This window comes from Vipera ursinii (genome assembly GCF_947247035.1).
Source record: "Vipera ursinii genome assembly, chromosome: 1".
In the NCBI taxonomy this organism is placed as follows: Eukaryota; Metazoa; Chordata; class Lepidosauria; order Squamata; family Viperidae; genus Vipera; species Vipera ursinii.
The window spans coordinates 333,289,032-333,424,247 of NC_139512.1; the positions used below are offsets into that span (position 1 = coordinate 333,289,032).

The 135,216-nt window shown below is 40.0% G+C and overlaps 1 protein-coding gene across 1 annotated transcript; it reads left to right on the plus strand.

The window, feature by feature from the left end:
* Positions 1-16,094: 16,094 nt before the first annotated feature.
* On the plus strand, positions 16,095-114,041 carry KCNK3 (potassium two pore domain channel subfamily K member 3; the record flags this gene model as incomplete). The annotated part of the gene is made up of 2 exons (XM_083353872.1): positions 16,095-16,377; positions 113,134-114,041. The coding sequence occupies 2 exons, from the start codon at positions 16,095-16,097 to the stop codon at positions 114,039-114,041; spliced, it is 1,191 nt and encodes a 396-aa protein (XP_083209998.1).
* Between the last annotated feature and the right edge of the window lie 21,175 nt (positions 114,042-135,216).

Genomic DNA, 135,216 nt, shown 5'->3' on the forward strand with positions numbered 1-135,216 from the left:
TGAGGAAAGGAGGGAAGCGAAAGGCAAGGGAGAAAAGCATAGATATGCCCAATTGAATGCAGAATTCCAGAGAATAGCTAGAAGAGATAAGAATGCCTTCTTAAATGAACAGTGCAAAGAAATAGAAGAAAATAATAGAACAGGGAGGACCAGAGATCTTTTCAAGAAAACTGGAGAGATGAAGGGAACGTTTAATGCAAAAATGGGCATGATAAAGGACCAAAATTGCAGGGACCTAACAGAGGCAGAAGAGATTAAGAAGAGGTGGCAAAATTACACAGAAGAACTATACAAGAATGAGCTTAACATCCCAGATAATCACAATGAGGTGGTCACTGACCTCGAGCCAGACATCCTAGAATGTGAAGTGAAGTGGGCCTTAGAAAAGCTGAGCAACAACAAAGCTAGTGGAGGTGACAGTATACCAGCTGAGCTATTCAAAATCTTAAAAGACAGTGCAATAAAAGTGCTACACTCAATTTGCCAGCAAATTTGGAAAACTCAACAGTGGCCACAGGATTGGAAAAGATCAGTTTACATCCCAATTCCAAAGAAAGGCAGTGCCAAAGAATGTTCAAACTATCGCACCATTGCACTCATTTCTCATGCTAGTAAAGTCATGCTTAAAATCCTACAAGCTAGACTTCAGCAGTATGTGGATCGAGAACTACCAGAAGTACAGGCAGGATTTCGAAGAGGCAGAGGAACTAGAGATCAAATTGCCAACATGCGCTGGATCATGGAGAAAGCTAGGGAGTTCCAGAAAAACATCTACTTCTGCTTCATTGACTATGCTAAAGCCTTTGATTGTGTGGATCATAACAAACTCTGGCAAGTTCTTAAAGAGATGGGAGTACCAGACCATCTTATTTGTCTCTTGAGAAACCTATATGCGGGTCAAGAAGCAACAGTGAGAACTGGACATGGAACCACTGATTGGTTCAAAATTGGGAAAGGAGTCCGGCAAGGCTGTATACTGTCACCCTGCCTATTTAACCTATATGCAGAGCACATCATGAGAAAGGCAGGGCTAGATGAATCAAAAGTTGGAATTAAGATTGCCGGAAGAAATATCAACAACCTAAGATACGCAGATGATACCACTCTAATGGCAGAAAGTGAAGAAGAACTAAAGAGCCTCTTGTTGCGGGTGAAGAAGGAGAGTGCAAAACTTGGGTTGAAACTCAACATTAAGAAAACCAAGATCATGGCATCTGGCCTTCTCAATTCCTGGCAAATAGATGGGGAAGAAATGGAGGTAGTGACAGATTTTATTTTCCTGGGCTCCAAGATCACTGCAGATGGGGACTGTAGCCAAGAAATTAAAAGACGCTTGCTCCTCGGAAGGAAAGCCATGGCAAATCTAGACAGCACACTAAAAAGCAGAGACATCACCCTGTCAACAAAAGTGCGTATAGTCAAGGCTATGGTCTTCCCAGTTGCAATGTATGGCAGTGAAAGTTGGACCATAAGAAAGGCTGAGCACCAAAGAATTGAGGCCTTTGAACTATGGTGCTGGAGAAGACTCCTGCGAGTCCCTTGGACTGCAAGGCGATCAAACCGGTCAGTCCTAGAGGAGATCAATCCTGACTGCTCTTTAGAAGGCCAGATCCTGAAGCTAAAACTCAAATACTTTGGCCACCTAATGAGAAGGAAGGACTCACTGGAGAAGAGCCTAATGATGGGAAAGATCGAGGGCAATAGAATAAGGGGACGACAGAGAATGAGGTGGCTGGATGGAGTCACTGAAGCAGTAGGCGTGAGCTTAAATGGACTCCAGAAGATGGTAGAGGACAGGAAGGCCTGGAGGAACGTTGTCCATAGGGTCGCGATGGGTCGGACACGACTTCGCAGCTAACAACAACAACAACAGTATTACTGAGTTAAAATACATCCATTTGTTTCTCCTCCATTGATTTCCAATCCCATTTGAGCCTCATTTTCTCTATTTAGTATGAAAAGCACTAAGTTAGATTTCAATTTATCCCAAATCTGCAGCATGTAAAGGGCATAAACAAAACTTGGCTTCAGGACATGTATTTCTACTGCTACTCTTAACTGATGGCACCTTCAGGAATATAAACCAACCTACTTTGACACCCTCCATATGTCCAGATGAATCTCAACCTCCTGAATGGTAATAATAACCATTGCTTATCTGGAGATAGAAGTTCACATGTCTGGAAAATATCCAACTTGATGATGGTTTGCCTCTCCTTTCCAAGTTCTTCATTGAATTATCTAGGTTTTGTGAAGCCATCCAGTGAGTATTTTCTTGTTTTCTCTTTTAGGATGAATAAAGCGTAACAAGCAGCCTTATTCAAGATCAGATCATGGTTCCATCTGGTCCAATATTATTTACATCCAATATTATTGACTTTCTTCTAGTATGGCAGCATTGGTTTAGCTCATTTGCAATCCAACCCATTTTGTTAATGTATGGTGCAAGGTATTGTAAAATTAGGCTTGCCTAATAAATGAGTTGTATGAACACACCCAAAGATGGTTCTGAAGATTTCAAACAAGGTTGTGTTGCCCATCCCCACCCAACTACATCTGGGTTCTATAGATCCCAAATATGTAGGGTTTTTTTAAAAAATGGAGGTCAGGTGCTTTCTTTTAGATAAGAAAACAAAAGGTAAAATATTAACTCTGTCCACTTGAACTTCACCACCCACTTCTCTTGTTAAAAGATTGATGGATTGGACTTGGTGAGTCAGGATTATTATTATTATTATTATTATTATTATTATTATTATTATTATTATTATTATTATTATCATCATCATCATCATCATCATCATCATCATCATCATCATCTCTTTTTTCCTTGTTCTGATTTTATTATTTTTTGTGAGCTGCCCAGAAGTATGTTTTACAAAGTGGGTGCCCATATATATTCAATTAATCAATCATAGAAATAGGATTGTGGCTATCTAATCCACTAATGTTGGGGGACCCAGATTGTTGGGGGCAATTAAGCTGACTTTGTAATAATGCCGCTTGGGGTGTGTGTGAAAGCTCTAATAAGCAGGCATATACATAGAATGAAGGCTACTGCTAAGCTTGTAAGCCGCCCTGAGTCTTCGGAGAAGGGCGGGATATAAATGGAATTAAAAAATAAATAACTAAATAAAATAATGTAGTTGACACTTCTCACCAATGCTACAATAAGCAGGTATTGACACAATGTCACAATAATGACATCACAATCCTGATGACAGCTATTGATGTTTTTGGAAATGGAAACAAGTCCAATATTAAATACTGCTTTTGTGGCCATTTTCAGATATTGTGTTGAAGTAAAAGTCAATGCTTAAATAGATAGAAACTGTTATTCATGATCACTGACCAACACGAAGCTAACCTATTCTGGAGCTCACCCCTTTTGTTTGAACTATCCTGGGTCCTGAACTATTACTGTATCTTCTGCCTGATCCTTCTAATTAGGAAAGAAGTGCTATCACCCTGTTTTATTCATCTGACTGATGGCAACTTTTGTTATCTGGACAATATACTACATGACAGCAGCCTATCTTAAACAAACAAACAAACAAAAATTCAGACATCAGATTTCATTTTATGCAAAATTTAAGGTAATCAAGGTGACTTGCAGTGATATAGCACTCAAATGACATTAGACAAGAAGACAGTATAAATAAGTAGCATTCCTCAAGTGGAATTGTTGATTAGATTGTTCTAATTCTTCAAAGAAACATATCCCATAGAAATCAACCCTACTAACTTATTAGAGATACACTGATCTTCTATTGCTCTGAAGCAGGCATGTCAAACTCGCGACATCATGTGATGTTGCACGACATATCACAACTTTTTCCCCATTGCCAGCAATGGGGAGGGCGCAGTTTTGTTGTGATGCGTCCAGCCCGCAAGCTGGCAGTCTGACATGCCTGCAGGCTCTTGCAGAATAGTGGGTCATTATTGCTTGTAACAACTGTCATCTTTGTTTTTGTTCCTACATTGTGAAAATTGGAGAGAGTTCTTGGCGGCATCATATATTTCTGTTTTCACTGTTGATGAGCCTGGGTTGCTGACAGTAGGCCTTGAGATCCTGATCAGAAAAGAAGCATTGCCCCATTGCAAGGAGGTAACACTTCCTGCATGGAATGTTTTTATAGATTCAAGCAAAATACTCTACCTTGGGGAATGTTCTACCTTTTTTCATTTATTTATTAAATCAGAATAAAATTAAAACCCTGTAAAAGAAGTGTGAAACTCAGAGAAGGAACAGAGGCTTGAAAAGTTGTGTTCTAATTATCTGTTGCAACTAGATTAATAATAAATAAAATAATGTACTGACATCACAGTCTTCTCTTATATTTTCTTCCTGTTAACCCTGTTGTGTAGTGGGCTACAATATAAGAATTCAGGTGAATTTCGATGACAGCAAAAAGACAAATGAAAATCTAACTTTAAAATCCTCTAGTGGTCATCTGGATTTTTACAGACCAGATATAGAGTTGTCTTACAACTTACAAAAGTACCAATTTGGTCTAATTTGTATACAAAAAGGAAGGTAAAATCAGCTCAGGATATTTTTATGCAGATCACAGATGTCTGCAATAACTTTTCTTAATCTAGTATCCACCAGGAATGGTAAACAGCAATTCCCATAATTCCCAAGACTACAGGAATTGTAAATTTTAATTATTGTTGCCAAAAACAAAAGGTTGAAGATCTATAACATGGCTTTTTGACCTTTTCACGGATTGTACCACTTTTAGGACATGACAATATTTGAGTACCACCAGTGCTTAGCAAGGTGTCAAAAACTTGATGACTAAAAAAAAAGGGGGGGAATTTTGGGTTTTACTGATTAGATTCATTTGTTGTTATAGAAATGGCTAGTTTATAATATGATGGAAAAGTAAAAAGTTGAGGTTCATTGTTAATGCTTCCTTCTACTGCAACAGAGGAAGTCTGTTCTTTTTCTCTTTTCCCCCTCACTTTCCCCCCCTTTATCCTCCTCCCTGGGTCCTACTATTTGCTTTTGTATTTTTGTATTTTATTCTATAATCTAATAAAATATTACAAAAAAGTAAAAAAAGTACCAGTTTTAATTTTTTTGGTGGCTGTTCCTTTGCTGAATTACTTTCCCTTTGCACTGACAAATCTATGATGAATTTATCCTTGTTTATTAATTTGCACCACTACCAGCTTGTTCAGGAGTCTTCAAACTTGGCACTTTTAAGACTTGTGGACTTCAACTTCCAGAATTCCTCAGCCCTCGTGACTGGTTGAAGAATTCTGGGAGTTGAAGTCTAGAGGTCTTAAAGTTGCTAGGTTTGTAGACTCCTGAGCTAGCTGGTTGGCCCTTCTGCGCTCTTCCAGCATTTGCTGTTTTCAGATATGGAAGATCCCTTAGGCCACAGGTCTGCAACCCGTGGCTCTGGAGCCGCATGCGGCTCTTTCAGCCATCTCCTGCGGCTCCCAGTCCTCTGCCACGTGCAGTCCCCCCCAAAAAAAAGTGGGACTAAAAAAGTTCAACCAATCAATTCAAGTATGCAGGGTAGGTGCATATCTCGCCTTGGCTCCACTCTTCAGTCAAACCCTGTTCTGCGCATGCACGCGTCTACACACATGCACATACATTTTTTGCGGCTCCCAGTTTTTCCTTTTGTGAGGGAACCGGTTCCGAGGGGCTCTTTCACTGTTTCAGGTTGCTGACCCCTGCCTTAGGCGCTACAGTAAAATTCTGGAAAAATCAATAAGCAGGTTTGATTTATGTGTATTTAGACATGTATATATCTCTGTGTGTGTTTTTATATGTATGCTACATCACCTCAAATATAGGCATGGATCTCAATAGCTATATCTAGATATTATTTTAAGTAAGGGAGAATAATTTTGGCTGCTTTCTCTCTTTCTTGGGTGGTATTTTCTCCCTCTGGTTGACTGAATATGATCTCTTCCCTCTGGCTTATTCAGCTTTCTTGGCATTTCATCTGCAGCATGTGGAATAATCCTTAGCTGCACGTATTCCTCCTTTACTGAAGTCTTTACCAGAGTGCCCGCTCACCTCCACTTCAAGAGCCTTCCTCCAGGCTGTCCTGTAACCAGCAATAATTCTTCAGCAGCCATTGTTTCTAGAATGCATTCTGCTTTACCAGCTAATACTCCTCCTCTTTCTTCCCCAAAGTCTTCCCTTTCAATTCCCATCTTCCTCCTTTCAAACACAACAGCACTCCCCTATTTTTTATTGAAATATGCTATCTCTTCTACTCCCAGGGTCTGCTATAAGCTTTTAAAAAAAACCCACGTCCATCTAGGTATATTTGTCACAGGATTGCAGAGAATCATGTGTGACTGGTGCTATGACACACTCCCTTTATTAAGATTTGAGCTGGTTTTCCACAAGTCTTCTGCTGGTCATACTGGTATCTGCACAGCAGTTTGAGATACCTGAAATATTTCTTCAGCTAGATAGGAAAATCTGCAGTCTAGTGCTAATAATTTGGTACCATACACTGAACTATAAAAAAGCAATCAAGACTAAAGTTAATCAAGTTGAATTATGCAAATTCAATGATTAGCTCTTTCAGGGACCTGGTTAGGCACTAACTATGTGACCCTAGCTTCTGTGATTTGGTGCGAGGGGAATATTGAGATATTTACAATCTCAGTTCCACAAAGACCCAAAGCATCTTTAGCACTTTAAAACCTAACCTATTTATTATGGCGTGAGTTTTAAAAAGTGTATTAAGCTTTAAAAATAGATTACAGTTAACATTAAAAAACATTATACGTAATGTGATAAACTAAATAGCAAAAACTATGATCTAAAAGATAAAATACTTTATTATAGGGGGAAAAGGAGAAAGAAAATAACCCCTCTTCTAAGCTATGGACAGGTGGGAGCAGGGTAAAGAGAGGAAAAATACACAAAACGTCTAGAATGTAAATTATCACATATTTTAACCAAGGACGAAAACTGTTAAATGGAATCATATTGTCAAAGACTAGAATTCTGGAATTCCACATACGAAGAAAGAAAGATGGGGATGAAATGAGAGGAAGTAGTCCCATCTGGGAAGCTTTGGATCAGTCGCCCTCTCTCAATCTAACACCTCACAGGATTGGTGTTATGGGGCAAATAGAAGAAGAAATGGATAATAGGTGTGTTTGCTGCCTTCAACTATCTATCAAAATAATAAAGGTACAAATAGTGCTCACTTAATGACCATGCACTTAGCGACAGGTTGAAATTACCATAGACACTCCAAAAAGTACTTATGACCTGGTTCCGGAGTTCTAATGGTGTCACCTGCCCCACCCACCCCAGTCACATGACTAGCATTTTGAGTGCTTGGCAACCAGCTCACCCTTATAGGCCAGTTGCAGCAAAAGATGGTGACAAAGCTTCTAACCTGGAATGTTAATGGCTTAAATTCACCACATAAAAGAAAGAAAGTATTTCAATATTTAAAGCAATTTAAAAATGATGTTATTTGCTTACAGGAAACACATATTTGAGCAGCTGATCAAAAGTACCTGACAAACTTTAGGTTGGGCACACAGTTTATTACCTCTGCTCCTGACAAGAAAAACGGAGTTGTTATTTATGTTAAGAATACTTTAACAGCTACTTTACTTGAAGCAGATAAACAAGGAAGATATGTTATAATTGAACTATTAACAGAAGGCAAGAAAATACTCCTAACCAACAGCAAGGAGATTTTTACAAATTATTACACAGTAAGATTATCCAGTGGGATTACAAATCTTGTATTTTTATGGGAGATTGGAATGGCATTTTGGATGTACAAATGGACAAAAGAGGCCTTTTTAGAAGTACGCCAAGTCATGCTAGACTGCCTAAATCATTTTTTGAGATGAAGGATGACTTGGAATTGAGAGATGTGTGGAGAGAAAGGAACTTGCAAGAAAAAGACTTTACTTATTTCTCTGATAGGCATCAATCTTTTTCAAGGATTGACTTTGTATTAATTACTAATGATTTTTTTCTAGGATTAAGAAGATCAAGATTTGTCCAAGAACTATATCTGATCATAGTCCAGTATGGTTGGAGATAGAAAAAGATAATGGAGACAGACAGTCTTGGCGATTAAATGAAAACTTGTTTAGATATCAGGAAAATGTGGAAGAGTGTAAAAAACAGATGAAAGAATTTTTTAAAATTAATATGCATAAAGGTACTCCTATGGAGATGGTTTGGGATGCAAGTAAAGCTTATATGAGAGGAGTGTTAATATATTTGAACAATAAACATAGATGTAAATTGGAATTTAGGAGGAAAGAATTAGAGGGGGAAATTAAGAAAAAAGAAAAGGCTTTAATTCTGAATCCATCTGATGGGAAGACTAAAGAGGCAATTAATTTACTAAGAGGTCAGTTTGATATGTTGATGGCAGATCAAGTGGTAACTAATTTACGGTATGCTAGACATAATACTTTTTGTAATGCTAATAAACCAGGTAGGTGGTTAGCTTATTTGTTAAGGAAGAAACAGAGAGCATGCAATATAGATAGAATAGAATACAAGGGTAAAGTAGTGTACCAGCAGAATCTTATTAAAAAGGCTTTTGTTGATTTTTATTCTAAGTTGTATGTTAGAGATAAGATTCGAGATGCAGACATAGATGGATATTTGCAGGAAGCTAATATCCCTGTTCTTACACAAGAACAAAAGGAAGGGTTGAATCAATTGATAAGTGATGAAGAAATTTTTTTAGCAATTAAGCAATTAAAGGTGGGTAAGGCACCGGGAACTGATGGTTTGACTGCCGTATATTATAAAAACTTACAGTCAGAAATGGTGGAACCTTTAAGAGAATTGTTTAGGACAATTCAGTTGGGAGGAGAAGTGTCTCCATCGTGGAAAACAGCTTTTATTTCATTGATTCCGAAGGAAGATCAAGATGTTACCCAAGCCAAAAACTATAGACCAATATCACTTTTAAATACTGATTATAAGAAATTTGCAAAAATTTTAGCTAATAGATTAATGAACGTAATGCAGCAAGTGATTCATAGTGATCAAACTGGATTTATAAGCGGTAGACAAATGAAGAATAATGTGAGACATATTGTAGATTTACTGGAATTCTTGGAAAGGAATAATCAGGTCTCTGCAGCGCTGATTTTTTTGGATGCTGAAAAAGCCTTTGATCAATTGGACTGGAAATTTTTGGTGAAAGTATTGGAGAAAATGGAGTTTGGGGAAAAATTCTTACAACCTATTAGGGCAATATATCAGAAGCAAACAGCTCGTATAATAGTTAATAGTAGTTTGACAGAAACATGTAATATTGAAAAGGGTACAAGACAGGGGTGTCCGTTATCACCCTTACTGTTTGTGTTAACATTGGAAATATTATTGAGTAAAATACGAGATTCAAATAAAATTAAGGGAATTAAAATAAGAGATCAGGATTATAGATTGAGAGCGTTTGCGGACGACCTGGTTATTACAGTAAGTCAACCGACCTACTCAGTTGTAGAGTTGATGGAGATAATAATGTTATATGGGAAAGTTTCTGGATTTAAGCTAAATACACAAAAAACTAAAATACTGTCTAAGAACATGACTATAGAACAAAAGGTTGTTCTAGAAGAGTTAACGGGATTTGAAATAGTTAAAAAGACTAAATATTTGGGGGTTTATTTGTCAGCTTCAAATGTGAAGTTATATAAGAATAATTATGAACTGTTATGGGCAAAAACACAAAAAGAATTAGATAATTGGAAAAAATTACAATTATCTTTACTGGGAAGAATCGCAGCAGTGAAAATGAATGTTTTGCCAAAGTTTTTATTCTTGTTTCAAATGATACCTATACTTAAAAAGGATTTAAATTTGGAGGAATGGTAAAAAGGCATTAATAAATTTGTTTGGGCAGGGAAAAAGCCACGAGTTAAATTTAAGATAATGCAAGACACGCGCGAAAGAGGTGGTCTTAAAATGCCTAATTTTAAATTATATTATGAGGCTGCTGCTTTATCATCGATAAGTGATTGGTTTAATTTAACACAAGGGAGATTATTAAATCTTGAGGGTTATGACTTGTTATTTGGCTGGCATGCATATCTGTTGTATGACAAGAAGGTAGATAATGTGTTTAAGATACATATATTAAGGTATGCTCTGTTGCGAGTTTGGAAAAAATATAGACATAATTTAAATTATAAGATACCAATTTGGACATTACCTAAACATGCAATAGAAAATATAAACATTGGATTTAAACATGATGAGACTACGTATAAGGAAATTTTAAGGTTAGAAAGGAATGTGTGGCAATTAAAGCCATATAATATTTTAAAAGAAGAAAAGATTGTACAAACTTGGTTCCAGTATGGGCAGTTACAGGCAAGATGGGAAGAGGATCAGAAAGTTGGTTTCTCGATAACTGATGAAAATTTGGTAAAACAAATTCGAGATCAAGGTCACGCACATATAAGAAGGATATATAACGCATTGATAGAAATTGACTCAGAAACGGAACTTGTTAAAGATTGTATGATAAAGTGGGCCCAGAATTTTCAGGAGGTTATAACAATGGATACTTGGGAAAAGATTTGGGTTAGAAATGTAAAATTTACACAGGCCCAAAATTTAAGAGAGAATTTTTATAAAATGCTTTATAGGTGGCATTTAGATCCTAAAAAACTAGCAAGTATGTACCCGAATTGTCAGCCCAAATGCTGGAGGTGTGGTTGTGAGGACGCAACGTATTTTCATATATGGTGGACTTGTAAAAAAGTCAAAGCTTTTTGGATTAAAATTTGGTGGAATATGCAAAAGATATTTAAGAAAAGGATAAAGTTTTCTCTGCAGTTGTTTTTGTTGGGCATTATTACAGATACTACTGTTATAGACTCTAAATTGATGTTGAATCTAATCACGGCAGCGAGACTTTTAGTAGCGCAATATTGGAAGAAGGAGGAACTGCCGACTATAGAAGAGTGGACTTTGAAAGTTTCTAACCTGGCGGAAATGGCAAAGATTTCAGCATATTTGAAAGAACAATCGCAACAGAGATATATTGTGGAATGGAAAAGATGGATTGAATATATTCAGAATAAATATGGGACTAAAAAGTTTCATTTAGCATTTGAATAAGTAGTGGTTTTATATGATGTATAATTAGTTATTTGTTATTTGTTAGCAATATGATGACTATGGAGAGTTAAAGTGCGACAGAATTTAATGTTTTATTTTGGGGTTGTTAGCATATTTTAGCTTATGTTTGTAATATTATACCCTGTATTCAGCTCTGGGAAGTCGGGGAGGGGGGAGGGGTGGGTAGGGGTGGGATGGGGAGAGGGGAGGGAGAGGAGGGGTTTTTTTCTTTCTTTTTTTTCTTTCTTTTTTTGTCTTAAAAATGTATTGTAAAACTTTTCAATAAAAATAATAAGATGTGAGGTAAGGGAAATAAAATGAAACACTGTTAAAATTATTTTACATTGTCAAGGGAAAAAAATACCATGCAGTTTCTTCTTGCTTCTATTTCTCTGCACGTTTAAGGGCCATACCTAGGAAGAAAAGGAGCTTTTTATAATAATTCAGTTGTTTAAAATGGGGCCATTCCTCAAGTTGGCTTGCTGGACTGGAGGAATGATGCTAGCTTTCAAAGTGTTACAAGAACAGAAGAAATCACGCTAAAGAAAAACAAAATGAGGGGAGGGAGCAAAAAGAGGAAAGATGGAGGAGTAAGACTGGAAACAAAAGAAAGAGAGATGTCCCGAAATGTTCTGGGCAAGAGGAGCCAGCAACAAGTATGTGTGTAAGGTACAAAACTGCTGAAGAATTCCTCTGAGGCAAAGGTGGGGAGGAAAGACAGGTCTTGACGGTCAGAGTGGCAATTCCAACTGTGGGAGACCCAACCAAGGTTGGAGAAGAAGAGGTGGTGGGGGATGTCAGGGTACATCCTGTGGTGGAAGTTCCCTGGAAGTCATAGGGCAACAAAAATATAGCAGTGGCGGGCTGTGGTTCTAAAGAATCCACCACCCTAGAAGAAGACAGAAGACAGAGGAAAGTGGTTAGCATACCAATAGCACTTAGACTTACAGTATATATCACTTCACAGTGCTTTACAGCAATCTCTAAGTGGTTTACAGAGTCAGCATATTGCCCCCAACAATCTGAGTCCTCATTTTACTGACCTTGGAAGAATGGAAGCTTGAGTCAACCTTAAGCCAGTCAGGATCAAACTCCTGGCAATGGGCAGAGTTAGCCTGCAATACTGCATTCTAATCACTACCCACCACAGCTCCTACATTCCCTACTCTTAGGAGTGCCAAGTAGCCAAGGGAGTAGTATTTGGTGGTGTGTAGGACTGGGGCATCATGAAAGAGCTGAATCTAGCATGGAGAATAAAAGTCAGGCTAGGAAGAATAGTAAAGCAGAAGACAGAATAAGGTTAAAGAAAATAAACCAGAGTTTATAAGATTAAAATAAACTTTAGAAATATTAGAATTAGGATAAAATGGAAATTGGAAGATGACAAGTGGTCTTTTTTTGCAACAAAAAGCATTTTTACTAGTAAAACATTTTCTAAATTCATTCATTCATTCATTCATTCATTCATTCAATGAAAAACAAATGGAATTGATGTATAGGCATCCTTCTTGAGATCTTATCGTCTTGATCCCACACATACATTATCTCTATCTATACTTTTCTGTCTTTGCATATATCCTATCATTGCTTTACACTCTTTTGTTTTCTAAATCTATCTTGAACAATTGATCAAACATGAGCCTTTAAGTCATTGCTAGCTCTTAGTAACCACATAGATTTTCCCCATGACCATCTGCCCCTAATCTGGTGTCCAGGTCTTCCAATAGTGTATACACCTCCACTATAAAAATCTATTTTTAATTATCTCATTAACTGTATCCAATATTTTTTATTTTCCCTTTCCTTTCAGTCCATCCATCCATCCATCCTTTATTTGTTCTGCAATTCAGTTTTCATCCATTCAGCCCATATGTCCAAACCATCTCAATATAATTTTAGTTTAGTTTAATAAAATGTATCAAATAGAATAAAAGATAAGTAAATAAACATACAGTACTTCTTTTATACTGGTTGATTAGTGTTTAATTCAGTTCATATTCATCACATATTCAGTCTCTCAGACACATTTTAAGCACGCACACCTTCTGTAAGCAAATCACTTTGTTATTTTAATATTTCTCTGGTTATACCATTTACAGAGGGAACCTTATAATACTTCCATATTTTCACAGCATGCATTATTTCCTTTTCATCAATTTTCTTGGACAGTAACATTTACAGTGTTCATTTCAGTTCCATTCATCAACATATAACTGTATTCCTCATATAAATGTCTAAAATACTCCTTCCATAATTTCCTTGCTTCAGTTTCTTCCCAAATAATTTAATCACTTTTATTTTTAATTCAATTTGCTTTGCTGAAAGCTTTTTGTTTTGCCCTCTTCCGAATAAATGTTTCTTTTCATCGAAATCACTATGCATTTTCTTGGTCTTTTTTTAATCTTAACCATTTCTTGTAATTTCTTTTTGTAAATAGATTTTCCCCTCTCTAGACATTAAACAATACCTTTCTCTCACCTCCATGTTTTTACTGCAATCATCCTGTTATATGTATTTTTTTTTCCTTCAGCCACTGCCCCTCTGACTTTATTATTCCACAACATATTCTTTTTCATATTTCTCATACTTCATCTACTCCTGTAGCATTCTGTAAAAAAAATTCTTTTCATTCAGTTCCAGGTAGTTTCCACCTATTTTCTCTATGTCTACTTTTCATTGATTCTGTTGGGAGATTAACTTATCATCTAATACTTTTTCATATGTGACTCATACTTTCTCTCTTTTGCTGGCATGTTACTTTCATTCTAATTTTGTCCCCCCTCCTTTTTCTTATGTCCCCTCTTGACACTACCAAAATATGATCTTTGCCATATTCAAAATCTCTTATTTCTCTCAACTTTTTCTCATGAATATCATGTTTTTAGATTTATACTTGTTCCTTTGCCATAGGTACATATTAGATTTAAGTCTGACTTATGTATTTAATTTGTACACTCATCAGTCACGATTCTCATCCATTTTGTTTTTTTTCTTTGAATCACCCATTTTTTTGTATATTTTCTTGTGCTGTTTCCACTCATCCATTCATGTTACCTAGCTGACCAGCCCTGATTGTGTTCATTCAGAATGTTGCAGTTTTCCTCCTAATTCATCTCTGCTTTTTCCAGTGTCACCATTCACTGAAGTCTAATGTGTAATTGTAACCAGGCTATGGATTCTTACTTTTATACACACCCTGAACAACCTAGATGACAGCAATTTATATTTTCTTACATATGGTTTAATTCTTTATTCATAATTAAAGTCAACTCTTCATTTTCCTGCACGTATTATTTCACACAGACTATCTTCATTTAGAACTACTTTTCTCTTTTTCTTAGATTCACAGACATAGAACATATATATTTTTTTCTTTCATTCATTAATAAATTCTATTTGGTTTTTCATTTCATTTCATTTATTTATTGGATTTTGTGGACACTTATTCCAAAATAACTTTGGGTGGTTAGAATCTTCGTATCTTTCAAGTTGCACTCTTCCTTATAATATAGATGTTACCATATGGGCCTGCAGCAATTGGAGTTGATCAACCAAGATCAATTTTATAATTTTTAGTAAGGCAGAGATGTAGGGCAGGTTAGAAATTTCAGTCATACCTATGCCATATGCAGTACTGCCAATAATTTGACATTATTGCCCATATGCCATAACTTCATCCAAAATCTAATTTTAGTTGAAGCACACTCATGCTGTTTTAGGCAGGCTAAGATCTCTAGTTTAGGGCCAACACATTGCCCCTTACTAGGAGGTATATGCAATATACTCATGTAAACTCAAGATACTTTCACAGTCCAGAGAGAAACAAGGAAAGTGATCATCTGCAGGGTTTTTGGAACCCAGTTTCAACCATAGGGTAATAAGTGAGAATAAGAATATTTTGTGGAAGCAGGAATTAGAGGTTGATTAGGGAGGGCAATCACACTACAGGCACTGGAGTACAAGACAAGTGAGGTGGGGTGAGTTGCAGTAGCAGCAGCCTTGGGCAGATGGTAGCAGCAAGGAAGAAAAAAAAAAGGCAACGGTGCTAGAATAGGAGACAGAGTAACCGGATAAAGGGACTTAGATGGTGTTGTTGTTAGCTGCGAAGTCGTGTCTGACCCATCGCGACCCTATGGACAATGTTCCTCCAGGCCTTCCTGTCTTCTATCATCTTCTGGAGTCCATTTAAGCTCACGCCTACTGCTTCAGTGATTCCATCCAGCCACCTAATTCTCTGTCGTCCCCTTCTTCTCTTGCCCTCAATCTTTCCCAGCATTAGGCTCTTCTCCAGTGAGTCCTTCCTTCTCATTAGGTGGCCAAAGTATTTGAGTTTTAGCTTCAGGATCTGGCCTTCTAAAGAGCAGTCAGGGTTGATCTCCTCTAGGACTGACCGGTTTGATCGCCTTGCAGTCCAAGGAACTCGCAGGAGTCTTCTCCAGCACCATAGTTCAAAGGCCTCAATTCTTTGGTGTTCGGCCTTTCTTATGGTCCAACTTTTCACTTAGATGGTACCAGTGGTATATCCTGGGATAGCTGAGAAGGGAGAAAGAAATCTCAAACAAAGACCTTAGTGGGAATCTGGAAGTTCAAAGGCGAATCTGTAGGAGCCCGCCATCCAGCCTCCCCGGCCAGCCCAGTCCAGTAGTCCTTATAAGGGAAGGCGGCGGCGGCGGCGGCGGCGGCAGAGACGACGGAGGTGCAGGGTTGCGATGGAGGTGGTGCTGAAAGGACAGCTCCCGTACCTCCCCTTCTCCCTCCCCCTTTGGAGCTGAGCGGCGGGTGCTGCCTGCAGAACCAGCACAGCCGCCGCGGGAGCCTCAGCAGCGGCAGCAGGAGCAGGAGCAGCAGCCATGAGCCAGGCAACCGCCGCCTCTCTTTCAGCAGCAGAAGTAGCCGCCGCGTCCGCTCCCGCCTCCCGCGGGGCTCCCCAGCAGCCGTCCGCTGCCGCCGCCGCCGCCGCCACCCGCGTCTCTCCCAGCTCTGCGGGACCATGAAGCGGCAAAACGTCCGGACTCTGGCCCTGATCATCTGCACCTTCACTTACCTGCTGGTGGGCGCCGCCGTCTTCGACGCCCTGGAGTCCGAGGCGGAGACTGCCGACCGGACTAAGCTGGAGCAGAAGCAGCTGGAGCTCAAGAGCAAGTACAACCTCTCCGAGGCCAACTACTACGAGCTCGAAGGGGTGGTGCTGAAGCTGAAGCCCCACAAGGCTGGCGTCCAGTGGAAGTTCGCCGGCTCCTTTTACTTCGCCATCACCGTCATCACCACCATAGGTAAGGCGGAGGACAGCTGGGCTCCGGCAGAGCCTTTCGCTGCGGCCTCAGGGCGCTTTCCGCCCGGCCGCAATGATCCCCGGTTTAGATTCCGCCCCCTCCTCCCCAGTCCAACATGCGCCCACATCTTCCGCTTTCCCATTTGCAGTTTGTCTCCTGCTTTTTTGTGTGTCGGACCTTTTGGTTGGTTTAGGAGTCCCTTCCTTTCCTCACGACCAGGCTGGAGCGGATCGGCAACTTTATTCTGGGGAAAGAGATTTTCCAAGAATAGAGAGTGGACCCCCTTGTTCTCAGATAGGTCACTGCTTTGGGGTGCGGCAGAGGCGCTCTATCTTGCTTCCTTCTAGCTTTCCCAAAGCTGGCTTACGACTGTCCCATCAACCCAGCACAGCCGCTCTTTTACTCTCTGGGTGTGATGGGCGTTTTAGTCGTAGAGTACGCCGCCTGTGAATAGTTTTCTCTACGTAGCTCTTAAGCGCCTGACTATATTACACCTCCTTTCCCGCTCTATCCCGCACTGGTTTTCTTCCCTTGCTTTTGCGCTTTTCCCTCGGGGAGGCGCACTCGGGAAGGCATCCCGTTCCTCGGGGTGCCTGGGCACCTGAGATTCTCGCTTTCATGCTCTTTAAGTCAAGCCGTTACCCGCGAATGGCCTTGGGGCTCCCCCCCCCCACCTCTTCTCGAGGTTCCCCAGCCTGGCTGTGGAAGAGTATGCGCGTGTGTGAAGCCTGCGGTGCATGCTAAAGCAGGGGGAACAATGGAGACAAAAGATTTTCCACCGAATGCAGAGCCTTTCTCTCTTCTTTCCTCCACCCCGAATTTGTTTAGCCCGAGAGCGTGTGCGCCATATCTGAAGGCGTGTTGTGGATTTCCAGTTGCACTCTCCGTATAATCCGTTGTAGCAGCTGCCAGTTGTGGGGCGTGGGGGGGGGGAGGAGGAGGAGAGCACTTGTGGGGAAAATTATCTAAAGGGTTCCAAGTAAGGAGCAAAGCTCAGCTTCCCCCACCCCCACCCACCCCCCGGGAAAAAAACCTTCTTGGGTTGGGTAACTCTTCGGGCTAGATGAGAAGAATCACTGCATTTCAACCACATCTTCTAAACTAGGCCCAATGAAACTCTTCTGAGTAAATATGTGCACAAGTGAGCTGCTAAAATATCTATTCTGGACACGTGCTTGAGAAATTAGAACATTCTTTGCATGTTTGAATAAACAGACTTACTTGAAGTAAACTCCACTATGTTTAATAGAGTTCCTTCCTGTGTAATTCTGTCCAAGAATACAGCCCTAAAGAGTTGTAGAACAGTTTAATTCTTTCCCTGCCCAACAAGGTTTGCCTTCCCTGACTCTTGCTTACCAACCAACCCACTACCCCTGTCCCTCCCTTTCATATAGGTCCCTTAGAATTATTTAGATGTCCAGATATTCCCCCCCCCTTTTTTTAAGGGAGAAGAGATCACTTCCTGGTTCTCTGTGGTCATAAAAGCATATGGGTTGTTTCGGGAAGGAACTCATCTTGACTTTTGAACAATGTCTGAATTGTTCAAAATGAGCAATATGAATAAAGCAAGAGCATCTTCTGACTTTGCCTGCAATGTATACATTCCCAATGTTTTACATATCATCCTCATGGGAATGGAGGGGGATTCCCTTGATGAGAAGAGAATCAGGAATCATGTTTCCACTCTGCTGCATGGCAAGCTCAAAAAGTGTTAGAAGAATATCTTATATTAAGGCCAGCAATCTTCCAACCCTTTATAGGAGAGCAAGTTTCAGTGTGTGGAATGGCACTTATTGGTGAGTAAGCATACTCAGGATTTCACCCGTAGACCTCACTCACCTTATCAGGCAGGGCATTACTTTTGGTGTGATAAAGGAGCCAGTTATAGCAAGGTTGTTTCTATTTTGTAGGTGAAAATTGAGAAGGGGAAGGAGCTTGTTCAGTGCCCATTGGTGGAGAACTTAGAAAACTCAGTCACTTCAATGCAGAATTATGCCATTGTTGGATACTGGCAAAGTTTTTCTTTAGTTGCTGATAACTTATGTAAGAATCCATGCAGTCTCAGCTTGGGGGTGAGGGGTTATGAGAAAACAAACAAACAAACAAACATAAACCATTAGATTTCCCCACAGTTTGTTAGTAAAACATAGTCTTTGTGGGAGATAGATAAGGGCAGGGCTTTTTTCCTCATAGAACGCTCAGAACGGAGTTCCGGCACCTTTTTTGGATAGAACCTTGTAGTGTAGGCAAGGCGGGTTGTATGACACGTGTGAGTTCCAGCACCTTTTTCTTATACAAAAAAAGCACTGGATAAGGGGCAGTACTGATGGTAACTGGTTTTTTAAATTGCATCACAAGATTTCACTTTTCTACTCTATTCGCAAATCACTTTGATTTTGCAATAAATACTACTGTTACATCTAAACAATTGTATTCATATTTACTTTAAAGTGAGTTCTATTGAACTCAGTAGAGTTTACTATTAAGTAAACATCTTCTCATGTCATCTGTAGAGTGAACACTATGTTCTCTTTATTTTTGTTGCAACATTTCTGTTCTTAACGGGACAAAAGGCTTTTCTTTGATGCTTTTAAAAATAAATGTTATACATTTTGCAACATATTAAGCCTGCTTCAGATAGAGCATTTTTAAGGACAAACAAATGCAACTGGGTACAGTGTGACATGCAGAGCAAGAGATCAATTTAAGCTCCTAATTCTTGCTTGCAATCAGATTAATTCCTGATTTATGTTGCTGCTACATAACAGAATGGAATTCTAGCCAAAGCCTCACAGAGATCAGACAGCCTTGAAACAGCTTTCAATGAGCCCAAATTATTTTTTGAATCTCTGGCTCTTGAAGCATTTCTCTACAGCCTGTCCTTCTAAGACAGCTCTTCCTGCTCTCAATCATTGTCTCTTATTTTTAGAACATACTCTTTGCTTTGTATCATTTCTTCTAAAAGTGCAAATCTTTATAGACTATCCTTCTCTTCATGTGCACAAAACTCTTTAAGAGGGACCATCTCTTGTCCTGCCTAATATAAGTAAAGTTCACCCTTCATTCAAAAGAATGAGATAGCACTACAGAAACAGCCATAAAATAATTAAAGCCCACTAACTGATAAATGCAATTGCTATCACCAATAACCAAAAGCTGAAATACCCTTTGAGCAACCTTCTAAAAAAATATTGGTGTTTCATCTTCTCTGAAACGTAGAGCAGTTACAGGTCATACAGATGAGCATCATTCTGCCACCCTGAGGCAATCAGAAGAAAGTCCTGTGGCTTGATCCACAGACCCTTACATAGTATAGGCAGTAGCTCCCAATTTCAGGAAGGAAAACATCAATTGGATCAATGTAGGGCAAAGATATCTCTAAAGTTAGGAGATGCCAAACTAGGAAGAGTTGCAGGGTCATAACAAAGGTTCTGAAACTGCACTCTGAAATGGATTGATAGCTAGTGGAATATTCCCGTATTTAGCCTAACAAATCCCTGGAATTTGGACTTTAGCAACAGATGATCATTGTACTGCTATAACTTTCTGTGGGGCAGGGGGAGTGACACCACATGTGTCATGATATCACTGTTCCCTTGCCATCATAGGGGCTTAGATGCTTATGCCTCTGCTGAGTGAAGTGTCCAAGTCACTCTTAAGGACTATTTAGTAAAACAGTCTCTCTTCAAAGATGCAAAAGTATGGATCAGTTGATGCCTGATTGAGTTCACGTTCTCACTGCCCTTTCAGCTTATGTTCTTGGGTCTTGCTGGAATTCCACATGCTTTGAAGTTGCAAATGTACCTTCTGCTAAAAATATTCCCCTTTGGAGGCATGTGCTTGAATTTGATAAAACTAAATTTGTCAACAAACCATGGCCGGGTTCACACGTAATGCAAGAAGGGTATGCTTTACTAATTACAGTAATTAAGTTTAGTACTCTTTTTTTTTTTTTTTTTTTTTTTCCTTTAAAAAAACCCACCTTCCCCCTCCCTCCTCCCCTCCCTACCTCCCCCCTATCTCCCCCCCTCCCCCTCCCCCTCCTCCCTCCCCTACCTCCCCCCCTCCACTTCCCCTCCTCCCCCCTCCCCCCCCCCCCCCCGACTTCCCAGAGCAAAATACAAGGTATATATCTAAAAGGCAATCATAAACAATCATATACTAACAATTATAAACTCTAAAATCCATCACTCTCTAGCTTGTATATAGTAAACCAATCCTTAATAATACTAAATATATATAAAAAACTAAAATAAAAGAAAACTAGCATCATTCCCATCTATATTCTTCCACAATTCACTATTACCTTAACATATTCTCATTTGCACATTAATAAATAGTTCTTACACAAATTAACCCACATTAACCCACAAAACTTTCTTCCTCTTCCTCTGTAGTAAGTTGTCCATTAATTCCAAATTAAAAAAAAAAATCTATTACCATACATAGCATCCCAAAACTTTTTTTTTTTTAAAAAAAAAACACAACTACCACTTAACTATAAATATTTTGTGGAAGTTCCATAGATTTCTACTGATCTTATTTTTTTTCCTTTTTTGAGCGTTTTAAGGCAGCACGCGTCACCCTCTGTTCTCTAAGATCATCCAAAAGAGTTGCAGCTTGAACTCCTCCTGTACCCTTCTCGTCTATCTGTGCATCTTCATCCTCTTGATGTTCTCCTTCTCCAGATCCCTCTGCAGCTTCCAGAAGTGTTGATGGGGTTACTTTCAAGACATTATTATAAAAATCATGCGCTTGCTTCACATTACTCAAACAGTACCTTTTGCCATCATACATGAAGCTCAACCCAGCTGGGATCTCCCATCTGAACCTTATATCTCTTTGCTTGAGCTCTTGCACAAGAAATATAAAATCCTTCCTTCTCTTTAAAATCTTTGGAGGAATTTCTTTTAGAACCAAAACTTGTTGACCAGCAATCACAACTTTGGTATCGTAGGCAGCTTGTATAACTTCATCTCTAATTTCCCTTTTTACAAAATAAACCACCACATCTCTAGGCAACTTTCTCTGTTTAGCAATCCACGAATTCACACGAAACACTTTGTCCATACCTTGTTTTAATTCAGATGCTGGATGGTTCAATACTCCCTCAAAAGCCTCAGAAACCAGCTGCTTTAAATCTTCCTTAATATTCTCTTTTAGGCCTCTAATTCTCACAGCAAACTGCATCTGGTAAAATTGAGCCAAGCTCTGTTCACTGTCGATTTTGTCTTTTAAATCTTCAATTTCCAATACTTTTGCTTCTAATAAAGCATTCTTTTGAATCAAATCTTGCACTTGATCATCCAGCACCTCCACACATTTAGCAACTTTTTGCACTGAGGACAAAATGTCTACCTTCATTTCTCTAAGTTTCTGTTCCATCCTTTCTTCCATTCTCTGCTCCAATTTCTCCAATTTCTCCTCCATCTGTAGAAATTTAACACCCATTGACTCCAAAATTAACTGGGTATGTTTTTCAAGATCCTTCGATGTCAATACATCAGGAGAATGCAACGCCTGCAGCAATGATTGTTGTTGCACCGGAGAATTTCCAGCACTCCGAAAAGTTCTAGGGGGAGGTTTAGCCGCCATCTTTTACTTACAATTGTGACGCACTTTCACTTTAAGTTTTAAGCAAAGTCCATCAAGCTTGAGAGTAAAATAAAATCTTCTTCATCTCTTCATCTTTCCCTCTTGTACTGCTCTGCCTGCTCTTTCCCTTTCATAGTCTCTCCTTCAAGCAGGGATGGTCGCAGACGCCTGGCTCTGCTCCATGAAGTCCGGAGCAGAGACGCTAGCCAGCTGGGAGCAGCCCAGGCTACGGGGGAGTTCAATCCTTCAGCCGCCCAAGCTCCAAGCTCAGGCGGCCCCGGAGAACTCAACCCCCACCTGGGGGCTCACCTCCTCCTCTTCTCCCGAGGAGGGGGCTTCAGATTCGCCCGAACAGCTGATCGGCGCTGTTTCGGGCGAAAAAACACCAGCTGAGCCGCGGGCAGCCCGGGAAGGCTCCCTCCGTCGCCGCGGAGCCACCGGAAGTCCAATTAAGTTTAGTACTCTTGACCTTGAAAGAAACAAAGCAGCTTTTGGTTTAACAAGAAATGTGCATCTAGCCAAAGACTTCATGAAAGCTTCCATTTCTGGTACAAGTGACAATGATTTCACATGCATCATGACAATAACACTTATGTAAATTATGTAATTTGCATGATAATATCATGATGCACACAATACATTTGCCTTTTTCTCTCTTCCTCCATGCCCATATATATCTCCATTGCCTTGTTTTTGCTATTGCCACTTCTCATAGAAAGTAAGGAAAAATATGAGCAGGAAAGTCATAATGGTTGCATTAAACACAACATACTTCACCTGAAACCTGAGCTAACAAAAGTAAAGTATAAGATGCTATACTTTCATACATCTGCCTAACATGCAAGTGACCCAGGTTCGAATCTCAGAAGGGTATGGCTAGCTGATGTGAGCTAAATAGCTCGAAATAGTTATACTAGTCTCCCTTTAATTCTTTGTTGGTAAATTTAAATTTAACACACAAGTAGTCTGTTGTATAAACGACCTAGATTGGGACTGAGAGGTGAAAACGGAAGGAGTATGCTCTGTCCCATATTTGGGGTAGACCAGGTTGCCCTGATAGACTGGTCTCATCTGAAAACACTATAAGATGCTATGTTCAAAGAAACCATATCAGAACTTACTAAGTCATATTTTGTACCGAACCCCCCTTCCCATCTTAATTAGTTTATTGTTCTGCAAATTTCCAGGGCAGATTTCAAAGCCAATATTCGCTGAGCAGCTGTCAGTGAAAGATTATTCTTGGAACTTTTGCAAAATTAGTGAAAATACTGAGGAACACCACTGGAGTTATGTGAAATTATTTGGGGGCAGTGACAGAAATGGGGGGGGCAATCTTTATGTAAAGTAATTTTAGCCAGTTTAAAATAAATGCGGGCTATCAAGAAAGGTAGCAATTAAGCCAAAATCCACTCCATTTTTTTTAGCTTCATTAAAGATAAAGACTGATTAAAAAAAATTAAAAAGCAACCCAGCTTAGCTGGCTGGCTAAACTAACACAATTACTAGCCAAGCCAAAAATACCCTGCAATAATGGGAATCACTTGACATCTGAAAGTAGGAAGCATGCTAAAGTAATAATCTGAATCAGAGAATTTCAGGGGCTTTGCTACAAGAGGTCTATTTTTTTTTAATTTTAATTCCATTTATATCCCGCCCTTCTCCGAAAGAGGCTACAGAAGAATTGACTTTCTGCAAGTGGGTCAGTAAGAAGAGGAAGTGGGTCTTAGGTACAAAACTTATAACACATGCTGGGGTGGAGATTGAGGCATGCAGAAAAGAAGATGAAACAGCTCCGATTAGTTATTCAGTCACCACTCTATTTCTTTCCACAAGTAGGAAAACATGGTGGAGAGGCTAAGGGTAGATTGAAGTGAGATTGCTAAATGCAGGGTGGTTCAGCATTTTGTGGGAATCCAACTACACTCTTAATATATTGAATGAAGCAGGTCCTTAAACCATACCGGTATTATGGTTCCTTCAACACAGCACGTGACCCTTGCTTACTCAGATTTAAGATTTAGCACGTTATGTGAATCTAGCAGCTTCCATTTTTGCAAATCCTCTGTGCTGCCCACTTAACTCCAGTGAAGAGTGTGGCTATGTGCAGATAAATCAGGCTCTCAAACTGAGACAGAAATCAGCCTTGGTTTGACTCGGGTTACAACTACATTCATACAATCTAAAGAGAAGGGATGGTCCTGGGTCAATGGCACAGCTTCTACTACAAAGTGCCAATTTCATTCCTCTTCTAACCTGCTCTTTTGGGGATATGCTGGGATCACAGCTGTCAACTGGAGTGATAGGAATCATCCAGCACATCTAGAGGGCCCTAGACAGTGGGGGTGGGGGTGGAGGGCAAGAGGTTGTTTCTAAAGAAGTTTGTGACTCTTCAGTAAAGTTCATTAATTGTTGCTAATGGTGATGTTGATGCATTAATGATCAGGTGTATGGTGTTACCCCAATTGCTCTTAGATATTTTATAAAGAATCAAGATGGAAATCTAATGATAGCAATCACAGCAACAATATTACAGCTTCTACTGCTACTACTAACTTTCAGCACTTCCAAAGGATCTGCCTTTGATGACAGAGCTAATAATAATTCTGGAAAAATTCTCAAGTTGCTGTGACTGTATTGAGTTTGGCTCCTGATGGAATATGCTTCTGTTTAAAGCATGATTTTTATAAGAAAGTGAACTCCACCGAGAAATGATTTTTAGATAAACATGTTCAGGTTGAAGCTAGGTATACATTATGCATAAATTCACTTTTCAAAAAGAAAGGGAATGTTAAAGAATTTGAGAAGCAACGTGATGTGAGTGCAAATGGCTAAGACTGATTGATTTTCATCCTGTATAGAGAGAATTAAGGCTAATCCAAGTAGAGAGGAAGGAAGGAAGGAAGGAAGGAAGGAAGGAAGGAAGGAAGGAAGGAAGGAAGGAAGGAAGGAAGGAAGGAAGGAAGGTAGGAAGGAAGGAAGGGCTTTCCCACAGATTCTCTACTTTTTTAACTTTTTAAAAGTAATTTATGGGCATCCTTCCATGAATTTGTGCATATACATTGTTTCTTCTCTCCCACTAGTAAATTCTCAAACAGCAACTTTAAGATTTGTGGATTTCAACTTCCAGGATTCCCCAGCCAGCCATGCTAAAGTGTTAGCGCCTACAAATAGAGACCATATAGAATCTTGGCAAGATCAACATTTACTCTGGACTTCTATTCAGACCAACCAGAAAAGGATGTTATGCATGTTTCATATTTCACAAAGTCATTGTGTGTGAATTGGGTGGCCATATAAATCTATTTAATAAATAAATATCTCTGAACAATAATAAATTCTAGAGGGTACAGTTTTAACTCCCTCTATAAGAAGATCGGGGATGTGGTGGCTCAGTGGGTTAGGATGCTGAGCTTGTCAATCAGAACATCGGCAGTTTGGTGGGTCAAATCCCGAGTGCCGCGTAGCAGTGAGCGCCTGTTACTCTTCCCAGCTTCTGCCAACCTAGCAGTTCGAAAGCACATAAAAATGCAGTAGAAAAATAGGGACCACTACAGTGGGAAGGTAACAGCATTCCGTGCGCCTTTGGCATCTAGTCATGCCAGCCACATGACCACGGAGACGTCCTCGGACAAACACTGGCTCTTCGGCTTTGAAACGGAGATGAGCACTGGCCCCTAGAGTTGGAAACGACTAGCACACATGTGCAGGGGAACCTTTATAAGAAGCTCAGTGGCATTCTGTAATTTTTTTTGGCATATATGCAGATGGAGCTAAAGTAGAGACACAATTTGAACAAAAAGTCTCATTTGGGCATTTATTTATTCAACAAATTTCTATGCTGCTTCCTATGTCAAAAGACATTTCATATTTTCAGGTTATTGAGAGCTCCAGTTATTAAGAGTTATTTGCATATAATTTCCTTAATAAATTGGAGACTTGCCTGGGCCATCCAAGTATTCTGCTTATATCCTAGCTTTACAGGCATAGGAGGGTCACTAGGAAAGAGAACTGGAGTAGAAAGAACTGTAAGCTGAATGCTTAATCACTAAATCTTTTAGCAGCTGTTTTATTCCAGCAACTGGACCTCCTTTTGCAGAAACTTGTCCTTTATTTCTTTTTTACTGGGTTTCAGCTCAGCCTTCAAAACGCTTGTTGGTCATTTACCCAAATCTAAATTCTAAAAACACAGATTTCTCCCCCATTTGAAATAAAATATGAAGAAAAATAACAATAGAATATTTGTAGCCTGAGGTGGAACCATGAGTCTCTGGTGCTCTCTCTTTTCTTACAGATGTTTCATTACCCAACTTGGTAACATCAATATTATCTAGGTGGCTAATGGAACATCTGCAAAAAAAAATAATAACTCAGCTCAGAGAGCACCAAGGACCCCCTGAAGAAAGACAGAGATATGAAGATCATTAGCAAAGAGAACATGGAAGGATAGCAACCAAACAGAGAAACAGAAAACTTGCAGAGTGAATAAAAGCTTCTTTTTTCAAGAGAGAATCTGAAACTGATTTCCAACACAGTTTCACCTTTAACTTTTAAACTCAAGAATAAAAGTATGTCAACACAGTCCATTAATTTTGAGTGACATATTTATATCGGGCAGAACAGTCTTTCTCACATTAAGGGACTTTGCCTTGACCTTTGAGAGATAGACCCCCAAAGATGGGTTTTTTTAAAAAAAAAATATCGCACAGTTTAAATAAATACAGCTCATGCAGTTAGACTCCAAGCATTTAATAATTTATCCCATCAACATTAAAAATTACAATTCATCCATCCCATCAGGCAGGCTGCACTTTCATTCAACAAAACATCTACTTTGGTCACAAGGAACTTCCCCTCTGCCTGTTTTGATTTATTATTGATGTCATTTGTAGACTACATTTCCACATGAAATGGTGCTCAAGGGGGCCACTAATACATTATGATACAATAACATTTAGAAAAACATCATTTGTAATCAAGAGGAGTGCCCACCAACAGGCAAACATTCACATTTTATCAACGGAATTGCTTAAACAGACCAAGTCCGTCTAGATAAAAATGAGTTTGCCTGCTTGGGAGAGCGATAGAAATGGAAGTTAGCTTGATCTCCTTTTTCAGGGAGCTCCAGAAATATGTGCTAAGTCCAGGAACTCTTTGGACTGCTTGTGGCCCTTGACTAGTACCCCTGCCTTGCATGCATATATTGGCAGAAGGAATTCCAAATAATAAGAATGGCAGGGAGGCCACTGCATGGTGTCTGAAGAATGACATGGTGGAAGAGTCCCTGGGAGCAGGGTAGCCTGTTTAACTCTCCCTGTTTTCAACCCCATCCCGAGGACAGAATGTACACTATCTGTGGCATTTCTGCCCTGGCCTTGACTGATCAGCACCACTCTACTGCCTGTTCAAAACTGCCCTTGGCTTCACTCGTTTGGCCCTGCTTATCTCCTCATTCATTTCATGAATTGATTTTTGGATGGTCAAGGAAATCTTTAGTGGAAGGATGACTCTCTAGCTAAGTCTCTGTGGCTATTCTTTGGCCCCAAACTGTAATTCAACTTGTCAAAGACTTTGGCATCCTTAAGAGATGCTTACACGGATCCCCACTGTGCTTGCTCTGGTGAAGCTTGATTGGCTGAGAGGTAGTTGTTTTCATGTTAAGCCTGCACAGATTTTGGGAGGGGGTTTTCTCTTAAAAGCTTTCTCTGTGTTGCAAGGCATTATGTGAGCAAAAATCTACAATTTTCAGATGGGGAAAAATCTATTTTGTAGCCAGCATGACTTTCTCTCATTTGCGAACATTATTCATGTTCCAGTATCCCTAACAACCCACCACTTTTCACCTGTAGATGCTATCTCTATTCTACTGATTGCAAAACTAGACCTAAACTAAAATGTAAACAATTAAATCTGCAGCCGCATATCAGAAATCTGCAGCCGCATATCAGCAGTTGGTAATAGAAAAGTCATGTGTTTTTCTGTATAGCTGTATATCAATCAGAGAGCAAGAAAAAGTGCCACATGTCACAGAACTGTGCAGTGTTTTAGATTCGATTTCAAAAAAGTTCTTTGGAGCAAGTCATGGCACAAATGTAGCCCTTGCCTCCAACTCCTTAAGGCAACTGCCTTTTCTGGAAAGAGAACTGGGGTAAAAAATTGGAACTCTGATTTTATATATGGTGACGGCAGAAAGATTGCTCAATGCACAAAAGTGGAAGGGTGCCTCGATTCCTACCATGGACAAATGGTTACAAAAGCTGATGAAATTAGCAGAGCTGGCCAAATTGACTGTGTTGATAAAAAGAAAACAACATAAGTACTTTTGTTTCTAATTGGAAACTGCCTCTGGACTTTGTGCCTGAGGTGGAAAAAAAATGATATTATGATTTTGGGTTTGACTGATTAGACTGGTTAGTGCATACTACTATAGAAATGTAAAAAAGTTGAGATTTGATTTTAATGTCTGATTTTACTGCAACAGAGAGAGCAGGAAGTCAATGCCATTTGTTTGTTCCCCTTCCCTTCTTCACACCTTTTTTATTTTCCCTTTTTCTTTTGTTGTCCTCTACTATTTGCTTTTGTATTTTCACATTTTATGTTAAATAATAATAATAATAATAATAATAATAATAATAATAATAATAATAATGCTTAAGGCAACTGCCTTTCCCTGGAATTTCCTGGAATTACAGTCTTGGTCTCTTAAAGGACCAGAGGTCTGATTTTGTGTAGGGGTTATGAGAGATTGTGGGGAAGCTGACAAAGGATTGGAAGGGAGACTGGTCATCAACAATCAAGATCTAGAATCCATTGGCAGATTATTGTCTAAATATGTCAGCCTGGGTATTGAGAATCTTGAGGAAAAGAGTTTCAAACCACTCAAAGTGATTCTGCTTTAATCATCTTCTATAAATGAGAGTTGGAATTTTCTCTTGCCATTGCCAAGATTCTGTATTTACTTTCAGACAAGAATGAAAGATACCTTATTGGAATCTGTGCAGTTCTAGCTATCTTGATCTTGCCCAGCTGATCAGGGTTAAATTAACTCTAAGAAAGATTGAATTGATTTAGGAGTAAAGTTAACCTCCTGGCAGCTAACTGACTGAATCACTTGACTCCTTGATACTGTTCCACAACTTAAGTCCTCTTCCTCACCAAGTCAATGAAGTGGATTTTGCGATACACTTTATTGTGGAAGACATTATTTTTTTCCTGGTATTGTATCTGGATCTGGCAATGTCATACAGAGAGTTCCTCTATTCCATCTGCCAGACCATGGAGCAAACATTTATTGTCCAAGCAAGACCCTGGAATTTCTTTCACACAAATTGAGGGTTCTCTTCTTTTTGCAAAACTTTAGCTCATTTTGCCAAATGATGCTTCACCACAAAGTGATCATTATGACCACCTTGCATTTGTACATTTCCTTCCTTGTTTACCACGAAAGGCTAGGGATTTCTCTACTTTTGTCTGAGAATGAAAATATTGCTTCATCAGACAAAGCACAGATTACTGATTGCTAGATAGGGAGGAAATCCAAGGAGAAACAGTGTGAAGCAGAAATTTTATAAATTCAAATCTCAGTTCTGTGAATAATCATTATTAAAGCAGAAGCTGCCTTGAGGAAGGCCCAGATTCAGTAGCAAAATACATGCTTTACATCTATGATGTGGCAGCTTCTCCGGATTCTGAAGAAGATATACAATGGTCTTTCTTTCTTTCTTTCTTTCTTTCTTTCTTTCTTTCTTTCTTTCTTTCTTTCTTTCTTTCTTTCTTTCTTTCCTTCCTTCCTTCTTTCTTTCTTTCTTTCTTTCTTTCTTTCTTTCTTTCTTTCTTTCTTTCTTTCTTTCTTTCTTTCTTTCTTTCTTTCTTTCTTTCTTTCCCACCCATCTTGTATTCAATGACTCTGGGCAGCTTAAAACATAACATTCAGATGGATTTGACTCCACTTAAGGCAGCTCTATGTATAAGATGCTTCCCTGATATATTAAGTGTGTGTGAACTCTTAGGAAGGGACTCTCAAGCAAGGTTTTTGATTATCAAGACCAGATTTCTTTCTATTGCATTTACCACCATTAAGAAATGTCTTATCAGGCTCCATAAGGCACTCTTCTAATGTCCTGTATAAACCACTATTCTGATGTTCTACATATAGGAGCCTTGGTGGAGCAGTGGGCTAATGCCTTCTTAAGTAACACCAGCTGCCTGCAATTAGTGCAGGTTCGCATCCCACCAGGCTCAAGGTTGACTCAGCCTTCCATCCTTCCGAGGTAGGTAAAATGAGGACCCAGATTGTTGGGGGCAATTAAGCTGACTTTGTAATAATGCCGCTTGGGGGGGGGGGGGGGCGAAAGCCCTAATAAGCAGGCATATACATAGAATGAAGGCTATTGCTAAGCACATTGGTTTGTGCTTAAATTGTAAGCTACCCTGAGTCTTCGGAGAAGGGCGGGATATAAATGGGATTAAAATAAATAAATAATAAATAATCCAACACTTCTTTCATTTTGCAGCCTGAGGCAAGGCTATCATCCGATGGGGCAGTCTTGCCAGAGGTGAGAATCTTGTGCTTGGATGGAGGTGCTTCCATTCTACACAAGCCTCAGTGGAAATACTTCATTGTTTAGACAGATTAGATTGAGAGGAAGCAGACCGTTAAGTTCTTGGATTCTCAGCTACGGAGTGATTTAAAGGTCAAAACCAGTAGCTTGAGTTGGGTTTTGAAACAAAGCAGGATCGGCCTTTCTAAATTGGCAAGACATACTCTTAATAACATTTTCAAGCCTAAATCCCACCCCTCACATTTGGAACCAGTTGACTTCAAGGGTAGATTCACACATAACATAATTCAGTAGTCAGACTGAAATTTTATCAAAGCATGTGTTATATCTGCACATGAAAGATCTTGGTTGCCTTACCCACCTGGTACAAATCTGTTAAACTACAATGGCCATTTGTAGCTTATATCGCAAACCTTAGTCACATTTTCATCCTAGTCTTTCAAAGAGAATGTAGTTCAACACTAAATCTAATTCCTCTTCCCAATGCACAAACATATTGTCTCTTTTATCCGGATTTAGATTCCGTTTATTGACCTCCTCCAGTCCATAACCAAGTTCAGGTACTGATTCAGATGGCAAGGAGAAATATGGAGTGTCAACACTGTATTGATGGCATTTACCACATCATAAACATTTTTTTTAAAAAAATATCATGAAGCATCCTAACATATGACATAATTTTCAGTAGAGGTTTCAAAGCAGATGGTATAAAGAGGAGTAGAGAATTCACACCACCCTATCTTTAATTTATGTTACTGGTCCAGGAGGCTATAATGATGGTATGATTTAAGCATGTAAATAAAGCAAATGTCTACTTTGTGATCCCCAAAGCCTTTAAATTCCCAAAGTGGGGGTTCTGGATAGACTGAGAGAAGAAAAGGATCTTTAGAGGCAGGACTTTTTTTTCTTTCTCATACCGGAGGTTCAAGATTGCAAACATCCAAGCTCTGAAAACTTGAAAGCTACTGAGGAGACAGTCCAATGAGTTTTTAGCTCAGTGTTTCTCAAGCTTGGCAACTTTAAAAAGTGTGGACTTCAACTTCCATGCTGGCTGGGGAATTCTGGGAGTTGAAGTCCACACTTTTTAAAGTTGCCAAGCTTAAGAAACACTGGCTTACCCTTTTTCCCCCTTTTAAAAAGCCCTGATGCTTTTTTCTAGTCTTCCTCTAATGCTAAAGGTGAACTGGTGTCCCATGCAATGATTGTGCCCAAAGCAATAAGCTACATTAACGGTAGAACTGTATCTTGCATACTTCTCTCTGGAAGAGATATGGAAGAAATGGCTGCTGGCAAGCTGAGGAGAAGTATAATAAGTATACAGTTAGTCTCAGGTTCAAAACATGTCAGCTGAATACTGACCCACACTACACAAGTACTGGGGCTCAGGTAGGGTTTACTAACCCCTAATGCAGAAGTCTGGCATTCACATAGTTCATGCCATCCTCAGCCCCCAGCCTGTGTCCTCTGAGATCACCACAAATTAACAGCAAAATTTTGATCATGTTTTTTAAAGCTTTTTATGAAGATTTGAAGTGTTTTCTAAAAAAATATTTTGGAGAATGTGCAATTCAGCTAATTCTTGATTTATGACCACAGTTGGGACTGTGGCCTCCAATGCTAACCAATGCATTCATTAAGTGAGTTCCACTCAATTTGCCTACCGTATGTGATTCCAGGGACACTGCAATGGTTGCAAGTGCAAGGACCAGTTGTAAATCTTTTTTCCCCAGCACCATCATAACTTCAAATTATCATAGATTACCTATGCACTGTTAATTTGCAGTACCCATTCCTTACATTAATAATGTTCTAATTTCTCTATGATTCCTGGTAGATGCAGTTGCTACATCCCCTAACCTTTAGTATTCTTATAGGGATACTAAATATAAACATTGCTTCATATGACAAGATAAACCTAACTGGAACAAGAATCTTTTCCTAACAACAAACTTCAATTGTTGTCCTCTAGTTTGCTGGTCAAAAGCTGTTCCACATGACTGAGTTTCCTGGGAAGGTTACCAATACTCCAGTTCTGCCTGAATGTTCATAATTAGAAAGAAACTCACCTTCGGGTGGATATATTATCAAGATGAATTGGGCAATGACCTCTGGAGTATACATAATAAGAAACTTGGTCGGCCTCATATTGTAATGAAGTAACCTGAGTGGATGTGGTATTAACTGGCTATTATACTAATAACCTCAACAGTTCCTTTAGCAATTGCAAATTATTTATAAGAGGCTGTCACATGCTATCTATCCAGCTGATAATCAATATATGGCTTTTTTTGCTTTAGTGACACTGTTGCTCTTTGCTGATTCAGGAACTGTCCTTCCTAGGAATTTAATGTTATTAATGGTGGTTGGATTTATTGTTGTTTTAGAAGGCATTTCAGTTCTTTTGTCTCTCTGTGTGGGGCTTTTGGTAATGTTTTCTTTTCTTAAAAAAATAAGAATTGCTTGATATAAATAAACAGGAATGGGCTTGCTGTGGGCTGCCAAATCACAGAAGAAGGAGTAATGATCAAGCCAGTGATGGATGGCCACAGGAATCTGATGGGTTGCCCAAACAGTAGGAGAGTTGGCAGGTGGACAGGTCAATCAGCTTATTTTTTAGAGGCAAAGAGTAGAAGGCAAACAAGTCCTTCCCTTCCCCAGACAACAGAATTTCCTCTCCCTCTGTGGACATCTGACACCCCAATCTATTAGTAGTGAGATTGGCTGGAATATAGCTCAGTGCATTTCTGGGCCCAAAAAGGAAGAATTGGCCTTTCAAAACGTCCTATTCAAAAAGCAAGAACACTATGTTAAAAACAACAAACACCACACTATTGTTGTTTAACCAATAAAAAACCCTGCAAAAACTTTACCAGAAACAACTGCCTATCCAAGGCCTCTGTGACAAATTGGGATAATGAAAAAAAAAAAAATTGGACCTCAAAGAGGTGGCAATGACAATGGGAATTCCTTTCTCATCGTATTGCAAGGCCACATTCCAAATGTGTTTTCAACAATGGTCAGGACCAGGCAACCAGGCCTCCTAAATCACCTCTGACATGTCCCAGCAAAGGTCCAGAGGTCACAGAAGCTTGTAATGCAGTGTTGCCAAACCTTTTTATCCCCACCACTCCCCAAACATTTCTTGTTGTCTTACACAACTGTGATCAGGAACACTTGCAGAAAAGGAACACTTGTGGAAAAGGCAACTGACTTTCGCTCCTGGGATTAAGGGGCACATGTTATCTGGAATGTAAGTGCTCTCTTTCCAAAAACAGAAATTTTCTTTATTATAGGAAGCTCAAATGACCTCTTTGGTGAAAAGCACTTCTTAACAGCTTTGGCTGTTCCAATGACTACAGCTCCTTTTTGGGGCTCCCCTTGAGAACAGTTTGGGAACTAGTGCAGAAGCTGGGCTGCAAAGTCTGCCCTGGCTGATAATTGTTATGAACCAATGCCAAGTTATTGTTGGTTTATAAAGCCCCAAATTTCTCAAGATCAGATTATTTTAGGAATTGCCTATATTTTTATAATCCTATATGATCTCCATACTCTGATGTTGATATAGCAGTTTTCTAATATACTTCGGTAGTGCAGTAGTAGAGCCCTCCCCAATGTGGGAGGAACATCTAATGGAAATTGAAATAACCCCTTCTCACCCCACTTAAAAAAATTATCTACCTCCTTTTATTTTTTTTTTCATTATCTCTTATTTATTGTTATTTATTCCTTGTTGACGTATCTTCTGTTACTTTGCTGTTCTTAATGTTCCAAAGGTTCTTTTCCAAAAGACAACTGGACTTTCTTGGTTTTTTCCTTGAAAATGTTTTGCTTCTCATCCAAGAAGCTTCTTTAGTTCTGATCGTTTTCAAGGAAAAAAAAACCTAAGAAGTGTTCTTATGCTGTTCTTAATGTTTCTCCTGATGTCTCATTTCATTTGTATTGTATTTCTTATAATTCCTCACATAGGCAGATAAATAATATTGAAACACTGTAAATTCTGGAATGAAATGACAGAATGTGTGGATGGGTTTACCCAACTTAAAATGGAAATGGGTCCTTTGTTCAGTGTAAGGAACCCAGCCATCATTTTAGATCATCAAGTTAAGATACACAATAGTTTACTGTGTGGAAGTGTGTGTGTGTGTGTGTGTAGCACAACACCGTGATTTGAACACAGGTATTATGTTAAACTGTGTTTAGGATGAAACATGGTGGCATGTCACCACTTGAGGATGCTTAATGTATTTTCAGTAGCATAACCAGAGTCAGTGATTAAGGCTCTAGTGTAGAAGAGGGTTCAGCAGCAGAAATTGTTATGCTAGACCAAGGAGAACAAACAGAGGGTCTCAACATTTTTCTCTTGAGCCCATGAGTTAAATGAAAGGGACTCCATCATTCTCCAATGATCTTGGCCTGTGTTGAGTGTTTTAGGTGGTGGTTACTCATGTGCAGACTTCAGAATGCATGTTATAGAATGTATGTCCAGCCTCATCTAAAATATAACAGAATAATAGAGTTGGAAGGGACTTTGAAGGTTTTCTAGTCCAACCACCTGCTCAGGCAGGAAACCCTATACATTTTAGACAAATGGTTGACCAATCTTTTCTTTAAAACTTCCAGTAATGGTGCAGCCACAACTTCTGGAGGAAAGTCATCCCACTGATTAATTGTTCTAACTGTCAGGAAATTTCTCCTTAGTTCTAGGTTGCTTCTCTCTTTGGTTAGTTTCCATCCATTGCTTCTTGTCTTGCCTTCAAGTGCTTTGGAGAATAGCTTGATTCCCTCTTCTATGTGGCAGCCCCTGAGATATTGGAACACTGCTATCCTGTCACCCCTCGTCCTTCTCTTCATTAAACTAGACATACCCAATTCCAGAAACTGTTCCTTATATGTTTCAGCCTCCATTCCCCTAATCATGTCTTCTCTGCACTCTTTTTAGAGCAGGGGTGTCAAACTGGCAGTTTGTGAGCCGGATGTGTCGTGCACAGGCCACGGCCACCCTGGCTCTACAAAGGCCGAAAACATCACAACACGTCATGATATGTCATGTGACATGATTGAGTTTGACACCCATGTTCTAGGTTCACATCTTTTTTATATCATAGTGACCAAAACTGGATACATAGTCCAAGTATGGTCTTACCAAGGCATTATATAGTGATATTAACACTTCCATTAAATATTTTCAGTAGTGCCTTGCCTAGCCCTCTTACAAAGACCTTTGGAAAAAAATGCTGGCCTAGCATTTATGCCCTTATTGTGATCTGTTCCCAGGAACTGCAGCTTGTCTTACAACACATGAACAAATCGACACCCAATGTGTATGCATATATAGATTTGGGAAAGCCTCCATTAGTTTTGGTTTCTTTTTTTCCCTTGAGGTTGAATTGGAGCCTCTTCAATTTTTCCTTATGTGTCTGGGACCTCAGGTGGTGTTGCACAAGTTCATAGTGTTTGTACTACTAATAATAAACCACATTGTGAAAGTGCCTGAATCTGGAGTGTGCTAGCTGGGGAGCAAAAGGGAGGGATAGGGGAGACAAACAGAGGAGTTCAGGGTATTCGCAGGGAATGTGGGGACCAAACATTCAAGATATGGTGTTATCAAAGCTGCCATCTTGATTCTTAAAGTCACTTTGTGGATGCCCCTGACTGCAAGAAATCTTCCCTTCCCGAGTAGCGTTAGAAGTGAACTCTGCCCTCATAGCTACCAAGACATAGGTTTTCCCTTGTACAAATTATACAGTGTAGGAAAAGGTAGACCATTTTGCAGCTCCTTCTGAATTAAATTGCATTAGAAACACAGAAAAGGGGAGAAAATGGAAACAAAGATTACAATTACATCTGCACATTATAAAAATGAGGAATACAAACGTATTGTACTTCTGCTCTGTACAGCACAAAAAGTTGTAGAAATCTATAACAATCTCCCTAATATCTATGTGAAACCTGCAAAGAAGACTAATAGGGTCATGGCTATTTACAAATTGTTATGAGCCTAGGAGAAATCCTATTTTTGAGCTGTTCCAGTGTGGCAACTTTCTGATAATGAACCAGGAGGGATAAACTGGTTTTTGGTCACAATGTACAGAGAAAAAATTAAGCATTGTGAAGTTGGGGCTGTATAAATCACAATGCTCAGAAACAAAATTGCCTGCATACTCAAAGCAAACTTGTTAGATAGCCATAAATTAGCCCTAAGTGCAAGCAGTTGGTATCTATGGGGCAAAGATTTATCAGGCTCAAGTAATAGGATTAGGATTAGGATTTATTAAATTTATATGCCGCCCTTCTCCCTAAGGACTCAGGGCGGCTCACAACAATAAAAATTAAGAGACATAAAATACAAAAATTTAAAAAGAATTAAACAATGAATATAAGAAATATGGGACAATTTAACACAATAAAAACCAAATTAAAAACCATGGTCAGTCCAGGCCCGCTTGTTGGAACAACCATGTCTTCAGGTCACGGCGGAAGGATCGAAGGTCAGGGGCTGTCTGCAGCTTTGGAGGCAGTTCATTCCAGAGGGTTGGCGGACCCACAGAGAAGGCTCTCCCCCTGGGGGTCGCCAGCCAGCATTGCCTGGCCAACGGAACCCTGAGGAGGCCGACTCTGTGGGAGCGAACTGGGCGATGGGAAGTTGACATTGGCAGCAGGTGGTCTCGCAAGTACCCCGGGCCTAAGCCATGTAGGGCTTTAAAGGTAATTACCAGCACCTTGAATTGCACCCAGAGGGCAACCGGAAGCCAATGCAGCTCGCACAGGAGAGGTGTAACATGGGAGTATCGAGATACTCCCATAAGCACCCGCGCGGCCATATTTTGCACCAGCTGAAGCCTGCGGGCGCACTTCAAGGGCAGCCCCATGTAGAGAGCATTGCAGTAATCCAGGCGAGAAGTGACAAGGGCGTGGGTGACCGTGCATAGGGCATCTCGGTCCAAAAAGCAGTAGATGTGGAAACTAAACTTTTTGCTATTTTTCAAACATACCTAAACCCCCTTCAATAAGGGAAAAAAGATTTGAGGACAAATTTTTGGAATGTATGGTTTGGTAACTACAAACTACAACCTTTGTGGGAGATGTTTTGTGCCTACAGGCCTACACATTGCCTGCCTTTTGGTGAAATCTGCTACCTAATGTTCAGTGAGGAAGAATTTTGCTAAAATGTTTAATGCATAACTTGACCATTCTCATTTCATCACAGACATTAATGCCCTGTTTTGGGAAGTAAAGATTAGAACCATGAACAAAACATACATATTTATTGCTGTAACACAGGCATAATTAAGTCTTTGCAGCTGGCTTCCCATTTGCTTTTAAATTGAATATCAGAGCTGATGCCAACAAAGTTCCCCAGCAAATTACAAATTACCTGCAAGATGATGTGCATAAATCAAAAGTGAATTTTCCTTTGGAAGAGTAAAGGTTTTTTCCTTAGAGGAGGGCGAGGAAGAGGAGGAGATGTAGGAGTGAGAAAATTGAAGTATCCATTTGGACCATGGACTCAGGTTAAGTTAAAAAAAAAGTGTGTGTGTGTGGGGGGGAAACTACTTCCTGAAACATCTCTCAAATTCAGCTCTGATCCCTACACTGTGTCACAATTGCCAAATGAAGAAATACAAGGTTGAACAGCACAACTGAGTTGGATTACTGGGAAACAGAGACTTCTATGGAGTAAGAACCATGATGAGTACTAGCTGAGCCCACGAAATGCCAGTTACTGAAAATTTTATAAGGCTAAGGCTGTTGCTGAAGATAACATTCAGTTTAGCTCATTTGAACATTCAGAACATTTGACTATGAATAGTTTCTATGGATATTTCAACCTTCATCTGGATCACTGTTGTAGCTTGACCTATCTTGAGTCTCTTACCATATTTCTTGGATTTGGGCCTGCAGATGGGTTTGAAAAATCCTTTGGCTTTATAGCCTCAATTAAGATTGATTTACTAGCTTGTGACATCAGCTATCTAACTATTTGCTCACATGCTCCCTGTATCTTCACGGGACAGAACTAACAGTCAGAGCAAGAAATTGCTGCCATTGTAATGTGGCTTAAATGCTCTCAGTGCACACAACCTACAGTAATTTCATATGTCACAAATATTGGAGATCCTCCATTTCCTGACCAGACCATCCTGTACAGTCCTTGACTTGATCTATACATAACCCCGAACACAACTAATGAACACAATTTTTTTTCAAATGTTACCTTGATGTTATGGCTGCTTTCCAGCTGTATGTCACATTTATATGGGCCCCAAAATGCTATCAATGGTAAAAAAAAATCCATAAAGATCCTAACTGTGGTATTTGTTCTCTGAAGTCAGTTCTGAGAGAGCCTGAAGCAAAGTCACCAGTAGATTGGCTGAACTGTCATGCAGCTTTAGCACAATACAGGTAGCACCATTTCAGAAAATTGTCCTTTGACAGCCAATGAAGATTTTTGACCAAAAAAATAAAAATATCAGGAATACTTTGGTGACATTCCAAGTGCCCATGTCTTCATTTAGCCTGAGAATGACCTCCTTTGGTTTGATGCTGGGAAATTATTTCCAGTTACTATATAGGGATCAGTCTTAGATGTTAGGCAAAAGAGAGATCTCTGAGTAATAGGTTCCTAGAATTGGAATTGAATATGGTGCTGAAGCTTCTAGGAAAATAGATAAATCTCAGACTAAGGCTTCTTCAGAGAGAAACTATCCTATTATCTTACATGAATTGGGCAGTCATGAAAGGGGGAACATATTATAATTAATCAGTTCAAATACAACCCAAAGACTTATTTCAGCATTATGTTTCTCCACACTTCCCTTTATTGGCCCAATGTCTTCAAGCAACCATCAGAGAAGATGATAGGATGCAGAGAGAAGTAATAATGGCCATGCAGGGTGAGGAGCTCAAATGAATATTTTTTCATGGAGTCTGCAACATCTTAAAAAGGATTGGCACAAAGACATAATTCCAGAACCTGTTTTTTGAACATTAGATACAATTATCAGATAGTCTACTTGAGCACTTCATGCATCCTAGTTCTTTTGACCTTATTTAGGGAGTAGAGGTCCCAGGACTTGGAGAGAGGACCATTTAAAAATGTTTTTGAGCCTTGGACATCACCTTTGCTGAAAATATAAGTTCAAAGGTGAGGGTTGTGTGTCTGATGGTGGGCAGTGTTCTTTACTCCCAGCTGCAGAGCACTGTGCCAAGTGGTCTGCCCGCTGGGTTTAATTTTAGCTCTACCTTCAACTGTAGCACAGAAAGGAACATCCGGCTGGTGTCATTAGCTCAGCTGGCATGGACCAGATGACAGCTGCCACTGTCCATCAAAGGCCGGATCTTGGGGCTTTAGTGGCATTCAAATCCTATCCTCTTTGCTGAATTACACCAAATGATTCCAAGCTGTCATGATGTCCAGGACTGTTAACAAAGGCCAAGAATTAAAGCCAACAAAGGACTCCAATGGGACTATGTAGCCTGACCCTAGGCCAAAAGTTTCCAGTGATTCCCTTTTCAGTCCTAAGAGCCAATGAGGAAGCTGCCTTCTATGGAATTGGGATTTAGAAGCCCCTCAGGTTGACAGAATGGATTCCAAGTTGTATAAGATATCTGGAATGATTGAAGATTGGCTCTAGGATTTTATCTATGCAAAGTAGTTTCTTCACCACAGAGTGGGGCTCCATTGGTCTGTGTGTTCATCCTGCTGTCCTCCAGTGTCATCATGGGGCAGGAGAGGTTTGCTATGAATTTTATTTTCTCTGAGAGTATCTCATTGTTGTGTTATGAATGTTACTGATTTATATAGGAGAGCGCAACTTATCTCTGGCCTCATGCAACCCTTGGCCAATTTCATCCAGTCATTGTTTTAATTTTAAAATTTATCTATACTGCCAGAGAGATGAGGAAGTCAACCTATTCTCCAAAGCACCTGAGGCAGGGCAAGAAGTAACAGATGCAACTTATTCAAGAGAGAGCCAACCTAGAAGTATTGAGAAATTTCCTGACAGTGAGAACAATTGATCAGTGGAACAGTTTACCTCCACAAGTTGTGGGTACTCCATCACGGGAGGTTTTTAAGAAGAGATTAGACAGTCATTTTCCCAGAAAGGTCTAGGATCTCTTGCTTGAACAGGGTGTTGAACTAGAAGATCTCCAAGGTCCCTTCCAACCTCTACTAAGAGCTATATGCTCCTTCCCAGTAGCAGCTCCTTGGATGACAGAGAAGAGGATAGCAGAGGGGAAAAGGGAAGAGAGAAAGGAAGACTGGTGTTAGAAAGAACAAAAAGAAGGCCCACTACTTTGGCTTTGAATCCCATCCACTACTTGCTTTATCCTATTTACTGAGATTGTTTCTCAGAAGAGAAAAGAGTATCTTCATCTGTGGCTCTGACATTGTGAAAGGTTCAGAGAAGGACCATGAAGATGATACTGGAATTAAAACTGACCCCCAAAAGAGATTAAATTTTTAATTTAATTTTTAATTTTAATCCCATTTATATCCCGCCCTTCTCCGAAGACTCAGGGCGGCTACATATGTTCAGCCTTGCAAAAAAATAAGGTCAGGATACCATAACACTTTTCCAATCCTTGAAGGATGTCATGCAGAAGGACATTAGGGCCTGTTTTTTTTTAAATTCCACAGTGTAGCACACAGAAATACAGATATAAGCCAAGGGACGCATGTTCTGGTTGAATGTTAGAAAAACATTTAAACAGTAAGAACAGTTTGACAGTAGTACCAATTATCAGAGAAGAGGTGAGCTTTCTTTCATTGGAAGTGTTCAAGCTGAGCCCAGGTAAATCTCTGGGTGGGAAGCTTTAAATTGGATTCCAGCTTTGAGCAAAAGGCAAAAACTGATTATTTGAATGAACTCATCCAGCTTTGGGAGTTCATATGAGCTTAAACTTTGTGAGTTTGTCTGATGCGGAAGCTCATGCCTTTAAATAAAAGTTGGTAGTCTGTCAGGTGCTATCAGGCCCCTTTATATTCGCACAAGTTGCTTAACTTAGGTAAACAAAGATAGCATGTGATGCAAAGACAATGCTCATGTGAGTTAGTTTTAAGCCTGGGTTGCTCTGGATTGTCATGCTGAATGGTTAACAGAAATGAGAATCAGGAAAAGCCGTGGACCAAGGGGCTGTTCTAAGCATTCTGTGTCTCTCTTGTGTGTGTTTTTTTCAATCAGAGCATCTCTGCTCTTCACCAATTCTCTGCCTCAAGGTACGGTAGGTAAATAACAGAGATGCTTAAATTATTTATGCAGCCAAGCCAGCAGCATAATAATCTTTATGCCATGACATCTTTCACTGCACAGCTTCATTACACCTTCCTCTTTTCTGATCTCTACGCTTGCAGATTTTTCTCTTCAGAAATTCATTCAGTAATTTCCGTTAGAATTTGAAACAGCTTATTTGTTTTACTTAAACCATTTGAATACCCACCCAACTTAAAATCCAACTCTGGGCAGCTTTCACCCAAGATAAGCAGTATATGCAGGATTAGAACAAACCATACATTAAAAAAATGAATAAATTACTCTTTTTTCGGTTTTTTTGCAGTCTCTTTCTATATCTTTTCCTTTTCATTCAGCTGGATTTCTTCTAGTTCAATGTTTACCAACCTTAGCAACTTTAAGATGTGTGGACTTTAAACCCCCCCCCCCCCATGCTGGCTGGGGAATTCTGGGAGTTGAAATCCAGACAACATAAAGTTGCTAAATCTGAGAAACACTGCTGTAATTGATAAAACGTTTGATCTTCTTTTGTCTCATACCTTCTGTCCTCTCTCCTTCCTCCCTCTCCCCACCACATGCCCTCTATGTTGTCATTGTCCCTCGATAGCCTTCATCTTCTAACCGCCCTGAGTCCTTCGGGAAAAGGGCGGTATATAAATCGAAACAAACAAACAAATAAATAAAACAAATAAATTCTTCCAGTCTTTGGATAATTCTCAATAATTTCCTTCTGCCCAGTTCGAGTCAGGTTTACTGGATCACATTGAGTGGAACATTTAATTGCAAGCCATTTCCTTCTAATACCATCCTCTTCCATTCTTTCTATTTTATGTGAGAACATAATTAGCTTCTTCGTTTCCTTTCTCTTTTGACACTAATACTGTAATTTCAAATACTCTTTAGCCTGGCTTTTCTGTCTCTTCTCTGGACACTCTTTCTTTTGCTTCAAGTGTTTCCATCTATCTCATCAGTTCCACTTTCCTACTACAATCGCAAAACCTGCCTTACAATTTCTCAAAATTTTTCTTCCCTTTTTTATTCACTTGAGAATTTATTTCAAACTTTTCTCACTGTGTTTGACTTTGCTTTGTTGTAGGAGATGGTGGTTCTCTCTAAGGCTTCCTGGTTGCCCATAATTGGATTACCAGTTTCCTATACAGGAGAATCCCCTCTTTTAATGGAAATAATGAAAACTCTGGGAGAAACAGTACAGTGAAAGACAGGATGTTTACTCACAACTCTGTAAGCCAGCACATGGCTAGATCAGCACAAGAACCCTGTAGGCTATTAATGAAAATAAAAACTCTTCTCCTTTTAAAGACATTTCAGAAGCAATTGCTGTTTCATTAGCTTGAGTGAAATCCAGTTGGAAACTGAAGAATGTTGATAGCACTAGGGCTGTGCACAAAACAGAAGTGTTTCATACATGAAACAAAACAGTGTGTCTTGAAAGTTTATCCCAAATGGTCTGGCCAGGTTTTAATTCAGGCAAATCTGAAATAGGGAAATGAGGGCTAATGAAGGCTTTGATTAAGGTGCTGATTAGGGCCAGGGAAGAACAGGTTCCAGTTTGCTCTCAGCCGTGGAAATTTACTTGGTCACTCTGGGCCATTTCAGTTTGTCTCAGCCCAATCTACATCGTAGGAACTATTATGGAGAAAAACTGGAGTAGCAAGTGCTTTGTACGCCATCTTGAATTCCTGGTGTAAAGGCAGGATTTAAATCTAAAAAAAAATTGTTCATTTAATTATTTTTATTTTCTTTATTCAATTTCTATAACTGCCCATCTCAGTCAATGACTCTGGGTGGCTTTACAATTCAAAAAATGTATTACAATTATTACACTAAAACAGTGGTTCTCAACCTTTTCTTTACCACAGACTCCCTTTAAATTCCTTTTGTGGCCACAGACCATGGCCATGGACCCCCAAGACTTAAGATTTAAATGATAGTATTTCTTTAAGCCTTCACAGACCCCCTGTGATGACACTGTGGCTCCCCAGGGTCCACGAATCACAGGTTGAGAACCACTGCACTAAAACATTTTAAGCAATAGGAAAAAAAAATAAAACATCCAAAATAAATAAATATACACAGCAGTCGAGATCCTTGGTCAGTTAGCAATACAAGTTAAGGACAAATGGGGTCCTTAACACATTCAGCATCCCAGGCTCAGGAACATAGCCAAGTTTTTAGTGCCTTACAAAAGCCTAACAGGGTTGGGGGCCATTCTAATCTCCAAAGGGAGGATGTTTCAAAGAGCAGGGGCCACTGCAGAAGAAGCCTGTCTTCTAATCCCCTCCAGCCAACACTCTTTGCTGGTAATTAATAAAGACAATCACACATATTTTTAAAAAGTGCAGTGTCATCTAAATGTTGTCTAAAATCTGCCAGCTAGAGAAGGCAAGATTGTAAGATTCTCCATTGTCTTTTTAATATACTTTTGGTGCCAGATGAAAGTTACTCTCTCTCACACACACACTATTTTAGCAGTTCAAAGTATTAATTGCAGTTGTGAAAATGGGAACATTGGTGCATACCCCAGGGAATAGAATAGAATAGAATAGAATAGAATAGAATAGAATAGAATAGAATAGAATAGAATAGAATAGAATAGAATAGAATAGAATAGAATAGAATAGAATAGGTTTATTGGCCAACTGTGATAGATACACAAGGAATTTGTGTCTCAGTATACATGCAAAATAACAAAGTAATAATAATGAAATGGATTTCAATGAAGTGAAATGGTGTTATATATTAACACAGGCAAGAAAGTGGGCTCTAAAGCAGCATTTTTCAAACTTGAGACCTTAAGATGTGTGGACCTCAATTCCCAGAACATCCCAGTTAGCATACTTGCTTGGGAATTTGGAGCATTGAAGTCCATACATTTTAAAGTGGCCATGTTTGAAAAACACTGCTCTAGAGTATCCAGGCACAACTGGAAAACTATGCAGCTGTTTTAATGATCAAAACAAATCAAGCCTTTGCAGATTCTAAGGCACTTTTTGCAGAGTATTTGTACTGCCCACAATTTTTAATTGCTTCTTTTTATTGGTGCTTTTGCTTACGGTTATTGGTGTCTTACTGTACTTTCAAACTCTTATATATTTATAAATAAGTAAAATCTTTTGCTAGAAGGTGGGTAATAAATCTGACAGAAAAAGATAAATGATGAAGGAAGACAGCTTTTGCCTGCTTACATGCTAACTAATGTGGCATATTTGAGGCTGTTCTTGTTGCAAGATAGAAATAGCATTAATATTAGTCGCTTCCATGAGATGGGTAGCATAGACGGCTCATAATAAGAATTAACATTTTTGAAGCAGATAATATTATACTGCAATATTTTAAATTACATTATAGTGGGAAATGGGAGAGAATGTTCATTTCTATTCTGCTATTTTGAATTTGCACAGGAAACTAATGTCTCGTACAAATTCTCTCTCTCTCTCTCTCTCTTTCTCTCTCTCTCTCTCTCTCTCTCTCTCTCTCTCTCTGTGTGTGTGTGTGTGTAAAGGAACAACCATTATACTATAATGGAAATACCTATTTTCTTATTGTTTAAGTTTTTAACATTTATTTATCATTTACCAATGATAGGAAAGCAGTTCTTGAATAGGAAATATCTGGGGGGGATTAATGTGAATTTTCATCCCAATGATATATTACTGACCCAGCATTTTCTAGCAAGTCCTCTGCCCAGGTTTTTGCTCACATTCACTTTTCATTAGGCCTGCACTTGCGGGGAATGTTTTGTCTGTCCCTAAGCAGATTTTCTCCTTGGGTATAGCTGTTAATGCTGCTGACATCAGCAGGGATTTTGGCCTGAAGCACTTTTAAGAGAGATTGGCTACTCCAGTATTAAGCCAGATGGGTGTTAACTCTCCTCTAGCTTCATGAGTGTGCTAGGTTTTATAAGGAAGGAGATTTCACTTCCCTACCCCACTATTCAATGTGTTGATTTGCAAGTATGTTAAAGGCTGTCTATTTAAGTAGCTGTGAATTGGAGGAATACAAGGTGGGTTTTTCAAGAATGAAATGGAGTCAAAGAATCCTTATTCATGGATCTCTTTGGTTTACATACTGAAAATGAGTATTCAGATAATCAGCTTTTAAACCTAAATCTTCTAGGCAAATGCTTTCAAATTTACATCATTCTGAATTGTTCAGTTTCTTCCATCTTTAAACTATGAGTGCTACATGGAGTTATATCTGCAATAGTAATGATGACTAAAGTGAATTCTGATCTAAACCCATGTTTCTCAAACTTGGCAACTTTTAAGATATGTAGATTCAGCTCCCAGAATTCCTAGCCAGAAAGAGCAGGCTGGCTGGGGAATCCTGAACATTAAAGTCCACATATCTTAAATTTGCCAAGATTGAGAAACAATTGATCTAAACAACTACTCATGTGATGACCTTCCCTTAGTTCTTCATCCATGTAGTCCAGTAGACTTGACTAGAGTCCAGCTCAAAGTCAGACTTTTTTTCCTTCTCTGCTTCCTTTATTATCCCCAACTGGGTGCCTTCCAGATTTGTTGAGGTTATAATTCCCAGAATTCTTAGTCATATAGACATTCTGTTCCAGAGCTATTTCAGGGCACTATGTTGGAGAAAGCATGACACATGGTTCAGTACAATTAAAGAGAGTACCAAGTTTGTTCAGATCTTACTGTAACAATAAACTCAAGTAAGAATTTGTCTCCCATGAATAGGATCTTGCCAAAATATCAGCAAAAGTGCTTATCTCAGCCAGGCTGTTATGGAAAGGGAGGATTCTCACATACAGCCAAAGATGACAATTTCCCATTCTCCCCCCCCCCCCAACCCACACACCCTTTCTTCCCTCACTTTTTTTGTAAATGGAAACAGACATGGGTATATCTTTCATCAACAATAATACAGGCTACTATAATATGAGCTAGATGTTCTGCATCAGTCAGCCCAAGGGCTCATCCACACACACAGCTCACTAATCATTGGCTCAATCCTGTCCCCATAACATAGTTTCCATCTTATAACCAGCCTGCTACTGAGGCCCCCTCAAGTTGGCATGAAAATAGTGCTCTTCTGATTCTGCATCACAAGTCTTCCCTTATTCATCTGGAAGAGAAGACTCTGGAGATCACCAATTAGCTGTACTCCACTTGGATAGTGAGATGGAATAGTTAACAGACTTTGAGAACACAGGAGAGGAAAAAGGACCATTGCAAAAGAAACACCTTAGTCCAGGGGAGGAAGAAGAGTGAGAAAGAGAGCAATCCCAACTTAATTGCACTACATATAAGTTGAGCAGAACAATTGCTTTGACAGACTACATTATTCTACTAACAATAAAGATCTTCCCAGTGGTTTTTGTTTCCTGAATTTACTAACCCCACATAGTTTGCCACCTGGCACGTCTGCCTTGGGACTGTTTCTCATGTCTGGTTGTTGTGCTCTGTGATTCATTTTGGGTCTAGTTGGGAGAAAGACCAGACACCTTGCATCCATAGCTATATTCTTCTTTTCAGTGGCAATGTGTGAGATGGAAATATGAGCTTCCAGGAAGATCAAATGAAGGTTCATCAAGGTGTCAACAAGCCAAACCTTCCTGGTTTCTGTGATTGTGGGTATTAATTAAGCTGTAATGATCCCTGATACTAATACATTGTTTGCTCTACTTTGGAGGAAGAAACTCCATTGCTTTCCTTCTCCAAACAGTGCTCCTGGACTTTAAAAAGGTTATCGTGGATGGAATGAAAGGCTGGATGTTTGTCTTTTAAACTGGTGTGCTGCTGGAATGAAGGTGTAATTAATCATTCTTTGTTTAATCAGTGGAAATTGACAAGAATTCTGTCAATTTTTCTTTATAGCAACGAGAAAACTCATCCTCCCTCCCTTTCTGAAAGATTTCTGACAGTTTCTCCTTCTACTGTAGTTTGTTTAGTGAAAATTACCGTTGCTACTACTTTGTGTTGATGATGGTGCACCAGATGGGAAGTCCCAAAGGTGCTTTTTACCAAAAGGCAACTGGACGGTTTTGACTTTTTCTTTGAAAGTTTCACTTCTCCTCCAAGGAGCTTCTTCAGTTCAGTTCAGAAGTGAAGAAGGTTCTTGGGTGAGAAGCAAAAGGTTTTCAACAAACCCCCCCCCCCAAGAGTTCAGTTATCTTTTGGAAAAAGCACCTTTAGGACAACTATGATCTGGATGGTTGAGAATCTCCATAGACACCAGACAGGAAGATGTCAGATATGGAAAGAAGGGGGCTTATGTAAGTGGTCTATTGGTAGAAACCACATGCCCTCAAAGGCTCATCCATAGAGAGGAAAGGGGCTGGTGCTTGTTTTTCTAGCTTGGGGTGGGAGGGAGAGGGAGTACAGTGGTGGAAGAAGTGGCAAAACAGGGACAATGATAAGTACAGGCCAGAGTACCATAGCCATCACATGAACCAAGCAAAAGAAGATCTGTAATCTTGAAAGAGATTTCTCAAGCAGGCTTGGTGTCCAGGTAGTTTTCGCACAGCAGTTCAGCAATGTAGAAAAGCCCTTAAACAATGTTTTAAATAGCCAAGCAAAGGCTAGACTGTATTTATATATGGCTTGTATTATGAGTTGCCCAAAATCAGTTTGGAGTCATGCTGCACCTAAATTGAACAAATGAAGAAGTAAATGAAATTTCCTGTTTAGCCTTTCTTCATACAATTTAGCTTCTGGTTTCCTGATCATCTGTGTTGTTCTTTCATGAACCTGTTCTTCATCCTCTGAAATCTTCCTAAAGTGGGTTGCCCAGAAATGAATATAATATTCAAGCTGGGGTTTAGTCAGTGCAGAATAAATAGAATGATTATTTCCTGTGATTTATAAAATACAGTTCTGCTGATACAGCCTAAAACCATATTTGCCTTTCTTTGGATATCAACTGCCAACACATATTCAGTTTGTAATCAACTACCATTCTAAGATTTTTCTTTTTTAAAAAAGTACTGCTGCAAACCAGCTATGCCTTTGCATTTGATTTCTTTTTCCAAAGTCAATGACTTTGTGTATTCAATTTCATTCTGCTATTTTCAGCTCATTTTTCTAACCTCAAGATCATTCTGAACTGCATTTCTGTAAGAGTGATAAGATTAATAATGACCACACTCACTGCAACTATGTTCACACAACACTTTAAACATCTTAGTAACAATCTTAGCAAGCTCCCTTGCACAACATTATAGGTTTAGCATTTTACTTAGTTGGCAGTTGTAACTCTCCTTTGAGCATAACATTTTGGACTCCCCAATTTTTCCTTCTGGCTGTGGGCCTGGCAAATTTCATTAGTATTTCCTTTGGATGTTGGACTACATTAAGGGTGGGCAAATTGGAGGTGAGGAATAAAAGACACCGTAGAACTGATGATGCATATCATACTATTTTTTTTTTGCATGAGATCAAATTTGCTGCAGTGGTTTGAAACACAAGGCTAAGAATGGAAAATTTGTGAATTGTAGTCCTGCCTTCCCCTTCATGGATTACTGCCTTGTCGTGGCGAAGGGGCTTGCGTAATTCAATGAAGCTATGAGCTATGCCGTGCAGGGCCACCCAAGACGGACAGGTCATAGCCGAGAGTTCTGACAAAACGTGATCCACTGGAGAAGGAAATGGCAACCCACTCCAGTATCTTTGCCATGAAAACCCTATGGACAGTACCAAAAGGCAAAACGATATGACGCTGGAAGATGAGCCCCTCAGGTCGGAAGGCGTCCAATATGCTACTGGGGAAGAGCAGAGGGCTAGTACTAGTAGCGCCAGAAAGAATGAAGCGACTGGGCCAAAGCCGAAAGGACGCTCAGCTGTGGATGTGTCTGGTGGTGAAAGGAAAGTCCGATGCTGTAAAGATTTTTTCTCCATAGGAACCTGGAATGTAAGATCCATGAATCAAGGAAAGCTGGACGTGGTCAAACAAGAGATGACAAGACTGAACATCGACATCTTAGGTATCAGCGAACTAAAATGGACAGGAATGGGTGAATTTAATTCAGATGACCATCAGGTATACTACTGCGGGCAAGAATCCCTCAGAAGAAATGGAGTAGCCTTGATAGTCAATAAAAGAGTAGGAAAAGCAATACTGGGATACAATCCTCAAAATGACAGAATGATCTCAGTTCGAATCCAAGGCAAACCATTCAATATCACAGTAGTCCAAGTCTATGCCCCAACCACCAGTGCTGAAGAGGATGAAATTGACCAGTTCTATGAAGCCCTACAGCACCTTATAGAACTAACACCAAAAAATGATGTCCTTATCATCATGGGGGATTGGAATGCTAAAGTAGGAAGCCAAAAGATAACTGGAATAACAGGCAAGTTTGGCCTTGGAGTACAAAATGAAGCAGGGCACAGGCTGATAGAATTTTGTCAAGAGAATACGATGGTCATAGCAAACACTCTTTTCCAACAACCCAAGAGACGGCTCTACACATGGACATCACCAGACGGTCAACACAGAAATCAGATTGACTATATGCTCTGCAGCCAAAGATGGAGAAGCTCTATACAGTCAGTAAAAACAAGACCAGGAGCTGACTGTGGCTCAGATCATGAGCTTCTCCTTGCAAAGTTTAAGCTTAAACTGAAGAAAGTAGGGAAAAGCACTAGGCCACTCAGGTATGAATTAAATCATATCCCTGTTGAATATACAGTAGAGGTGACAAATAGATTTAAGGAATTAGATCTGATAGACAGAGTGCCTGAAGAACTATGGACAGAGGTTCGCGACATTGTACAACAGGTAGCAACCAAAACCATCCCAAAGAAAAAGAAATGCAAGAAAGCAAAATGGCTGTCTGAGGAAGCTTTGCAAATAGCTGAGGAAAGGAGGGAAGCAAAAGGCAAGGGAGAAAAACATAGATATGCCCAATTGAATGCAGAATTCCAGAGAATAGCTAGAAGAGATAAGAATGCCTTCTTAAATGAACAGTGCAAAGAAATAGAAGAAAACAATAGAATAGGGAGGACCAGAGATCTTTTCAAGAAAATTGGAGAGATGAAGGGAACGTTTAATGCAAAAATGGGCATGATAAAGGACCAAAATGGCAGGGACCTAACAGAGGCAGAAGAGATTAAGAAGAGGTGGCAAAATTACACAGAAGAACTATACAAGAATGAGCTTAATGTCCCAGATAATCACAATGAGTTGGTCACTGACCTCGAGCCAGACATCCTAGAATGTGAAGTGAAGTGGGCCTTAGAAAAGCTGAGCAACAACAAAGCTAGTGGAGGTGACAGTATTCCAGCTGAGCTATTCAAAATCTTAAAAGACAGTGCAGTAAAAGTGCTACACTCAATTTGCCAGCAAATTTGGAAAACTCAACAGTGGCCACAGGATTGGAAAAGATCAGTTTACATTCCAATTCCAAAGAAAGGCAGTGCCAAAGAATGTTCAAACTATCGCACCATTGCACTCATTTCTCATGCTAGTAAAGTCATGCTTAAAATCCTACAAGCTAGACTTCAGCAGTATGTGGATCGAGAACTACCAGAAGTACAGGCAGGATTTCGAAGAGGCAGAGGAACTAGAGATCAAATTGCCAACATACGCTGGATCATGGAGAAAGCTAGGGAGTTCCAGAAAAACATCTACTTCTGCTTCATTGACTATGCTAAAGCCTTTGATTGTGTGGATCATAACAAACTGTGGCAAGTTCTTAAAGAGATGGGAGTACCAGACCATCTTATTTGTCTCTTGAGAAACCTATATGCGGGTCAAGAAGCAACAGTGAGAACTGGACACGGAACCACTGATTGGTTCAAAATTGGGAAAGGAGTCCGGCAAGGCTGTATACTGTCACCCTGCCTATTTAACTTATATGCAGAGCACATCATGAGAAAGGCAGGGCTAGATGAATCAAAAGTTGGAATTAAGATTGCCGGAAGAAATATCAACAACCTAAGATACGCAGATGATACCACTCTAATGGCAGAAAGTGAAGAAGAACTAAAGAGCCTCTTGTTGCGGGTGAAGAAGGAGAGTGCAAAACTTGGGTTGAAACTTAACATTAAGAAAACCAAGATCATGGCATCTGGCCCTCTCAATTCCTGGCAAATAGATGGGGAAGAAATGGAGGTAGTGACAGATTTTATTTTCCTGGGCTCCAAGATCACTGCAGATGGGGACTGTAGCCAAGAAATTAAAAGACGCTTGCTCCTGGGGAGGAAAGCCATGGCAAATCTAGACAGCACACTAAAAAGCAGAGACATCACCCTGTCAACAAAAGTGCGTATAGTCAAGGCTATGGTCTTCCCAGTTGCAATGTATGGCAGTGAAAGTTGGACCATAAGAAAGGCTGAGCGCCAAAGAATTGAGGCCTTTGAACTATGGTGCTGGAGAAGACTCCTGCGAGTCCCTTGGACTGCAAGGCGATCAAACCGGTCAGTCCTAGAGGAGATCAACCCTGACTGCTCTTTAGAAGGCCAGATCCTGAAGCTAAAACTCAAATACTTTGGCCACCTAATGAGAAGGAAGGACTCACTGGAGAAGAGCCTAATGCTGGGAAAGATCGAGGGCAATAGAAGAAGGGGACGACAGAGAATGAGGTGGCTGGATGGAGTCACTGAAGCTGTAGGCGTGAGCTTAAATGGACTCCAGAAGATGGTAGAGGACAGGAAGGCCTGGAGGAACATTGTCCATAGGGTCGCGATGGGTCGGACACGACTTCGCAGCTAACAACAACAGTCCTGCCTTAGGGATGAAATCAGATGGGAGACTTTGGGCCAATCTTTTTCTCTCAGATCTGAAAAGATAGCAATAGTACATCTGAAAATGTTGCCAAGAAATCTTCAGGGACAGGTTCAGGCAGATGCTGGGAGTTAGGATGATTTGAAGCCATCCTAATACACACACACAAAATTGCATATGGTTGGACTAGAATTTTCTGTTGACCTCTGTGGTTTGTGGGGGGAAAATAGGGTTTTGAAGTGGATTTTAAAAATATTGGATCAATTTATGGCCTCCCTTTTTAGCAGATGTCTTCCGCCTGTATATCTGCCAGAGACATGGACTACACAAACTTACAGAGAGAGAGAGAGAGAGAGAGAGAGAGAGAGAGAGAGAGAGAGAGAGAGAGAGAGAGAGAGAGAGAAGAAAGAAAGAAAGAAAGAAAGAAAGAAAGAAAGAAAGAAAGAAAGAAAGAAAGAAAGAAAGAAAGAAAGAAAGAAAGAAAGAAAGAAAGAAAGAAAGAAAGAAAAGAATTTCCAGCAATAGCTGGAAAGAGACGGTATCTCTTTACTCTCCTACCATCCGGTAGGAGATATAGGAATATAGCCAGCCGTACCAACAGGCTGAAAAATAGCTTTTATCCGTGGGCTGTTAGGCTTTTAAATGGGACATAATCTTATGCAGAATTGACTTGGGAGGCCGGTGTGTGGTGTAGTTGGTTCACATGGTGTGGTGGGATGGAGGGTTTGTTGTCACTGTGTGTTGGGGGGAGAGAGCAGTGGGGGAGGAGGCTCAGCTAATCTCAATGTACACATGTTGTACTTTGACAATAAAGGTTTATTATTTATTGGCTGAGGAATTCTGAAGGCTGACTTGATACCTTTGTCCTCCAAAGGGCTTCCAAGTTTGTTCCTTGTTTTTGGTACTTTCTGCCTCAAAGTTTGGAAATTCTACTACTAATTTCCAGCACACTTGTCTCTGGAGATGAATCCATGGACACTACAAAGAAGATGGTGGCAGACTTGCAGCTCTGAGGCCTTGAGTTGTTCAGCCTTGGCAGGCTTGTAGGGCATATTTTCACAGAAAATGGACATGCACAATGGAGTATTTTTTCTCTCTTTACATGCCAGGTCAGAAGGCAGATTTACTCCTTTTTGACTGATTCCCCAAAACCTAAGTAAGGCTAGGTGATATTATATGTAACACAATCAGAAAAACTTAGGAATGCAGTAGATGGGGCAGTCGAAAAAGAAGAAGGCAATTTCCATGCAAAAAATGGAAAGAGTACAGAGTGCAGAGAAGAGCAACAAAAATGATTAGGGGGCTGGAGGCTACAACATATAAGAGCCTTGGTGGAGCAGTGGGCTAATGCCTCCTTAAGTAACACCAGCTGCCTGCAATTAGTGCAGGTTCGAGTCCCACCAGGCTCAAGGTTGACTCAGCCTTCCATCCTTCCGAGGTAGGTAAAATGAGGACCCAGATTGTTGGGGGCAATTAAGCTGACTTTGTAATAATGCCGCTTGGGGTGTGTGTGAAAGCCCTAATAAGCAGGCATATACATAGAATGAAGGCTACTGCTAAGCTTGTAAGCCGCCCTGAGTCTTCGGAGAAGGGCGGGATATAAATGGAATTAAAATTAAATAAATAAATAAATAAACATATGAAGAATGGTTATACTAGGAATTGGATATTATTAGTTTAATGAAAAGAAGGATGAGGGGGGACATGATAGCAATGTTCCAATGTTTGAGGGGCTCCTACAAAGATGAGGGGATCAAACTATTTTCCAAAGCAGCCAAAGGCAAGACAAGAAACAATGAATGGAAATTAACCAAGGAGAGAAGCAGCCTAGAACTAAGGAGAAATTTCCTAATGATGAGAGCGATTAACTAATGGAATAGCTTATCTTCAGATGTTGTGGATCAGACATGTCAAACACAAGGCCCGGGGGCCGGATCAGGCCCGCGAAGTGGTTTCATGTGGCCCGTAAAGCCATCCTGGAAACAGTGAGGGAACGGCCTCCACTGCCTTGGCCCCGGCCCAGGCCAGCTGGAAGCCAATGTACAATTTCGTGGTGGTCATCTATGCTGAAATACATTCAGTCTTAGCTCCACAAGGCCGGCTGGAAACAGTGAGGGACTGGCCCATGCATGCTGGGGAGGTATCACCCTTTCTGAGGAATAATAATAATAATAATAATAATAATAATAATAATAATAATAATAATAATAATAATAATAATAATAATAATAATGATGATGATGATGTTGGAAGGGACCTTGGAGGTCATCTAGTCCAACCCCCTGCTAAGGCAGGAAACCCTATACCATTTCAGACAAATGGCTGTCCAGTCTCTTCTTAAAAACTTCCAATGTTGGAGCATTCACCACTTCTGGAGGCAAGTTGTTCCACTGGTTAGTTGTTCTAACTGTCAGGAAGTTTCTCCTTAGTTCTAGGTTGCTTCTCTCCTTGACTAGTTTCCATCCGTTGCTTCTTGTCCTGCTTTCAGGTGCTTTGGAGAATAGCTTGACTCCCTCTTCTTTGTCGCAGCCCCTGAGATATTGGAACACTGCGATCATGTCACCCCTCACCTTTCTCTTCATTAAACTACACATACCCAATTCCAGCAACCGTTCCCTATATGTTTTAGCCTCCAGTCCCCCAATCATCTTTTTTGCTCTTCTCTGTACTCTTTCTAGAGTCTCGACATCTTTTTTACATCATGGTGACCAAAACTGGATGCAGTATTCCAGGTGTGGCCTTGTTGTTGTTGGCTGCGAAGTCGTGTCCGACCCATCGTGACCCTATGGACAACATTCCTCCAGGCCTTCCTGTCTTCTACCATCTTCTGGAGTCCATCTAAGCTCACGCCTACTGCTTCAGTGACTCCATCCAGCCACCTCATTCTCTGTCGTCCCCTTCTTCTATTGCCCTCGATCTTTCCCAGCATTAGGCTCTTCTCCAGTGAGTCCTTCCTTCTCATTAGGTGGCCAAAGTATTTGAGTTTTAGCTTCAGGATCAGGCCTTCTAAAGAGCAGTCAGGGTTGATCTCCTCTAGGACTGACCGGTTTGATCGCCTTGCAGTCCAAGGGACTCGCAGGAGTCTTCTCCAGCACCATAGTTCAAAGGCCTCAATTCTTTGGCGCTCAGCCTTTCTTATGGTCCAGCTTTCACTGCCATACATTGCAACTGGGAAGACCATAGCCTTGACTATACGCACTTTTGTTGACAGGGTAATGTCTCTGCTTTTTAGTGTGCTGTCTAGATTTGCCATGGCTTTCCTCCCCAGGAGCAAGCGTCTTTTAATTTCTTGGCTACAGTCCCCATCTGCGGCCTTACGTAAGGTGTGGCCTTACCAAGGCATTGTAAAGTGATATTAGTACTTCACTTGATCTTGATTCTATCCCTCTGTTAATGCAGCCTAGCACTGTGTTGGCTTTTTTGGCAGCTGCAGCACACTGCTGGCTCATATTTAAGTGATTGTCCACTAGGACTCCGAGATCTCTCTCACAGTTACTACTATTGAGCAAGGTACCACCTATACTATACCTGTGCATTTGATTTTTCCTGCCTAAATGTAGAACCTTACTTTTTTCACCATTGAATTTCATTTTGTTAGATATTGCCCAGTGTTCGAGTCTGTCCAGATCCTCCTGTATCTTAAGCCTATCTTCTGGAGTATTGGCTATTCCTGCCAGCTTGGTGTCATCTGCAAATTTGATGAGTTCCCTGTCTATCCCCTCATCCAAATCGTTGATGAAGATGTTGAAGAGCACTGGGTCCAGAACAGAGCCCTGGGGCACCCCACTACACACTTCCTTCTATGTAGATGCAGTTCCATTGAGGACCACATGCTGAGTACGGCCTGTCAGCCAGCTACGAATCCATCTGGTGGTGATGCTATCTGATAAAGAAATGCACCATTGCCTGGGAGTGGCCAACACATGGCCCTGCCTACTTTGGGCAGGCTAGGGGCTGGGCAGCATTGCGCTTCTCTTCAGATTCGTGCCACCGGCTCAGCCTCTTGGCACTGTCAGGAGAGTGCCCCACTGCCTGCCAAAACTGGGCAGGCTGGTGGCTGGGCAGCATTGTGCAGGTAACATTGACTCTCATGCTGCTCATGGCATCCCCTCCCCCAGAGCCCACCAAGCCGGATATGTGAAGTAGGCGAGGGCCATGTGTTGGCCACTTCCAGGCAATGGTGCATTTCTTCATTCCTCATGAAAGATGACACTTCCCCAGCTACGTTTCTTGCCTGTTTTTCTCCCTCCCTCATCTCAAATATTTTCCTACCACTCTGTTGAAGGAAGGAAGGAAGGAGGAAGGAAGGAAGGAAGGAAGGAAGGAAGGAAGGAAGGAAGGAAGGAGAGGGAGGTTCTGAGGGAAGTCCTGCCTTAGTCCTGCCCTGTTGCCCTTTCACCATCCCCTTGCCCCCTCCTCCTGGCCTATCCTGGGGGGTCTCTGAACCTATTGCTAAGGAAGCTTTGGATACAAAGCCAGGTCTCCTCACATGGAGAGGGAGTGGGCCTCCCTGTTGACTTTGCCCTCGTACCCATCGTGAGCAACCTGGCTAAGGAGAGCAAGCACAGCAGCAGCCTTGAGGAGGAGGTAAGTGCAGCTGGGCGCCACCTTGGGGAACTGGCGCTGGGCTTAGTGCCGTGGGTGCTTGACGGCTGGGCTGGGGATTTGACCTCCACGCCACCATCCAAACCCCCCCCCCAAGGTCAGAGAGGAACAGTGAGGCTCCTCCAGTGGACCATGCCTTGGCACTTGCCCCGGTCCCATCTCCTTCTGCCAGAGACCCTCAGATCTGTCCCACTCCTGCTCAGGCCCCCATTGGCACCCTTGATGCAAATGATATAGAGCTGGCCACGCCCACCCAGTAGGCCACACCCACCCTGGCCACACCCACCCAGCCCGCCAAGGGCAACTGCAATGCTGATGAGGCCCTCAATGAATTTGACACCCCTGTTGTGGATGCTCCATCATTGTCGGCTTTCAAAAAAGAGACTGGACAACCATTTATCTGAAATGATATACTGTCTCCTGCTTGAGCAGGGAGTTTGGCTAGAAGACCTCCAAGATCCTTTCCAACTCTATTATTCTATGTTTTATGTTTCAACAATTCCCATTCTATCAGTAAAGCTACATGGAAGAGTCCATATAGTTATTAGGAGCCCAGCCCCTAGCTTTTATGAACTTTTAAAATGTTAAATCAGCCCTGAAGGATGCCTGACATCAGTCGGGAATGTGACTTTGTTGTTTGTAAAACAGAAGCTTTTACTAGCATGTGTGTATATATGAATGTGAGAAAGCATGTCTCTTTTGGTGATATATAGTTAGACCTGTTGAATGAGTTTAAGAGGGAAGACACAAGAAGAAAAGAAAGACAGTCTGTTAGAAAGAATCAGGCTCCAGGGCGAAAAAGAAAGAGATCGTATTGTTATGATGGGAATGTATATTACCATATTAACAGTAATTCAAGAGTGGGCGGGATTGGCTTAGAATTTGATGGATGGATGACAGAGGAAAAAGGTTGAGGATATTCAGAACTCCTTCTCTATGTGTATGACACATTCTCTTTTCTCCCCCCTCCCCAGTGGAAAATTATCTGCTGGTGACCTTCTCCCCAATTGCCTAGCAAGGGCCAAATGGAACAGCTGCAACAGAAACACCCCTCCCAAACTCTGTTACCCTCCTTATAGTTCTTGGGAGGGACGAGCATTTTTATCTGTCATTCTAGCCAGGCTTCTATACTTTCAACACCCAGGGCCACATGGAACAGCTAAACAGCTGCAGCATTTCCCACTTCTCGATCACCACAGCAGATGTGGGCTGGGCTAAATGTGCAACAGTTAAAGAGTGGCGAGACATCTCCTTTCTGCATCATTCCAGCAAAGGGCTTCATCCATTGACTTTTTGCTTCTCAGATGGCTTTCAAAGCCCTTTTGAAGCACAACTAAATATCTCGCCTCTGCCTTCCTTGTGGATGTACACAGGTTGGTTCTGGGGGAACCCTTTGCTTTTCAAAGCAAATGAAAACATCCCACGTGCAAAGGGATTTACTTGACAGCATTAGCAAAAATTATTATTATGGATGAAACTACAGTTCCCAAGTTTATTGCCTCCACTTAGGCTTTCATGTCAAACTATGGCTGCTTCACTATCATGAGCAAAATACGCATGTGTGATCATATCCAGCAAAGAAGACTGTAGCATGATACCTTAGATCAGTGTTTCTCAACCTTGGCCACTTGAACATGTGTGGACCTCAACTCCCAAAATTTCTCAGCCAGCCAAACAACATTGATTTTAAATTTTAGAGCTGAGATACTATTAAATTTCCAAATCTTGCTATATTGTCAACCAGTGGGAGATTAGTATTATTGAAGTCCCGTGGGAAAGTTTGCGAAGTTTCAAACTTATTGCACAAAGTCTCCCAAGTTTTGGGGATAAGAATTCTAAAATCCCATGAGATTTTGGGCAATTTTGACAAGAGCATGCAATGACCTCAGGGCCCCAAAAGAATGCCAGTTCCTAAAGTATATAAAAGCCAGGGATGAATACCATTTGCCAAATGCCTTTGCTGCATTTAAATTATTTTTAAAAAAGATAAGCAACTGTGTGCGAAGATCTTTTATATAAATCAGCAAGTGGATTACAAATGCTGATGGAGTCAGTCCGGCTGATCACCATTCCAGCTTCTGAGTATATAATTAGCAGGCAGCTCTGACTTCCCCAACATCGTGGGTGGCATCTTCTCATCTCAAAGGATATATTTTCCACTCCAGCAACTGTATTTTTGAGTACTGTAATCATGGGATTTTATGATGATCCTGTGAGACCCTAGTATTAAATGAAGGAAAGGATGACAAGGGATGGCTATGTTTGAAAAACAGTGGAAAAAAAGGAACATCATAAGATTTCTCCAAGAAGGAAGGGGTGGGGTGGAGGAAGGAAGACCAGTAGGAGTTTGCAAAGTTCATAAACTTACTTATGAGTTCAATTGCAAAGAATACCTAATTGGTCATTATTTCACAATTCCTTGTTTACAGAGGGTTCATGAAGCAAATCATGGAGGTGGAACTTCTTTTGTTTCTCTCATGCATACTGCTTCTGAGGATTATCACAGCTAATAGCGATTGTTATATTGTTCTCTGTCTACACTGGCAGCCACTAGCATATCTAGTGGGAACGCATTCCACTGCAGTGTTTTTCTCCAGCAAAAATTTCTAATTTTTCTTCTCAGCCCTGGCAGGGAGCTGCTCATATGAGGCTTTATTATTACAATGTGATGACAAATAGGCCCTGGCTGCAACACCAAGTCAGGAACTGGTCATGCTTGTATCCAGTAACATAATGGAAAGAGGGAAAGTCCGTTGTTCTGCACGCAACATCAATAGCAATAGCACTTAGACTTATATACTACTTCATAGTGCTTTACAGCCCTTTCTATGCAATTTACAGAGTCAGCATATTGCTCCCAACAATCTGTGTCCTGATTTTACCTACCTCAGAAGGATGGAAGGCTGAGTCAACCTTGAGCCGATCAGTATGGAACTGCTGGCATTTGGCAGATTTAGCCTGTAGTACTGTATTCTAACCACTGCAAGGGCATCTTCCCTTGGTGTGGTCGTTCCAAAATTAGAGGGGGGGCTTACTTCCAAGTAGTCATGTCTAAAGCTGAACTCATTTTGTTTGTATTGAGGAGTTAAAACAAGGCAACAAAAATCTTGTGAGGTACTGTACATTATGATGGGAAGGAACAATTGGCTCAACATAATCACCAGTGGACTTCATAACTGAGGGAAGCATTATACAGTATTTGGAAATTCCCAGGCCCAGATTAGCTTTCCTAGATTATACCATACTAAAGAAAACAACCATTCCCAAAAGAAAACAACAAAGCTACAGCCAATTTAGGCTATTCCTGGGGGGAGGGGGAGGAGAATCACTGCTCCTGCTTAGGATCAAACATGCCACCTCCTTGCTTGCCCATTCAAGTCTAAATGACAAGTGGAGTCTTGTGGGGCTTTGATGTTTAATGGATGAAGCCAATTAAATGTTTATTAAATGGAGTGACTGTGTCTGTCTACATTTCAGCAAGGTGTTGGCTCTGCCGATGAATCTTTCATGGGGCCAGTGGAGTGGGAAGTGACCTTTTGCCAATGGGAAATGAAGGGAACAGAAGGAAAGCAACTGAGGAACATCAAACATGATCCTTTTTTGTGAAGGTCATGGACCTAGAACTAATCCCTTATCTCTGAGTCAGTTCTCTCTCTCACACACACACACAACTACCATGTTTGCTTTGCCTTAGTTTTCTATGTCTTTTGAGATTCAGAAGAGGAAGCTTTCTCAAGATCACGGGTGGGCAACCTTTTGTACTTTTGTACTGGATTATGGATAATGTGGAACAACGTTTATTTAAGGCCTGGTGTCTACCTTCTCACACCCTGTGAAATGTAACATTGTTAAAGTTTTGTGTTTGTATGTTGTACGTGTATGTCTCAGAATAGTGTGGAAATTAAGTCTGATTCATTAATGCTTCAGGTTTTTCTGTAAACCTAGAAAGGAATTAATTCAATAAGGTGATTCAGTGCATTATGCACACCCAGCAATGACTTGCTGGAATCAAGTCAAAAAATGGATCAGGAGGAGGGAGGGAGGGGGAGAGGGAGAAAAAAAATAGACCAACTACACTCCTACACCAGCATTTAAACAGTTATCTTTTCTTAACATTTTTAAACATCAAGATTACCTTGAAGTTTCTGGTGTTTCTCTTGGGGCTTTATAGCTTGGAACTCCTGTAAGATCCTCCAAAGATCATGTACAGCCCCAGAGCTCCAATCCTTGCTATCAAAAATCACAAGCAGGATTTATCACCACAAACAGCAAGACATGGCCCACCTACAGCCAAGAGAGAATCCCTGGAATGGGAAGAGCTGCACTCATAAAGGGTTGTTGGTGGTGCAGCTCCAAGCACTACTCCACACTGCCCCAGCCCTTATTCCCATTTCAGTCATTGGTTGCCCTTATTAAAGTGGCTGCTTTGTATTCTTGTCTAAAGATTTCTTTTTCACCTTTAAATGTGCTGCTGAACCAAGACAAAAAGCTTAAAGTTCTTCCGGTCATTTTTTGATTTCCTCCCCCAAATTCTCTTCATTTGCTCCTTTATCTGTTGGCAGGAATTAATCCATTTCCAGGAGTATTTTGCAATTTGGCTGGCAATGATCCAATATTTAAATCCTGATTAGCTCATTTTGTTATCAGTCTATTGGAGCTTGGAATGACTGTCTTCCACGTAACATTAGGGTCTGCAATTCCAATCTGGTTGCACTCAGTTATTCTGTTTTTCAGGCATTGGTGGTAAAAATGGATCCTCTCCCTTCCTTGTTTATCAAACAGCTGACACTTCATGGGTTCATAGCCAAGCCATATTTGATCCCTAGGAAGCTTTATGATCATAGCTTTCATGCTTAGCCATTAGGCTATCCGTGTCTCAAAAGATTCTGAAAGGTATTAGAGAGTATGTTTTTACCTATGGATGGTTTAATGTAGTGCTTCTTAATCATGGCAACTCTAAGATGTGTGAAGCCTTGCTGGGGAATTCTGGGACCCTTGCTGTAATTCTGATTCTGTAATTTAGTAAGAGCTTTTTCTTGGGATTCAAGTAATTTGCCCTTGGGGTTTTATTCTATGTGCTTGATTTCACTATAGTAGTTTATCCTATAGTATGCTTTTCTATTTTTAAAAGAAGTCGTGTAAGCACTGCATATTATATATAACCCTTCGCTATATGCTGTAGATTTTATATGCATGTTTGCCCACAAAATTGCAGGCTGGCAGTTGCTAAGCTCTTGTTTAAGTGCCCAGTCATATTTTTATTTGATTAATTATCTGCACACGAGAGAGAAAATATTTGCCAATTGACCTCCCTGGAGGGATATGATGATTAATGTTTGCTAAATACAATGTCTGAAAGGAAATGTGCTTAGGAACTGATGGGCTTACTAATTCTGTATAGCAAGGATGGCATTTCAGAAATGGTTGAATGAAAGGCCCTCTCTGACTTCAGAAGCAACAGCACAAAACCTGAATGAAGAAGGGAGCACAGCTAGGGAGTGTCTTCCTGACATTTTAATTGAAGGGGGAAATGTCTCAGAATGTGGCTATGTTGAAAGAAGGGCTATACATATGGTTTTGGGTGAAACTTTAAACCTGTTACTTTTTTATTTATTGAATACTGATATTAAAAAAATCCAAGGACACATTATTATGCAATGGTCATAACTGACAAGAGCAAATACATCTATGATTAAATTTGACTCAGTTGAAATGAGGGTGGAATTTATGACCTTTTGCCAAAGATATCCAGTGGAAACTGAGCAATAAGGACACCAGGGTAGAAGTTTGAAAATTTCAAATACTTTTTAAAATTAACATGTGAAATGGAAATTGCATAGTAAAATACATTCAAACAGTTGTATGCATGAAAAAGCCTGTGAAGTTTTGCGCAGACTTAAACTAACAATAATCACAAACTCTTCAAGAAACAAGAAATAATAAACTTCATCCATCCACTACCCCCAAAGCCCCAATTATATTACATCCTTGTGTGATACATGAACTCAAGGAGAGAGAGAGAGAGAGAGAGAGAGAGAGGGAGAGAGAGAGAGAGAGAGAGAGAGAGAGAGAGAATGAGAATGTGGTGTCAGATTGGCGTGGATTTTTGCTTGTTTCAAAGCAAATATTCCATATATGGACAAAAACAGTAATGGATGAGCATCTCTGGGTGCAAACATTGTAAAAATAAGATTTCCTTAGTGCTGGCAAGAGGGAATCTGTGAAGAGAGAAATGCTAAGGACGTAGAGGACCCAAGCAGAGTAGGAAGAAGATGAAAGCAGCTTGGCGATGAAGAACTACCGTCGTTGCAAACTATTTGCAACATATGTTCAAAGAGGAAATAGTATAGATAATCTATTTTTCTTTTTAAAAAAATCGTGTAAGCATATTATAAATTAAAAGGAGCAAATGAGTAACATACTGCTAGTAAGTTTCCATTTATAAATACTAGCTGGAGAAGTTGTTCCCCATCCTGATAATCTCCATATCTTCCTCATCAAGGCCACTGTAACTAAGGGAATTAGGTTGGGAAACATTAATGTAAGCATGAGGAACCAGAACTGGGCTGTGAAATTCCACACCATTATTAGATGACAGCAAAAGAGATACAGATAATGCTAACTTTCCATTTAAGTTTGTCAGGGTTTTTGCAGCACAATATAGTAAAACAGAACCTACTACCAGGAAAGATCATTGACCAATATTCTCTCTCTCTTTCTGCTCATCTAATAGCAGGAATTAAAACAATGTCCAAGAATTAAAACAACAGGCTAACAATCCAAGTAATAAATACTGAAGGTCACAAAAATAAACCCTAACTTAAAAAGCACACACACACAATAGAACCAATTAACCAGCAGATCTCACATAGCCTCCTGTCCTAAATGCTTGAGAGAGCAGCCAGGTCTTCAGTGCCTTGGGAAAGGCAAGCAGGGTCAGTTAAGGCCATCTGAATGTTCAGGTTCTCCAGAGAAGTGCTGTTGCATAGAACATGATTTGCCCAAATAACATGTAACATTTAGCTGTTACATTATTTAGTGACCATTTGCTGTTATAACGGTGATTAAAAAAAAGTAAATTTGCAGCCAAACCTCACATATACAATCTTTACAGGTCTACAAAGCAAAGAAGAGCTGAACTGCATGTGGTCCCTGACTTACAGCAGTTTGTTTAGTGACCATTCAAAGTTACAACAGCACTGAAAAATGTGACTTATGACCGTTTTTCAGTTATGGCCTCTGAGGCATCCCCATGAGCATGTAATCAAACTTCAGACGCTTAACAAGTGGTTCACATTTATGATTGTTGCTGTGTCCCAAGGTCATGCGACCTTTTCACAAGCAAAGTCAATGGTTCATTTAACAATCAGGTTACCAACTTACCTAACTAACTAACTGTGGTAAGAAAAGTTGTAAAATGGTGCAAAACTCACTTAACAAACGTCTCACTTAACAACAGAAATTTTGGGCTCAGTTGTGATTGTAAGTTGAGGACTACCTGTACAATAAAATCATAAGCACAGTCATTGTTTCACTCAGCAATCTCTTTGCTAATGTCTGGATTGCTGGTCCCAAAAAAGGACTATCTGTAATTGAATCAAGCCACAGTAGGCTGGATTAACATGCCATTTTAAACCATAAACCACTGTTTGCAAACTGCAAATGACTAGATAAAGGTTCCCCCATACATGCATGCATGCTAGTCATTGCCAACTCTAGGGGCCGGTGCTCATCTCCGTTTCAAAGCCGAAGAGCCAGCGCTTGTCTGAGGATGTCTCCGTGGTCATGTGGCTGGCATGACTAGACGCCAAAGGCGCACAGAACGCTGTTACCTTCCCACCATAGTGGTCCCTATTTTTCTACTTGCATTTTTACATGCTTTCGAACTGCTAGGTTGGCAGAAGCTGGGACGAATAACAGGAGCTCACTCTGTTACGTGGCACTCGGGATTCGACCCGCCAAACTGCTGACCATCTGATCGACAAGCTCAGCGTCCTAACCCACTGAGCCACCACATCCCTAGGTTCCTACATGCTAAACCACAAATATGAGAATTGTGATGTGTTGTGTGAACTCAAGAATAAAGTGGCAGAGTACCAAAAGAACAACTAAGTTCTAAAGGTAAGAAATTCCAGGGGCAGAATTTCACAGATAATAGTACAAATGTGACTTCAGATTGTATAATTGAATGTGTTTCTGCAGGAAATTTGAAACTCTGTTGAGGCAACTCACACATTCTTAAAAAGAAACCGCTTTTGACAAGATCTGATTAGACAAATGTTTCTCTTTCATGCCAGCTCCCCCCGCTTCGTTTGTTTTGCCATATAAACCCAGCAATGCTCTGCTATGTTTCTCTTTTAAAATGCAGTAGTCCTTCCACTGTGAATGAGCGACTTTTGCTGACTTGGAAATGTTTTCTTTAACCTTGCTTTGGGGATGTATAAGCAACCTCTTTTATCCCTATTATCCACAATGCTCAATATAATCAAGGTTATGAAATCCCTCAGTGGTTTCATTTGACTGTTTTGTGTTCTGACTCATGTTTGAACCTAACTGGAGCAAAATCAAGGTTGAGAGAAGAAATTGGATTAGAAAGCTGATATCCTGTCTTTTCCTGTTGCAGAATCTGATAGTTTGTCCCTTACGTTTAACTTAAGTGCTTCTTGGGTAGTGTTTTTGTCTGCTAAGACCAACTGTTTTGTAAAAATGAGATGCTGGTTAGATCAAGGCAGAACACTTTGCAAGACAATTTAGTTCGTTTGCATGCCAATTAAACCTGTGCAGCAGTTCAGCTTCTTCATTTAATTAGCTTAGATAAAGCATCCAGCCATTCAGCTTCTTTTTATAATTAGCTTACTTAGAGCTCTAGTCCTTTTGTAAAGTGATACAACCAAGCCGTTGTACAAGAGGGCTTAAATCAGTGTTCTTTACATGGTTTCAGCTGCTTTTTCAAACCAATTAAAAGAATCTGCTAAATACAAGCAAATACAGTAGTTAGATCAAGAACTTAGGTGCCCTTTGATTAATGTGGCATTTATTTAACATGAGTGACAGCTTGGATTTAAATGACCCAGCAAAACTACACTCAACATTTAATAGTTTGGGTAGTTCTATTGTTTTGCTTTTGGTATGTACTTAGGCCTGTGAAACAAAACCACTGAGACTTTTTTTTGATTCCCAAAATAATTTTAAAAATCCAATGAAAAACTAAGCAGGATATAGATGTTGGATAGAAAATCACCTTAAGTCTCCATATGTATTGTATTTTTTCATGGTCAAGTAGAATGAAGGACAATTGTATCCACATGTAAACCACCTTGACTTCAAGTAGACACTCCTAAAAATACTATCAGGGTCATCTTATTCATGTTTATTTAGAAATATTTCTGTCCATTTAGTTTCACTGGGCTTCTCTCCATGTAAATGATATCCACCTATTTTCAAATATTGTTACCACAATAGGACGGCTTTGTGTATTTATCTTGGTTTATGTAGCTGCCCCTCTCACAAGTGCAACTCTGGGTGGCTGACAAGAATAAAAAATACAATATATATAATTTATAAGTAATAACCAGCACCTTGAATTGCACCTGAAGGCAAGTGGGGAACCAGTGCAATTCATAGAGGAAAGGTTTGTAACATGGACATAACAAGACACACCTATACTAGCCTGCACTGCTGCATTCTGGATCAATTGATGCTTCCAATGTTTGTCAAGGACAGGACCATGTACAGCACAATGCCATAATTGGCTCAAGAGGAGACCAAAGTATGAGTGACATGTGTAGAGTCTCCTGGTACAGGTAGAGGAGCAACTGGTGCACAACACCAAGTACAGCAGGAAGCCAAATGTGCATGTGCTATTTTTTAAACTTAGTGGCTTGTACAAATGTAGCCATGGCGGATGTGTGAACCCTGGTTTATTGCTTAGCAGTTTCTATAAGCCTATCAATTTGGTAAGCCATGTTTAAGTTAATCATGACTTAGCACGATATGGGAAACTACTTATATTTTCATCTGAAAAGAAAAAGAAGCAGAATATTGCATTATGAGCATTACAATTTTCCTTTTTTTTTTTTAGGGAAAAACTGGTTGGAGAATTGTGGTGTGTGGTTACTGAGTGGGGAATGTCATGCTCACTTGTGTATTCCCAGCAGGAAAAACATGGAATCTTGCTCCAGGATCACCTTGCTAGCACACACGTGCTCCTGCTTATGGTGTTTATTATCCTTTTGCTCTGCCAGATGACAGGACAAGTCAACAGCACAGAGCCTTAAATATGTCATCTGTGCTTCTGAGAATGTAAAATGAAACCCAGAGAAGAAGGAGACAAAAGGTGTCCAGTTTTAAGCCTAGATTCTCTTCACTGAGATTGACCTTGGCATTAGCATCTGCTCCAGTGCAGTAGGATTATCACACACACACACACACACACACACACACACCGACAAGTGATAAAACAAATGGAAATAGCCAAAACATAGTAGTCTTCCCCTGCTGGATAATATTTCATGCATTCTAGTGACATCGCTCACCTTTCCTATTGAGCTGTGGGCTATGGGAGTGGTAGTCCTGAGAGCAATAGACTGGAAAATCCGTTCCGTATTAGTAGATTCATGCCCATCTTATTTTGTCTGCTAATGTGCTGGTGGTATAGGAGGATACAGCACTTCCATTCCATGCAAGATCCAGAAAAGAGCAAGGATACAAGACAGTTCTTTTATTCCTTCTTCCATATCTTCACACCTTCTAGTCCAAGGATGTGGATAGAGCATTTTTTCCATCTAACTATCGATGTAGTTTCTGGCATGGGCTGTTTGACTGGAAAGGTTTGTGCTGGGAGTCCAGAGAGCACCTGTAAGCCATTGGTAACAATACTGAGTTAGATAGGTTCATGTTATCTAAGGCAGGGCTCATACAGCTGTGACATGGTTTCTTTGCCTTTTGACATAGTCTGTCATCTAAATTCAGTGTGATCTGCAAACTAGCAAATCACTTAGCATGAAGTGATGAACCCTATCAGTAACGGTTTATTTGGAATGAAGGCAAAGCATCTTTATTGTATCAGCACCTTTACTGTACCTGCCTCAGTTTTTTGAACCCTGTTAAACAGCATTGAGACATGTTGAAAAAAAAGTAATCAAACATCAGATTAGCTGGCAATGACTGTTCTCTGCCCCTCGATTTTACCTCCTTCAAAATTTTCTGCTGAAGAAAAGCTAAAACTAAAGTTAAAGCTGAGGGTTATTTCAAAAATAGATGGCTGTAAATGGAGAGAAACATCCATGCAGCCTGTTAGGGCCTTCCAGCTGAACTGGAATGTAACTCCAATTCTCAGGGGTGTTGGGTTGGGTAAAGTTAAAAAAAAAGTCAACATGGCAGCCTTAACTATGCAGCTGAAGTCCCACCACTTTTGAATAAGTGTCATGATGCCTGTAATGAAGAGGTGGGCTTTGTATACTGGTAGAACCATCTTCAACTTTTTGACCCCTCCCCCTCTGGTCTCCAGTTATCTTTGGTACAATACATTTGGTGCATTTCATATGAACGAAGGCTGAAACCTGGAAAAGAGAATTTATTTTAATCCTTCACTCAAAGTAACAATAAGAGGCAGGAACACAGGCTGGCTTAAATGGCCTAGGTCAGGGGTAGACAACCTCGGCTCTTATATGACTCATGGACTTCAACTCCCAGAATTCCATGAGTCATAAAAGAGCCGAGGTTGCCTACCCCTGGCCTAGGTAGAGAAATAGAGGTACATATTTCAATGGTTGTAAGCCAGGGTTTAAATATATAAATCAAAGGTGTCAAACTGCTGGCCCTTGGGCTGGATGTGTCATGCCAAAACTGCGCCCACCCCATTGCCAGCAATGGGAAAAAAGTCACGATGCATCATGACACATCACGTGATGTTGTGACTTTGACACCCCTGATATAAATGAAACCTCCATGTTCAGGAACAGTGTATCTCTAACTATCAGAAACTGGAGGGGTAAACAGTAACTCTTGACTTCTCACCTTTTTTCTTCAAACACCAGCTTAGTTGTTTTAGAGCCAAAAGGATCGCTAGAGGGAGCAAAAGGATCCAAAAATATTTTGGCATTTAGCCCCACCCCCTTTTTTTTCAAATCAAGGTAGTCTCCTTACTTGATTAAATTGACTTGTCCCATTTAATAGTATTTTAACAATTGATCTCCTGTCATTTTTGCATTGCATGCCTGATAAATAACAGAATGATAACTTCGAAAATATAGCCATAAAAACACTGCTAATGATAATGGCTAGAGTCATTTGTCTGGATTTTCAATTATGTAAAAAGGTTCTATTCACACTCCCGTGAATAGACTAGAAGCTGCTGACAGATTTCTTCCCTCAACATGGCGAAGTTGGAGCTGTTAGCGATGTAATTGATGCTCATGTAACAGTTGGAGATAAAGCAAGTGTGCCCAGCCCTATTGTTCTTGCTTATGTCCATGGTTCTTTTTCAGGCACACTAGAAAGTCAGCATATTATAATACAGGTAACCCTCAACTTACAACCATAATTGGGACCAAAATTACCATTGCTAAGCTAGGTGGTTTGTGTCCACTTTGTTTGCCACATTTATTAAGCACTGCAGTTATTAAATGAATCACACAGTCATTAAACAAATCCAGTTTCCCCCATTGACTCTGCTTATCAGAGGCTGGCTGGCGGTGATGGTCAGAAACAGTGATCATGTGATCCAGGGGACACTGCAACTATCATAAATACATGCCAGTTGCCAAGCACCTGAAACCTGATCCGTGGACCATGGGGATGCTGCAGTGGTTGTAAGTGCAAAAAGCAGTTGTAAATCACATTTATTTTTATTGCCATTGTAACTTATTTATTGGCTAAATGAATGATTTTAAGTTGAGGATTACATGTAATTAGATGTTGGATTAGGACTGGTGAGATTCATAGTCAGGTCATGGAAGTTCACTAAGTAATTTTGGGTTAGTTGCTCTTTCTCTATCCAAAATACATCACAGACTTGTTCTTCTGCGGGAAAATAGGAGAAGAGAGTACCATGTGTGGCATTTTGAGCTTCTGGAGGAGTGACAGGTGATCAAATTAATGAATCAAGAACTGAACCCACTTTTGGTACAGGGATTATCATCCAAAGAGAAAGTAATAACAAGAACAAGAACAAGAACAAGAACAACAACAACAACAAGAACAAGAACAACAACAACAACAACAACAACAACAACAACAACAACAACAACAATAATAATAATAATAATAATAATAATAATAATAACAAATGCATACAAAGTCAAAATTGAGAAGACAGCAACAGACAGTAAGTGCTGCCTATGCAAAGAAGCTGAAGAAACAGTGGACCACCTGGTAAGCTGCTGCAAGAAGATCGTACAAACTGACTACAAGCAGCGGCATGACAAAATAGCAACAATGGTGCATTGGAAGATCTGCAAGGAATATCTTTTACCTGTAAGCAAGAACTGGTGGGATCATAAAATGGAGAAAGTCATAGAAAATGATAAAGTTAAACTGCTCTGGGACTTCAGAATTCAAACAGACAAGCACCTGCAACATAACACCCCGGACTTAACAATTGTTGATAAGAAACACAAAAAAATCTGGATAGTGGATGTGGCAGTGCCTGGAGACAGCAGAATAGACGAGAAAGAACTGGAGAAGATAACAAAATACAAAGACCTACAAATAGAAATAGAAAGACTGTGGCAAAGGCAAGCAAGAGTAGTACCAATAGTAATAGGTGCCTTGGTTGCAATCCCAAAACAACTGGAGCACCACTTGAACACCATTAGCATTGACAAATTCACCATTTGTTGTTGTTAGCTGCAAAATCGAGTCCGACCCATCGTGACTCTATGGACAACATTCCTCCAGGCCTTCCTGTCCTCTACCATCTTCTGGAGTCCATTTAAGCTCATGCCTACTGCTTCAATAACTCCATCCAGCCACCTCATTCTCTGTCATCCCCTTCTTCTCTTGCCCTCAATCTTTCCCAGCATTAGGCTCTTCTCCAGTGAGTCCTTCCTTCTCATTAGGTGGCCAAAGTATTTGAGTTTTAGCTTTAGGATCTGGCCTTCTAAAGAGCAGTCAGGAAATTCACCATTAGTCAATTGCAAAAGGTGGCCTTACTAGGAACTGCTTGCATCCTGTGACAATATCTGTAATACCAATCAAACATCCACATCTGCCTATCACAGGTCCTTGGTAAGGACTCGATAGGTAGACAAAAATGCCAAATCCAGTCTGAAAATCTGGCTGTGCGATGAATAATAATAATAATAATAATAATAATAATAATAATAATAATAATAATAATAATAATAATAATAATAATAATAATAATAATAATAGAGTTGGAAGGGATCTTGGAGGTCTTCTAGTCCAACCCCCTTCTCAGGCAGGAAACCCTGTACCATTTTAGACAAATGGTGGTCCAATCTTTTCTTTTAAAAATCCAGTGTTGGAGCATTCACAGCTTCTGGAGGCAGGTTCTTCCACTGCTTAATTGTTCTAACTGTCAGGAAATTTCTCCTTAGTTCTAGGTTGCTTCTCTCCTTGATTGGTTTCCATTCATTGCTTCTTGTCCTGCCTTCAGGTGCTTTGGAGAATAGCTTGACTCCCTCTTCTTTGTGGCAACCCCTGAGATATTGGAACACTGCTATCTTGTCTCTTCATTAAACTTGATGAGGAGGGTTTAAGGAAAGGCAAGAGATGTATCATTATGTATCTAAGAGGTGGTGGCCAGCATTTCAGGCATCAGAGCACACGGTGGCAGAACCTGAAGATCAGAGGTCACAAATAGGCAGTAGTCCAGCCATGGTTGGGCTTTTGGGGGTGAAGTTTCATGCTCCATAGCTAGAAGGCAGTTTACTGTGCAGAGAAACGATAGTGGAAAAGAGGCCTGGTGCCACAACACCATCATCTTTCTGTCCATCACAATGGAAATAATAATGCCTTTGGTGTCCAGAGGGTGGGTAAATATAAGATCATATAATCTAAATTAACTAGTGCTCCTCTGAGGTCAGGCATGTACTGAGACATATAGCCCCTAAATACTATCAAGCAAGTGCCTGAATTGATAATCTTCTGGACTTTCAAATGTTTATTTACTAAAGCTTTAGTGATGTTGAGTGGGCTATTAATATTTAGGTCTGGCTTTGAGTTCTTTCTGTGACATATGCACACACCCAGAGACACACACACCACACAAACACAGGCTACTTGCAATGCTGGGAATGACCTATGTTTGCACAAGCTGTACAGTAGGATGTATTAATGACATGATGTCATTGGATGGCAAAGATGAAATGATCTTCCCTAGAAAGTGCAATTAAGAACTTCATACTGATCTAAACAAGTTCGTCCCAGAACCACAGAATTAAATTCAGGGAGGATAAATAAAACCGTATAGTGCACAAAAAGGAAAAACAAGAATGGAAGTTATGGGGTGGAAGGGCTATAATTAGAGATGGATTGATAACTTTGGAGTTACTACTACATTATATGAGAACAGCAGATCTAGAAGGAAACAGTTTCTTATATTCTGGATGTAAATGGCTTCTGTATCTGGAGGTTCTTCCATAGGGATTGTGCTGTTGAATAAATTCTTCCTTCTTTGTCATTTATCTTATCTCTGTTACTTTCAGAAGTGCTGTGGAAGTACCGAAATCCTCAAATTAGAGGTCTGCAGTCCTTTCATGATACCACATGATACCACATCATTTTGCGTAATGTTGTGGGACACAAGAAAATATCATGTCTAGTTTAATGAAAAGAAGGATGAGGAGTGTCATGATAATGTGTTCCAATATCTCAGGGGTGCCACAAAGAAGAGGGAGTCAAGCTAGTCTCCAAAGCACCTGAGAGCAGGACAAGAAGCAACGGATGGAAACTAACCAAAGAGAGAAGCAACCTAGAACTAAGGAGAATTTTCCTGACAGTTAGAACAATTAATCAATGGAGTGACTTGCCTCCAGAAGCTGTGAATGCTCCAACATTGAAGTTTTTAAGAAGAGACTGGACAACCATTTGCCTGAAATTGTGTAGGGTTTCCTGCCTGAGGAGGGGGTTGGACTAGAAGACCTCCAAGGTCCCTTCCAACTCCGTTATTCTGTTCTGTTCTAGTATGAGTGCAGGGCACTTGCAAGATTTCATTATCTAGCGAGGTTTGCCCCATTTTTATTTCTAAAAAATTAAGAAGTTACCAGGTACCAGCATGCAATGCTTGTTGCCAACTTCTCCTTAGATTTATATGGGTATATGAGGAATCTGTCTTTATATGTTTACAAAAGTAGGAAAGGCAGCTGGGGAATTAAAATGGGTAAGGAAAAGAGATAACAGGGAGTTCTTGTTTAGCAACTGCCTCATACAGTGACTATTTCACAGTTACAACAGGGAAGAAGTAACTTTGTGACCAGTTCTTGCATTTACAACCATTGCCAAGTCTGTAAAGCAAAGGAAAGCTGAAATAAGATAAGCTCAGCTGCAGTTTCACTTAGTGACAGCTTCACTTAGCAACCAGGTTGCCAGTCTCAATTGTAGTCTTAAAAAAGATTAACTGTACCTAGTTGGCCTATGAAGGGCTTTGGTAAGTGTGGAAGAGCTGGTTGCTTAAAAAAAATAGGAAGGAATTTCCTGCTAATGAGAATGTTTAGTCAATGGAGTAGCTTAACACTGGGAGTTGGGGGTGCTCCATTGCTGGAGGTTTTCAATAGAAGATTGGATAAATATTTGTCTAGGATGGAATAAGGACTCCTGCCTTGGGTAGGGGGTTGATCTAGAAGACCATCAAGGTCGCTTCCAGCCCTATGATTCTATGATTCTTTACCAGATAAAGTATCATATTTTACAAGCATTTGTGAGTAGACATAAGGGGAGTAGACCATTTGAGAGCTAGCAAAAGAAAGTGGAAAGATGAGAACCACCCATGAGTTTTCTGAAGACGAGATGATTCACAGATAGTTGCAAAAGATGGATGAAAGTTTCTTTTGAGTCAGGAAAACCATGCCTTTTTCTGTTTGATGTTTGTACAGAAGTTACCTTTTTCTTAGAATGCAAAGGGCTGTTTCATGCTTGAGTTTTTTTAAAAGAAGTACTATAGATCCTGTAGACCTAATAACAACAGGCAATTCCTGGAAAAAGAGGTTATCAGTGGCTACTGCTTAGAGAGATGATATAGTACTTTCAGAATGGGAAGTGTTTCATTTCCATCTGTTTGGGATTACAAGCAAGATGGTGCTCCAGACTCGTATGCTGCTTTGTGGGTTTTATTTCTAGCACAGATTATACTGTAGAGAGAGGGAGATCACCCATTCCTGCCTTTGATTAATTGTAGAGGGAAGAAAGGCTATCTTTGCCTGTCACCCATGCTTTCTTAATTCTCCTTGAACATTTTAGTTGTCCCTGTTTTTGTTCAAATACTACGAATCTATGGCAGCCTCCTGATTGCGCAGTTCATAGAAATCTGATTAAAAAAATATCCAGATAGGTGATCGGTTCCAAACCAATAATGATATGAAGGGGAACAAAACATAAGAAGAGCTTCCCTCCATCTGAGAATGTAGAGTTGCTACTGCTTAGAAGATGCTAAGAGAAATATTCAACTTCTAACATCCCTGCAGCAAAACCTAGAATTCAGGAATCAGTTTTCCTTATCCTTCCATAAAAACCAGCACTATACTAGTGGTTGAATTCCCCTTTCAGTTCCTAATGATTCAGGATAGATTCTTGTCTTCCATCAGTTCTGGACATCAGAGTCCAAGTTTTACTTAAAATGCATTTTTTTTTTAAAAAAATTGTTATATGTACTTTCTCATTCCCTTTCTTATAATATGCACTAATGTTACTATAAGAACAGAGTTATACATTTAAAAACAAAGTTATATGTTTTCCATAATTGTGTTTAAGCGTTTTTTTAAAAATCACTACAATGTAATAAGGGCACTTGGCTGATTCCTGTAATTTAAAAAATTAAATAAAGAAGAGATAAGATATAAAATAGTCACCTTAAAGGAGCTATAGAAGAATCTGTCAGTGGACATGAGAAAATATTCAACATTTAAAATGCCCAAAATAATGCAGTTTATTTAAAATGCAGCCTTTAAATGAGGGCATACTGTGCAAGAAAATGGTCTGATTCAGACATTTATTCATTTAGTTTTTGATAGCCATAGCATTTAGACTTACAGACAGCTCCATAGTGCTTTACAGTACTCCCTGAGCAGTTTACAATGTCAGCATGTTGTCCCCAATTATCTGGGTACTCATTCTCCGGACTTTGGAAGGATGGAAAGCTGAGTCACCCTTGAGCCCAAACAGGATGGAACTCCAGACTCTGAGCAGAGTCAGCCTACAATACTGCATTCTCCCCACTGCACCACCAGAGCTCTTCATATTCTCAAGGGTATTGGGTTTCAGCCATACTGGAAATTGTAGACATTGAAGTTCAATACATATTATGTATTCCAGGTAGCAGAAGGATATCAATGGAAAACAAAGCAGGCATTAAAAAAGGCTTCAAAAGACAGCCTACTTGAACTGGTTTAAACTCAAGCCAAATTTCATTATGCAACCAAGCAGCTCACTTAGGAACTGTTTTGAAATCAATGGGTCAATGCCCTTGGCATGCTTACCTGAGGGATGAGTCTCACACTGTATTTGGATAATTATTATTTGTAGTATAGAATGAACCATGAATAGATCTCTGAAACAGCTTGTCATCAAAACAAAGAACCAGTTAACAACAATTCATCCATTCCTTTATCTTGAACTGAGATCAAAAGCAAGTCAAGAATTGAGAGCGTTCAGGATCTCATTTATATGGGTAAAAATGTTTCAGCAGCGACATGGATAGCAACAATTACTGTCAGCTGTCAGCCTTCCCTGCTCAAATATATTGGATGATTTATATCACCCCACAATCAGCATGGCCAACAGCCACATGACTTAACAGTGACCATTCACGATATGGACATGAGGTGATAACCCAACACTTCTAGAAGGTATCAGGTTTGAACAGACTAGTTTAATGTTAGGGTGGGCTCCCAACTGAAGGAAAGAGAAAGTATTTACCCTGGACCTGGCTTTTTAAAAAAAGAAGCTGATTCAGTCTCTAAGTTGGAAATAGGAGGTTTTTCAATGTTTTAGATTTCCCACCCTGCCTTTACATCATTTGTTAGTTTCCTTACATATTCAAATGAAAAGGAAACATATAAACTCAATAAATTAACATTGAGTCCTCACCTCCATACACACTTTTTTGTGGCAATTTAGCCAGTGCTTATTTAATATATTAAATAATTCAAAAGAAAAAGCTGCAAAGACAATCCTTATATCACTCATTGCAGTAATCCAGAATACGGAACATTATAATTTGTCTAGTACCTTTGTCTAGACTATTGATGATGAACCAACCTACTTGATGCCGAAAGCCATTGTTCTGTACCAGCCTGATACCGGCCCTGCAGAAAAGGCAGGGACAACCCCTTTTACAAGAAGGCAAGAGGCTGGAACTAATCCTGCCAAATTTATTAACATAAAAACATAAAACAGAGCAAACAGAGCAAAGAGAGCAAACACGAACCATGAAACAGGAGCTATTCAAATGGTTGCCTTCAGCAAACCAGCCCTCCCACACATTTCCCTTTTAAACAGTTCAGGGCATGGCTTCTCTCTGCCTCCTTCTGAGGTGCCCCATTGCCTTCCTCTGTTTACTCCTGATTGACTGCCTCCTGCGTCGGACGTCCTTGAAGAGGGCCAGCTGTGGGTCATCTTCATCCACGCTGTCAGGCTCACACAGCTGGGTCTGCGTCGTGACCAGATGGGAGGGGCCTGGCTGAGGGCTCTGTGGAGCCTCAATATTATTCTCAGCAAGCTCTCCAACACCCCCCTCCTCCTCCTCTGAATCGTCCGACCCAACTGCCGAACCCACAGGCTGACCCTGAATCACAACAGCCATCTGGATCTCTAGCAAGATCTAGTTCACCAGGTTGAGAACGTTTTTTCCCCCCAAAGAGCGAGTACAATCTTTCAAACTCAAGTAAACACCATTTCCCGCTGTAGTCATAGCATACTTTTATCTTACCAAGATCATAAAACATTCCTAAAGGTTTTTCTGCACCAGTGTTTTTCAAACTTAAGATGTGTGGACTTCAGCTCCCAGAAGTCCCCAGCCAGAATGAGTTGAAATCCATACATCTTAAAACTGTCAAGTTTGAAAAATATCCCTCTATACCTTCCACTTGTCAGTAACAAAATTTCAGAAGTCATCTGTATTAGTCAATCTGATCTAATCAATTTAATATTACACTTTAAGTCTGCATAGATTTCAACTAACCTTTCCCACTCATCAACTCTCTGTGGGGTTAATTTATGCTTATTGTTCCTGGGGTAGAGAAATTTCTGGCTGAAACAGCTTTCAGTCCCCACCAGAGGCTCCAAGGTGGGGATGGAGAGAGAAAATGAACAAAAATGGGTTAGAAATGAGAGTAGTCCCCTCCCCCACCCACCATCTGTCTGAATTGCCATAGGTCCCCTGCTGCTTTTATTTTTTTCCCTTTTACATTGTCTCAAGGGGACTACCTTGGAATCACTGTTGTTATGTTTGCAGGAAACAGAAAGAAATATTTTGGCATTGTCCTGTCTCTAATAGATGGACTCATACTATGGTTTGGGCTGTAGTAACTTAGTCATTGTGAATTGTAAACTTCACTTTCTGGTTCAGGTTTTGTGCAAATCCCATTGTATTCCCCCTCCCAATAAACAATGGCCTATAACACAAGGGATAAAATCACCTGTCTGTTGAAGAGCAGAAACACCCCTTTGAATATTCTTAAATGAGGTTGCTTGTTGTAATTAGAACTGGATTAGTTTAGATAAGGTGCAAGCTTCCCAGAGGATTTGCGTATCGGGTGGCATATAATATAAGCAATGAGGTACAGTCACCTCTCCTAATTAAAAAAAAACAAAACAAATTGTCTCCTTAATGCACATGCAGAGTGTTTTCTGCAACAAGCAGTATCGGATTTTTGATCAAAGACGTCCACAGAAGTTTTGATTTCTCTGCAGCTGGCCAGATTCAGGCATAAGCATGCAGAATTCCTCTCTGACCGTTTCTTTTTCTCTTTGTGGTTTTTTTATCTCTTTTGCATCTGCCTCTGGCTGACAAAAGCAAGCTGCTGAGGAGGGGAGGAATGAGGTGGAATGAGGGTAGCAATGGGGCAGCAATTCTCCTCTTACCGGAGGTTGTATGTGCTTGTGTGTGCGTGTGTGTGTGTGTGTGTGTGCGTGTGTGTGTGTGTGTGTGTGAGAGAGAGAGAGAGAGAGAGAGAGAGAGAGAGAGAGAGAGAGAGAGAGAGAGAGAGAGAGAGAGTATGAATGTATGTGTATAGGGTGCAAAGAAATAGCTCGCCATGATCCTCTGCTGCCAAGGGCTCAGAATGACTCTGGGATAGGTCTGGCCAAGAGCCATTGCAAAAAATAGGAGAAAATGTCTGATTCTGTCAGCACAAATGCTCCTTTTGGCTGGCTGCAACATTTTCCATGACACCATCAGCTCTGGCGGAGGGCGCAGGCCCTCCTGTCTGCACACAGAGGGTGAGGGGGGAAAAGCAAGGATGACAGATTTGACCTGACAGGTCTGAATGTTCAGATGAAGAAGCTGCTTTGCCTTTGTAGATGCATCTCAGGGGAACCAGGGCATAAAAGGAAAGAGGCAGAGAGTAAGAGGCAACGTTTCAATGATTCTTCCACTGAGAACCTGCTCTGGGGTACCAAAGGTCCCTGGGTAAATACCAAGTATCTTCACTCCAGAATTATACCTTGAAGCAGGTTACAGGCAAGACGGTTTCCCTCACAGCCTCCAGAAACAGCAGACTAACCTCTAGTGGATGCACAAATGTCTGATTCAGTACAAAATAGACTCATCGGAAACAAAGTGTCAGAGAGGTCAATCAACAGAGAGAAACGGCAGCAAACCACTCATAAGGATGCTGCATTACTTTGCCTGCAGATGTGGGAAACTTTGAGATCTCTCCTATAATTCTGGTGAATATATCTCAACTCCATTATTTTATTCCTCACTTTATGGAAGTGTGAACTTCATAGATCATATCATGTACCACTCCCATGTAAGAAATAATACATACACCTCTGTGGAGTTCCACGACCAACCTGTTGAACTACACTAGATCAGTCAATCTGGAAGTGGACTAGTTTAGGTGGCAGGGAGGATGAGAGTTTTATTAGTTCAACTCTAAAATCAAGAACTTGGTTTGAGTGACAATTTTCCACAGTGGAGTTCTGGAACATGTGAAGCAACAAGTTATGTGAAAGAGAGAACCTCAGGAAGTTTTCAGCATGTAAGTTGTGTTCTAGCTCATAAGCTCTTAGCAGTTATCCTTCTATCCTGAGTTTAATGCTGCAAATTACAAAGATATAAGACACATGGCCAAAAACCATTAATTTTGGTTGTCTTTCCAAATGCCCAGGTTTGCTATAAAAACCTCCATCTTTCCCATCTGGAGCTGTGACAATCTCTCTGAGAAAACAGAGCAGTTATTAAAGAAACAGGTGCTCTACAATATGGATTATGAAATCTATATCTAGAATTTCCCCTTCATGAGATCTCAATCTCCTCCTAGTTGTTCCCATTTTTACTTTAATTTTTATCAGTACAGGTAGTCCTTGACTTACAACCAGAATGGAGCTCGGAATTGCTGTCATAGGTCATGACAGTCATAAGTCAAGGCACCCATGTGACTGATCTGATTTTATAACCTGTGATGCTGGAATCAATCATAAATGTGGGCCAGTTGCCAAAGGCCCAAAATGTGGCCACATGAGCACCAGAAGGGACATTGTGACTTTAAATTTGGGTTGTAAAGTATCTTTTTAAGGGTCCATTATAACTTTGAATAGTCGCTAAGTGACTGGTCATTAAATGAGGATGACCTGCATCATAAATATTTCATCATGCTATTGCTACCAGCTAGTGATGTATAAATAATGTACTGTATAAACAGTTCAGGCCACAAATTCACTCTTTTCCCATGAGGTTTACCAGTATGATGCTATAGATCACCTTGGGTAGAAATAAGAAAACCACGGGCCATCTGTGGGGTGTTGTTCCAGATTTCCATTTCATTTGTGTTCCAATCACACCCAAGTAACACTGCTGAAATCTGACAGCAGAAATACAGCAGTGCAGTACTTGGCTCAAAATAAAAGACCAAATTATTCTTGCCTTTTAAGATGACCTCAACCCAGTCAAAAAAAAGAAACTGCTTTGCCTTTGATAATATCATTATGTTACCAAATTCCCTGGAGCCCTTGGGAACAAACAAACAAATACATTTTTCTACTTTTATAGTTCATACGTAATGCAACATAGTCAGGGAACATCAACCAGATCTTATCAACATGCACCATTAAACCACAGTGAACTGGCTTTGGGATAGACAAGCATCTGCCATGTAACCCAGACTTAACAGTTGTTGATAAGAAAGACAAAAAAGTCTGGATAGTGAACATTGCAATACCAACAGACTGCAGAACAGAAGAGAAAGAAACAGAGAAAAATCACAAAGTATAAAGACCCGCAAATAGAACAAGTGTAGCAAAAGAAAACAAAAACAATGCTAATGGTAATAGACACCTTGGGTGAAATCCTAAAACATCTTGAACACCCTCAGCACTGGCAAAATCAGTCAATTGCTAAAAGCACCTGTCCTTGGAACAGCTTATATTCTGTGTCTATATTTTAATATTATTAAAGAACAACATTTGCCTATCCCAGTGCTTGGGAAGGATTTGATAGGTGTACAGAAATGGCAAACCCACTCTAAACATCTGGCTGACTGTGCAGATAACTATAACAATAATATATTAAATGTAAAGCTGCCCAACTCTGGGCAGTTCACCAGTAATAATTCAAGGCTTATAAATTATGGGTTCCATTGTAAATATTTGTTTATGGCTTAGAAAGTAGGGCAACTTAGCTAATTCTAGTTTATTAAACTGTGTTTAAGCAAAAGGTGGCTTAAGGTACAATGTGTGAAAATTATTGATCCTTGACATCAGGGCTTGGCAATGTCAGGTTATAAGTAAATTAAATGGGTTTTATAGAGTTTCCTAGAAAGGAATATAGAATAAATTTGCTACTGGATTTTTGCTAGGCCAAGAGAAGAGGCAGAAGAAAGTTTCTGGCCATTTGGGGACAGTGTAAAACTAATTTCAAATTTCAAATCAAATCAACCTTTATTATCAAAGTACAACATGTGTACAATGAGATTGGCTGAGCCTCCCTTCATGCCCCCCCCTACAACTCACAGTGACAACAAACCCACCATCTTGTTACACCATGTGAGCTAATTGCACAACACGCCAGCCCCGCAAGTGTATCATACATGGAGTTATTTCCCATTTAGGAGCCTGACAGCCCATGGACAGAAACTGTTCTTCAGCCTGTTGGTACGGCTGGCTATACTCCTATATCTCCTACCCGATGGTAGGAGAGTAAAGAGATACCGTCCAGGATGTGAGTCATCCCTGAGAATTTTCCTCACTCTTCCAAGGCAGCGAGCCCTGGCGATGTCATCCAGTGGTGTCAGGGGACAGCCCACAATGTCTTGTGCTGTGCTCACCACCCTCTGTAGTATCTTTCTATCCACGGCTGTCAAGCCAGCATACCACACCACAATACAGTGTGAGAGGATGCTTTGTATAGTAGACAGGTAAAAGAAGGTCATCAGTCGTTGTTCTACCCTGTTCTTTCTCAAGACCCTGAGGAAGTGGAGTCTCTGTTGGGCCTTTCATTGTTTTTAAACATTGCATACTTCTGATGTGTAATTTAAATATCACCTTGAAGTTGTTCTTATTCTAGGAAGTTTCTATGGCACTTTTTGTTTTGTGGGAGATAATAAGAAAACAAAGAGGCCCTTGTCTGGGCATCATTTCCCTGGAGTCTAAATTTAAAAAAAAACAAAAAACACCATCTGATCTTTTTTGGCAGCTGAGTGACCATTGCACAGTTCACAGAAATCATCTTCCTTCAATCTCAAGAATCTCACCAAGCTTTAGATTAGTGCCTTCAATCTTGCAAAGGACGATGTTTGTATTAGAGAGACAGAAAGCTGGCAGTAGATGTTCATTTTCCCTGTGAATTAATGTGCTGATCCACCATCTGGAATCTGAGCATTAGTGTTCTGGCCTCAGGATAGGGGGCCCAGAGGAGAACATCTGCCTCCAGGCCTCCCAACAACACATTAACCACCACCCCCCAAAAAAAATTCACCTCATTTCACCTTATCTAACGTGTTGGGCAAATATCACCCATGGATGCAAGTTTGTGACTTGAGACAACATGGAGTCCCTCCACCAAACCTCCTTGTCCACTAATTTTCATTAAGTTCATGTAGTTTCAAAATGGAATAAAATGCAAAAGGGTGGTAGAAATCAATATATGAATGGGCTTAGGAAAAATACATTTTATAATGGATTCACACACATCGTGATGTGATCACTCCATTTTTATCTCTCCCCAGTATTGTCCTCGTGTGGTCCAAAAAGCCATTACAGTGTAATATATATAAAAAAACAGGCAGAGATTCAATCACATCATTGTGACCACTATATTGATGGTTTAGAAGGCTATCCCTGACTCTCATCCCCTCACATGTAGCAAACCCATTTCATAAGTTACGCAGATGGATCTGAGTTCAGAATCCTTCATGCAGCCTGTTCCAGAGTTGCATCAAGGTTTTAAAATGTGTGGATTCAACTTTCAGAATTCTCTAGCCAGAATGCTGACTGGGGAATTCTGGGAGTTGAAGTCCACACGTATTAAAGTTGTTGGGTTGAAAAGTACTGTTTTACAGCATTCTGGCAAAGAGGATACATTTAACATCCTCTGGCTGGGTGAGGATGCAGAATTTCATAAAAATTAAGTCATATAGGAGAGTGAGGATTTTCCAGGGGGTGGGGGGATGCTTTTAAGTTGTGGGTTTTAACTATGGATTTTAATGTTGTAGGCCACCTAGAGTCACAATGTGTGAATTGGGCAACTATGTAAATTTGTTAAATAAATATGGCATATAAGGATATTAGGGCTCATAAAAGGTAAAGGTAAAGTTTCCCCCGCACATGCGTGCTAGTCGTTTCCGACTCTAGGGGCCGGTGCTCATCTCCATTTCAAAGCTGAAGAGCCAGCGCTTGTCCGAGGATGTCTCTGTGGTCATGTGGCCAGCATGACTAGACGCCAAAGGCGCACGGAACGCTGTTACCTTCCCACCGTAGTGGTCCCTATTTTTCTACTTGCATTTTTACGTGCTTTCGAACTGCTAGGTTGGCAGAAGCTGGGATGAGTAACAGGCGCTCACTCTGTTACGCGGCACTCGGGATTCGACCTGCCAAACTGCCGACTTTCTGATCAACAAGCTCAGCGTCCTAACCCACTGAGCCACCGCGTCCCTTCATTAGGGCTCATACTTCAAGGCAAAATTCTTATGGGGCAAAAAACCCTTCATTTTTAATTTTTTACACTTGCCCAGATTCAGTGATGTGGCCAGAGTGAGTTCCAGATAAGTCACAGAAGGAGGATTCAGAAGGTGTCTTTGGATCTGAGGCCAAAAGTTGCTTACCTTTGTTTCATATGCTGCTAATTAAACTAATTAAACCTCAGTTTCCTGAACTGTATAATCTATACAGTATATTAAAAATGAGAAGCTATTGCTGCCCACTCCCCAACAAAGAATACAGGAGAAGATCACAAAAAATAAGCAAGGTTTTAGGACGAGGACCCCCCAAATATAGACCATGTGCTATAGGCAACTGACCGGTATCCTCTTTATGGTCCCCTAAGCCCCAATGGCTGGAAACACAGGGGAGATACTGTTTTCATTTTTGGTAGGTAGGAGCCGGGTGCTTTAAACCTTGCAATTTAAAGGACCACTTGAATGCCTTAAAACTCCTGAACACTTCCATGGGCATCCACGGGGTGTGTGTGTGTGTGTGTGTGTGTGTGTGAAAATGTGAAAATAGTCATTTTTTTGTTAATTTCATTTCCAAAGTTACATTTAGTTTTGAAGAAAAGTTAATTAATTATAATGATTGTAATATTATCCAAATCTGTAAATATTGATAGAATATCCCCCCTTTTTTCCCTTTAATCCATATTCAACATTCTAAGGCACCTAAATAATAGAATACTAAAAAATCTACTAAGTGTATAATCATTGCATTAAAGTATCATACTGTAGCAAACCTGAGAAGATGGAGCAATAGATGTTCTAAATGACTAGATTTAATAATATGTTAAAGATTGAGCTACTGCTATATTAATTCTTTATGGATAAATTTTTAGTTTCTACAAATGCTACTGATTTAGTCATTATTCTGTATATCTTCATCATTATTCATTTGTCATTATTCATTAGTCATTATTCATTAGTCATTATTCTGTATATCTTCATCAAGAGCCTTGGTGGCGCAGTGGCCTAATGCCTCCTTAAGTAACACCAGCTGCCTGCAATTAGTGCAGGTTCGAGTCCCACCAGGCTCAAGGTTGACTCAGCCTTCCATCCTTCCGAGGTAGGTAAAATGAGGACCCAGATTGTTGGGGGCAATTAAGCTGACTTTGTAATAATGCCACTGGGGTGTGTGTGAAAGCCCTAATAAGCAGGCATATACATAGAATGAAGGCTACTGCTAAGCTTGTAAGCCGCCCTGAGTCTTCGGAGAAGGGCGGGATATAAATGGAATTAAAATAAATAAAATAAATAAATTTTAGCCATTGTCTATCCACTGCAGGATGAAGGCTTTTTCCGCATGTTTCCAACCAATACGGTCCTGAGCTTTCTTTTGCCAAGTGGATCCGCAATACGTGCTGAAGTTGTTGATCCATCTTGTTTTAGGTCTCTTTCGTATATACTTTTTATCAAGTGGGATCCATTCTATGACTGCCTTGGTCCACCTGCCATCAGTTCTTCTTGCTATGTGACCAGCCCATTTCCATTGCAATTCTTTTACTCGCTTGATGATATCATGTACTTTCATTTGTTCTCTAATCCAGATGCAGGTCTTTCTATCTTGTCTTGTAATGCCGAGCATGCTCCTTGCGCCACTGGTAGCTTTTGTATCGATTGTGAAGTTCATGTCCATGTTTCACCAGCATATGTTAAAGCAGATAGCACACACTGATCAAACAGAATAGTGTGTGCTATATTGTATATATTGTATATTCTTTTCTGAATCTATTAGCACTATTATATTTTTGGTTGTACTTATTAGCCAAAAATTTCTGATTGAAGTAACAATGGCAGCTCAACCATGGAAACCATCTTCACTTTTTTGACATATTCTCTGCCTTCCTTGGGTGCAGATGAATCCTTCTAAAACATATGGCTGAATGTACAGGTAGTCCTCAATTTACAACTGAAATTGAACTCAAAATTTCCATTGCTAAGCAAGGCAGTTGTTAAGAGACTTGTGCCCTATTTTACAACCTTTTTTGTCATGGTCATTAAGTGAATCATGCAGTCATTAAGCAAATCTGGCTTCCCCCATTGACTTTGCTTATCAGATGCTCCCTAGGAAGGTTGCAAATGACAATCCCAGGACCTCAGGATGCTACAACTTTTGTAAATACATGTCAGTTGCCAAGCAAATTTGAGCATGTGACTGTGGAATGCTGCAATGGTCATAAGTATGAGAACTGGTCATAAGTCACTTTTTTCAGTGCCATTGTAACTTTGAATATTCATTAAACAAATGGTTGTAAATCAAAGACTACCTGTATGCCATATAAAAGCTGGACTGGCTCTTGCATCTACTGTTTCAAATGTTTCTCAAGACCTGCATTGATAGGATTTTGTTAATCTTTCTCAGCAGTGTAATCCAGACATCTGGATTACCTTTCTGCCCTTGATCCAGTGGTGGGATTCCGCCGGTTCACACCGATTCGGTATTTTTTTGTTGACTTCAGTGAATCGGCTAATGCCCTAGCTCTTTTTCGCAAGGCCCAGAATGGACCACCAGAAATGCATGGATGCCACTTCAGGAAGTCCATTCTGGGCCTGGGAGGACTCCCTGGCCCAGAACAGACTTCTGGAAGTGACGTCCATGCAGAGAACTGGTTGTTTAGGTATTTGAATCCCACCACTGCCTTGATCAGGTCTCAGTAGCAAACAAGGACTTAAGAACCAGATCTTAATTTATGGATAGGACAATCACGAGCAGAAATACAAACCAGCTCACTGTTCTTCAACCTTGGTTTCTTGAAGATGTGTGTGTACTTCAACTGGCGGAATTTCCCCAGCCACATCTTCAACTCACCAGGGTTAAAAACTATTGAGTTAGATAGTTTATCAAAGCCATGTTAAGTATAACTTCAAGAAGATGGAAGAGGACAGAGGGAGATTTGGAAATTATAGTGGTGAACAGTTAAGGTTAAAGAGTTAATGTAACTCTTAAATCAGCAGCAGCTTTTTTTTCCAGCCTGAAATGAGACAGGATGATTTAATGACTAGCCAAGAGGTTCTGTGCTTCACACGAAGTCCAAAAACGATGTTAGTTTGCATGACTTTTGAAATATGCATAGCCATACTATCAACGATTAATCTATATCTCCCAAGATAGTGTACCCCTTAATTCCAATCACTGGGGAGAGACTAAACAACAAGAATGTTCCTGCCAAGTCCTGCTCACTCTCAGTTCCCTTTCCAGAGCCCAGAGAGGCTGTGCTTTTTTGACATTGGTGAGTTCATAGATGCTTGTGGGAACAAATATCCCCATGGACTCTCCAGTAGGGATTATCCCCTGTCTTTTAATTGTTTTATTCCTGAAAAATTTGAAAGTTGGCATGCTTCAAAGCAAAGCCCCCATCTACAGAGTTTTTATTTAATTCCAGGAATCTCTCTTCTCTTAGCTCTTAAGCCCCACTGGCATTCTGAAAAAAATAATATGATGAACTGCATTTTGAAATATGCTTACTTTTCCAGAAAATAAAAGGGGGGAAACCAAATAGAGAATGTCCTGGGGATTTTAGGGGTGGGAGAGAGTGGAAGATACAAGCAAGGCAGTAGCTACTTTTGTGAAGAACCTAGTATTTTCCATATATCTATCTTGTGAGACCCCTTATGACAAAAATGTTTGCATTTCTCATGGCAGAATCCTTGATTAGTGTGGAATAAGAAACACAGCATCTGAGTTCCCTCGACATGTGTAACTAGGTCAGGCACCTGCATTACCCAACATGGTAAACTGGGCTGATATTCACCTTAATTTCCTTATGGTTTGGGTTATCTTATAACTGAGGGTGCAATGCTGGTTAATTCATTGATCAGATTAAGTGTGTTGTGTAAACAGAGCTTCTTTCTATTCTCTTAAATGTCTTTTACAGCCAGATGACTGAATTCCCACCCACATCAAGTGCACCCTTGAATTCCTGGTCCTTTCTAGAAGCTGCTCCCCCTTCTCCAAACAGCAGCCTGGCATTCTTCATTGCTTTTGGCACAACAACGTGTTTGTAGTTTTCTCCATGTCTTCTTAATGCAAAAGAGATATATTTTGTAGCTGATGCTGGAGTGCAGCTATATGAAGTTTGAGAATCCACTGGCCTCACATTTTTAACATTTCCCTTTTTTTCCCCAAGCAGCATCACCAAGTTTATTTTCCACTGGTTCCAGTCTCCAACTGTCACCCTTCATTATCGTTCTTTGCAATGAGATGCTTGCTCTCAAAGTGGCACTGATAATCTCACAATGCAGAGAAAACAGAATAGAGCATCTGGTATTAATGAGGAATTAGTGGAGGACAGGGGTTATGAGTTAAAAGGCACCCAACCAGGCAGATTCCAGCTATAGAGGATTCAGCACAGACAAGTAGCCTGCATCCATGCTGGTTTTCTGCTTGGGCAAACATTGGTAGATGTTAATAGCTGCATTGGGGTGGGCTTCCAACCATGAAAATCAGTATGTCTTAGTGGCTGGTGTTGTCTTCTGTGAAAATGGAAGCAGCTAAGTTAAGGGTGGCCAATGGGCATCTGAAAGACAGCTGCCCGGTTCCTTCATATTTGGGGATTGTTGATATGTGATATTGTGTAGTGGGTTCTGGAGCACAGGAAGGATGCCGAGACGATGAGTACAGCATGGCAGATCTTTATTAGGTGGAAGTGACTGTACTGGGAAATAGGGGTTACCTGCCCTCCTTTTATACCTGGCCAGGTGAGCAGCCAGCCAATGGGTTTGAACCTCTGTTTCCTGCCAAAACTGGGTTCCCACCAAAACAGTTACAGTTCAATGCCCCCTGGTGGTGACTGCTATGTAAGTGTGTATGTGTTCTCTTCACCTGGATACATAACATGTGACAACTTTTTATCTCACAAACGGAAATAGTTAACTGTCGCAAGACATGCTATGAAAGTGCATATTTCATAGCTAAGACTATTAGGCCAGCATCCATTCTGAGAAATCCAGCGGTTGAATAATTTTTTGAGCATTTGCCCAAAGAAAGGGCCTTCAGAAATTGGAGGAACCCAAATGACTGGAAAAGATTTTCATTGGAATTGCATCCCTTATACCTCTTTTTAAAGTGGTTCCAGTCTTTCTGTCAGTCCCTGTCTCAGAAGGTGATGCTGGGGGCAACTCTTTAGTAGAATGTATCCTAAAGTTATTTTAGCTTGGCCCTTCTGATATTTAATAAACTACATGCAACTGCTAGGAAAGATCATCTGAAAAGATAACAGATCGTGGGTCCTGTAGATCACCCCCATCTAGTTTTAGGCCTGTGTTTCTCAAACTTGGAAATTTTAATATGTGTGGATTTCAACTCCCAGAAATCCCCAGCCAGCATTAATTCTATACCTCTTAAAGTTAACAGAATAAGAGAGTTGGAAGGGACCTTGGAGGTCTTGTAGTCCAACCCCCTGATCAGGCAGGAGAGCCTATAACATTTTGGACAAATGGCTGTCCAATCTCTTCTTGAAAACCTCCAGTAATGAAGCTCTTACAACTTCTGAAGGCAAGCCATTCCTCTGATTAATTGTTCTAATTGTCAGGAAATTTCTCCTTAGTTCTAGGTTGTTTCTCTCCTTGGTTAGTTTCCATCCATTGTTTCTTGTCCTACCTTGAGGTACTTTGGAGAATAGGTTGACCCCCTCTTCTTTTTGCCAGTGGGAACACTGCTATTTTGTCACCCCTAGTCCTTCTCTTCATTATACTAGGTAAAGGTAAAGGTTCCCCCGCACATGCGTGCTAGTCGTTTCCGACTCTAGGGGCCGGTGCTCATCTCCGTTTCAAAGCCGAAGAGCCAGCACTTGTCTGAGGACATCTCCGTGGTCATGTGGCCGGCATGACTAGATGCCAAAGGCGCACGGAACGCTGTTACCTTCCCACCGCAGTGGTCCCTATTCTTCTACTTGCATTTTTAGGTGCTTTCGAACTGCTAGGTTGGCAGAAGCTGGGACGAGTAACAGGCGCTTACTCTGCTACGCGGTACTCGGGATTCGACCCGCCAAACTGCCAACCTTCTGATCGACAAGCTCAGCGTCCTAACCCACTGAGCCACCGCGTCCCTTGCATTATACTAGATATACCCAATTCCTTTAATTAGTTAATTCAAATTAAAGTTGTCAAATTTGTAAAACTTGTGAGAGGGGCAAGGAACTAAATGCTCTTTAGATCCATCAGCATTTTTTACTCCCTGAGAGATTTCAAGATGCACTTCTTTGCCTGAGCCAATCTTCCAATGTGAAACGAGCAAGTCCCTGAGTGAGAAGGAGGTGCAATTAAATGGGCAGTTGCCAGGCAGATGCAACTTCATTTCCTGGGAGACTTCAGTGAGAGGCATAGATCTGGATAAAGGTTCACAATAAACTCCACCAATAAGATGATGCCACATCTGGTGATTGGCATCGTTTCCTGTGTGTGCTCTCCTTTTTAAGGACAGTCTTAATAATGAGACAGTGCCAGTACCCAAACATTTGGATTTCACCTCCTTGCTGAGAAGCAGAATTTGTGCTCTTAATAGAGGAGCGTACCAGCTCATCTTCTGCCATTTTCCTAATCCCCGTTGTAGCTGAATGCTCACTTGACAGGATGAACTTCAGCCCAAATAATCTTGGTATCCTTGTATCAGTGGCTTTGAAGGGGACAGATGAAAACACGAGGGAGTGGTATGTTTATAAGACCATGAAGATAAGAACCTGGGCAGAGGTAAGACAGTGCAATCAGTACGTGGATGGCAGCTGAGCAATGACTGGCTGGCAGAACTTTGTGCTTGGTTATTGGACAAAAATGACCATCTGTGATGAACTGATGTGTTCTTCACAGGTAAATATGCCATGCTGTTTTGTCAGCTCTATTTCTAGGAAGATTTCAAAAGGTCAAAAAAAGCTGGAACATTATGAAGCCAGCCTCAGACAGAATCATAAAGGTTTGGGGACAGGAAGACTGGTCATCTGGAAGTTCCCTTGGAATATACTACACAAGAGGTTCTGATATACCATAGTAGTGAGATTGTGGTGCTACTTCCAACAAACAGATGGAGGAGAATGTCATTTATTGTCCATTTGCTATTACCTAACTTTAACTTTTCCAATGCAGCCTCAAAAGTAAAGTAACATGCTATTATTGGGATAATTAATAATAAAGCATTAATAAAATAATCACATACAAACATTGTCTTCCTTTCACCAATCCCAATTTCTGAGCAACAAAGGAAAGTTTGGAAGGAAGGAAGGAAGGAAGGAAGGAAGGAAGGAAGGAAGGAAGGAAGGAAGGAAGGAAGGAAGGAAGGAAGGAAGGAAGGAGCCTTTGGACTTTCTTAACACATCCATTCATTCATTAGCATGTTACTTTATTTTTAGAGGCTACTTTGGAAAAAACCTGATCAACTACTGATAGCAAGCTACCATGGAACCATTACGGAAAAGGTTCCTTTTATGTTTAACCAAATTGTTAGGCCACAGAAGTGCACAACAGAAAAAGTCCTTTGTTCCTGATCTTAACATGCAAGAAGGCTGACACAATGAAGGCCTGCCTTTACTAAAACTATTAAAGACCTCAAGATGGGCTCTTTGAATTAGGCCCAGTGGCCAATGGCACTACATTCTACTACAGCTGAAGTTTCTGGGCTGTTTTAAGTACCTCAGAAACAGAAGAAATACGATTTGACCTCGGGGACTCCTCTGTAAATCTCAATTCAAATTTATATTTACAAGATATTTTGCATAGGTTTGATGTCATTTTTTATGTACACTATATGAGGTAGGAACCCATATGAATCACATAGATAGATAGATAGATAGATAGATAGATAGATAGATAGATAGATAGATAGATAGATAGATAGATAATCTCCTACTTGGTGGACAGGCATGCTGGTAGCAGCTGCTTTTTCTCAGCAGTTTGTTCTTGGCTGTAATGATGTCCAAATTATTTCCTGTACACTTTGTAGCTCTGTATTAAGGTCCTGCTGTAAGTCATTTGGATTCTCTCTCCTTTGGGCACATCTACCCTTGGGATTTAAAAATACTCCGATAGGTGGCTATAGTATATCTACACTATGCCTCTCATGTCAAACAAACTATTGTGGCATCCAATTGGAATTAGGCTGTTTTTACTTGCAGAAGGCAAGGAACATTATGCTCTTCCATAACAATAACTGAAGGGAGAAATGGGCATGTAGATATCTATCTTGGGTAGGACATACTAATTAGTGCTTCTGAATATTTTTATATACATTGTATTAAAAGTTTTAAAGAAAGGATAAAAACTAACAAAAACTGATACAGGATAAAGAAAACAAAGAAAAAGAGAAAGAAAAGAGTAAGAGAAAAAGAACTTTACAATTTCTTTTGCAGCAAACAGAAGTATAATTACAAACTTATCTCTTACTCTATGGTTACAAAAATCTATTTTTTTTATTTATATTTTTTTCCTAATCATCAAAACCACAAGTCATAAGTGGTTTTGATGATGAAAAAAACACAATTCTGTTTCATGTTAGAAAGTCTATCAGGGGTTTTCAGCCAGCAATAAATGTAGATGTTGTCTTCTCTTTAGCAATCTCTTTGCCAACCATTCCTCTGTTTGGGTAGCATTGTGCCTTTCCAATTTTGAGCACATAATAATCTCACAGCAGTTGTCATATACAAAAACAAAGTCCCGTGTATTTTTTTCCAGCTGTTGGTTCATTAGATCCAAAAGCAAAACTTTTGTTTTCAACTGTACATTATCCTTTAGAGCTTCTGAATATTTTGAGAATGTTTCTTGCAGTTTGGAGAGAAATACAGTCTTGGTATTCATGCATGTAGCTGCCAAGTCTTAGGGTGTTATAGAAGATGGAAGAAAGCAAAAGAGATTTGAAATCAAGACAGTGAAGAATAAAAGTACTAGAGAAAGCTGAGAGTCAGTTGTTCTTTAGTACATTTTGAAGAACTGGATGGTCTTCTCTAAGACTTCCTGATGCATTCCCATGAAGTTGCTACTCTGTCTGACAATACAACATACTGCATTGGTTTAACTCTCATAACCCCTCAAGAGATACAGTAGTTCCCTGACATGTGTGCCACCCCAAAACTGCCACTAAATAAGATGATAAATGAGAAAACATATTAAATGCAGAGGAAGTAATCCCATTACCTGTGATTGTTTTAAACAAATTGTGTCTTCCTTGTTTCCCTATTGTCCTATTCCTGCTCACTTTCTAAGGGGCAGTTTTGACATTTTAATCAAAAGCTGAGTATGGTTTCATCTCTTAAAAAACCCACAATCAGTACCCTTACTATTTATCCCAGTCCAAGCCTTTCATCTCACTCAACTGCAACATCTTGCTTTCCTTGAAGCTCACTCTTACTTCCACGGACATTGTTTTCCCTCCCCCACCCCCTATATGTTCTAGGTTGGACAAAAAAAACCCTGATATAGTATTGGTGATGGGAAGAAAGAAAGAAAGAAAGAAAGAAAGAAAGAAAGAAAGAAAGAAAGAAAGAAAGAAAGGAAGGAAGGAAGGAAGGAAGGAAGGAAGGAAGGAAGGAAGGAAGGAAGGAAGGAAGGAAGGAAGGAAGGGCTCTCAGCCTAATCCAGTAAGGTTGCTTTTTTCCATTCTTGGGTTTTGAACTTTAAAGATTGGATGGTGAGATGAGACATAAAATACTTGCAAGCGTGAGGTTGTGAGAAACCAATCCTTTTTATGGCCAAAGGAACTGCAGTGCACTCCTACATTTTTACAGGCAAACTAACAGAAAGGAAACCTTCATTTTTAGAGTAGATGGTACCCATGAGAAAGCAAGAAGCCCTGTGTGATCTTCTATGGCTAACATGCCTGGTTTTGATGAGTGTAAGGCACTTGAGAGAGGAGGAAATTTCTGTTCCAACTAAAACTTATTTATTTACAAGACTTGGGGGAGAGAGGCGAACAAAGGGGAAGATGGAGGATATGCTTTTCTTGGCCAGCTAAGAAACTTTGTCGCATTCTTAATCACTTCCAAGCAGTCATCTTTGGTCTTCTCCTTCCAAAGCCCCTTAGTTCAAAGAATAACAGCCGTTGTCAGTTGGAGGCAGATCAGGTTCCTAGACAGCTGGACACAGCTGCTTTTTATTTTTTGGTTTTACTCCCTAATTCCTGGATGAAGTTGCAATCCCTACAACACCACAAACCTTAGTCTTCCCTGGTTGTTGGCTAGCCAACATCCCTCTCTTCCAAAAATAAAGTAATTGAAAAATGAGTTACTAGCATTGAATTCTTAATTCAGTACTAATTTGCAGAGGACAAAAAAAATGAGATACAGTGTGTACCCTGGTTATATATTATGTTGATAATCCTAATTTTCAATGTCATGAGGTCAAGTAGGCTGTTTTCTGTTTCAACACAAAATAATGACTTGATTTATATAGATTATCAGCAAAAATTATGGAGAAGTGCTAGACTATCAATATATCATAGCAATGAAAGCCTGTGGTTGACCAGTGAAGAATCATAAAGTCTATAAACTATGGCCAAACAAAGTGATTCTACACAGCTGTACCATTTGAATCATCCCCCTTTGCTTATTCGGTTGCCAACTAATACAGTTGGATTCATTGAATGTGCAAATCAAATTATTATTTACAAATAACAGTAACAATAATTATTTTCTGAAAATAAAATAGCTAGAAACTCTTATAGAATAAATGCAAGGACTGTAAAAGCATATGATATAAATAGAATATAGAAACAGTCAAACAGAAATGTTTATCATGTTCCATCATCTGAAGGAACAAGGCATACAGAATAAAATAGCATCTTTTTACTGCTGATATAACCATTTTTATGCAATGTTATAGCCAAAGGCCATGGTATATTTTGCATTGGTTTTTGATTAAGTATATCTTGCTGGCTTGGATTTTGTTGATTTCTACACTAACTTGTCCGGACAAGAAATGGACACAGGGGATAGCCAGAAAGGTCCAAACAGGAACAAATTGGGGTAGAGGTAGGGCAGGAAGAATGTAATGTTGAAGCATGGAAGGCCAAATGGCAAATCCTTGTTCAGTTATGGCTACAGTTTTTCTAGCTGTCATTGAGCACATCTTGTAGGAAATGACCAGGCTGAGCCCAAGGGAGGGGGTCAAACACAACATCAGTCTCCAGTCCCTTCATTCCCTCAAGAGATCTAAGCCCATCCCACCTTGAATTCCATTGCCTCTTATCTACCACTTATTTGCTTTGACTGTTAATAGTACAGATTCTTGTAGAGAGCATAAGCTTGCAATAAACCTTGATAGTCATTTTAACTACCTGGACTTCCTAATTTTCCTGTGCTTGGCATCTATATCTTTCAAGGTAGCTTATCTCACAAGTTTATTGAGAGAATAACTTTTCCTACAAGCTGCTTAAAGGAAGACTACGAGTCAGTCCACAAGCAGATAGCAGGTTTTCTCTATATAGTCAATTGATTAGTGGGTTATTAATTTCCCCAAATTTGGAGAAAAAATCTTCTTCCCAAACTTTGCTAAAAATGTCCTTAAAAACTGCTTTGGGACATTCCTTGTAACCCTACTATCCCACTATCTTTAGGTTCACATAGGTTGTTTTTTTTTGTTTCACCTTTTAACATTTAAATAAATCAAAGCTTTTAGAAGAAAAAAAAAAGTATCAGCTCTCGTACTTGACTGGCCAGAAAAAAAAAGGGTTTGCATCAAAATGGTGTTTAATGTTGGAGTATATAATGTAGTCTTCAATTTACTTCCACGACAGTTGTTAAGTGAATTTTGCCCAATTTGGCAATCTTGCTTGTTGCAATTGTTAAATTAGTAACACAGTTGTTAAGTGAATCTGGATTCCCCATTGATTTTGCTTGTCAGAAGGTCACAAAAAGTGATCACAGGACCCTGGGACATTGCAATTGTCATAAATATGAGTCAGTTGTCAAGTGTCTGAATTTTGATCACGTGACCATGGGGATGCTGCAATTGTTGTAAGTGTGAAAAATGGTCATGAGTCAATTTTTTTCAGTGATGTTGTAACTTCGAACAGTCACTAAATGAACTGTTGTAAATTGAGGACTACCTACACCTTATTTTACAAATTACATAGATAGCAGAGATAGTTTTGTTGGGAAACTGTGCAGCCATTATGACACAGACTCTATAGTCCATGTTCCAAAACCTGGACCTTTGGGGTAGGTGGGTCATGGTTACTCCAAAAGTGCAATAAATTGGTGGATCTGAAATGGGTGTGAAAAAGACTTGAAAGCTCTGCCCTCCAGCTCCTTCCATCCCAACAATTATGTGCTAGGGCACAAAGTGAAACTCTGCTACTGGCCTCACTGCTGTGTAGCAGAGGCCCTTTATCAGTTGCTTAGTAGGCTTTTGTTGGGCTTTTAATTTAGGCTTTGTCCCAAGGGAACTTCAATCTACTTTCTCCTGGTGATAGACCTGAAGCATCTCAGAAGTTCAGAGCCAAGTTCAGGATCTCTCCCAGATTACCGAAGATCTGCCTCACATACAATACTCAACATGGACTACGATCAACACAAAATAAAGTGGGATGAATATTTCCTATGTTTTGGAAAATATATTTCTACTGATAACAACTAAAAATCTCAGTCATGTAATACTGCTAAACCCGTGTCTAGTTAGTAATCAGTTGCTATTCCAAATTCTTTCTCACAAGGACTACTGCCAGACCAAATACCCTCATTTTATATCTAGGCATTTGAGTTCTTTTTCTTAAGTGAAACACTTTGCGTGTGTCTCTGTTAAATATCATTCTGCTGTACTCAGCCAAATTTTCCTGAAACAGTACGTCTCAAACTTTGCAGAAATGCAACTCCTAAATGAATTTGTGGGACCTCCCATGAGTAAAACTAATAGTTTAACTGGAGTTAAAATTGGGCAAGAAATAAATATATTGTTTGCTTTCTATAATTAAGTACACAGATTAAATTACAGGACTTTGTCATTGTTGCTCACTGACATTTGTAAAGGAAAGATGAGGACTGAAGCCCAAAGAGAGTCCAAACTCTGCTGCTATTTTGCCTGTCCAAGACTGATCACATTTAACAATATGTGTGACACTCTTCTTGCCTGAGGGGTACTAATCAATGATTTGAAACCCCTGGTACAATATGGGAAGATCATTCTGGGTTTTATTCCTGTATTCTGAGATGTTAGCTGTTCCATCAGTTTGGTATCATCTGAAGATTTGATAAATATTTCCTTAGTCTCCTCAGAACATCAATAACCATGTAGACTCCAGAATCTAGTACTTTATCTTATTTCCACTCAATGGGCAAACCTTCAAAATGAAGCCTACAAGTATCTGGGCATTTTACAGTTGATTAATATCAAACATAGGCAAGTTAAAAATGTGGTTAGTAAAGAATACATCCAAAGGAGTGAGAAAGTTGCTAAAGACAAAATGGAAGAGTGGAAATACCATCAAAACCATTAACATGTAGGCGATACCTGTGATATGATACTGTGCTGGAATTATTAACTGGACACATGTTGAGCGAACAGTTTGGATCCTAAACAAGAAAACTGATGACACTCATGAATTGCAAAACAAAGCAATTAAAACATCTGGTCCATATGACTTTAAGAATCTTTTGCAATATTTTTAATTGTTTTTTTGTTATCAAACCTACGGTATTGTCCAAATACCATTTGGTTTAATAATATAAAGTCAATTAATTTTGTTGCATGCAGAGTCAAATGTTTCATTTCAGAGTCTAAGCTATCTTTCCTCAGAATCATCCCCTCCATAAATGCTGGAAATGCCATCCTGGAAATTCCAGGAGTTACTATCTTAAAATATCTTGAGGGAACCAGGTTGGGGAAGACAGTTGTATTCTAGCTTTGACTTAAGGTCACCATTCCTATATTAGGCAGGGAAATTAATTTGCTAAGTAAAGTGAAGGCGGCAATCAGACAAGATTGTTATCATTATACTTGCCAGCTTCTTGCATCTAAGACAGGTTTATCTCCTGATATGCTGCAGGGATCCCCAGACAAGTTTGGATAAAGTGCTTTCTATCCCCTCCCTATCCTCCTGTCAAGATTTTTTTTTTTTTAAAAAAAAAGCCCTGGTGCTATCTCCATCCACCTCACCATAACCAGGTTATTTGGAAACTGATTTGGGGACTATTGCTTAAAATATTGGGAAAAACTTTGAACTTTGGTGATGCAGGGAGAATTTTATAAGCTCAAAAATGGAAAGAAGCCGTAACTCCCACAATGGAAGAATGGATTTAAAAAGTGATGGAATTGGCAGAGATGGCAAAGTTAACCAGATTAATGAGAGAAAAGAACAAAACTATCTTTTTTTCTACTTGGAAACCATTTCTGCTCAAAAGAGATAAAAATGAAATTTTGGTTTTGGATTTTGATGATTAAATAGATTGTTGTTATAGAAATAGCTAATACTTTTTGTCTTTCTATAAGTAAAAAAAATGGGTTTATAATCATTATATAATTTACTGCACTGGAAAAAGTTAGAAGTCACTCTTTTGTTTTAAATTCTTTTCCTTTCCTTCACTCTAATCCCCTTTCCCGTTTGTTTAACTTTGTTCCCGTTGTCTATTTTTATTTTTATTTTATATAAAGAAAAAATAATAAAAGAACTAAAAAAAGAAAAAGAAAACTGAACTGGTTAAGGACAATAGGAGGTGGGGATGTGGAGGAGTTTAGACAGAACCACAGATTTGAATGGGAGCCTACATAATGGATACCAAAGCTGCAATCTTCCTACATCAGCAAAAACAAAGCCTTCCCAATCAAATGTTTTTTGTATATGCTGTGCAATTAGCGGAATAACAGAGTTGGAAAGGATCTTGGGGGGTCTTGTAGTCCAACCTCCTACTCAAGCAGGAGACCCTCAACCATTCTGGACAAATGGCTGGACAAACCTTCAATGATGGAGCACCCACAACTTCTGGAGGCAAGCAGTTCTACTTGTTTACTAAAGTAAGCAGTTCACTTAAAAGGTAAAGGTTCCACTGCACATGCGTGCTAGTCGTTTCCAACTCTAGGGGCCGGTGCTCATCTCCGTTTCAAAGCCAAAGATCCAGCGCTTGTCCAAGAACGTCTCCGTGGTCATGTGGCCGGCATGACTAGACGCCAAAGGCGCACGGAACGCTGTTACCTTCCCACCATAGTGGTCCCTATTTTTCTACTTGCATTTTTATGTGCTTTCGAACTGCTAGGTTGGCAGAAGCTGGGACGAGTAACAGGTGCTCACTCTGTTATGCAGCACTCAGGATTTGACCCGCCAAACTGCCGACCATCTGATTGACAAGCTCAGCGTCCTAACCCACTGAGCCACCGCGTCCCTAGAAGCAGTTCACTTACTTAAAAGTAAAATTCTAAACTGAACTGGGTTTGCCTCTGGAAGGTGTGATCAGTATAGGGACAGAGAGAGAAATAGCTTTTGTTTCCTTCTGTTTTTGTGTTTAAGGGAAGATGATATTGCCCAAACTGCAAAGACTGCCAGCAATGCTAGGACTGAGGAGATCCTGCGTGGGCCTGCTAACAATAGAAAGGGATGTGGAGGCACTGACATTTTGCAGCAGGGGAGGACAATACTTGTTGAAAGTAGAAGCAATATGTTGCACCTTATAATTAGAAATTGCCTGCTGACAACGCATTGGTGCTACACTGATCACCTGAAGGGGTTATGCTAGGATTCTCAACTCATTTACTCAAACCTTGTTTGGACTTTCTGAGCAGCATTTTATAAGGATGGTTTAAAACTCACCCAAATAAATGCCAACAACTGGAAGTGAGTCAATGATACTTTATTTTCTAAAGCTAGCAGTTATAGTGAGTCCCTGCTCTCTTACATCTCACCTTTAAGGGCCTTCATTGCATGGGTCCAGATTAGTTGAGCGACTGTCTTACCCCACTGAGATGGGCCCATCCCACTCGTGCCTGCAGAGGAGGCATGCAGCGGGTCCCATCGGCCCGATTATTCTGGCTGGTGGGGTCCAGGAGGGGGGCCTTCTCTGCTGTTGCTCCTGTTCCCTGGGACATCTTGTCCCTCCCCCATGTGAGAATGACCCCAACCCTCCTATCTTTTCATAAGGGCCTAAAGATGTGGCTCTGCCAGTTGGCTTGGGGCCCCAGTGGGGGAATAACGCAATGGAAGTGGTTGATTGAGTAATAGCAGATCCTACCTCCCCCTACTCCACCCCACCCTCCCCATGTGTCCTTAGATTTTAACGTCTGTGTAATGTATTGGGATTTTACTTGAACTGTTTCACATGTCTGTTTGAATGCTGCTTAAGGTTGCTCAATTGGTGTGTCTGTGTAACGGTCACTGACTAGTCAGACTTGCTATCTCCAAGAAGATCATTGGATGATTTGGGGCGGGAATGGGTTCCTTTAAACCTATTGGCCACCACCTAGTGGCCAACCATATAAGTAGCTGCGCAGAAGCCTCTGTTTCAGTTCTGTTCCTGTTTGCCTCAATAAAACAATGTTCCTGTTTGCAACCTCTCGTCTCGCTTATTGCCAGCAAAGAACTCACTACACAACAGTAACTTTTATGTTTTAACTGTATATGTAACTGTAAGCTGTCCAGAGTTACCCTATGGTAAGATAGGCAGCTGGCAGCCAATAAATTTTATAAATAATTAAAGAAGAGCCCCAAGGTTACATACTGTAGGTTTTATACTAGTGATTGATCCAAGATGCTTTAAGCATGCCCATACACTAGCAGAAAACCCTATATAATAGCTCTACATCTGATGAAGGCACCAGGTAGGGGAAAGTGATTCACAGGTATTACACTCAGTGTGAAGACACTACAGACACATTTCTTTGAAAGGCAGCAGAGCAGCTTTGAAATACAGTATAAAGGTAAAGGTAAAGGTTCCCCCGCACATGCGTGCTAGTCGTTTCCGACTCTAGGGGCCGGTGCTCATCTCCGTTTCAAAGCCGAAGAGCCAGCGCTTGTCCGAGGACATCTCCGTGGTCATGTGGCCGGCATGACTAGACGCCAAAGGCGCACGGAACGCTGTTACCTTCCCACTGTAGTGGTCCCTATTTTTCTACTTGCATTTTTTTACGTGCTTTCGAACTGCTAGGTTGGCAGAAGCTGGGACGAGTAACAGGCGCTCACTCTGCTACGCAGCACTCGGGATTCGACCCGCCAAACTGCTGACCTTCTGATCGACAAGCTCAGCGTCCAAAGCTCTAATTGTTATTCTAAGAAGCTGACCCTGCATTTTACTGCAGAAGGAGGGAGATAGAACAACAGCAGTACATATCCTTGAATCTGCAGCCTTTGCTAACAGCATAAATTCTATAGGTATTTAAATCATTGACAGCATATTGGCACAATTAGAAAATCCTTACTTAAAAGGAACTACCAAAGAAGTGCAGTTCAAGACACATAAGCTATACTGTGACTGTAAACCAATTATTATGGAGAAAACAGACAATTCAAGTTAACATTCTTATTTCAATTCTCCTCAAGAGAACTCCTTTGGTTTAAATTTGCAGCTGCCACCATTTTCCACCATTTCCCACCCCACCCCACCCCAAATGCTCAGCAGTGAAATCCAAGTGTGTCTCAGGGCCACAAGAAAAAGTTGGAGGGAATATGACCTGCTTGTTTCCTTTCTAAATAAAATCTGCAGAACATCTGCAGAGCCTGGAATTATCTGCTTCCCTCTCCCTGTATTTAAGTTGGAGACAGAGTGTGGACAGAAGAGGGCTTCATTATCCTCAGGGATGCCTACTAGCTCAGAGTCATATATCGAGTGGGATGTAGGTGGAGGCTTGGGAACATGAGATCAGGAAAAGGTTGGCCAGGGCAAACAAGCTGATTGAACCATTATGTATATTTCTGCCCTCTCAAGCAGTAGCCTGCTAGCATAAATAGGATAACATTTTAGATACACTTTTCAGCATGACCCGTGGAAGGCCTATAAAGTTGATAAAATATTTATTTCATTTTTAAATATGTATGGCCACATTTTGTTTTTAAATTTGCAAGGAAAAAGAGGTAGTGAGGCATTTCAATGTATTCTTATGCATTTGGGAGATGTGTTTTTATTCAGGATGACAATGATCAGCATCAACAACTGTTTATATTAAGTTTAATTTTATCCTGCAATGGTTGCCTGTATTTGTAAACATGAAGATTTATATGAAATGTTAACTGAAGATAAACTAAGGGTTATATAGGACATGTTCTGCTTTAAACCTGGGTTCCTCATTTCTTCAGTACATCTGCTGCTACTGTATATAATGATGGTGATAATGATGACCAGAAATGCTGGCTTGTTCAGTTTTCTAAGAATGAACACTTGGTTTCTTGTTGTCTACAAATGTTGCATGACTTGTTTGGGAACAATCCAGAAGCAAGGTTTAATGTTAGTAATTTGTTGCTTGTTCAGTACAGTGAGACAGTATAAACCAGCGATCCCCAACCTTTGTGGCTTGGCAGCCCGGCTGCGGGTAGGGAGGAATGCCCAGTTGAGGTTCAGCAACTCATGCGTCTCACATGCAGCTCAACTATTTGAGTTACACATATGCTGGCCCACCACTCATGCAGCCCAGTTCCTATTCCCCCCAGCCATGTGAGCTGCAGTGTACAAGCTCCGAGCACAAGGGCAAGTGTGTGCCCCAGCCCACCACTCACACAAGTCAAGCTGTGAGTGCATATGCATGCTGCCCTGCTGTTCATGTGCCCCAGTTGCAAATAGGCCAAGGCCTGGTAGTGGGCCACGACCCTGGGTTGGGGACCCCTGGTATAAACCATCTATTTGGTATGAACATACCACTGCCTCTCATATAGTCTCTTCAATAGAGTTGGGGTATCTATAGTTCCAGAATAATGATGAATAAAAATTCCCAACACCCTTAACTACACTAGATAATTTAATGGAAGCTTTATATTTGGAAGTCAAGGGTTCTGTGCTATGCAGATTAAGAATAGCAATGAGAAAACATGTTTTTCTGGGGAGGGTCCTTCCCTTTCTAATACATTGAGTGTGTTCTCATACCACACCTAACCTAGGAAGTTAAAGCTTTTTCCTAAACTTGGTTAGGGTTACCCACACAACCTTCAGAATGCTGTGGGACCCAGATTGATTGATCTGGGCAGAGGGTCAAATACAATGGATAGTACCAGAAAAGGAGCCATTTCATAATCAGTTATGTTTTGTGAATCAAGCATTCTACTATTAATCCCAGGTTCTTCCTCACTAGAAAAAAATAACTTCTATCCATTATGCATAAAATAAATGTTCCTCTTTCCTTCTCCTCTTTCATCTCTTCCTTGCTCACTTTTTTCTTTCTTTTTTTTTCAGTTCAGCAATGTGAATACTGTAATATTCATGGTATTAACAAAGAGACAACTTTATTATACTAATACTTTAGTGTCTGTGATGTATTGATTGCCAGTGCATACATCACATTAGACTGAGTTAATGATTAGCTTGTGAATTCAGGAAGTTGTGGGAATCCAGCCATAGTCTTACTACATTGTGTAAAACAGGCTGTAATATTAAGCCAGAACATGAATTGTCTGAGTTTAGCATGTGGTATGAACTGAGTCAATGGGTCAGTTATTCAAATTTGTAAAGGCATCAATTCGAAATGCCGGGTGTGTATGTCTGTGGGTGTGTGCACCCTTGCAGTAGCTTTTGCACAGAGGATCAGCGCTTCGTAAACCCTTAAAGACTCCTTTTTAGTACTGTTTCTCATTTTCAGAGCTGCAAAATCAGGGCTCTGGAACCTGAGCTCTGTGCTCAACATTCTTTCAGTGCTGAATTGGAAGTCACAAGATTTGGATTTCACTCATGGAGGGGAGGTAATATTTAGGGATCACGCTTTCTCTGGATTGGAACCTTTGCGGTGAGGTGGAGGGAAACGGCTGATGCTGAGTCAGGCTGAGAAGATGAGCAAAATTGCTTATGATCCAGCCTCTTTTTTCTTTTTATAGCCTTCTCCCTTTTCTCTGTGTGCACATTCTTTGCCAAATGAGAGGAGAGTCTCAGATCATTGAACTTCAGCTTGATGACGCTTCCTGAAGACAGGGGTCTCATAAGGACAGGCTGCCAGCAGAACTCAGGGGCCCATTCAGCCATTCCCTGAGGGCCCTTTCTACCACCCCACAGTGAAGGCTGTCCTTTTTTCTTTTTCTTTTACACAGAATGGAAGGAGTAGAGGTCTTCTTGGCAAGAACCGGGGGGTTCCAGGGAGAAAATCCCATCCCATAAGGGAGCTGTATGCCTGCATGTTTCCTCAGGAAGGTTCAGTTAGCAGAAGTTATTCTCTTCCTGATTCTCCTTCCCTTCATGCCATTCCTGTACAATTCAAGACAGGGCAGGAATAAAAGTCATTTAGGGCAGAGATAAACTTTGTGCAAGGGGTAAGACCCATACTTATCATTTGTTGTAGGAAAAGCAATGTCTGCCTGGAAACCAAGTCACTGGTACTTTGTGCATAAGCAAACAAATTCATGTATGCCTACATTGTTCGCATTTCAACCTGGACCATAGAAATGACTCACACAATTGCTGGACAGATTTTAATACAGAACTAAACCTGGCAATCTAAAAATCAGATTTATGACCACTATATCTAGACATAAGCGAATTCCGTGCCCAGCATTTTGGTGACAGATTATAAGAATTAACAAGAATTATATAACTTTGCATCATACATGCTGGTTGGCATAACTTTTGCCAATTTCTTCCTCATCTAAGCATGAAATTGGTGCAGAATCCTCAAATCTGTTTTTGGCCTTAATGTTTGACCACCCCCACCTAGGAGAATTGTCTGGGCACCAGTTTAGTCCCAACATGACTCACTGCTATAGTGCAGTGATACACGAGCTCAAGCAGTTTTTTGGGGGGAGAAAAAAGCCCTTTTCATCATTAACTTAAGACGTCAGCAAGTCAATCATAGATCAAAGAGCAGGAATCCAATAATCAAGAACAAATCAAAGCAGAGAGACAGGAGACTTGGTGGGGTAGACTGTTGTTGAATTTTTATCATTTATCTCTGCTTCAGATGGTGTGTGTGTGTGTGTGTATGGGCAGAATTTCAGAGTCTGCGAAGCTGTACATGAAATCTGTACTTGGATCTGGCTTCCCTAGAGCAGAGTCATTGGCTCCAGTGCTGCTGGAACCATCATGGCCAGGTTAATTGTCACAGATGCCTTATCTCCACTTCCTCCCCATCCTCCTCACCTATTGAAATGCCCAGCAGCAACACTGCATTACCTTTTGGTAAAAGTTTTCCTTTGTTTCTTCTTTTTTTAATGTTAAGATCAGGAATGTCTGTGGATCTGTGTGTCCAAAAAAGAAAAAAAGAAAAGACAAAGTTATGCTCTTTTTAATGTGGTTTGCACGCATAGCCCACATAAAAGGGGCAAGAGCTTTGATTGCAGTTTTGACTGTTATCTTAAGGTTGTTGGGTTTTTTTGCCCTTTCCTGCAAACACTTCTAGTTAAGATCAAGAAATTTGTTTTGTAGATTTTTTTTCTTCTTCTCCTTCTCCATTTCTTCCTTCCTCCCTATCTTTTTAAAATAAATTTAAGATTCTTGAGGGGAAATACGGTTAGCATCCATCAATCTGCCAATTCTATACTCAGCCCTTCCAGAGTATCCAATCCATTTGTCAGGACATTCCTTCTGAAAAGTAGGCACAAGGTTCATATTCCTTGCAACATGATAATTGTTGTCACTTTCATGCAGATTATTATTAGCCTTCATTAGGGATAATAATATCTGGATAAAAATAAGCCACTCTTAAGGACAATATCAAACACAGATTACAATTGTCCATTCCAAGCAGTTTTCTCTTTCCCTGTCCTCCTGTTTTTTCAGAGCCCTATGAAAATATTAGGCTTACTCCCCATCTGAGGATCAGTTTTAGTACACCAGCTACGCATTTTCCAAACTGAAACCCAAAATTACAGTCTTCACTTTCCCTTGATGTTGCCAGAAATCAGAAAGTAATCCAGAATCCAATTTAGTCCATCCAATTTCCTTCTGCCTCAGGGGATATTTTTCTCACTCTCTTAAACTCCCCTCCTACAAAAAAGAGTGTATGTTTGAAGGGGGGAGATGGTAACACAATACTGTGGGAAGTCAGCTCCTCAGATAAGGAAATATTAAAAGGGCAGAAAATATATTTCCTAAAAAGATGTTAAAGAATCAGGAAAGCATGCCCAGTTTTCTCAATAGTCCCAGGTCTCCTTCCCCCAAGCAGAAAACCAGTTCTATAGACATGCAAATGTAAACCATCAGGAAGGCTGGAGCTGGAACATTAAGAAGACAAAGACCTAAAATCTATATACCCCAGCCCAAGGGAAGCAGGTTATGACCTTTGGACATAATAGGATTGACCCACAACCATCAAGAATACCAGAAAGGCACACCCAGATTCAGGTCAGAATCTGTGACACAGGAAATACAAAACCTGAAACAGGAAATAACTCCAAACAAAAGGCTCCAAAGGGTATAAAAGCCTACTCCCTACATGTGCTCAGCCCTTTTTCAGCTAGAACCATCTTTCTGTCTGGCTGTCCTCTGCAATAAACTGTAACCTTCTTCCTAAAGCAGTCGCCATGTTTTTTTATCCCCAGCTTGGACTGAACCATGATGAAGACATTTCCTTCAACAATACAATGGTTTTGACTGGCAAAAGGAAACTTATAACTTACATCCATGTGCATGAATAAATAGAGGCATGTATTACATTTTAAAATATATCACAACTCAGTAGCCAAGACCTGATAAGACCTGATAATCAGAGGGGAATAGATTTAAAAACGATGAAGATCCATTAGAAGGCAATAAACTGTATATAGCTCATGGTTGAACTGTGGAGTACCAGGTGGTCTCTGACCTTGATTGTTTTCTTGTCGAAGTTTCATTGCCCAACTAAGTAATATCATCAGTGCAAATCTGAGTGGAGTTTGCTGCCTATTTAGATGTAGCAGCTTGCCTTTTCAGTTTTGATGAGTATGTAGTTTTCTTCTTGGTGGTTCCCTGATTAAAGTATTGTTTTTGACCTGATCCTTGCTTATCTGAATGTGAGTTGCTGGAGGGGATGTCTTGTAGTCTTTTTGTTTTCTCTTAGTTTTTTGTAATTGTCTCTTTTAAATGATGCCTAAAGTTGGTGTGTAAATGGTGGATATAGTCATGTTCTGAAAACATCTTTGTACCTGAATTTAAGACACTTGAAGGAGTTAAACACAGGTTTAGATATTTTTTATATCTTAACTGTGGATCTCCTTGGTGTTTCTTGGAAGTAGAAGTCTGATTTGGATACGTGATCTTAACTAGCAGAGCAACTCCATAACACTGTTGGGCACAGATGGCAAAAAAGGAAAGTGCCAATGAGGGAATGGCAGGAAAGGTCTCCAAAGGTGGGAAAGAGTTACTCCATACCATTATCATTAACTCTCTAGTCTCCAAGTCCATTATGGAGATGGAGGTATCTAACAAACTCACTGTAAAGCCCATCACAAAAATGGAGTTAATCTTGTGGAAATTTAAGGAATAAGCCCTTTTAACATAATTGAACACATGGTATGGCCATACCCAGCTACAAGCATGAATCCTTCTATTGTATATCTTTTGTCTGTTTGCATTGCTAAAGCCATCAGGTCTTAGTCTGGTTGGTGCTCCGACGAAGCACTGGCTGGAAGCAGCTCTGAATGTCTGAATAAGTATTGGGAATGAACCATCACTCAGAAACAACATTGCCCAAAGTGGAAATCTCCTTAATTTTTCTACTCCAAGGCAGAACGCCATGTCTTTCAGTGAACGCATTGTTCCTAAACCAGCGTAAGTTGAACAGATAGGGTTTTTTTGGGGGGGGGTATCTGTAAAAGAGAACTGTTAATCCTCTCTGTACCAGCAGATTATTCTCTGTAAATAGTGATACTGTTAGGGCTTAACAGACTTAGTGAGAGAGGAGGCACTTCAAATTCTCATGTATATGACAATGGCCTGCTCATTTTGCTGGGTTGGATTCTGCATATTCATCCCAAATTCCAGCCACAACGGCGCCAGTGTTAATGATTGTCATCCTACATTGTAAATTCAGTGTTTGTCTTGCAAACTACTTGTCTTCCTTCCTTCTTCTGATCCTAAATGGTAGGAAATTCTAAAAGGTAATGATAACATTTTCCTTGTCAGTCATGTCCAATTCTAGGGCATGGAGCTCATCTCTGTTTCTAGGCTGAGGAAGCCAGCATTGTCAGAAGACAATTTCCGTGGTCATTAGGCCAGCATGGCTAAACTCCAAAAGGGCACAGAATGGTGTTACCAAAGTGGGAAGGTAACCTACTAATCTACTTGTCTGCATTTGTGTGCTTTTGAACTGCTAGGTGGGTAGGATCTGGGGCAAGGAACAGGAGCTCACCCTGTTACATGAAGCTTGGGTCTCCAGATGACAAGCTTAGCAACTTTAACTGCTGAGCCATTGCTCCCCTGAAATCTATGGATGGTTTATTTGCTTTACTCTTTCATTTCTATTGGTTTTCCTACTTGGAGAAATTTGTTTGCCAAGGTAGGAACCTTTCTGTTTACTGATCATAGTATTCCATAAAGTACTATGTATGCCAAAGGCGTAATATTGTTCTCCTCATCAACACGTGACTCCATCAAACTCATTCAGTTTTTTTACAACTTCAGATAAAGGTTGTACTCATACAATAATCTTAAACATGTCAGTTACAGACCTAGCAGCTGTATTTGCACATGCTGGGTTAACATACGTGCTTGATTAATTGACATCTCCAAATATCTATGTAAACCTGGAAAATGGACTTCTGTAATAGGTGAATTAAATATACTGTGTGAACACACACACACACACACAAAATAAATAAATTCAGACAATAGAGATGAGAAAGATCTAGTACTAAACTGCAGATCTCTTCCCATCTTTGTGGAATTTCTGAGAGCAGATATCTTTCTTGTAGTGACTCGGGGAACAACGTTATTTCCCAGAATATTTTATAGGACTGAAGAAAGCAACATGCTGTTTATTGCAGCTTCGCTGCCCTTTAAATGGTCCCATTCTTTGTTTTTGTTTTTCATGTGTTTTTTTTTAAAAAGAGACCTGATAATTTTTGTAGCAAATTAACTGACAATTAACCACATGAATTTAGTGAGAATTAAGCATAAGTGTACAAGGTGTTATCAGAAACGGAATGGATAAAAATGCTTTTGCATGCTCACTCCCTTTTACGTGGTTGAGATGGGTCAGAATATTGTTCAGTGTGGCCCTGGACCAACAAACTTGTGATCTGGGTGAAAGGAAATCTGTGTTATTTAATACTTAGAGTTCACCCAAAATTCTTTCTGATCTCTGAATTTTCTGTGATTTAGAGGTTGGTTGTTGCTAAACAGTTTCCACAGGGATTAGTGTCTGTTGTAATTATAAACACCAAAGAGGTCTTGGTATCTCAAAACCTAACAGAAGTTTTGATGTATTACTTAATAAACATGTTAATAGTTCATCTAATTCAATTTGGCATTAAAAATTTCAAGACTCTTGATATTTTTTTTATTGTATGGCTTTCCTAGTATCAGTATAAGTAAAAATTTCCTTGGGACATATTGAAGCATGCCTTGCAAAGATTAAGCATTTTAGTTGGGAGAAACTAAAATAGTGATTTAAAGTTCCTGATTTGTAAAGATAAAGACAAAAAAATATGCTTTTGCTCATGCAAAATTGGAGGAATTTCAAGACCACTTAATCTTGATCAGTTCCACAAATGTCAAACTCACAAATTTTATACCATTGAAGAAAATATACTTGCACAGCTTCCAGTTGCCCTTCTTATTAATGGTAAGAATAACTGTAACATAATAGAGATCAAATACAAGATATGATTGATACTATGATCAACCCTCTACAATCTTTTATAATGTGCAAGGACTACTTTTTGTCCCAGATAATATTTTCTTTTGTTGAGAAAAACACATTTGTTCTGCAGATGATCCCACTACACATACTGTACATATACATGTGTGCATTTGCACACACTCACATCATTCCCTTTGTGCATTCTCTCTCCCTTCTGTCTGAGGTCATATTATCCTCTTAGAGTTTAATCTATCTGTAATTATGCCCTGTAATTGCAGAGCCATTTTAAAGCTGATTTTACTTCCCAGTTTTCATTTTCATGGATCCTGAGTCCCATCTATAAGTATATTTCTAATCATCCACCAGGAAGCTGTAAGAAGGTCAAGAAACAATCTCCTAGTGTGACACTGTTATACTAGAGATCACTTCTGAGGACCAGCAAGTGGCAGAACACATGCCTCACATGCAGAAGAAACCAAATTCAATCCTTGGAAGAGCCACCAGTTGAATAGACCAGAGTAGAAATCCTGGCTCAGGTGGACGCATAATATCATTTGGTCTCAGAAAACCTCCCTGATTCCAAGCAATGTAGTTTTATTCAGCATCTGAGCATGAATAACCTGCAGAAAATAGGTTTTGCTAATAAACCTATAAAGTAATGTAAGGGGATGCGGTGGCTCAGTGGGTTAGGACGCTGAGCTTGTCGATCGGAAGGTCGGCAGTTTGGCGGGTCGAATCCCGAGTGCCGCATAACAGAGTGAGCGCCTGTTACTCGTCCCAGCTTCTGCCAACCTAGCAGTTCAAAAGCACGTAAAAATGCAAGTAGAAAAATAGGGACCACTACGGTGGGAAGGTAACAGCGTTCCGTGCGCCTTTGGTGTCTAGTCATGCCAGCCACATGACCACAGAGACGTCCTCGGACAAGCGCTGGCTCTTCGGCTTTGAAACGGAGATGAGCACCGGCCCCTAGAGTCGGAAACGACTAGCACGCATGTGCGGGGGAACCTTTACCTTTACCTTTTAATGTAACTACCATTATTGTCATTTGACTCCACCAGAGTTTAGGCTTTCTTGAATCATCTTGCCCTAGAATAGCTTTAGCCCTAGTGGACCAAACTGGGAGGAAGGAAAGATTGCATGCATGTTAATCCTCTATTATATCATTGTTTTTCAAATGTGGCAACTTTAAGATGTGTCAACTTCAAAACCCAGAATTCTCCAATAGCATCTGGGGAATTCTAAGATTTGAAGCGCAAACATCTTAAAGATGCCAAGTTTGAAAACCATGCTCTATCATCCAGGGGCAGCCTTGGGGGTTGGAAGAATGGAAAAAACCCTCAAGATGGTGGCCATGCCTTTATGACTGAAACCTCACCACATTTTTACCTGTATTTTATGTGGTCATGGCCACCGCCCTGAGTTTCTTGGCACCCCACCCCTGATACCGTCACTCTTTTCCAAGTCATTTCCAGAATTTGTACAAATGGATGAAAGATGTGAAACCGAAAACACTGCCTTAGTTTTTAGATTAATGAAAGAAAGGGTGTCTGTTAAAGCTGAATGTCTGTTAAATTTAAATTTAGATAATTGCCATAATTGATGCCATTTGCATTAATTAATGTATTTTGCATCATTATATAATTGATAGCATAATTTGCATCATTATATAATTGATAGCATACATAATTTGCATCACCAAACACTTTGATGCAAATGACATGCATTATGTTAATTGTCCAGACTGCCTCAGAAAGAATAACCTATCTGTTATTTGAAGTCCACACTTATTTTTTTCCTTGGTACATCTGAAATCTACATAAAATCAAAGTTTTACTGTAGTTTTACTGGTAGACAATGCACTGCCAGGTTTCTTAGCAATTCCCTTCACATCTGGGAACTGCAATCTATTTTTCTGTCAGATTTTGACTAGGTTTCCTCAGAAAAGACATATTTCATAAAACTAGTTCTAGTCCTCAAGGAAAACTGTATTCTGTTCAACCAGATGCTGCTTTGTATGACTGCCATCACAACATTGCTAATAAAGTAGAATTCTGGCAAGATTGGCAGTTATTCCTAAGCATTCTTATAGGAATGGAAGCTGAAAAACAGCTTCTATATCTTTAAGGTTTGGTCCATTATTGGTCTATCCAATAAAATGGTAATTACTTGCCAATTCTTCCATAAATGAAATTGATGTGTTGGGCTATAGCTATTATAATCCCCAGCCAATCACATTAAAATTTGTTGACCTGATGTTTGTATATTTGTTGAATGTAGGTTGTTTAATGCAGGTATAATAAATGAAACAACTTTTTATTATCTTATGACTTAGTTAGTTTCTTTAATGCTGAAAGGATATAGGTTTCAGATTTGGAAAGAAAGGGAAAAAATCATCCTATGATCTTGTACAAATAAAAAAATTTTCCCCAGAAAAAACAGGTAGCTACTGACCCAGAAAAGTCTGAATTAGTATTGAATTGGTCAAATAAAATGAAATGTTAATATTTTCAAGGTGTTTGGGAAATGTTTTGAACCTGTAACATATTTGGGTTGGATCAAGAATGTCTGAATTCATATCCTACTGATCTATTGTAACCCCAGTTTTGTCTGGAAGATGATGATGATGATGACGATGATGACATGAATTTATATGTCACCCAGCTCATAGCAATTCTGGGCAATTTCTTGGGGTTATTGTTCTTGTTAATTATTCTTGGAAATAATAGTGAGTTATTTCTGTCAGCATTGGTTGACATCCACATAGTAAAGATCATGTAAGTGCTATACTTTGTTTCTAGACATTTCTTTTGCTGGTCCGCTAGCTGTGAAGAATAATAACTGCATTTATTCTTATTTTCTTATTTTGAAGTTGAAACCTGCCTCCTCATATGATTGAAACTCTGTTGTCACATTTTGGTAATCACATTTTAAGGGGCCTTCAGGGGATGAAAAAAAGGTACTGAAAGCATTGCAGATAACCCAGGGCCATAGGTTATCCAACCTGGCTTTTGAATGTGTTCAAGAGGTTAATCAACTCTTCAGATGTAATGTAAATTGTACAGAGTAGCATAGACATTCTCCTCATTCAGTTTTATATTCTCCTTACTTGGCCATCTCAATGATGCTTTCAATACACATTCTGATCAACTCTCAGATCCTCGTATGATTAACTCAGTTGGGAACTCATAATCACTTATCTTCCTTGTATCACCCCTTTACCATCACTACCCTTCTCTTTAATGTGTGTGTTTGTGTGTGGGTGTGTGGGTGTGTCTGTGTGTGCGTGCATGCATGCATGCTCCTTGCTTGAACAGAAGCAGCTTCAGCCTGCAAACTTTGGTGGTGTGGCTTTGTGTGCCAAGGTGTGTGCCAAGGTGTATGCCAAGGTTGTGAGGATAGAGGGTTGTGGGTGCAACATGGTGATGGATTATTGTAGCTTCTCCTGGCTCTTGAACCAAAAGCAGGTGCACATGGACCAGAAGAGGAGGACTTTGGTACAGATTGCTACACCACTGAGTTTGCAGGCCAGAGCAGCATCCCACCCAGCTGCGATTCCTCCTTTTTTGCAATCAACATTTTGAATGAGGAAGTGGCACAACCATCACCTATCAAGCCAGAATGAAAACTCTTCCTCTTTTCTCCCATGAAAATGGTATTCATAATCTATGAGGTGCTACTGACCAGGTTGCTTTGTTTTTTGTTCCACAGGCTATGGACATGCAGCCCCTAGCACTGATGGTGGGAAAGTCTTTTGTATGTTCTATGCGCTGCTGGGAATCCCACTCACCCTGGTCATGTTTCAGAGCCTGGGCGAGAGGATCAACACCTTTGTGAGGTACCTCCTGCACCGCATCAAGAAGTGCCTTGGCATGAGACGGCCAGAAGTATCAATGGCCAATATGGTCACTATTGGATTCTTCTCCTGCATCAGCACCCTTTGCATTGGAGCTGCTGCATTCTCCTACTATGAGAATTGGACCTTCTTCCAGGCCTATTACTACTGCTTTATCACCCTCACCACCATTGGTTTTGGAGATTATGTGGCCCTTCAGAAAGAACATGCCCTCCAGACAAAGCCCCAATATGTGGCCTTCAGCTTTATCTACATTTTAACTGGGCTGACAGTCATTGGGGCCTTTCTCAACTTGGTGGTGCTCCGGTTCATGACCATGAATGCTGAGGATGAAAAGCGGGATGCGGAACACCGGGCATTGCTCACCCGCAATGGACAGGCCAGCAGTGTACATACAACAGACACTACTGCTTCCTCAACAGCTGCTGCATTAGGGGGCATTGGGAGTGGTGGAAGCAGCAGCAGTAGAGGAGGACTCCGAAATGTTTATGCTGAAGTTCTCCACTTCCAATCTATGTGCTCCTGCCTCTGGTATAAGAGCCGGGAGAAGCTGCAGTACTCTATCCCCATGATAATCCCCAGAGACCTCTCCACCTCTGATACCTGCATGGAACAGAGCCACTCCTCCCCTGGGCATTACCCAGAGACCCCATCCAACAGATGCTTCTGCAACACTCAGCGTTCAGCCATCAGCTCTGTTTCTACAGGACTTCATAGCCTCTCAGCCTTCCAAGGACTTATGAAGCGCCGAAGTTCTGTGTAGAGACTAGGAGTCCTTTTACAAACTCTCCTTCACTACTGAAAAAAATAAATAAAAGACAGGCATGAAACCCAGGTGGATATAAATGACAAAATAAAATTTTGAATTTATAAAAATAATTTAACTATAAAAAAGGAAGAAAGACCATGCACCTAGAGAGTGCACAATAAACTGATGGATCAGTCAGTGGGTTAGTTATGAGGGGCAATCTCCTGGGGAAACTGAACCACCAGGCTCTAGACCAGGAGCTAGTGGTGGATTCTGTTAAGTTCTTCTGATGATCAAGAAGGGAGAAATTCAGGTTGTCCTTCCAAAGGTCTGGCAACATTAAGTTGTCTCTTCTCCCCAAGAAGGAGGCTCGACATTCTTGTTGCTGTGGTGGAAATTTGAAACTTGTTTTGCAGCAACTCCACAAAATGTGAAACTTGAAAATATAAGGCTTTGCCCCCTTGTAAAAAATGTGTAGAACAGGGTGGCTCTAAAGTTGAGTGTACACATCTTAATTTGTGCCAAGGACTGATGGAAAAACCTTACATTAATTTTTCTCCAGACCAGTCCAATAAAGTGGGGTGAAAGGAGGGGAAATGATGTTACGTACAGCTCTTTATCCTCCATTTATTTTATTCCATCCATTTCAAAAAGAAAAGAGGGGTCTCTTTGCTTGCTTGTCATTGAAAGGCCATCCATTGGGGAAAACCATTATGTAGGAGAAGTTAGAAATCTTATAGAGGATGAAGAACCTGGTCCTGATTAGTTAATACACAAATGACATCAGTTACAAATGGCACATGTATGTACAAATAGTGGCTTTTGCTACATGGTTTGGCCAAATATCAGCAAAAGCTGTTTCTTATTCATTGTATCCCATTCACAATTATGACATTTATTAGTCTACCACCCTCCAGAGTACAACACTGTGCAAAGCAGTATCCCATTTGTATTTCTGTGTTTTTAAGTGTACACAACACAAGCCCATATGCTCTTCTGCAAAGCTTTCACACAGGCAAATCAACTCTCAAAATCGTGGTCAACTTCCTTTTCTTACTATCCCTAAATCCCACTGAATAGAATTCAAAAATGTCTTCTATATTTTCCCCTTTCTGGTCCTTTCCCCCATCCTCATAGGCTCTGTTATCCCTGAAAGGAATGCTACTACAGTATACTTCCCCCTCAAATCTACCATTTTTGAATATGTGAAATATTTAACTTCTTCACAAGTGTGATAAGGTTGTATCTCTGGCACTGTCTTGGCTTAGAATCTTTTCGCTATGATGCAGCAAGAGTCTGATGCGAAGTGAAGGCAGAGCCTAATCAAATCTCATCATTTCTCTATAACCCAAATTTCTATTCTCCTAGGATGTGCAATGTCCTCTAAAAGTTACTACATTTCTACAAATCAGATGAGGGCTGTGTATCACGGGCCACACTGCACCGAACGGACACAGCCCCAGTTTGCTAACCTGAATGTTTTATAGCAAACCTGGGAAAGTTGAATTAATTGGAAACCAAACTGTTCAGCCTTGGTTAACACATTATAACTTTAAGAATAACCCACATGTTTGCTCATAGGCTAGGCCAGTATTTCTGTCATTAATTGTGCAAGGCAAAGCATATGATGATACGATGGAATTGTTCGTTGGACTTCTTCCACCTAGCATGCAATTGCACCTTTGAATCCATAACGAAACGATGCACAGAGAAAAATTAGTATGGAAAGGATGAATTTTAAATTCTTCTCCTCCTTTGCTCTCTTTCTAGTGTTCAGAGGATTCTTTGACATCATTAGAAGAGTACTTCAATTGCTGATTGAAATATGTAATCCAGACTTGTCCCCTACCTTTGCCTCTCAGTTTGGTGATTTCTGCCTTGAGGGCATCAGGCTAAGAAAAGCTAGTGGGATTCACTGAAGAAGCCCAACATGCTTTTCACCTCCTGTTGCAATTCTCAGTTCATAATCTGGGAAAATTGCTTAAGCAGAGATTTCAAGATCTAAAACTAGTGAATGAACTTTGCTACTCTCACAATCTGGCTATTTTTCCTATGATGGTGGAAAAGGTCTGTGATTCCTTTCATATTTCTTCAAATGCTATGTCATCCACTCTAAAACCCACTCTAAGGCATTTTATATGGTCACAGTGATTGGAGATGGGCTCAAAGAAATATTCCAATGGGAGCCATAACTCAATATTTGTATTAACTGGATTCTTTGCAGCAGACCCCCAAGAATATACAACAGGATCCTCAAAGCAAGGATATTGCCTCCATGATGATGTATATAAGTATGTTGTTTATCTATGAACACTGATCATTTAAAATTATGTATGACGATAACTAGGCACACACAGTAGGATGTTAAAGAGACCCATGCAAAAGGGAATTTGGAGAACTGATAAAGTTAATTGAAGGCTCCCCCCCCCAAAAAAAACAATTTATCTTTAAATAGAAGCATAATGTGTCTATTCCCATTTTGGAGGGGGAGGGGATGTCTTAAATTCAGGACCCTCCTTAAATTATAAAAATACAGTATGACTGAGTTTGATTCTAGTCAGGGTGGCAGAATGAAAAGCAAACAGATCTGATCCATGAATGCAACAACCTGCCTTCTCTTAGCAGACAGTAAAAATGGGACAGCTATATGAGAACATTAACCCCTAACTTATGTTCATTTGGCTGCATCAGCAAGAGATGAACAAACATGTGTGACTTCAGCTAAAAGTCACTCCCGGTGCTGTCCCTGCTCTCTTCCTTCCTGGGACAGATTCTGCTGAGAGGCTCACAAAGCAACCAGGCTTTCTGGCTCAAATGGGCTCATGCATCAGTGAGCAAATTAGGCTAAGCTGGTTTTAGGCTAAAGCTTTTTGTATTATCATTCCTGCTCACGTGACCTTAGTATTAGAAGCAACTGGCACAGCATCACATTGACAAAAGTGTGAAACCAGAGCTGGCTGGAGGGCTGACCGGCAGAGTGTCTCCTTAGTTGCTGAGGCTGGTTGAGAAGAGTGTAAGAGGCACCCAAGTTTAGGAAAAGTTCTGAAGGTTCTTGTGACAGGAGAACATATTTGGACTCAATATATCCTTGTTTTATTGGAAAAAAAAACTCTCTGACTCATGCACCTGGTTTCAAAATGAAACCAGGATAGAAAACATGAAAAGAAGCTTAATGTTTCTGGGATCATATTACCACATTTTGCTACCAACGATTCTCCAACCAGCCATCAGTAGTAGGCTGCTGAGAAGAAGGAGATGAGAGGTTAACATTTCTAAAAAGAAGGCACAGAGAATATTTCTGAAGTTACAATAGAAGAGAATATCTGTAGCTCAGGATTGAGCTGTGAAGTCCTTGGTGCTGCTCTCTGAGCTTGATGCCTTGCTTGCAGACATTTCATTATCCAACTACTAGGTAACAATTCGTTACCTAGATGGGTAATGATATAGTTGCAATCAAACAACCTAACTCTGAAAGCACCAAGGACTCCACATTTCTGAGGTTAGTTTCTCTATCCCTTAATTCTCAGCCCTTGAGATGTGTTCTTTTTCATCCCAAATCCCAGACAGAAGGTTTTTGCCAATTCATACCTCAAAGAGTTGTCCTCATTAATTTTTTTTTACATTTCTATCCTATCTATTGGTTGAGCTAAGACAAATTAAGCAGGGTCAGACATGGTTAGTATTTGGACTGGAGAACCTCTAAGACATCCCACTAAACGGGAACCTGAAAAGAATTCAAGAAATGGGCAGTGACAAACCCCCTTCTATGAGAAAATTACTTAGAGGTCTCTTTGCATCCACAGGGATCAAACCTAACTTGAAAAATTTATTTTTATGGGGCCTACATGATGCCCAACATTTTATAAACAGAAGTAACAGAGGCTTCAGAGTATGTTACTTTTCAAATTGAATTTTTAAAATATTTTTTAAGCTTTAAAAAAATAATAAATTGGATGCTAAGGGAGATCAACCTAGGTATAGCCCATTAGCAGCTTGTTAGCTATTTCTACTTCTTCTCTAAGATTAAGTGGACATGGAAACAAACTCGAAGATGGAGTCACTACTCACTATTGGTAAACAATAGGCCTTATTTTACTCTTGAATATCTGATATTTCATTCTTCTGACAGTTGCTTTTAGAGGCACATTCTGTGTTTACAGAGCCTAATTTATTCCATGCCAAAAAAGGTTGTGTTCAGTTCAGCCCATGCTGGTGTTCTCCCTCATTGTGCAGGGGGATGTCTGCTACCCATCATAAAGCTGGTAGCACACATTACCTTTTAGGGTGCTTTCCAAAATTAATGTTATGGTGTACACCTAAAATATTGCACAGAAACATGGCACATTCTCTATAGATATTGGTAAAATATCTGTATCATGCATGTACATCCATCAAAGAGATGCCAGGTTTTACCTGTACCTGCTAGCTAACTAGCTTCTATTACAACCTGAGGTTTGCAATGACCTTTCAGTAAGACTTATGAACAAGATAGGTTGCCAGTAAGGGACTGTGCTTCTATTCATTAATCTATGGAAATGTATAGGAACAATGGAGCAAGTTTTGCCTTAACACTGGTGAGAGTATAGGAAGCAGGTGATGTTATCCAGAAGCTGGTCCAGGAAATTCTAGAATATGAATCTTTCACTTAATTTCATTAGCTGTTTTATCTGAAGGATAAAACAATAGGAAGAGTAAATAGTAAATAGTTTATCTCCTTCTCTGTTTTACACACTGCATAATATGTCAAAGGTCAGACTCACTGACCGAGAGAATATACTTGTCAAATTCTTGTCAGTATTCCCTGCTGTGCCTGCATGTACTAAATCTCATTTCCAGATTATGGAAATGCCTCTTCCTCTTCCCATTGCTGCATGACCTATTTATTTATTTTGCTTTTCTGCAAAATAAATCAATACATAAACTAAAATATCCCCAGAGGTGAATTTGTATAGTCCATTTAATGCATGGAAAAGTGCTGCAATGTTGCAAGAATCTACAAATGATATTGGTCCAGTCTGGAAATGCCAGGCTTTCAAACTATTGAGAAAACACTAGTTAAGGCCAGGAGATCCAAGAGAACACTGATCACAGGCCCATGTTTTTCCCCCTTATTCTCTGCTTTCCAGATAACATGTGGCTATATACTATGTGCAGACTGACTATGGCATAGCCAGCATTTCAGGGCAAGATTTCTCACAATTACAAGCCAATGGAAGTTGGATTTATCTGTATTTCCCATGATTAATGCAGCTGTTCCATCTATGGCTGCATTATCCCACTACCATAATTCCTTCTCATATCTTGTGCCTTTGCTGTGAGCTGTGTTTTCAACCATGCAACATTTCCCACCAAGCCTGGAAAAAGAGGACAGTCATGCCTAGTTATAAGGAACCTTTCTAAACATATCCCTTCTTGTCATTAAGGATTTATTTAAATCAACTCCCCTTGCTGGCTTGTTTGAATGAGAATTTCCCCTTTCCTTAATGCCATGTGACCCAAATCCATTTGAGAGCTCTTCAGGCTTGGCAACATTTTTTTTTATTTTGTGCTTTCTCAAAATCTAGTTGACTTTTAGGTGTAGCCCCCATGTCAAATTCCTGGAAACATCTTTCTAGCTACAGCAGCTTAATGTAGTATTCCTTTATGAGGAATGTAGAAGTAGAAGAAAAACAAGGCAACATCTCAAATTTGTTTGGTTTTATTTTAATGCAATTCAGTTTAATGTAGTTCTTATGGTTGCTTGCTAGCCCCATGTCTAAAAAACGTACCTCCACATTTCAATAAAATTTACGGTTCAACAACAATTTCGGAAGGATCTGCAAGATCTGCAGTTCTAAGACTACTGAATATGTTCCTCTGCAAACTGATATGGTCCAGAAAGTTTTCCTTCTGCCCTTTTGAATGCTGCCAAAATCCATGCAAGGAAGCAATATGATATAAGCTAAATATTTCCAGTGAAGTTCATGATGTCTCTTTCAATCAACTCCATTCTAGAGAGTCATATCTAAGTCTTGTTCAAACTAATAGGTGACAGCTGTTTGTAAGTTCTGTTATTATTGGTAGGATGTACGTTCACACAATAAAATGATCTGACTTAGGGTTTTATTTGGAGTTTTCAGGGCATGTTTTGCTGGCAGCCCTTATCAGATAATGCTGTGGTAAGGAATCAGGGTATACTTAATGCCTAATCAGGGTCTTTTTCAAGTTGAGGCTTGTGTCCAGGGAATACTAAATTCCACCAGCTTCTGTATTTTAAAGATAATAGACATATTTTTGTCCCATGCTACAAGATGAAATAAAGGCAAAAGAAAAACTAGTTATCCAGTGGCTTTGTTAAACCAAAAACCATCAATGATTCTCTCACACAATCAATGAATCATTTGGATGAATCATTTGGACAAGCAAATAAAGAATTAGTAAGCAGTCAAGACTGTAATATCTCTGAATGAAAGATTATGTAAATGGACCTGGATTCATTTCCCAACCAACCATTCAACAGAAGTGATTCTGTGTAACAAATATGATAAACAGTAGTCATTTTATGTATAAAAATACTCACATGATTTTAGTATTTTAAAATATCTACCTTGAAACAGGGGGTATTTGTTTATGCTCTTGTCTGCTAAGAACTTTCTCAGGACATTACAGCCAGGGAAGACAAAGATAATATCAGGGTGGGGAAAACCAAAATAAGGTATCCCAAATAGGAGCAACAGTGGTATATGATATTTGGAATACTCAGTACAGAGTCAATTGTATGAAATGCTTCTCTGATAGTTCCACTTAATACCTACAGCTATATAGTGTTTTCAGCTAGGATGCTGTGGGAAGTGGAGGTGAGGGGACAGATGGCAGTCATTAGAGGGGGGGGAAACAGTTCAGAGAAAGAGAAAAAAAAAATATGACCTGACTGATGCTCTGTTGCTCTGATAGACAACCTGATTTCAGAAGATCCCAAAAAGCAAACCACTTTGGATCAATGGTTTGTTGTATACCAAAACCAAAAATTACAAACAACTCATAAAGGTTGTTGGCTTTACATCAGAATAAATAAGATGCTGTGGGGCAGGGAACAAAGTTAATTAATAGATGGATAAAAGGGAAGCAGGAGAATCTGTGGGGGGAGTCAAAATGGTAGCCACGCCTCTGCAACTGAAGGCCCATCCCTTTTTATGTCTGTTGCAATGCATGTAAAAGGTTGGGGGACGAGCTTCCGTTGTGCAGTTGCAGCCACCCTCTTGACTTTTAAAAATTCCCCTGAGGGCAAATCTGAGCCAGTGGAAGCTTCCCTAGTTAAGTTTTAGGCTCACAGCCTCAGGTGTGGGCCCAGCAACACCACCTGTCTACTCTGTCTCTCATTTGCCAAAGAGCTGCTCTGCTTTCTGTCTCTGACTGTCATTGTACATTAGTCTAAAGACGCGACAACAATGGAAGAGAGAGATTCTTTTTTTTTCCCTCCAAAGTGTAAGATGCAACAATTTGCAATAGAGGCAACAAGATCCGGAACACCAGGAGGGATAGCTGCTGCATTTCTGTGAACGAAGAACCCTTGTACCAAGGACAGTGTTTTCTTCCTATTTATTTTATAGCCATCCATTCTATTTATTTGTCGTAAATTAAATGGGCACTGGAAAAACGGAAAAAAATAACAACATTGTACTTTTGCTTAGGAAGTTATAAAGCAGAACTTGTGTTTTGCTATTTTTTAACAGTGACTCTAAAACACCTATTTCTAATACTTGACATGTATATAAATGTTAGATATGGGATTTTCAAGGAGAGTTATTTAATATAAATGATCTATAGATGCGCCATATCTTGATAAATATAGACATACTGTTTGCAAACAGCATTGAAGACATCTTGCTTTTGAACAATTTGGGGGAATTTTATTCTTAGATGGGGTTTTTTTTTCCACAGAAAAATAAGAAATGGGGGAGGAAGGAGGGGGGAATTGAATAAAATACTCCTAGACAAGTCTTCTCTTTCTCATGCCAAAGCATATTTGTACTGCTCTTTTATTTTCATTTTAGAAACAAAATAAAAGTCTGGATTCAACCTCTCATTCTCTTTCTTTCTTTCTTTCTATGTATCTTTTTTTGGTTGTTATCCTAGTAGTAAGCCCCATTTAGAACAGTGTGTTTTTCAAACCTGACAACTTTAAGATATGTGAACTTCAACTCCCAGAATTCCCCAGCTAGAAAACACTGATTTAGAGTTTTAAGCGTTATCATATTTTTATTTTGCTTTTATGAACTGAATACAACCAAGAAAGAAAACAAAAATTATAATCAGAAGTGTCATTTGAGTTTAATGGATTATTGCTGAAAAAAACATTCTGGAAAGATGTGGTATCATTTGTGGCAGGTTCCTGAAGTTCTGTTTGAAACAGAAGACCATTCCATAAATCACATTGGCTTTCAAACTTTTCCTATGCCAATTTTGAAGGGAATTTGGTTTCTCATAATGGATACTTTTTAGCAAATGTCTGATATTCAGCATTAATATCAGACATCAGCATCAGCAAGCGTTATTATCAGAAATGTTCAGTGCACAAATGTCAAAAGATAAAATTAAATCATGTTCCTAAACAACTGAGAAATATTATTCCTATTTACCATACCATGAATAATATACTTATCAGACATGCTTATACCAATACCAGATATTGGTTGGATCCAAGTTTTTCCTTGCTCTGATGGAGCAAACTGTTCTATGATGGACTCAATTTCTTTTGGCTAAATTATAGATCTGAGTCAATTTTTGTCTTTAAAAAAAACTCAGCCAACTAAAATATCCCTTTCCAAAGATGGTTTAAGAATGTCACTTTATTCATAGGTCTTCCACCCCAAATTTCCTCTGGGAGGTTGGAGAGACTCTGAAACTATATGGATGTTGGTCCTGAGGGCTGAACGAGATGGTCATTTTCAAGTCATTCCCTTCTCCTCTTGGCTGAAGTGTCCTAATTTAAAATTCACTCCAGTTTTACTCTCACCAGAGAAATTAATGTTCCAAGCCAATTTTTATAATGATGTCTAAAATCCTAATTATAGTAGTGTCCATGAACCTTCTATGCTTAATCTTAATTCTTCCATTTAAAATAACTTAATACATCAATATAGGATTTCACGAACTTCCATTTATATTTATATAACAAAACTTGTTCTTGGAATTCCCAGTTAATTACAGCTATAGACTTGTATTACACAACATAGTTACTTAAAGACCTAACAGCTGCATCAGCATAGCTTATTAAGTCGGATTAATTTTAATCTTGGTTAGATGTTTTGTTTTTTTGTTTCTGAGAGTGGTTCATGTTTGACTGGGTTATGATTTAGTCATGTCATACTGTCATTCACATCATAGGAATTCAGTTACTAAGCTAAGCAAGTTGCACAAAGCCAGGAAAAATGGAAGACAAGATTGAGGAAAACCAAGCTGCAGTCCTAACTGTGCCCTGCCTCTAATTTAGTGGGATCTTTCTTTTTTTCTGTGGAGGAAAAAGTGAACAAGAGTGGCAAATTGGACACAAGTTTAGAATTTGAGGACTAGATGCAGTTGTTAATATTTTCATCAGTCCAAAATTGTAACTGTGCTACCAATGGGTGATTATCTTGGAAATAATTCCATATAATGGGATGCTGGAGGTTATAACTTATTAACCTCACTTAACAGAGAAACTGGGAACAATTTCTTGTTGGAATTTGTTTGAAGCAGTTTGCCTGGTTCCTGAGGGGCTAAGAGATGGGTGGGGAGATGGAGGCCAAGAGGTCCTGAGAACAGAGAAGGAAGCCTGCAGACCTCTGAGATATCACAAAGAAAGCTAGGGCTGGGTTGCAACCTTTGGGCCTCTCTCCTGCCTTGGCTTCAAGGCGTCCCTGATGAATTTGGTAACTATATTTATTTTTCCTTTTGTGAAATATGAAGAGTTGCTAATGAGAAGAGTATGTTCCACTCTCCCTCTGGCAAACAATTCCCATGGAAAGAGGCAAGCCGTTCTGTGTCATTCTACTTCTCCTCAATTCTGCAAGATTCAGTCCTCAATCATCTCTTTATTGAAGCTGCTGGAACTGGAGGTTAACGAAATGGTAAAGCAGATTGACAGCAAATGTGTATGTGTGGGTAGTTAGGTTTTTTTTTAGTGGGAGAGGGACACAATTACCTTGAGTTCCATACATGCAGGGACCTCCTCGTCCTCCAAAATAGGCTTCAGTGTTAGATAATCAGATGGACCAATGCTCTTTTATTCAAGGGAGTCAAATGCAAATCACAATTCCATTTAAATCTAAAAAGTTATCCAAAGTGTTATTTTGTTCTAGGTGTTTCCTTCCATACTCTCATTTGCAGTACCATTGGTTTCAATGAAGAAATGGGAGGGGGGGAGAGAACAAAATGTGTGGGATGTTGTAGGATGAAATGAAAATAAAATGGATCAGGGTCCCAAATGAAGACACTCTCAGAGCCTAAAAGTTGTGTGTGTGAGTGTGTGTGTTTGATTTATAATATTAACTTTTTCCCAAGGTCTGGTGGCAAGAAAACAACTTTAAGTTTGGATCGGTATTACCCAACCTCCTGTCCTCCAGCTCTAAAGACACTATCCAAAATAGTTCCACAAATCACCTCAGTATACAAAGTAAAGAAATGGGTATATTTGATTTGAATATTTATAAAAATGTATTTCCTCAATAGATTTGGCTATGAAGAAATCTATATAATATCAATGACTACATTGTTGTTTCTTCTACTTTAATTTCATTCCAATTTGTAAAAACTCCAGGGGGTTCTTTTTTCTTTCTAAGCTGTACCATTAGAGTTTTTTTAAAAAACAAATCTTCATCATTCCTCATGGTCTTTCCCTATCCAAAAAGCCCAGCATCTTTTTTTTCTACAATGGCCAGTGAAATACCTCCAGGAAGACTACGCCTATCCAGAGATACAGCAATATCCCTTATTTCCCATGTTAATCTGTAGTCTTCCAGCTATTTGAGAATCTGCAAAGAGACATTTTTAATTTGGGGAACAATAGATATTCATGTTTTGTGAGTACTAAGAGCAGATTCCAGAGCTCATGTTTGGATAAAATGCTAGTTGAATGGATGCACTTGACTACGCTTGTGATTGGATGCTTCTAAGCTCTTGCACTTTGCAATCTGTTTAATTAGATTCCTCACTAGCATGATTTAGATTTTTTTATACAGAGCAATGCCAATAACCCGTCCATTCTCAAATTCCCTGGAAATAGATCAGGGAGAAAGATGGGATGTGTGTTTCATCATTTCCTTGATCTCAATTAGCATTTGGTCCACGAGGCAGCCTCCTGTAAGAGATGCTGAATCACCTGCTGTTCACAGCAAATATTTGAGATAGTTCCCAGGCTTTTCAAGGGAATATCTGTTTTGTGTTCCATCACAGAGATTACACTACTGATGCTGCATTGTAATGATGTAAGTATAAGAAAAGGTAAGGCTGATTCACAAGAAAAAAGGTACATACTACAAAGAGATGGGTGGTTTTTCCAGGTGATTAAAATAGCTGGGAATTATAGAACATGAGGCTATCAAGTAGCTGTCCAATGCAACTCTTGCCCCCAATCCCCACTGTTCAATGTTCATAACATGAATATATTTATAAAGGAAACCACTAACATGATTTTGTTATTTTTCCTCTTCAATAGTGTTTCTCAACTTCATCAAGGTTAGGATCTGCAGACTTCAGTTGAACTTCAGCATCTTGCCCCCTGAGGTGAGATTAACACCCACTCTTCTGGCATTCCAGGAAAGCATTAAGACCTAGCTTGCATGGGGATCCAAGAATAGTATGCAATCTTGGGGGTGGCTGGTGACTTGAAGGTGCTCGCTCTCTCTTTATATTTTGTTTATTTTTAATGAAATTTATGGGGTTTTTTTAAACTTGTAAGCAGCTCAGAGCCACTTAGGAAGTGAGATTGGTGAACCAGCATACTCACAAAAGTCTGGGAATTGAAATGCACACACCTTAAAGTTGTTGAGACTGAGAAATACTGGTCTACAGAACCAAGCACAATAGCATAGCAGAGTGACATTGTGACAGGACCAAAATTTGGTGGGATGTACATAACAATCAGGTGAGCATGGCATCAGAAAGGGAATATGCTCTTCCATATCTGTCTCCTAATTCCCAAAATTACACTGACAGAAGAAAGTCCAAAACATACAGTTGAACAAAATCTTAAAGGCTAGCCAAAATTACAAGTGAACAAATAAACAAACTGTCAGTTTCACCAGAATGCTTTATGGGGCAAAAAAATTAAAAGCAGGGGATAGGAGAAAAAATAATGTATTAATTCACACAAGAGCTCAGATTTTCTCTCCAGAAAATCTGAAAGTTAGACTGAAGATAGAGATGGTGAGCAAATTGTTATTAGCAGTTAATAAATAAAGCCTAGCCTTTAAGCACTATAGTTCTGACAATAAATAAAAGTTCACTTTTGGGCATTAACCAGTGGTGGGATTCAGCCGGTTTGCACCACTTCAGCAGAACCGGTAGCTAATTTTTTGTTGCCCAGGCCCAGAATGGACTTCCGGAAGTGGCATCCACACAGAGAACCAGTTGTTCACATATTTGAATCCCACCACTGGCATTAACAGTGTAGTGATGGCATCAATGGAAAAAAAAATCAGGATGCTTTGAGGCCACTAACCAAAAAAGAGGATAACTGGTAACGTGGAAGATGAATGGTAACATTTTCAACAAAGCTTTCCATTGTACTTGTGGCAATTGGCTAACATGAAGAAGAAATATCACACTTCCTAAGAGCAGTCAGAGCATATGCCTCTGATATTGTATAACACATTTATATTAATGGATAAAGAAGGGAATAATTTTAAGGTCTTGGTGGAGAAAGGTAAGGCCTCCTTACTTACAGTATATACGGGTAGTTATGAGGAAGACTGCTTTCAGATCATACCTACAAAAGAAGATTGAAGAACTGAATGTATAACAGATCTGAAAGCAAAGAATGAGTTTTGTGACTTTGGTAAGTTGACAGAATCTTTGATCAAAGATCAAATTGTCCTGGACATTAGAAACAAAAGAATGCAGAAACATTCAGAGAGATTATTTGCCCTTTGGAAGCACTGTTGATCTATGCCAAACAGTAGAAGTTGCTCACTCGCAACTGAAAGTTATGAGGCATAGCAACAATTATACTTTGCATTTGGCCATCAGCTGTCATAAAACTTTCTGGAAAGGAAGAAAACCAGGAATGTCATCAAAAGCATAGCTTAGTCCTAAGAAGGAAATTGGGAGCAGGCAAAATGACTTGGAAACAGGGTGAGGTGTATGCAAACAATACAGCTGATGCCGTGTGAAGCATGCCAACAAACAATGCTCAGCCTAGGGCAGAAATGTCCCAAGCATGGAGGAAATAACCTTGGAGCAAAAGTGTCCAAAAGATTAGGTAAAGAATTCAGGAAATATACACAGAGACAAGCCGATACAAATCTGGAGAAGATTGTTTCTTCAGAGGTTCTATCAATATGGAAAGACATTTGGATTAAAACAATACCCATGGATAAGGATTGTGACTGAAAAAAGCAGCTAAGCACTGTCACTCTGTCGCATGGTGTCTCGCACACTCAAGTTGTATTTTGAGTTTATCTGGAAAAATATCAAGACTGAAATAGGTAAGGATTTTACACTCACTGTTTTTTCATGATCTAAGGCAGCTGAAAGGTGCTGAGATCTGGCAGAAAGAGACAGAGCAGAAGTTTGTAAGACAAGATGAAGAAGATGGCTAGCAAACTAGGCTGGATTTAAGTAATTTCAGCTGCTAAAGAATCATGTGTTCCAGATTGGACTGAAGGCCATTAAATAATTCAGGTTAAAAAGAAGATCCCTAAAGATGGCAGAGGCAGCTTTGAGAGGCTGTGTTCACCTAAACAGAGAGGAAGAAAAAGATCTGTAGAAGATTCAAGAAGATGATGGATATATTTCTAGCAAAGAGAGGTTTCCAGCTAAGTGTTATTAATAATTGATTATTAAAGGGTGAGGGAGATGGTTATGCATTTAGCTGTATTCCAAAATAAATACATTGATTTTATTTTATTTATTTATTTATTTATTTATTATTGGGACTTATATGCCGCCCTATCTCCTGAAGGACTCAGGGCGGCTAACAACAATAACATACAATAAATACAGAAGTTAAGATAAAATTAAAATTAAAGGCCTCTGTACAATAAATTAAAATTAAAATTAAAATAAATTAAAAATTAGAGTTAAAAAATTAAAAACATAATTAAAATCCCTGTCAGTCCAGGTCAGCCAGTTGAAAAAGGAGTGTTTTGAGGCTGCGGCGAAAGGACTGGAGATCTTGGGCCATCTGAAGCTCATGGGGGAGCTGGTTCCACAGGGCTGGCACTCCCACAGAGAAGGCCCTACCCCTGGGGGTCACCAGCCAACATTGTCTAGCCGACGGTACCCTGAGGAGGCCCTCTCTGTGTGAGCGTACTGGGCGATGGGAATTCGTTCCCGGCAGCAGATGGTCCTGCAAGTATCCCGGGCCTAAGCCATGTAGGGCTTTAAAGGTAAGTACCAGCACCTTAAATCTCACCCGGAGGGCAACCGGTAACCAATGCAGCTCACGCAGCAGGGGTGTAATATGGGAGTATCGGGGTGCTCCCATCACTACCCGTGCAGCCGCACTCTGCACCAGCTGAAGCCTCTGGGTGGTCTTTAAGGGCAGCCCCATGTAGAGAGCATTGCAGTAATCTATACGGGAGGTAACGAGTGCGTGGGTGACTGTGCGTAGGGCATCTCGGTCCAGAAAGGGGCGCAACTGGTGTACCAGGCGAATCTGGGCAAATGCCCCCCTAGCCACAACTCCAATATGATCTTCAAAACTGAGTCGTGAATCCAGGAGGACGCCTAGATTGCGTGCTCTATCAACGGGAGGTAACATCTCTCCTCCTATAACCAAAGATGGAACCTCTTGGACTAAACGAGATGCCGGCACGTAAAGCCACTCAGTCTTGGCTGGGTTGAGCCGGAGCCTGTTCTTTCCCATCCAAATCTGTACTGCTTCCAGGCAACGGGACATCACATCGAGGGCATCACTGAGTTGGTTCGGGGTGGAGATGAAAAGCTGGGTATCATCAGCATATTGATGATACCTCACCCCGAAGCCACGGATGATCTCTCCCAGCGACTTCATATAGATGCTGAACAGGAGGGGCGAGAGTACTGACCCCTGAGGCACCCCACAACTAAGGGGCCTAGGGGTTGACCTCTGCCCCCCTGCCAACACCAACCCTTTAGAAGAATTACTTTGAAGACAGGAAAATGGTCAATCAATGAAGGTAGAGCAGTTAGAAAAATAAAACAATTTATTGCTTTTTACTGCATTCTGGCCTTGTTATGTCCATTCAGGAGAAGGGAGAAGGAAATCTGTATATCTACTTAGGCTAAATGCTATTTACACAATTAGCCTTGCATAGCTGAAAGAAAAAGCAGTGCTTTTCATTTTGCAAAATTACAAATACAGGTAGTCCTTGACTTACATCCATTCATTTAGTAACTGTTCAAAATTACAACGGCATTGAAAAAAGTGACTTATAGCTGTTTTTCACACTTACCACTGTTGCAGCATCCCCATGGCCGCATGCTCAATATTCAGACACTTGGCAACTGGCTCATATTTATGACAATCATGTGATCACCTTTTGTGACCTTCTGACAAGCAAAGTCAATGGGGAAGCCAGATTCATTTAACAACCACATTACTAACTAAACAACTGCAGTGATTCACTTAACAACTCTGGGAAGAAAGGTCACAAAATGGGGCAAATCTCAGTTAACAATTGTCTCACTTAGCAATGGAAATTTTGGCTTCAGTTGTGGTCATAAGTCAAGGACAACCTGTAAAGGAAAAAAATAATTCACAAGAAGGTAATTGTTTACTAGAGTTTATATATATTTTTATATTTATATTTATATTTTATTAAATTTTTATACCGCCCTTCTCCCAAGGGACTCAGGGCGGTGAACAGGGCATATGATAAAAATACAAAACTACAAAAGTTAAAATAGAATTAAATTAATGCCCACGATAAAACAATAAAATATACCAATATTTAAAACCCAAATTAACTCCCCATCAGGCCAGGCCAGCTTGTTCAAATAGGTGGGTCTTTAACCCGCGCCGGAAGGAGCGGAGATCCGGTGCCATCCGGAGCTCCACCGGCAGCTGATTCCACAAAGCCGGGGCGCCCACAGAGAAGGCCCTCCCCCTGGGGGCCACCAGCCGACATTCTCTGACCAGAGGCACCCTGAGGAGGCCCTCTCTGTGGGAACGCACAGGGCGGAGGGGAGTCGACGCCGGCAGCAGGTGATCCCCGAGGTATTCCGGACCCATGCCATGTAAGGACTTAAAAACCATCACTAAGACCTTGAACCTCACCCGGAAGACAACTGGTAACCAATGCAGCTCACGGAGCAAAGGTGTAACATGGGAGTACCGGGAAACTCCCAAGACAACTCTCGCGGCCGCATTCTGTACCAGTTGGAGCCTCCGAGTGGTCTTCAAGGGAAGCCCCATGTAGAGAGCATTATCGAGTTGGATCTTGGGAATCTCAACCCCTACAAGGGGTGACAGAACAAAGAACAAAGTTTCTCAGTATGCATGCTACATATTGTTCAATGCAATAATGTCTATATTAGATTCAATTATACTCACAGACAGGGGTGTTTTTTTGTCATAGAACGCACTGGAACAGAGTTCAGGCACCTTTTTTTGACGGATTTTCCATAGTTCGTTCTTTTCCTATTATTGCCCTTCCTATCCTCGTTTGCTTTTGAAAATGTCCCGCTGGCAGTACAGTGCAAGCGGGGTCCCCTCTGCTGCTGTCTGCCTCCTCTAGGAGAAACCATGAGGTGCCAGAGCACCACAGCCAGAGTGTGACTTGATTGGCTGGGTCGGACCATGTGGTGTGGAAGCTGATGGTGGCGGTGGGAGACACATAAACATGGAGGCCATCTTTCACGACAGGGTGAGTGAGCCTTTTGCCTTCCCTTACAGAAAGTGGGTTGTGAAATTAAAAAGAGGCAAAGCAAGAGGAAAGAAAGGTGGCTGTAGTAGAAGCTTGCCTGACAGCGAAAATTTGCTGTTTCGGTTCCTTGGGTAGTTCAAAGGCTGGGATGTCTACAAAAATCTCTTTTTAGTCTTTTATATTTTATCTGCAAACTGCAGAGGAGAAGAATAAGAATAAAGCCAATGTCTTGTGATCTGGAGGTGTTATTATTATTAATAATATATATTAATTATGTATTGGTCAGATGTAAAGGTAGACCTACAGTATGAGTTTTAATCAGATCTATTTATTAAATTGAGTTTAACTTAAAGGTAAATTAAAAGTAATCTGTTCACTGACAAAGTTTCAACTTTAATTTGTTTCAAGTCAATATCCATATTAAACTCCAAATGTAAATTTTTCCACTTTGTTTGACAACTTCTTAAAAATAATTCAATCTTTTACAAGCAACCAAGTTTTGTTTTATTGGGCCAATTTCATTCCACACAGAAAGCTGACATTTCCAGTCATTAAACTAAATGGGTATGCCAGTGGTAAATGTCCCAAAAGATTAATAAAATGCCTTCTTGTAATTTAAAGCCACACAGTGCATGGTAATATTAATAGTATTAACTTACCCTGAACAAAATCCTAGTCTTTTAGATACACTAAAAGTTGAAGGGTTTTTTTTTCAACTACAAAGGTAAACCTTGCAGGGTAGGCAAGGTGGGTTGTATGACGTGTTTGAGTTCTGGCACCTTTTTTTTTCAAGAAAAGCACTGTTCACAGATATTCTAAATAATCCTTGCTACCATTTATTGCTCTTTTTATTATTACCTCACTCTTTACCTCTGCATTATTTTTTTCTTCCTTCCCATCATTGCCATTGTAAAAATTATAATCTAGACTTCTGATAAAATAGACTGAACCATGAGGCTTATAACATATTTGTTAATCAATAAGATACTCTTTATTTTTTATACTACAGATTAACCCTTAATTTTTGAAAAAGATTACAAAACATATGCTTTACAACAGAATAAGGGTCTAGTTTTATTTTTAGCCAGTCATCTGTTCCCCTGTGAAAGATTTTGTTCTTCTTTATTTACCATTACCTTTTGAAAAACATTGCTACATATTTTTCTACTTTCACAAATCCAAGTATCAGTAGACATGCTGTATAATTTGCATTGCCTTTTATGTACAAGAGAATATAGAAGAGAATATAGAAATTTACATTTCAGAAGCTTCTTGGGGTAATTCCATAACACAAGGATCCTTTGGAGCACCCCTCCCCAACCTTTTTGGATGCCAGGGACCGGTTCCATGGAGGGTGGTTTCTCCGTGGACCAGGGTGTGTGTGGTTTTGTGCACTGCCAGGATATCACACATGCACGGATGGGGCTTTGTTCACTTGCACAGCCTGGTTTCTGCCAGGCCACAAACCGGTACCACTCCACAGCTCAGGGGTTTGGGACCCCTGATTTGGAGGCTAATAGCCTCCAAATTTCTGCTTTTGGAAGCATCTGCAAGGCTTGGCTTTCAAAAACCACTTAATTGTCAAGACTGAATGAACAAGAGCCACAATGATGCCAAAGATAAAACAGCCAGTGCTTCCATAACCTAAGTTAAGAAAATGTGTGGGTGTGCTCCTGCTATATATTTCTCTGGGCACTTATATATATTCCTTTATTGGTCTCTGTAACTGCCACTGACTCAGAATAGTATTTTGTGAATGTCAGTTTTGTTCACTTACTTTATCTCATTTTATAATGCTGAGTTCATTCTGGCATAACAGCTAGCAAAATGGAAAGTGAAATGAAATGATAAAATACTTGTTCAGTATGTTTTCACCTCTGTTTCTCCTAAAATGCCTATTTCCTAATGTACTAATTATAATTTTCTGCATGTTTCCTCCTTTTGCACATATTTCCCAATAAATGCTTCTTTGTGTTCACTTTTTCTTAATATTTACTTTAAAAAAAACACCTCACAATTGCAAAGTAAGTTCAGTTCACCTATCGAAGTTACGAACTTTTGTATAAACATTTGGGCTGAATCCATTTGTCCTCCTCCATTTAAATCTAAAAATCTGTTTCCCCTCATTTATCAATGCTTGCCAAATGAGACCACTCTCATTCATGTCCTAATTACAGATATCTTATTAATAGAGGGATAGTGGCATGCTACAGAGGTTATTTACAGAGGCTCACATCTTCTTTTCTTCCAGCTCTTCTAGATTTCTAGAGGATATCTGATGCTCTCATTCTGTGTATTTGCTCTGGAAACACTGCGGATTCCATTGGCAAGACAATAAATTCTGGCTGTTTACAGGATGCTCTGTTTGAGATAATAGCATTAGAGTGTATAAAGAAGAACTGGAAAAAGAGATTTATTAAGAAATTTAACACCAAGGAAATTTGAAGCTCATCCTGAATGTGGCTGATCTGTCCCAGCTGGATCTATGACAACTCAACATGGTGTACTGACCAAGGCCAACTTGTCATGGCCAGCTCATTGTGAGACAACTCACTATGGCCAACTCGCCCCAGGACAACTCGCTGTGGGACAAGAGTTACATTAATATCCAAGAAATGGTGGAATAGAATTATTAAAGAAAGGATGCATAAGGAGGGACAGAATGAAATATGAAAGGCAAAAATTAAAATATTTTTTAAATTTATTTTAAATAGTTAAATAGAATTGTTAAAATGTCCCACAGTGAGTTATCCCATGGTGTGTTGGCTGTGGTGAGTTGTCCCACAGCAAGTTGGCTGCAGCAAGTTGGCCGTGGCACCTTGGCTGTGGCAAGTTGTCCCATTCCGGTCCCAGTCTGACTGATAACAAGAAAGGTGATTGACATGCCACCCACTATGTGCAGCGTAAGTGGGAGAGACCCCAAGCCTTTCTGGCATCCTTTGTTCACCTCTTTCTCACTAGCATATAGAGTCACTAGATTTGTATGGCAAGGGGAAAAAAAGGATTAAATATAAAGTTTTCCAAGATGCTAAGAAATGAGGAGGATTGGGATTGCAAACTGTATTTTGCAGCTGGGTGTTTGCTTGGGATGAAAGAGTGGGTGCTGCCGAGAAAAAGAAGATTTTTTAAATTAGAAGAGCATAATCTGAGGTTTGAATGACATTTTTTTCCTATTGTACGATAAACGTAAGGTTAATGTAGATTTCTTAAAAAATCATTATGACAGAAGCACCATATTGAAAATATTAAATAATAAACTCAGACTGTGTCAGAAAATACCTCTATGTTTCTTTAGTTTATGGTTCAGCACAAGAAGCATTTTATAGGAAAGAAATAGCAGAATTTGAAGCTGGATTATGTACAAATGATGAATATCTAACTGCCAGAATGTAGAAACTTTTCCTGAAATTTGAAATGAAGGATGTACAAGTGAAAGAGATTATGGAAAAAGGAAAGTTTGATGTAACCTTAGAGCAAGAGAGGGTAAAATATAAATGGACTTATTGCTATTAAGAAGATTGGAATGTATTTCTTTACTGCTTCTTTTTTCTTTTTCCTTCTTTTCTATCTCTTCTTTTTTCACCTTTCTATTACTTTTCTCCATTTGTCTTTTCCTTAAAATTCGTATTGCTTTTACTACCAGTATATGAAAAAATATTTAATAAGAATCATTATCTATTTATCTGCCAGTGTCATTCTGTCTGTCTGTCCATCCCTCCATCTATCTATCTATCTATCTATCTATCTATCTATCTATCTATCTATCATCATCATCTATCTATATCATCATATGCCAACTTCATAGCTGCAATAAAGCAATTCCTCATCCAGTAAAGCTTTAGGTACAAACATGAAGCTTGCTGCTGGCAAATTATTGATACATCTTTCTCATTATAACATTATAACTCATGAGATTATATCCCTCTTAAGTTGTAGGTGATCCTTTCAACTTCCAGTGCCAGAAACTGAATTTTGGAATAATCCTTTATATTCTGCTCTTTAATAAGAGTCTCTGAAATTCTGTCATATACTGTATTATGTGACAATGTAGCAACATATACAGGATATTCAGTTTCATGCAGTGCTTTTTTTTAATCCTTTGTAGCTACCTGTTGCAGGGTGTGGTATCTGTGGTGACCAAGTTCCTTCACCTGATGAATAGA